We start from the raw sequence: 144,179 nt of genomic DNA, 5'->3' as shown, positions 1-144,179 counted from the left end.
ATCAAGGCCCATCCAACAGTTCCCCAGAGGTCCCTGGCCTGACTGAGCACCAGTGGTCCACCATGGCAGCCGGCTCAGTAACTCACTCTTGGATTGGCTTTCCTTCCTCCCCTTTGTCACTATTCTCTTGGATGTTCTTCCTCTTATATTCCCTGGGATACCTTTCCAAAATAAAGTGCCCATGGCAAGTCCTTGTCTCAGTCTTTCAGTTGACCCAGCTAAGAGAAGGCATAAAATAAGCTCTCCACCTCCAACCAGGTGGGAAGGGGCATGGTTAGCACAAGAATGGCCCAGCTCCTCCCTGATCCTGAAACTTGGTAGAAGGCTTCACATCTAGCACATGTTTTAAAATGACTAGTTAAGTAAAAAGAGACTGAAATCATGGCCAGCTATGGAAGAGAGACTACAACTAACTGCTGTGTTGTATGACACAGACTCTAATGTGGATTTCAGAGGAAACAATGAAGTCTCAAGCAGAAGATGATCAAGACAGGAGGGTGTTTCTGGAAAAGGAGATGAATCTTTGTCACTGGAAACCCAGAGACTGACCTCCCTGGAGCTGGCAGCCTAGAAGGTGAGGGGATGTGGGAGGGCAGAGTATATTCAGATGAGTGAGGGGTTCAACAACCAAGGGATGAGGAGATTTTACATCGTGGGCCATGAAGCCTTATGAGGAAAAGTGTGGACCAATGTCTCCACTTAACCACACCAAACTTTCTAAATACCCCAGACAATCAAACACTTGGGCTTGACTCTTTATCTCTTTCTTTTCTTCCTAGAGTGATTATGATTTGTCCAGGCATACTTTACACATTAATTTATTTATTCCACAAAACACCCTTATGAGGTAGGTTCTATTATTACCCCCCACTTAACAGATGGAGAACCTGGAACATAGAGAAGTTACACAGGTGGGAGACAGAACTGGGGTTGAACCCCACCAGTCTGGCTCTCTCTCACACTTTGTCCCCCACAGTCAGTAAAGTCACCACATCCCACATGATAAGCCCACATGATTTCTTTCGCACTGTTTCCCATATGTTGTATCCTTAGCATTTTTGGAACCTATAACCACAGGTAATTCATACATTTCCTAGGCATTTAGCTGGGTTCCTGGTGTATATATATGTGTCAGATGTTGGGCCAGCTGCGGGGGATAAAGATGCAAAGGACTCACTCTCCAAGAAGGTCCCATTACATACCTTGCAAGATGAGCCATGTCATGGAGAGGTGAACCTACAGGTCAAGGTGGGAAGGTGGGCCTGGGCTGAAATTGGGATGAATTGGTAGGCAAAAAGCACAAATTCTCACTCATCCCAAAAGTGTCACTGAGAATCTGCCCTGTGCTAAGCCCTAGAAGGTAGGAAGGAAGGAGAGGGACACTGAAATGAGTTACTACACAGTCCCACTCAATCCTCATACTCACACAGGTAAGGAATAGCAAAGCTGGTCACACCAGGCCTTAGACATGATCTGTAATAAAAAATGATCAATTCCGTCTCCCTCTAACACCACTTTAAGTCACATAACTTATAGTAGTCTTCCATAACTGACCATATTAAATCAAGTTCCTGTTTTAGGTATTCAAGGCTCTAATCTTCTACTCTCCACTTGGTTATGACCTCACTACTCATTAAATCAATTTTTTTCTTCCCAGTACATTACAAGCAAGTAAGAAAAAAATATTCACACTTTATGTGTTTGTCCACATGTGATTTACCTTTCTAGATGTTGGACTTATTTCTATCCGTCTTTATCTATGGCCGTTTTCAAAAGTATCCAATGATTTATTTTTTCCCCCACTCACACTGCTTTGGTCTTTCCTCTACCACAGTCCCATGGCACCTGTAGACTAAAGTCTCTGGGGTGTTTGGAACCATTGGATTTTACTCTTGTACGGTTCTTACAGCCATGTGTGTATGAGCTGGCACATAGTAGGTACTCAAGAACCCGTATCTGATTCATGATGAAGTGTTAAGTACCATAGGGAAAGATCTCCCATGATCACACACTGTGCTTTAATATAACTTGTTATAAAACCTTCTTTCTCTTTCTCCTCATAGATAATGAAATATACTGATTCATAGGCCTTGTAAATAAGCCCGGTCTCCCGAAGGAACTACTGTGATATGAATGAAATCATCATTTTATGCTGGACATGATGCTTCTAGAATAGTGTATGGCACACCATAACTCCCAGGAACTATTTGTGGAAGTGAATTAAAATAATCAGCTATATTTTACACCTACCACATATTTTATAATACGATAAAGGTTTCCAATAACAAAATTGGTAAGATGAATTTGAAGAGCAGCCCTGATCAAACATAGAAAAAGTAGTTTCATCCACTCTAAACGTTGTACTATCCTAAAAGACTAGGCCACTTTCTTTTTCCCGTTTCCTGGACTTCACAATCTATGACTTGCTTAAGTTAGTTAAGACCATCAGTCCTCTCCACCCTTAGGAGCTACTAGTGGGAACCTGCCCATCACTGGACACAAAATCTGAAAATGGCATTTTCAAATACTTTGTGGAGAATACAATTCAATGACACTCCTGACAGTCACTTTAAGTAGTGTGATCATAATATACTAAGTATATAAATACAACCATCTCATTCTACTTAAACCTTTTGAAAGAAAGTAAGTAATTTAAAAGTTAAATTTTTATCCCCCAAATGATCCGGAATTAACATAAAAGAAAAACCGAATATCATAGGGAGGATACAAATTCTGGGACTCCAGTATATAACGAACAAAAACGCTTTGAAATCAGTCAATATCAATCTAGCAGACAATGAATTTGGAAAATTTGCCTCTCGTTGGGCTTTATTTTTTTTTTTTTCCCTCCAACAATACTCTACATAAATGTAAGTAAAATGTGATAGACTATTGTTTGAAACCTGCCTTAGTCCCTCTAATCCATGCACCTCCCGGTCGCATTGAGATCTGCCGGGTGACACATGAGATCTAAAGTGGGTGGATAAAAATAACCTGGTCCTCAAAAAGACATGATAAACGCCAGACAGCTGAGTCACTTTGAAGCCCATCTGACTCTGGAAAGGGACATTCACCCTCCTTTTCCTTGTCGCACATATACATGCCACCTGGAGAAAAACACCACCAACCGCCCGGGGTGGAAGGCGGTGATCTGTCGTAACTTCCCCCCTCCGGTCTCAGGTCACGACCCGCGGCTAAACTTTTAAAAATTTATACTAATGCATTTCAGCCCAGGCGATGCACGTAGAGCAGTAAGGGGAACGATTGACAGAAACCGTAGTAATCCAGCAGACCCCCTATTTGCCGCCCCGTTGGAGGGACCCGAAGCTTTCTTCTGACATTCTAACGGGAAGAACAGGAGTGGGGAGCAACGGAAAGTGGAGGAAGAAAAGCCCAGCGAGGACATCAGAATTGCCCAGGAGTGGGAGTCCCTGGGCAAAGCAAACGGTCCCAGAAAAAGAAGAGCTGTGTGTGTCGGGGGCGGGGGGTGGGGATCGAGGCTGTCCACCCAGCCGCCCTCCGCTCTCGCCCCCGGGGAGGACGCAAACCATCCGCAACGCGCGGCTGAGCTCGGGGAACTCTTCCATTGGATCTGTCTTTCAAACGGTGGCGGGGCTGGGGCCGGGCAGCTGGGACCTGGGGCCCTGTCAGCCTGGGAAGGCTGGCGGAGCAAACCCCGCGGCGCCCCGGTCTTCAGCTGCAGCAGCCTCGGGGAAAGCAGCGCCCCGCACGCAGGAGGCGCTCCCTCGGCGTCTGCCGAACTGCAGCGCCCCGGAGCCAACTCCGCCGCCGGGGGAGGAGGTCCCGGGCTGCCACTGCGCATCTTCTCCCCCGGCTTCACGTGCCGCCCAGTTCCGCGGCTCGCGGCCGCCACAGGCCGCGGGCACCGCGACCCTCCCCCGAGGCGCCGCGAACGCCGCCGAGCCTCACTTACGGGGGAGTCGTATGAGAAGGCGCACTCGTTCTTGTACACCCTGTCCCCCGACCTGGGCACGCGGATCGTGGGCATGTGAGGCACCAGCAGCTCGCCGATGTCTCCTGCAGCCATCTTCCTGCTGCCGCTGCCGCCCGGCATGCCGAACAGGGCTCCCCGGCGCTGCATGGCCGCGGCGTGCGCCCGAGCGGAGCCGAGCCGGGTCGGGCCGGAGCGCTGGGTCTGCCCGCAGCGGCGGCGGCGGCGGAGGCGGGCTGCGCGGGCGACGCGAGCCGAGCCGGGGCTGGCGGGCGGAGAGGGCCGCGGGGCGGGAACGGGCACCGGGGGCCTGGGGCGGGCGGGGGTGTGGGGGACGCTGCTATTTTTAATCCAATGGCGAATCGCCGGCCCAGCTGCAGCGTCAGGCGGGGCGCTGGGGAGCACCAGCCGCAGCGCGCCGGGGAGGGGGCGCTGGAGAGGGGCCCTGCGCCCGGATCCGGCTCGGCGGGGGGCGGCGAACGAGCCCCCCCACCCCGGGCACGGGAGCTGGCAGCGAGCGGGGTGCTCCCCTCGCCCCCGACGGCGGGCTGCCGTGGGGCACCCCCGACGGTGTTTTCTACCCTAGATCGATAGGTTGCGAAAGGGCAACTCCAAGGCAGCTAACACAAAGAGCAGGATTTGGGGGTTTAAAAACCGCTTGCTTTTAAAACAACTGCAGATAAAAGCGGGGACTTCCCCCGCCTGGGTAGGGGTGGGACTCGATGTGCAAATCTGGATTGCACAACGTCGGGCCCAAATCTAAATTTGCGCTGTGCACTTAGGTGTTACCCTCACTAAACCTTGTTCCCCACTTTTTTTTTTAACATCTAAAGCTTATTAAAAGAGAATAGAATAGGATCCAGTGAGGATGGACGTAGATTTTTGCAGTAATACAGATTTCCTTCTTACGTATAGTGAGGAGGATCAAGATCTTTTTCGCGCGGGGAGTAGCTTTATATTTTTCTCTTTGGAACGTATTTTGCTTGATTTGTGCGAGGCTCCGCGTCGTACGTTGAATAGCCTGATTTGAGCATCTTATTCAGACGCACGATTTCCTGTGTTTCAGGTCCAATTCCTCAAAATAAACAATGAATGGGGTAGGGGGGAGGCGAATAATTTGCCGAACAGAGCTTGCAACACAGCGTACTCTCATTTTCTCCAAAAAATTCTTAAAACACAGGTTCAATTCCGCTGAGGTTTCCTAACTATACCCAATGGAAAGGACAGGGTACCTACGGATTCCTGCCAATTAATGGAACGCAGTAATGACAAAAAAAAAAAAAAAAAGTGAATAAAATTGTTGGTTTCTGTAAGACTCTCCTAAACAAATCAGACTGCCTTTAAAATCATTTTCCCCCTCCCATTATCTCTGCAACTCTGCCTGATTCTGCAGATGTGTCAGTTTCAGCTGGGAGATGGCAAGGGTACCCAGAATCTGATGTGAAGTAGGAAGATGAGCCCCTCTCTTGCCCTGCTCTCCTAAATTTTCATCCTGTCAAGCAAGGCTCAAGCACACCTCACGTTCAGGTTCACCGATGATGCTTACTTGTCCAATTACAGAGAAAAAGTTTTTTCAACCACATTCAAAACCTAGAGTTCAAAATATTTCTAGATTAAATATAATTTAAATCGAGACACCATTTTTCACCCTTCAGACTGATTAAGATATGTTGAGTTGGCCTACCTATGGGAAATAGGCTTTCATATTGTTGGTGGGAATAAAAATAGTAAACAGTAACAGTATCAACTTTAATTTTATATGCATACACTGTTTCTCCAGCAAGTCCTCATCTGGACATTTACGTTACAGATAACTTCACACTGTGTAAGGATTCTTGTTAGAGCATTGTTATAGTAACAAAAGACTGGGAACAGCCTGAAGGTGCCTATGTAGGAAGTGGTTAAAATATAGCACTGTTGAGAAGAATGAAGCACCAGGTGTGAGCTGATGTGGAGCAATTTCCACATAGATGAAATTTCCAATAGATGAGAAAAGCAAAGTGAAAATCCACGTGTAAAAGCAAGGAATGCATGCAAGGCACTCTGGTACACCCAGGATGCCACAGGCGTTCTGTCCAATTGGTTGTATCCATGGTAAATATTGTATTTATTTACACACACATACATACACACACAGAGGCTACATTGTGTGTGTGTGTGTGTGTGTGTGTGTGTGTGTGTGTGTGTGTGTTTGGCCTTAAGATGTCTCTAAAAGACTACATAAGAAACTAATATCAATCCGGCTCTGTGGAGAGGAACACAAAGCCTGAGAGTAGAGAGGAACCTACTGCCAGTCTTTACCTTTCTGTACTATTTACATTTTTATTATGTGCAAGTGTTGCTTTAAAAAATAATTAAAACTCAATTATGCAAACACTCTAAGTTCAATAACCAGTTAACACGTTTGTACTATATTAGTCTCACATGCTTACAATGCTTATACAATATTGCAACTGGGTAAAAATCAACACACATTTTGATAAGACTGGAAAGACATGTAAAATTTAAATAGTCATGTTTAGAATTTGGTTATAAGATTTTGTTTCTATTTTCAAAATTTCTTCAAAGATGTTATGTTTGTTTTGTAATAGAAGCATTTTTTTAAAGATCTTTAAAATTTATTTATTCATTTGAGGCAGAGAAAGAGAGAGAGCATAAGCAGGGCGAGAGGCAGAGGGAGAGAAGCAGATTCTCCACTGAGCTGGGAGCAGATGTGGGGCTCCATGGGGTAATCAATTCCAGGACCCAGAGATTATGACCTGAGCCAGAGGGAGAGGCTTAATCATCTGAGCTACCCAGGCACCCCTATAATACAAAAATTTATTGAGACAAAAAGTTAGAGAAACTTGAATGAATTTAAACAATGTCTTAATCATGCCATTTTAGGGGGAAAAATCTGGTTCAATTACTGGAACTATTTGACTAAATTCTACACAAAGACTACTTCATTGAAATAAGTTTCCAATTAGCAATAATGGTGCCTCAGATGAAACCTCATTGACTCCAACACTGCCACTGCGTGAAGTTCAACCAGACAATCTGACTAACGGACTGGTTTGTACCTGCAGATCTTGATGAAAGAGCAGGAATAAAGCGAGGATGGGTAAACAATTCTCACTTCCAACATTAAGTCCACAGTCTTACTGAAGAGATGTCAGAAGACCTAAGACTAAGAACTAACTTTTGCCACATCAAGTGTTGAGGTCACCACATCACTCTGCTGCTCAAAAGCCTCCTCACAGGGCGTGCCTGCGTGACTCAGTGGGTTAAGCCTCTGCCTTCTACTCAGGTCCTGATTTCAGGGTCCTGGGATCGAACCCCGCGTTGGGCTCTCTGCTCAGTGGGAAGCCTGCTCCCCCCTCTCTCTCTGCCTGCTGCTCTGCCTACTTGTGATCTCTGTCTGTCAAATAAATAAATAAAATCTTAAAAAAAAAAATCCTCCTTGCATGTCATTTGACGTGAGCCCGCATTCAAGGACCTCACCCTTGGCTCTCTTTTAGACTTCAGTCCCCCACCTACTTCTGGTAAGCTCAATTATATTGTCCCCAAGAATAAATGCACTTGTCTCCTAGCCTTGGTTGAAAGCTCTCCGCTCTCATTTCAGCCTTTCAAGCCTTTTCTGATATAGGCTCCAACCTTGGGGACCAATCTTAAATACAGACCAGCCCCTGTTGCCTGTACCCATCACAGCATTCTGCCATATGACGTCTTTTGTACGTTATTTAATTAGTCAGGGTTCCATATCTTTTCCCTTTATACAGATAACACACTCTGAAAGAAGCTAATTCTCTTAGTATCCTTACACAATGTGGACTATTGCCCACCCAGAAAGGTAGCGCTCTGTTTATTTTAGGCACTCAATAATAAGTACCTACCAAGTGAATGACTCACATCTGTGACACTGTAATAGATATGTTTTGCAGTCAGTTTGTGTCTTTTAAGTAAAATTCATGGTTTCACAAATGTTCCCCAAACTGACACAGGTTACATTAAGCCATGACATGAATGTTGCTGTGACTAATGCCAAAAGGGGGAATTGGGGAAATCTACAGAGAAAAAAGATACCTTAATTATTTCAATTAATGGAATAGCTCCTGACCTCAGATGCCTTCCGATAGTGTGCAGTGATCTAGTCAAGCCGTATATGGTGATAGCTTGTTGTGGAGACACAGCCCTCAAATGCTCTATCCTGGCAGATAGCCTCTTCAGGAAGCACTGGTTATTAAGTGTAAAACAATAGGTCACTGCTTAAGAAATGTAATACATTTTCCATTTGAGAAAATTCTATATAACCATCTAAACTCACATGATATAAGAATATTCATTGACATGGAAAAATGTTTACTATAATGCAAACTTCAAGGACAGGTTATAAATGAGCATATACACTAACATTCTATTTAAATACATACACACACATATATCCGTAGTCATAGCAGAGAAAAGAGGTTCGATTGGAATAGGCCATATGTTAATGGTGGTTATCTCTAAGTGAAAAACAAAGTTGTTTGTGCTTTTCTGAGTTATTTAGATGTTTTGCATTAACTATCCATTTATTTTTCTTAATAAGGAGAGATGTTAACTGTTTGCACTACCACTGTTTATGTCCATTTCTTTTTCATCTGCCCTCTTTCTAACTTGCCTGTCCTCTTCACCACCCATATATAAAACTAAGCAAGTTTCTTCTGGTAGGTTTTGGGCAATCTGCGTAACTAGAAGATAGGTTCACACTGGAATGAACAAACTCCTTAAACAACTGTTAACGTCAAGATTAGGTAAGCTGTTACTCAGTTTGAGAGGAAATCTGAGATCCCTGTTCATCTTTTTGGGTTCGGTGATGTGTAATACTCACCACAGTTCTTCCAGAAGCCTGACTCATGAGTTACTCATAGAGATAGGTAGGCATAGCGTACAGCCTTTCAGGCCAATCTGACACAATCCCTACTCATGCCCACTTACCATTTCCATGTGTACATAAGAAGACATGGCCTCCGTTCAGGTGTAGAAAACCCTGTTGTAAACACAGTAAAAAAAATTTATATATATATACATATATATGTATATATATATACACACACACATATACATACATACATGTAGACACTATATATATATATATATATACACACACACACACACACACATATATACACACATACAGACACACATACAGAGAGACATACATATACACATCATGGGGCCACATGCCACTTTTCAGGTTTGCTAGTAAAGCAGGTTACCTAAATATGGTACATATTGGCTCCAAAATCCAAAGAAACTCATCAAACATTGTGCCTCATTCTTTTTTTTTTTTAATTATTTATTTATTAGAGAGAGAGAGGGAGAGCATAAGCTGGAGTTGGGACGGGGTATCACAGAGAGGGAGAAGGGGAAGAAGGTTCCCTGCTCAGCAAGGAGCCCAAAATAGAGCGGGGGTTCCATCCCATGACCCTGAGATCATGACCTGAGCTAAAAGCAGATGCTTAACCAACTGAGCCACTCAGGTGCCTCATGCCTCATTCTTAGAGATAAGGAGTGCAAGATGAAGAACTTGACCTTCATTCTATTACTATCAAACTCCCCTCAGGTATTTCACTGGGATGGCAAGACCCTATATTTCTCAGAATATATCTTATCCTCTGTCACGGGACCCCTGCCTCTTCCTGCTCTCCAGGTCCTGTCTGCACATTGTCATCACTGTAGGTATTAATATGATGTCATATAGATGTTGATGGCCAAGATTGGGAGTCAGCACACTGCAGTCCGTGGACCAAATCCAGCCTGCAGTTTGCTTTTGTAAATAAAGTTCTGTTGGAACCCAACCACATTCATCCATTTACGTATTGTCTATGACTGCTTTTGTATTACATGACTGCTTGTTGTATTGTGTATGACTGCTTTTTGTATTACAGAAACTGTATGGACCCAGGATGTTCATATCTGACTCTCTACAGGAAAATTTTGGCAACCCTTGGTCAAGATCTTTACAGGTTATATGTTATGATCCATAATTGGAGAATTGGCATGACCTTGGACTTGTGCTGCTTATCCTCCAGGTGATGGCAGACCTGTTTGTCTGAACAGAGCAAACACCTTCACCAGATCGGTAGCTGCATACTGAATGCCAGGAGATGTACTAATTTGCTTCAGTAAGGAGATCATCTCTGGAATATCAGCCAAGTTGAAATCACCACCTTGTTAACTTTACCACAGTTCACCATCATTCTCCATTCTAATGGGGAAAGTAATAGAAATGATGGGGGGAAGAAAAGGAATATGACAGCAATCCCCAGTTCTGTCTTCCTGGTCTTTGATACTGGCACGAATTCTTGCAGTTCCACTTGAAGAGCAGCTGTGTTTCATGTTTAGACTTGTGTTAGAGAAAGAGAACTTCAATGGCATCTTCTTGGTCTTTCCTTCTACAGTAATGATTACTCCACAGGTAAGGGAGTCACTGTAGAGATTCTACAATTCGCTAAGGTTACGTATTCCCATAATACTTTCAAGAACTGGAGTGCTACCCACAGGATGAGCTTGGGCCCCTCTGTGCCTACCATGAGGTGAGCGAGATCAGAAGCTCGTATATCATCTATTCCCAATAAGCCTTCCCTCTGGCAGGTAGGAATGGCATTCCACCAGGCTGTAGATTCCATCAGAATCTATTTCTATTAGTCTCTATTTCTAATAGAAATAGAAATAAACTTATTTCTATTTCTATTAGTCTCTAAAAATTTTGGATATTTCTCATTCTCCAGGGCACAGTTACTAGGGGAGTGGCTGTAGGGAAGGCCAGAAGGTAGGTTCATAGCCATATTTGGTAATACTGGAGCATCTTTCCTGAGGAACCCAGCTTCCTCTTCAATCAGGAAGCTCTATGGTGATAACTAAGTCCTATCTGTAACCATGACTACTTAACATGGTGGCTTGATTCAGGTCTTTGCTTGCTAAACTTGGAGATGGGGTGGATGGGATATATCTTAGTGGCATGTCCACTGCATGCACTCCTGGGAGCCCCACAAGAAACCATAGCCAGAGTTATCTGTGAATTAGTCCATTCCCTGAGATCTGTTCATAATGTTTGGACTGCTGCCTATTACCATAACAACTCCTGCTTTGCTCTTGGCAGTGAATTACTACCACCTGAGATCCATCTAGGACTCCTCCCAGCCCCACAGAAATCAGAAAGCCCACTTTAGGGCTGCCGACTCTTGTCAGCAGCACTCAGAGCCACTGGAATGATTAGTAAATTGTCTTTGAGAGATTCTGAGCCCCACTGGAGACATATTTGATAGATCAAATTCAGCATTTCTGTGTCTTCAGTCCCTTCATCTATGTTATACCAAGGAACCCCTAACTCATCATCTAGCATGAGCCAGCATTTGGGCAACCTAAGTTTGGCTTAGGATCATGCCCATGCTAATATATTTTATACAGAATGACTGCTGGGTAGATCCAAATTGATCAAATTGACCTGTTCCAAATTCATGTTTTGCCCTCCTTGATCAAATATCCTCAGAATTCATTCCCACAAATGTTGTGCTATTTTATAGAATTTGCTAATTCCTATAACTCCTTTGATTATAGTTGCTGAACTCCTTCCACTCTGATTTTGCGATCTACTCTTAGGGACCATGTGGAGCTATCAGTGAAAGTGGTTATCAGTAGAAAACACTGCAGGGTTGGACAATGGAAAAAATGCTAGTGAGCCTGGAAAGTGTGTTGGAGTTCAGAAGGATCTCAGAATTGGGGACTCTCCAAGTCTCCTACATACTCCTAGATTTCTCTGTTTTAAATCATGGGGATCCTACTTTTTTCTCATCTGCGCCATAACTTGAACATAAAATAAGTGGGAAAAAGTAAGTGAGACAGCATTTTCAAAAGTCTGATTTGATTTTCAGGAATCTCATTCTAGAGCTGCAAGCAGGAAGCAATCATTTTATCATGGTCACATGAATACTTCGAGATTCATCCTATTCCTTAAAGACTGTAAATACTTGAGCATGCCGATCCCTTGCATGAGATTATCTAATGTCTTTTAAAATAGAGCCCTGACATTTCCCTCTCCCTAGGGTCTAGGGCAGCCACCTTTCCCCAGAGTTACATGGCTCTGGACACATAGTCACAGACAACACAAGTGCTAACTTGGTTGATCTATTTCACTGCTGAGTATTATGGGATGCTATTTTCTGTCTTGAAATTTGAATGGAAATCTAACTGCCTTCTATCCAATTTGTAACTGAAAAGCAATCCCAATGCCCGTTCATGTCCTTCAGGATCTGCTGCTTGCAACACATTCTCCGAGACCGACAAAGTTAGAGTTCTTCTGTTGTAAGCAATAGAAACTAGCTCTGACCAACGTAAGCACTAAGAAGGAATGTCTTGGAAGACCAGTGGATGACTCCCAATACTGAAGGATAGGCTGAACTACCAGAAACCAAAAGTCCCAATTCACAGTAGCAGCCACTTATAGACCTTCTTTCCAGATGCTGCCACCTGTCGAGGTGACAATAATTTCATCCCATCCACACGTGTCTCTACTCACGATCCAGATTTTTGTAGTGGGAAAGGGGCCATTCTACAAAGAAGGTATGCTGATCAGCGATAAATAAACACATATGTAAATACTGCTATAATCATCTTGCAAAATATGCTACAAGGATATGAAATATGCATAAAGCACTTAGCAGACTTCTTGGAATATGCTAACCATCCTTATTATTTCTATCATTATCTCCAAATCTGACTCCTTCCTTCCTCTCTGTGGGAATGACTGCAGGCTACTTTGGGGAACTGCCTTTTCCCATATGTATCTCTAAGTCAGTCTACTCAGTATTCACTGATCACTGCATGAACATTCGTGCTTTTTATTTTTGCTCATGATGAGCCCCAGTTGGAATATTCTCCTTCATTCATTAAATTTCTCTAGATCCCACTTGCCCCGTATTTTTCAGAAACCCTATCACATACATTTACTGCCCCTATCACCTATTAGCTACTAAAGTATGTATTTTTTTTAATCTTTTGTTTATGTACTGTCATCCTAACTAGACTGCAAGTTGCATTAGGCCAGAGGTCATTGTAATATGTTTTTGTGTCCCCAAACCTAAACCTTGCTTCTACATAGAGAAGTTGCTCAAAAAAGTTGGTTTTAAGAAAGTTTATTACTGTGAAAAGATTGCTAATTGATTTCCGACATTGATCTCTCCTTCTCCCTTAGAAAAATAAATCAGTTAATGGGCTTAGGGAGAAAACTAAGTGTTCCAACTTTGCATCTCAGTGCCTCTAGTATGTTCTAGACTTTAATATGTAAGTGGAAGGTTAGGGCTTTCTGATGCCTGGCAACTGGATGTAATGCCTGGAGCTCCAGCAGCCATCTTGGAAAGTGAAGTGATCCTAAGAACAGAATCCAGGTGTGACAGAGCATAAAGATGGAAAGATACTGTGTCTTTAATGGTTTCTTAGAGGCACATACCAGTCCTGGGCTGCCTACTTCTGAATGGTCTTACATAAAAGAAAAATAAAATTTTATCTTGTTAAGTCGCCTTTTTTGAAAGGTGTAGTCAGTGGGGGATGCTCTGTTACATGTAGCTGAAAACACTTTCTAAATGATACAGCTACTATTAGAAAATATAGACCAACTTTTAAAAATTCTTATCACTTATTATTTAGTACTAAGTAATTATACTTAATTAAAAGCTCTTATGATCTCTTGACTTGTACAATAGGCTAAAGAACAACCCCTTAAAGATATTCAAGTCCTAATCCCTAGAATCTATAAATACTATCTTACATGGAAAAAGACTTGTGTTTGACATATGTGATTAAGTTGAAGTTCCTGAGATGGAAAGATTGTATTAGATTATCTGAGTGGGTCCTAAATGTGATCACAAATGTCCTTATAAGACGGAGGCAGAATGAGCTTTGACACACAGAAGAAGAAGAAATGGCGATTTGTCTGTGACACAAAAATTGGAGTGATATGGCTACAAGCCAGTGAACGTAGACAGCTACCAGAAGCTGGAGGAGGCAAGGACAGGCTCTCTCCTGGAGCCTCCATAGGAGCAAGGCCCAGGCAACACCTTGACTTCAACTCAGTGATACTGACTTTGGGCTTGACTTCCAGAACTGTGAAAAAATATACTGTCATTTTATGCCACTATATTTGTGGTCATTTGTTCCAGCAGCCATAAGAAATTAATACAACTTGAATTACCTTTCTACTCCTCTTCTAAGAAGGAACTATACTTTCTTCTACACGTTACCTGTTACCTTTTCAACTCCCATCTCCCAGCATCTCATGTCGGATACAACATAGATGCCCAAAATATAGTTGATAAATGTGTAAGTTCATGCATTTTCCCTTGGCCTACCTAAGATGCAATATTCCACGAACAATATACACATGGCTAATTGTCAACTGCATGACACATAATAACCATGATACTGGAGGAATGCACAAAATAAATTTAAGGGACAGACTTGTTTGGCAAGAACCAAGGATCCAGGAAGTTTATCACTGAAAAGAATAGGACATTGTGGGCAGATTGGAGCAGGGCAAGGACTTTGGGTTTCTTCCTTACAGGCGAGGGAGGGTCAGTGAAAATGGTGGGTAGGAGAGTGATATGAATCTGACCTTTGAGGAAGATGGGGCTGCTTAGGTGGCAGTGGGGACAGCTGCCGGTAGAAAGAACCTGTGGGGGGGATACTGGAAGAGGGTATGAAGCAAGAAATGACTGAACCAGGGGGAAGACAGTAGAAATAATGTTTGAGAGAATTTGCAAAATAAAAATCAAGAGGACATTTATTTGGGACAGTGAAGGCCGGTGACCTATTCCTAGCTATAGCTATCTAGCTGTACTTCCTACCTCTATCACCTGAGAGAATTAATTAACACCTCCAGACTGTGTCTTCTCATCTGTATTCAGAAGATTAAAAAAAAAAAAGATACTGTCTATGGATGAAAAAAAAATTATGTAAGAATTGCACCTTCCCTTCCTCTCACTTTCATTGCTTCCTGTATTTTTTAATTTATTATCATTATTATTATTTTTAGCTCAGATATCTCCTAAACCCTCCTGAAAGGATGCCATGACAAAACCACACTGGAAGAGGGCTCCAAAATACGAGGAAGTCAAGATGTGCCAATGAAACTTCTAACAGATACACATAGTGTCACTCATTATAAACTGTGTTGTATCATTTTCAGTGTCACGTTGACAGCCACATCAAATTAAGTAGTTTGCAAGAACAGCTTAAATATATGAATATCTCTCAAGAGAAGAAGGTGGTAAGGGACAATAAAAGGAGGAGGAGGAGGAGGAAAGGGAAAGAAAAGAGGGAGAGAAACAAGAAAAGAGTGGTAATGTATAGAGCTCCAGCTGCAGCAGAGGCTATGTATGTGTTATGCCATTTAATTCTTGCAAAACCCTACCTTGGATGATTCTTATGTCTTTTTTTCCACCATCATAGTCCTAACAATAGAAACAATATGAAAACACTGAGACGAAACAGGAAGTAAAGTACACAAATCATCCCAAATTCTTGCACTCGGAACTACCATGGTTTGTAATAGGTGAACTTCACTCTCTCTCTCTCTCTCTCTCTCTGTATGTCCACAGATTAAAAGGTGGATGGACTGGCTAGTCGGAAACAATTTTTTTTTTTTTTACATGTAAACATGTGATACTTGAAGAAAGCTTGGTTTTTCTACCTTAGAAATTATCTGATTTTTCTACCTGGAATTTTCCCCTATCCCCATTTTATTTTATTTTTTTTTATTATTTTTTAAGTGTAATACAGGGTTATCAACTACAGTCACCTCGTTACACATTGGATCCTCAGTCTTTATTCGTCTTATTGCTGAGAGTATCCTTTTTCCAACCTCTCCCTCTTTCCCTCATTTTTAAGACCTAAATGCTATCACTGATCAGGATATTTTTTAGCATCTATTTTTTTCATTATTTCCTAAAACATTATATGTCCTTTTTTTATCATTGGCTTAGGTTCTTCCTTTATTTCTTAGGAATTTCCCTTCTTGGGGTGCCTGGGTGGCTCAATCAGTTAAGCATCTGACTTGATTTTGGCTGGGGTCGTGACCTTGGGGTCATGGGATCAGGCCCTGCACCAAGCTTCACGCTCAGTGCCGTCTGCTTGAGATTCTCTCCATCTCCCTTTGCCCCTCCCCTCCCACTCTCCCTCTAAATAAATGAACAAAATATTTTTTAAAAGAAAGGAAAAGAAGTTTCCCTTCTCGCATCCCCATCTCCGGGATTTCAGTGCTTGCTCCTACTTCCCATTTTGTCTTCAACATGACTTGGGCAACAGGTGGCAGAAGCAAATGCAAGGGAAATCCAAGGCTCACAGTAAATAAACATCGGGCACACAAGAAAACGTGTGATTAATGATGACAGTGGAAACAACCAATACAAAAAGACATACCTGGGAGACTTCAGGTACTTACATTCTCAAACACAGACTATAAAATAACTCCGATCATCATGTTCAAAGAAATGGAAGACAGATTTTTAAATACCGGCAGGGAACAGAGGACTACCTTCTGAAGAAACGTGTTTTGTTGGCATTGATGATCTTTTATTGCAATTCAATGGGGACATCAAACAGTTTAGTAAACAGTGTCAAATGCCGAAATCTGGAATGCTGAGCAAAGGTATAAGGTCTGTGCTGAGTGTGAAAGAATAGGTTGAGAATTACCGTGTTGAGAGGAACTGTCACAAAGTCGTACAATCAGGCTGACAACAGACTCGAAGTTGAGAAAATTGATGCTCTCTTATGAGGCTTGTGGGTGTGTGAATTGGCCCAACATGAACAGGAGGACAAGTTTGACACATGTACCAAAAGCTTGAAAACATACTCTTTGGCTAAAAATCTCCCTTCTGGAAGTTTATTATAAAGAACCAATTAAGAATGTATGGAAAGAGGGACACCTGAGTGGCGCAGTTGGTTAAGCATCCAACCCTGCTCAGGTCCTGATGCAGGGGTCATGAGATCGAGCCCCAAGTGGGGCTCTGCACTGAGTGCAGAGCCTGCTTAGGATTCTCTCCCTCTGTCCCTCCCTTCCCGCTCATGCTCTCTCTCTAAAAAAAGAAGAAAGAAGAATGCACGGAAAAATTTAATTATGATATTAGAAGCAATACGGATGTCCAAAAATAGGGGATTATTCAATAAGTTTTATTTAATTAAATTTTATTATTATTATTATTATTTATAAGTTTATTTATTATTTATTATTATTTATTATTAATTCAATTTAATAATTTCCCACATCCAAGGGAAAGAAGGAGACTGGACACTTAGAACAGATAGGTTAAATGAAAGTCAGTTTGCAATGTACCAAAGCTGAGTCCTGTCACTTCGCTGCTGAGACTGGTTTGCTTTTATTTATTTATTTTTAATTCCTTTTGAAAAATCTGGTACAACTTTTATTTGATGCAGCCTTAGGCTACTTACTTTATTTAACCTTTTGGGGCCTCAGTTTTCTTATTTAAGAGAGAATAGTCAAATCTACACTGCAACGTTATTGTGAGAAATAAATAGGATTAAACAGACAAAGTGTTTAATTAGTGTTTGCTATGTATTGGACTCAATAAGGGGCAGCTACTTCTAATTCATTAAAAAAGAAATGTGAAAAACAGTAACACTGCATCACAAGAAGTTGGATATTTGAGGAGAATAATAATTCCTCCACCTTAAATCAACCATTTTATCTTTTTTGTTTCACTTTTAGGAATTTTTCACATTTGCAATTATAGTGGACATATACTTACTTTTTAGACATTTTTAAAACTTTTCAACTTGGAAGTAATAATAAAGTTGTATAATAAAATAGTACAAGGAACACTCACATACTCTTCACCCAGATTATCTGTAATCCTTATGCTTCATTTGCTTGAATTTGTTGTCATTCCTGTGTGTATATAAGAGTGTATACGTGAGTGAAATACACACACGTACATACACACACATATAGATACATAGATACACAATATACTGCATTAGTCCACAAGGGCTGCCAGAACAAAGTACACAGACTGGGGGACTGAAACAACAAAAAGTTATTTTCTCACAACTCAGAAGGCCAGCAGTCTATATTCAAGGTGCCAGCAGGTTTGGATTCTCCCGAGGTCTCCCTCCTTGGAGTGAGGAAGACCATCATTTCCCTGCATCTTCCCATGATCCTTCCTCTGTACATGTGTGTATTCTAATCTGCTTCTCTTAGAAGACCAGTCATGTTGGATTAGGGCCTACCCAATGACCTCATTTTAACTGAATTACCTCTTTAAAGACCCTTCAATATAGTCATAGTCTGAGGTATTGGGAGTTAGGACTTCAACATATGAATTGTGGGGGAAACACAGTTCAGCCCATAACACACACACAGATCTAAAGCTATATAGATACACATACATAATACATATACGTATGTGACACACACATAATACATGTATGTGTACCGTATATTCATATCATGTATATATCATAGTTTCCTGTTGATATGCATAGACACATATGTATCTATGTATATACACACATTGATAAATATAAATGATTTTTTTCTGAACCATTTGAGATAAGTCACACACATACCACACATATCACCTTCACCCTAAATATTTCTTTCTACCTTTAAATATGTCTATTTCCTAAGAATGGGGATAGTCTCTCGTACAACCACAGAGTGTTATCGACTTCTTATATTCACCCTGTTGTAATAATTTCACCTGATCCACCTTTCGTACTACGATTTTGCCAGTTGATCTGATGATATCCTTTATAACATTTCCTCTTGCTGAAGTACAGTGCGGTATCAAGCATTGCATTTACTTGCATGTCTCTCCATCTGCTTTTTATGTGGAAGATTTCCACAGCCTTACCTTGTGTTTTATGACATTCATATTTTTAATAAATACACTTCAGGGTTTTCTTTAAATGAAATACTTTATCATTCTTGTTAGGCTGATCTTTCCTTACAATTAGATTGAATTACACTGAGATTACACATTTGTGGGTGACATACTGCTTGGGTCATGTTCCTTGCAGGGTACATCCCTAGGTCCCTCAGATCTGATGTTAACTTTTGTGTATGTGATGTCAATTTTGCTCCTCAGGTCAAGGGGTTGCGGGACTTCTCCACTGCATAATTACTGTTTAGCAGGCAGTTACTCTTCCATCTTGTTGTTTTCACTTAGCATTATAGAAGATTGAAAAGAGCGGCGCCTGAGTGGCTCAGTCATTAAGCATCGTTAAACTTCCGCCTTTGGCTCAAGTCATGATCCCCGGGTCCTGGAAGCCCGCATCTGGCTCCCTGCTCAGTGGGAAGCCTGCTTCTCCCACTCCCCTGCTTGTATTCCCTCTCTCGCTGTGTCTCTCTCTGTCAAATAAATAAAATTTTAAAATCTTTTAAAAAATTGAAAAGAAAAAAAAAAACATCGAAGATTGGCAGAGACTCTACTTTCCCTTCAACATCCATTCTCCAAAATTTTTAGCTGGTTATAATCATGTGACTTGAAACTGGTTATAATCACATGACTAAGTACTGTCCAGCAATGTGGGAACAGAAGTGACACGTGATTTCCAGGCATATGTTTTAGAGGGAAAGAACATTTCTGTTACACTTTTCAATTTCCCTCTTCCCATTGGCTGGGATTTAATCATGACAGCTAAGGCTAGATTAGTCACCTTGGACTGTGCAATGGAAGCCGCATGTGTAGAACAGTAGAGCAACAAGTTAGAAGGAGCCTAGCATCCTGGGAATTTCATGGAGGAGAGCCACCATACCAGTTGACACTTCTACAAAGAGAGAGAAGTAAACTTCCACCGCATTTGTGATATATTTGGGGGTTTTCTAACAGCTTCAGTACCTGTAACTTAACTAACATAGCTGTTTCCCCTCATTGCCACAGTTTTTACAATTGTTAATTGCTTCATAATATTCCATCATAATATATATAATATATAATTATATAATATTACTTCATATTTCATCAAGTGATGTTAATAAACAACTGTTCTCCTATTAAGTACTTATTGCTTATGTTTTTCCACTATTATATATATAACTATATTCTACTATCTATATTATATATAATCTAACATTACATATAATCTTGATTATATATACTATATATATATCTAGCTATATATATATAGTGCTATGTAATATGGCACTATATATAAAATATATAGCATTATATATAATCTAGCATTGTTATAATTAGGAGTTATATATGTTGTATATATATGTTATATATGTCATATATAATTAGGAGTTTAGTGTATATAACTTTTTCATTTTTGTGGATTATTTCCTTAAGATAAATTCCTAAATATGTGATTAGGCTAGAATTAGAAAAGACATCATGGCTCTAGGTAGGTTTTGTTCAAATGCTTTCCAAAAAGAAATTCTGTGGTTGGATTCTGATGTGCAGTACTGAACAACTTATGCTTCTAGATAATTAACTGAATGTGATGCTAAGTGATATGATTTAGCAATTGATATATAACTTAAAAAAATCAAAATGTGAATTAAGGTTAATTATAATTGATATGTTAGAGGATATTTATTTACATATTTTTCAATGTCAATAGTAGTGCCATCTTAATAAAATATGTAAAAATTTATAAAATGTGGGCATATATAGAACTACCATACAATCTAGCAATTCCACTTCTAGGTATTTATTCCAAAAAAAGTGAAAACACTAATTTGAAAAGATATATGCATTACTATGTTCATCACAGCATCATTTACAATAGCCAAGATATGAAAGCAACCTAAATGTCCATCCATGATGAATGGATAAAGCAGATATGACACTTATATATAATGAAAAATTACTCAGCCATTAAAAAAAAGGATGAATTCTTGCCATTTGGGACAATACAGACAGATCTGGATGGTATTGTGCTAAATGAAATAAGTCAGACAGAAAAAGAGAAGTACCATGACTTCACATTTGTGTGGAATCTAAAAAACAAAACAGAAACTGACTCATAGATACAGAAAACAAAGTGATGGAAGAGGAAAGGGTGTTGGGTGGTGGTGGTGGACGAAATAGGTGAAAGGGATTAAAAAATACTAATTTACAGTTGTAATAAGACACGGGGTTATAATGTACAGCATAGGGAATATAGTCAATAATACTGCAACCACTTTAAATGGTGTCAGATGATAATTAGACTTATTGCAGTGACCATTTCATAATGTATATAAATATTGAATTACTGTTATACACCTGTAACTAGTACAATATTGCATGCCAATTATTCTTCAATAAAAAATGAGAAAATACAAAACCACTATGATGTGGGCATGTACCCAGAGGATATAATTCATCACTTCATGACTAAGTTATTGCTTTTTCAATTCTCCATTTGATTACATCAAGGAAAGCCTCCATTTGGTACTGGCATGTTTTTAACAACACTAATTTTCTTTTTAAATTCTCCATTTTCAACAAAAAGAGAGCCAGGTCTTAGGCCCACAGCTTTGGGTGGGCAACAGAATCTAGGGGGAAGAGAATAGTTATATCTGCGATTACTTCTTAATTATGACAAGGGGCTGATTTCCTATTCATCATCACGATGTAACATTTCTTTTTTCAACTTAAAGTTTAAAAAGGTCAATTTAAAGAGAATATTAAGTATATACCATACCTGGAAGCAAAATAGAAAGTTAAAATCCAGGACTGAACTTGAAAAATAGTGACATAAGGAAAGAGACTGAACCCAGGAATTTACTACAAACTCTTTATCTCCAGCAGAGTGTATTTGTTTCCTTTTTTTTTTTTAAGATTTTATTTATTATTTATTGGACAGACAGAGATCACAAGTAGGCAGAGAGGCAGGCAGAGAGAGAGGAAGGGAAGTAGGCTCGCTGCTGAGCAGAGCGCCCGATGCGGGGCTCGAAGCAGGGCTTGATCCCCGAACCCTGGGATCATGACCTGAGCTGAAGGCAGAGGCTTAACCCACTGAGCCACCCAGGCGCCCCGAGTGTATTTGTTTTTAATGAGGATAGTCTGGCTAACTTAATAGAATTTAGGCTTTTTCCATGGTTTGAAAGTAGTGTCAAAAACATTACCCACTGGCTACAGTCTACTTGTAACTCTACCACTCTTTGAAGTGAAGCGAGACAATATGGAGTGTTTAGTAATTTTTTTGAAATTTCCATCTATAGTTGGCAAAGAGAAGTCTTCATCACCTATTATTTACTAGTGTAGTAGGCACTTTACATACGTTGTCCCAGTAATCTTTACAACACTACTGGGATACGAAGATCATCATTTCTTTTAGAGATAGGGCTCAAAGCAGTGATGGCAATTTCCCAATATAAGATAGAAGGGAAGATTAAAGTTTCTAGTGTAGTGTCTGGCACATTAGCAGATACCAAGTAGATGGTAATCATCATTACTATCCTAGCAATTAGCAAGCTCAGGATTTATTCTGAGGTCTGCTGAATTCCAGCAAGCCCATCTTTTTTATAACACCATGCTGGGCTCTGTAAAATCCCAGAAGAAAAAAAAATAAAGATAACTCAAAAAAATGTTAAATCCATGTACCATCCACTCACCAGATCTTTACTCAGTGTCTAGTACGGTCCAGTTGCTATGAAATGAGCATATAATCATTCCATGTTACCTTAAGCTAGCTTGGGATCTCACAGGATCCTATAGTGTCATTCTTCCTGTTAAACCCAATGCATGTAACTTCTGCTTTAACATCTACCATTTATTCTAAAGACAAAACTTTTTGTTGGAAATATGTCTACTGTAATGACTCTTTATCCCTTGCCTGTATCATACTAATATATAATAAGCTTAAATATTTGAATTACAAAAGAATTACATAAAAATCAATATAAATACACACACACACACACACACACACACACACACATTAAAATTTCCCTTCAAGAAACACTTTCAAACCTAAAAAAAAGAAATTCATATGATCCCAGCTATGTTAAAAGAGGAAGACTGAAAGGAATTTCTCAAATTTCTTTATGGATGGTGGCATTAACAGTATTTGCCATACTTTCGGTATTTCTATGTTCTGTTTTCTTACATCTATATTAGTAGAAAGGAGAAAATAAAGAAAAACCTAATAATGCCAGAAAATAACCTGTAAACTCTTAAAAATGTTAACATAAATGTACACAGATGTAGCATCATCTACAATTACCATTCTCAAGACCTATCTGCTTCCATTCTCCTTACCCCTCATGTAAACAGAGATTCCTGTAACAGACGCTTGGGGACAGGATGCCCTTCCCTCAAATCCTTTGTTAGAATTATGAGGTGGTAATTAGATTGCATGGGGAAACTTCCAAATGAAATCCGGAAGTAGTTGGGTGAGGCAGCCCTCTTCTGGGGAAATAAGAAAATGCACCTACTCCAAAGGATCTTGACGGACTGAAAAGGGCACGAAGTGCCTCCAGGGCATGGGGATACTGAAAGATATTTCCTGAAAACAATGGATTTTTTAAGCTAAAGGTCATTGTGAAAGTTGAAGTGTAAATATTTATTTCTGTAAATATTGATTACGTGTTTAAAATCTCTGAACTTCAATTTCTTATCCATAAAACATAAGTAATAGTACCTCATAAGATGACTCTGAAATTACTGTGAAAAAATACAATCATTTAACACAGTGCTCAGGAAGGCAGACAGGAAACGCTTAATAAATGATAGCCATTATTTTAGCTGTTACTCACATTTTATAATCTTTGCAGTAATCATTTTACCTTGTGTAACTTTTCCAGTATTTACAAAAAAAGGACCCTAGGAATCTTAACAGATTGCATCTAAGAAAACGGGTGCAAGTCTGTATGCATTTAAAAAGCATAATATACTACACTACATCTGAAACTAATATAACATTGTATGTCTATTATACTTCAGTAAAAATCACTTTAGTGACAGACAAAAGTTTTAAGGCAGAAAGCATGAAAATATTCAACTGAGATTTGTACACTGAAAAATTGTTTATTAAGATGTTAATGTTCTATATAGTTAGTTCAGTAATTATATAATTTAAAATTCTGAATCACCTCTGGATAATCTAGACATGTATGTAAACTACTGTATTTCCTGATATTTAACATCATTAGACTTCTCTAACTTTCAATTATCAGACAAAATATTAAACTTTCAAAGTCACATCCTTAGGAGTTCATAAATTCCTATTTGCCCCAGTTTTTTAAATATATAATAAACCTTAAAGGAGGAAGCCAAAATCCACAAATCAAGTCTTATTCTGCCTTTCACAATGTGTATCAAATCAACACAATGTACACTTTAAATATCTACATTTTGTCAATTATGCCTCAATAAAGCTAAAAAAAAAAATGAAATCCCACACAAAAGTCTTAATCTGCACCAATGCTGAGAAATAGTGCAATGAAAGATATTTTATTCATCATGTGAGCAAAAATACAGAATATATTTACTGATTAATTTTCCCCTAAAGAGAATATACTTTGTATGTAGAGAAGTAAATGGTTAATTGTCGGGAGTTGCTTTTGGAGAATAATCTATCAGTGCCTTATCAACAGTTGGATACTGATACCAGGGACCATCACCTCTCGCACGCATTAACCTTCGCACTTCCAGCTCCTGTAACCTGTAACAAACAGGATAGCAATATTGTGAGTCCAGTATTTCCAACTGCAAAGTTATCTCCATAAAGAATAACCACTAGAGAGTCTTTTGCTTTTATGTAAAGTATTATCTAAAGAATTTATGTAATCATGTACCTCAATAGATCCATGTGTATGCATATATCTGATATGCACCTATGAGCAAAATTTGGGACTTATTTTTGGCTTTCATTATCTTGCTTAGGTAGTTAGCCAACAAATCCTGTTTTTAATCACCAGAACATCACTTGAGTTGATAATTAATTCTCTAATCTTGTCCCTGCTCTTTATCTGCACAGATCACTTTTACATGAATAATGGTAATGCGTTTCCTGTCTTCCTGCCTTTTAGAAAACCTCTTGGAGACCACATACTCCTGAAATAGTCCCTCTCCAAAGCAAACCATAAGAGACTCTTAACTATAGAGAACAAAAAGGGTTGCAGGAGGCGGAGGTGGATGGGAGACGGGCTAAATGGGTGATGGGTACTAAGGAGTGCACTTGTGTTGAGCACTAGGTGTTGTATCTAAGTGATGAATCACTAAATTCTACTCTTGAAACCAATATTACACTATATGTTAACTAGAATTTAGATAAAAACTTCAAAAATAAATTAAAAAATGAAAGTCTCTTCTCCATCAAACCTTTTTCCTTCCATTTTTACAGATTATACATTAAAATTTTTCATATGACTGAAAATTTATCAGTTAAATAATTCACTTTATTAACTTTAACCAGCTCACTAACCCTATCTCCTGTCTATGAGAAATTACAAACCTTTGTGATTGTTATCTAAGAGAGTACACATCTTCCCTTTTTTTTTTTTAGGATTATGTATCTTCATATTATCCTTTTTCTTTTCTATTCTTTAGAATGTAATTATCCAAGGGGCACCTGGGTGGCTCAGCCATTAAGCAGCTGCCTTCATCTCAGGTCATGATCCCAGGGTCCTGGAATTGAGCCCCGAGTCTGGCTCCCTCCTTGGTGGGAAGCCTACTTCTCCATCTCCATCTCCCCCTGCTTGTGTTCCCACTCTTGCTGTCTCTCTCTTTGCTAAATAATTAATTAACTAATCTTTTAAAAAATCAGAATGTAATTATCCAAAATCAAATATTAAAATACTCATCAAAAGGACTGGTTAAATGACTAATGTTTCCCCCTCGTAAGAGACTACTAGGCACCTGTTAAAAAGAATGAGGAAAACCTGTATATAGTAAATATAGATGCTACATATATGGTTAAATTAAAAATGCAGGTCTATAGTAGCAACGTTCACAATAGCCAAACTGTGGAAAGAGCAGAAATGCCCTTCAACAGACCAATGGATAAATAAGATGGGGCACAGATTGCATGGATCACTACACTAAACAATAAATCATGGAACACTACACCAAAACTAATGATGTACTGTATGGTGACTAACATAATAAAAAAAAAAAATGCAAGGTATAAAATGAGGATGTGTAGCATCTTCTCATTTCATTAAAAAATAGAAAGTAATCATCTGTGACTATGTAGATGTACACATGCAGAGAGTTTAAAAAACCTGGAGGGTCATAATTAATAGTTATCTCTAGGGAGAGCCATTATGGGAGAAAGTCCCTTTCTATTTTGTATCTTACTTTTATGCTTAAGTTTTCCAAATACCTAAATACACTTTTTAAAAAATGTAGGTACTCTCATTCCATCCTCACAATGGCATCCTTTCTTTGGGGATAGAAGTCAGGGTTTTGTTTTTGTTTTTACTTTGTTTTGTCTGGAAATTTTATCTAAGGATTTCTGGGACTTTTTTTTTTTTTAAGATTTTATGTATTTGACAGAGAGATCACAAGTAGGCAGAAAGGCAGGCAGAGAGAGAGAGGAGGAAGCAGGCTCCCCGCAGGGCAGAGAGCCCGATTCCGGGCTCGATCCCAGTACCCTGGGACCATGACCTGAGCTGAAGGCAGAGTCTCAACCCACTGAACCACCCAGGTGCCCCTAAAACATTATTTTTTTAAAAGATTTTATTTGGGGCACCTGGGTGGCTCAGTGGGTTAAAGCCTCTGCCTTCAGCTCGGGTCATGGTCCCAGGGTACTGGGATCGAGTCCCGCATCGGGCTCTCTGCTCGGCAGGGAGCCTGCTTCCCTTCCTCTCTCTCTGCCTGCCTCTCTGCCTACTTGTGATCTCTGTCTGTCAAATAAATAAAATATTAAAAAAAAAATTTAAAACATGTAACATTTGGTTTATCAGTGCCACTGCTAGGAATTTATATTTCAGATACACTAAATAAATATGCAGAAATCTACGTATGAGGATATTCACCATAGCACTATGTACATTATCAAAAAACTTGGAAAGAACCTAAGTACCAACAACACGGGACTGGTCAAAAAAATTAAGGCACATCCATCCAGCGAAATATATGACCAGCCATTGAAACGAATGGGGTATATACTATTACAGAAAGATCACCAAGATATAGTTAAGAGAAATGAAGACAGGGTGCAGAACAGTGTTTATAAGAGGATTCTATTTGTGTTAATATATTTTTATTTTTTAATTTAAATTCAATTAGCCAACGTACAGTACATCATTACTTTCAGATGTAGTGTTCAATAATTCATCAGTTGCATGTAACACCCAAGCCTCATCAAATCACATGCCCTCCTTAATGCACATCACCCAATTACCCCATCCTCCCACACCTCCCCTCCAGCAGCCCCCAGTTTGTTCCCTATAGTTAAGTGTCTCTCATGGTTCTTCTCCCTCTGATGACTTCCCATTCAGTTTTCCCTCCCTTCACTTATGGTTCTCTGCACTGTTTCTTGTATTCCATATATGAGTGAAACTGTGTGATAATTGACTTTCTCTGATTGATGTATTTCCCTCAGCATAATACCCTCCAGTTCCACCCACATTAATAAATGATAAGTATTAGTATTAATAGTTATAAATAAAAATACTAGTGTATTTTTAATGCACAGGGTTTTTTTTAGCGACAGATGTAAGAAATAACTAAATAGTAGTCACTTTTAAATATGAGACTAGGTAGAAGAGGAAAGGAAACTGAGGGATGGGGCAGAGGGAGGGGAGGGCTGCCGTGAACTTAAGAGTGGGATATTTTAAAAAAGAATTTCTTTTATTCTGACAGATATTATCAACTAATAGTCTCTCAGTCTCCAACTTAAAAACTCCACTCCAATCCCTCCCTATTTTTACCTTTTACATGGAGCATCCTGTGCTGATATAGTTTATTAAATTTTTTCTCATGGCTTGCAACAGTAAAAAAGGATTTTCTTCCTTGCTCCCCCACCCCCTCCTTTTTTTTTTTTTACCGTAAATCAGCCTTCTCAGCTTCAACCTGAAGGATAGCCATTGTTTTCTCATAATTCTTTTCAGGACTATCAAAGAAAGTTCGGGCAATCCATCTTGATATAGGATGCTACAAGAGAAAATTTGTTTATTTTTGTGAACAGTACTTTGCTCTTCCAGTTTCCTATTCTTTAAAATGGCCATTTCAGTTAAACCGATAATACTTACTAAATGCCAACTACTTTATATGTACTTTAAATAATTTTAATCCATTATATGGATACTATTTTTGTCCCCATTTTATAGATAAGCAACTTGCACAATGTTATACAGTTACTAAGTGCCGGCATCTGGACTCAAACCAGGTCTGTCTAACTCCAAAACCTGTGCTTTTGCCATTATACTACACGGAGTACCTTAAGTGGCAGATTTGGGAACCAAACCCAGAGTTTGGTGATCAAAAACTGAAGCTCCTTCTCTCAGCACTCCTTCTCTCTGTATGGCCTGCCTTAAGGTGCGATAATAATACATTTCTTTTCTGAAATACAGTTCATTCAGGTAATAAAACACGATAGTATTTAATCAAGGCCATCTCACTACAATACTTATAAAGACAAGTAACAGACTTAACTTCAGCTTTTAGTAGCAGTGATAGCATAGTAAAATGACTAACAGTATGGGCTGTCAGGCCATGCCTACCTAGGTTCCAATACTGGCCCTACTTCTTGGACAGGTCACTTATCCTCTTTTAAGCCTCAGTCTCTTCATCTCTGAATTGGGAATAATAATAGCACATTTCACATGGAATAAGAGAGTATTTGCAAAATACTACCATAGTGCCTGCTACACAGCAGATGCTCAATAAAGAACAGCTAGCATTAGCACAGGTAACATCTTTCCTTGGGCACTGAACGGAGGATAAATGCTGACTGTTACTCTGCTAGGGTAAGAACACACTACAGAGTCATTCTTTAAAAAAAACCATGAAGATTAAAGTAATAAAACACAGAAAATTACCAAAAGAAGTTGCTTGTAAAAAGTTAGGACAAAATGCATCATCTACTTGTTATCGAAAACTGAATATAAAACAGTATTGTAATTGCTAAATTAAGACATTAATCAGGGACGCCTGGGTGGCTCAGTGGGTTAAAGCCTCTGCCTTCAGCTCAGGTCATGATCCCAGGGTCCTGGGATCGAGCCCCACATCGGGCTCTCTGCTTAGCAGGGAGCCTGCTTCCTCCTCTCTCTGCCGGCCTCTCTGCCTACTTGTGATCTCTGTCTGTCAAATAAATAAATAAATAAAATCTTAAAAAAAAAAAAAAAAAGACATTAATCAGTGCATAGACAAGATACCCAACAGAAAGTAACTTTCAATGGCCCATACCCACCTTGAAATATTCCCAGTGTTCTGGGATGTAGCCTTCTGGAATCTCTGCTAACTCAGCTTCACCTAATAAGAGAAAACAGTGATGTCCAATTTTAGTATCAGGAGTTTATAATATTAATTCTTCCCCATTTAAGTAAGAAACCAACTTCTTGTGATTTTAAAAGAACTTCTGTTTATACCAATGAAGATTAAAACACAGCTGACCCATGAACAACAGGAGTTTGGATGGCATGGGTCTACTTACAAATGGATTTTTCTACTGTATAGTACTGTAAAAGTATTTTCTCTTCCTTAAGATTTTCTTAGTAGGGGCACCTGGGTGGCTCAGTGGGTTGAGCCGCTGCCTTCGGCTCAGGTCATGATCTCAGGGTCCTGGGATCGAGTCCCGCATCGGGCTCTCTGCTCAGCAGGGAGCCTGCTTCCCCCCGCCCTTCCTCTCTCTCTGCCTGCCTCTCTGCCTACTTGTGATCTCTCTGTCAAATAAATAAATAAAAATCTTTAAAAAAATAAAAAAAAAAAAAAGATTTTTCTTAGTAACATTTGTTCTCTAGCTTACTTTATTTTTTCATTTAATTTTATTTATCTGAGAGACAGAACATACGCATAGGTGGGGAGGGGCAGAGAAAGAGGGAGAAGGAGAGAAGCAGACTCTCTGCTGGGGAGTGGCCGAGCCTGATGTGGGGCTGGATCTTACAACCATGAAATCATGACCTAATCTGAAACCAAGAGGTGGACACTTAACCAACTGAGCCACCTAGGCGCCCCTCTCTAGCTTACTTTATTAATAAGAATACACTATATAATTAAAAAAACATTCAAAGTATGTGTTAATCCACTCTTTATGTTATTGATAAGGCTTCTGGTCAACAATAGGCTATTAGTAAAATTTTGCGGGGAGTCAAAAATTACATGTGATTTTTGACTGAACAGGGGGTTGACACCCCAACACTATTCAAGGATCAAGGAGCAACTGTATTTTAATCACTTTAATGTGGTTGAAAATCATTTCATTCATTAGATATTTTTAAATGTCTTCTATGTGTAAGGCATTGCCTATAGACGTTATATAAGAGTTTCAAACTTTGTTTTTATATAGTATAACAAAATATAATGAAGAACACATTCTTTTTGGTTTTTCCTATCACTGCCAGACAAAGCATTTTAGAATTCAAGATGTTAGAAGTACTTTGGGCAGAATTTCCCATGGAAACCTAATGTTAGCTGTCTTTCACAGTTTCATTCTTTTTTATTTAGAAGATTATAATTTTATGTGTTCCAAGAAGGATAAAAAAAATTCTTCCATCACTCAGCCTCTCTTCCACCTCTTTCTATTTTCCTTATTCAGATTTGTCAAAGCTGGTTTGGAGAAATAATGAGGAGGAGGAAAACAAGGCTTTCTGAAGCCTTTTGTAGCCTCTACAGAATTGATGACCTTAAAGGTTTTTGGAGGGAAAAAAAAAAATGTTAAAAAAACATTGTATAGTATTGCAGATTGTTATTTGGTTACTGTAAAATAAAATCTCATGCCTATGTTTATTATTTAAATAATTTTTCTCAGGGCACCTGGGTGGCTCAGTTAGTTAAGCATCTGCCTTTGGCTCAGGTCATGATGCTAGGGTCCTGGGATCGAGTCCTGCATCAGGCTCCCTGTTCAGCAGTGCCTGCCACTCCCCCATCTGTGTTCCCTCTCTCTGTCAAATAAATAAATAAAATCTTAAAAAAAAAAGATTAAAAAACAAATAACTTTCTTTATAATATCCATAACTTCTGTTATTAATGTACAGAGGTCTTAAAATTTTACCAATTCAGTCAGAGAGGTACTTACCAATGAATATATTCACCAGAGTTATGCCAATGGCTACTGGAATCCCAGTCAACAAAATGTAGAATTTCTGTTGAGATTAAAAAATGGTTTTCAAATAACCATTTCCTAATTCTTTTTCCACACTCTCAAACTATCATTTTTTAATTCCTTACATTTCCTATAAAATAAACTGGCCAAATTAGAGATGTGGTACCAAATTACTTCTGAGATTTTCTTTTACTCTAACTTCTAGATGCCTATGTTTGGCACTAAAAATGAAAGAAAAAAGTAAGGATGAATTAATTATATAATACCTAATATCTATTTAAGTGGTTTTTCATTTTTTGGTTGACACAATGTAATAATAGTTGAGAAGTTTTTGTAGTAAGATGAAAATGGTAAAAACATCTGACTGATTTCAACCACTATAGAGTTTGAGTTGGTGATGACAAGAAATGTGGGAGCTCAACCATGAGGATGAAGAGGAACATTAAGCACAAAGGGCAAGCAAGAGGTCTAGAGGGCAGCCATTGCTCAAACGGTCACAGCTGAAGGAAGTGTGGCAGAGTCCAGATACTCTTCCATCTTCCAAGACTCTACTTTTCCTTATAGAGCCTTGATATACAAATATACAGCCAGTAGCCCACCTGATCCTCTGAAATCAATGTTCCTGAACAATACAGAAATAAAAAATTATAACCCAAAATAATGGAGTTATTTATTTAAAGAAGTCTTTCAGTGAGTTCCCTGGTAATTTAAAGAATATTTAAGTAATACAGATAACTATCCCCGAACAAATACATTTTCAAAGTCCTATAACTTATAGATTTTGGTGTGTGTGTGTGTGTGTGTGTGCATGTGCAAGGGAACACAGATTATATTTCAAAACCCCACAATCTTAAGAATAAGGGAATGGCTCAAATTTTACCTCTAATGCATATGAGTCCTTTTTATGAAGAAGTAAAGGTTCACTAATTTAAAAAGAAATTCAGGAACAAATCAGACATTACTACAAAATCTCAGTATCAATTGAGAAAAGAAATATGAATTTACAAAATAACATCTTTTTAAAATGAAAGATGTTCTCTAAATAGACAAAAAAAAAAAAAAAACCCCACATTCCTATTTGTATGTAAAGAGTTTAGTTCAGCAAAATTTTTAACTCACCATTAACCTCAAAAAACGCTTGTCATAGAATGCAGATGGTTTGATGATAAATAGTCTTTTCCCATGGTCTCCACTATGTCGCACAGGAGCTGGAAATATTAAACTACCCTGTTATATGCAAGGCTCAAGTTATACTGTTATATTCTGAGATCAAAGCAGGTTATAAGAAAATATACACGCATAAATGTTTAATGTGAATTAAGATAAAAACACATATTTTTATTTGAATACTAAAGGCAGAGTAGATATCTTTAAACAGAGACTGGTATACTGTTGTAAACTATAGTTCTCTCCATTTTTCAACATTAAAGAAATATCTAAATCATTGTTTGAATTTGTTTCCATTGCAGGCAAGAAGGTCAGATACTCTTGGCAGGCTACTTATCTTTGTTTACCTCTACAATAAATATTTGCTACAGTTATTAAGTAAATAAACTTAAATTGTGTCATTTCACATGATGAGGCAATATACATTAGGAGCTCACAGCAAACTAGATAGAAAGACATTTATTTAACATATCTCCAGCAGGAATTTGAACTCGTTCAAAAGTAAACACTCTAACATACCTCGATAAAATCATTCGGTAATACGTTTCTGATTGTGAGTATCATCCTCTTCATATTCTCACTCAGATGGTATGTAATCAATTCTCACTGGAGATAAACTGAGGCAAAATTTCACTCCTGATCTTTTTTCTACATGATTTCCCTTTCTTGGATGTCTGGAAGGACCACTGCAAACACTGTAAGCCCTTTCTGCTGAAAGCAGGAAAGGATCTTACTGTTACAGGGAAACTGAAGTTACTGTTTCTGCTGAGTGTAACTGTATTCAAGGAAATTTCACGTGAGAGTCACTGTGGGATAAAAACTACTTCCCATTAAAGGAATTTCAGTCATCACAGAGCTCATAAAGATTTGTATCCTTTGTTCAAGCTTAAATGTCTGGAATGCCCTCCCCTCTCCTGTAATCTATTCTTTAGGCCCAGATGACATTTTATCCTCCAAGAAACCAACGCTCTTTCCAAGCATGTGAGATCTCCACCTTTCAACTGCTGTATATTCTAGTGATATTCATACTTGTTTTCACTGTTCCCACTGAAACATAAACATCCCACTGAAATATAAATGTCTTGAAGTTAAGAATACAGGAACTGTATTCTTAATTTTGGCATCACCTACAGCAGCTTGTAATGAATTTAGGAGGTTAATTCATAAAAGAATTAGAAGCTGGCATGAATTTACTGGGTAAAATTCATACTATTAAGGCTTCTAAAATAACAAGAGAATGTGACAAAGCAATTATGTATTTCAGAAAACAATTTGAAAGATACAATGGAATTCTCTATGGACTAGGTGGGGAAAAAAGGACTGGATAACAGTATAAACCACTCATTAATTAAATAAATATCTAAGTGCCTACTATGTAGAGATCCTATGCTAGGCCTACAGTCTCAAAGGGATATAGATCCTGCTGGGAGAAACAAATAAACATAATTAGACATCTGTAAGGACAAAACAGCGAAGAAACAGGATGTAATGTCAGAGAAAAAACAGGCCCAGGAGTTCCTATTTACACAGGATGGTGAGGATGGGGGAGTATGAAGAAGGTGCATTATAAGCTGAGCGAAACAGCAATTTAGGTGAATTTATAAGGGGTAACTGATTGATTGATTACACCCAAAGGTGCTGGTTACTTAATTCAGCAACCTGCCAAAAGGCTCTCTCCACAGCCCTGAGAGGTCAAGACTTCTATACATTGGCCTGGATGAGGTGAAAATGACATTCCTGATGACACAAAGCTACTACTACCAGAGTGACTACTACACTGATGATGAAGTGGGATCCCAAAAGTCTTCATACTCATTTTTTAAAATTTTAACATATAATGTATTATTTGCTTCCAGAGTACAGGTCTGTGAATAATCAGTCTTACACAATTCACAACACTCACCATAGCACATACCGTCCTCAATTTCCATAACCTAGCCACCCCAACCCTCCCACCCCCCAGCCCCTGCAATCCTCAGTTTATTTCCCGAGATTAAGAGTGTTTTATGGTGTCTCCCTCCCCAGTCCCATCTTGCTTCTTCATACACATTTACAAAAGGCTGATTCTAAAAGGATTAAATAGAGTAAGTGGAAGTTCCTGACTGCATCCTCTGAAAGTTGCTCACAGGTTTAAGAAGAATCATTGATGGGATGTGGTTACCAAGAATGCCAAAGACAGTTCAATCTTAATCTTATGTACTAAAAGCATAGGGTCAAAATAGGAGAAGCACCCACCCCCATCTCCTAACCACACCTGCAGAAGTGTATCCATCCCAGAGCACACTGTTTTAGAGAAACAATCTGGAGGACACTCCAATTTTAGCAACCAGTATGGCAAACAACCTGGAAACTAATACAGTGAACCTTAAAGAACTGAAACTGATTGGCCTACAAAAAAGAAGTCTGGGTAGAAACCAGATAAATGTCTTTAAATAGCTAAAGGGGGGGAAAAAAAAAAAAAAAAAAGCAAGCTAAAGGGCTGTCCCATGACAAAGGGCTTATACTAGTCTGTGTTGGCCTGAAAGGAAGAACCAGGATCAATGTGTGAAAGAAAAATTTTCAGCTTAATACAAGGAACAAATTTCTAACAATTTTACTGGTTCAAAATAAAATTGGACTATATCTCCAGTTCCCCTTTATGGAGTTATTCAATATCAACAATGGGAGGTATCAAGGATACTCTGGGGGTTGGCCTAGAGGATTTCTAAGGTCCTTTTCCTCAAAGAATCTGAACATATGGCCTATCTTAGAACAAAAGGGCATACCATTGGACTTTATCAGTCTGAATGATCCCCTTCCAACTCCGAGAACTCTTTTTTTTGGACTTACATTTTTGGACTTACTTTCCTCTTTTCCGAAAGGTTTTCCCCAGGCTCTTTGAATAGTTACCTCCACACCTCATGCTTCAGGGTCAAGATCAAATGTAACCTCCTGGAAGAGGTCTTCTCTGGCTACCCTATTTAAAGCTGGCCTCCCACTTATCCTCCTTAACATCATTTGGTTAGTTCCCTTAGAACAATACACACTACGCCTGATTTTTTTTTTCCCAAGGCCTGATTTTTTTTAAGCCTGATTATTTTGCTGAAGTCCATCAGGTGAAGGACTAGATTATTCAGTACTTTATCTCCAGTACCTTTAGTGTCTGCCACATGGAAGGTGCCCCATAAATATTGCTGAATTTACATTTCTTAAGTAAATTAAATGTTAGTCAAGATCCTTCCTTGCCTTCTGAAAGTAAATCTACTCAGAAGAGATAGTGTCCTCCCAATTTTCCTTTTCAATCTGGCAGACAGGCAGACAGAAAGACACACACACACATACTCCACAGAAAGTGAGATGGATGACACTCTGCATGTTTTAAGGACAACTGATTATGAAAAACACTATTCATAGATATGGAAAATGTAACAAAAAACTATGGGAGAATGCTTGGTCTGATTGCATTCTAGCAATATTAATGCAGTTAGGAAAGTGAATTGCTTGCTTTCTTTACATATAATTACCCTAATGTTAAACAATAATTATTTTTGTCATTAAATGTGGTAAATAACTATTATTATATTAGCTGTTCTAAAGTATACTTCATAGCACTAAACTCTTTTCAAATATTCTAAACCTTCATGATTTGTTGTTGATGTAATAAGGCCATCTGCTTACAATCTAAAAATATTAGGGTGAACATTGCTTACAACCAGGTGACTGCCAGGATTTCTGGAACTCGATTCTCCTTCCACCAAAATACACATCTTCTACCATTCTCTAAAGCCTGAAATTTCTCAACTAGGTTTTCATTTAGCTTTATGAAACTAATTTAGCTTTATGAAACTAAACTTTTTTTTTAAGATTTTATTTATTTGACAGACGGAGATCACAAGTAGGCAGAGAAGCAGGTAGAGAGAGAGGAGGAAGCAGGCTCCCTGCTGAGCAGAGAGCCTGACGCAGGGCTTGATCCCAGGACCCTGGGATCATGACCTGAGCCGAAGGCAGAGGCTTTAACCTACTGAGCCACCCAGGCGCCCCTCAATAACTAATTTTTTTAAATGCAAATAACCTCAGGAAAGTTATGTTTTTGACAACTGTGGTATTTGTGAGGAACAAATAAGATAAGGTAGATTTTGTGTCTTCATGACAACAATAGAAAATTGGCCATTTTCTTTTTCTCATTCTCAGACTATTCCCAGTTAATGACTCCACCAACTCAATTACCCAGGATAAAAATCTCACTCATCTTCCTTGCACCTACTCCACATTCATCAGCTGACAAGGCCTCTTGATTCTAAGATTCAAATTTTGTATTTCTTTCCATGCCGTCTTCACCTCACTCACTGGCTAAAGTAATCAACACCCCCTTAGAAGTCAACCAATATTCAGAAGCATCTTCCCAAAACACTACTGATGTTGCTCTCCTGATAAAACATTCTCTCTCTGCAGCCTACAAAAGAGTTAAGATACTTTGGTTTCATATTCAGTGCTTCCACTCCTCCAATTTAACCCCAACTTCCCATTGTTAAGCCTTTTCTCTCAACACTTACCTATCCCGACAGTCCCACATTCAGATCTATCAGAAAATACATCCTTGGGGCACCTGGGTGGCTCGTGGGTTGGGCCTCTGCCTTCAGCCCAGGTCATGATCTCGATGTCCTGGGACTGAGCCCCACATTGGGCTCTCTGCTTAGCGGGGAGCCTGCTTCCGCCTCTCTCTCTGTCTGCCTCTCTGCTTACTTGTGATCTCTCTCTTTGTGTCAAACAAATAAATAAAATCTTAAATTAAAAAAAAAAAAAAGAAAGAAAATACTTCCTCTACTTTTCTGCCAATTACATTTTTAAAACTATCCAGAATCTAGTTAAAATGTCTCACCTTCCATGTCTGAATTAACTCCATACTCTTGTTTATATAATCATTTAAATACTCTTCTCAGTTTTTTTAAACCATAATATGCACACATCAGTCTTCTAGTTAAAGCTCCTGCAGCTGAGGGAAGAACTTAAGCTTATTTCTCGAATCCTTTGATATAAGACAATAAATAATTTAATAAAATAGAATACTTGCATCTCCTTACCTCCTGATTAAGGTTTTCAATGACAGTGAAAGAAGATAACGGGACAGTACCAGATGTTTAAGAAAGCGGTGGCCACAGGGCTCTGTAGAAGGCTAATGCTTCTAAATCCAGGTGCTGTAGATTTTCCCACTCACTCTCACAACTTTCTTATGAGGTAGGTTAAAAATCACCCTCTTTTTTTTTTTTTTTAAGCAGTTCTTATGATAAAATAAGTACCTTTCAAAACGACACTCTAAAAAGATGCAAACTTTTGCAGAAACATATAAATTCTTGTCAGTTATAAATTCTTGTCAGTAGGAAAGAGTTTAGATTTATTTTATTTCTCTTGTCAACAGAATATAAGCATAGTTGTAATAAACATCCTCTTTTTTTAAAGATGAAGAAACGTAGGCTCCAAGTAATTGCCTTCCACTTGGCTTCCAAGATATGATGACCCAAAGCCACATAGCTACTAAACTCTGAAGGCAGGATTTGAACATAGGCAGTCTAGCTCCAGGCAAAACAAAACAAGGCAAGGTTCTCTTCACTGCTGGATCTTACAGTCTCATAGGAGCAGACATAAGCAGTAATAGATTAAAACCTTTTATTCCATGGTGAGAGATGAGACCACCTGCAAAATACCTTGGAAAGCGGGTATAAGGCTGAAACAGAGTAACTCTAGCATAGCTATTAGATCCTTTCCTGCTCCCAGGTGTAGATTATAGATCCTTCCAGAATTCCATGAATGGGGAATAATGTATAAAGAGGATTTGGGAATGAGATTTTACCTGAGTTTATCTCCAGCAAGGCATGATTAAATACTATCCCCAGCAAGTATTTGAAGAGGATATTTGTAATCAGAAATGGCTTACAAACAGGATTTATCAAAAAATGTTTGCACATGTATTTTTTTAACAGGTTCAAATTTCTGCTGGAAATTTGTTCAATACCACTGGTTCTTCCCATCATTTTTGCAACAAGTCTCTATATAATGCTTCATCATGTGAAGTGACATAACTCAAATTAAACTGGAAGAAAAAGGGTAAACAGATATTTTGAGGGTGGAGACCTTTTTGGCTTCACTTCCTCTCTACCTGCTTGTATTGCATAGAGCAGATAGCTTATGGTATATTTTTTACCAAGAGCATTAAATGAATTAATACATTTAAAATCTTAGGATGGTACATGGCACATAGGTGTTCAATAAATGTTAGCTACTATTACTATTATTAAATTTGATGCAGTACTGCATTATTTTTGTAATAACGAAGTCACAGTTCCTTCATTAGTAAAATGGGAATAATAACATTGTACGTACTTTGCAGAGTTTTTGAAGAGAGTTAGATTGAATACAAGGCATCTGAGGCTTTGCTATTACGATTATTCATTCTCCTCTAAGTCAATACACAGTCTCCAAGAAGCTCCAACTAGCCTTACCATGACCTTCCTGGACCTAGCGACTTTTCCTGCATGAGCCCCTTCCTTTCTAAGAAGTTATTAAAACTTATTATTTTATGACTCTGTTGATATCAAACGAATACAATCCAGGCTGGATTCATTACCACATATCATTAACATTAACTCTAAAAACATAGTTTTTTTTTCCCTTTGGTTTTAAAAGAAATATAAATTAAAACATTCTCATAGACCCTAAAAATATCGTGAAGGCACTGTGTCTACTTAAATGAGTGAGCCCTGAGCCTCTCCACCTGCGTTATCTATTACTTAGCATCGGTGGGCTCCTGGGCAACGTGACTTCCAATTTTGTGGAACTAGTACGTGGTGTGGGTGGAATATACAAAGAACCTGGTGCCTGAGAAACATAGGTCTCAGCTCTATGCCCTTTTAACCCCTACTCCATCCGCAAATAAGCACCAAGTGGAATGGCTGAGAGGCAAAGTGCTTCACAAATGCTAACAACTGAAACGCGAACGCTCTAATTACTTCAGGAAAACCCTTGTCTTCTCACAAAGACCACGCTCCGTCTCTTCTCTCCAGCCCCAGGCCCTCAATTTCTCCCAGATCTGACCAAGGTCACCCGGGAAGAGTTCTCCATCTCTCACCCCACATCCTCTGAGCGCGCTTTCTCCCAAAGCTAGCACCCACCGACAGTCTTCGGAAAGCCACGGGTGAGGAAGCCCCCAAATCCGAGCCGAGTACCAAGCCGGCGGCCGGAGAGAGCAGCCACTGCCGTGACCGAAACCCGCCGCAATAAGCTCATGGCCGCCATGGCTACTACGGGCAGTTGACAAACTGGGGGGGAGTAACGGGAGCCGAAAGAGCCAATTGACGAACCAGGACGAAGGCGGAAGGTGACCATGTTGAGTGAGGGCAAAGCCTATTTCTGTTTTCTCCATCCGGTCGGCGTAAACGCCGGAAGTGACGTCATGGGGAAAAAAGCAGTGTGCTTCCGTCTGTGGAAATATGGCTGCGGCCAGTTTCGGCGTTCTGTGCCGAAACGTCTTAACTAGCCTAAAGGTTTCCAGGTCGCTTGTAAGTCCTCAGGCCCTACCTAGCACAGGGTAAGTGATGTGAGGAGTAGGCTTGTTCTCCTCTCCGGTTTTAGATCTTGTTTGGCCGCCGAGATGTTGAAAACCGCTAAGAGGTCGTGCGGATGGATGAGACCGAAAACACTAGCGTGAGGAGGGAATGACCTTAGAAAAGTCTCCCACCTCCGACATTTCCGTTCCTTTCTCAAACATTTTGTTGTCATTTAGTGAGGACCACGCAGTCCATGGAGTCTGTGGATACCCAGTATTTGTTGAATTAAACCTAAAGGTGCAGGCGCATCCCGTTTGGCTGGGTGAGTTGCACTGAAGAGTTTTTGGTTATGGAACGGAGCCAGGTTTGGATGGATGAAAAAGAAGGGGGCCTTTGTAATTCCATAATCTATCATAAAGAGACCGTTTAATAATGTTCAGTGGATAAATGAAACTCAAATGAACGGAAAGTAGCCCTGCAGGTTTGAAAAAGGAACATCCTACATATGTTCATTTTTTCTGGCAAGAGTTTGTTCTCTAGACAGACGAACTAGAGTTTATGGTGTATGGTTTTCTCATTTATTTTGGCTTTTATGTGTAATGAGTTGAATTTTATACATAGTTGGGTATGTCGGATTTTTAAAAATTATTTTATTTATTTATTTTAAGTAGGCTCCAGACTCCTATGGTGATGAATCCAGCACAATAATGAGCGTCTGTTACTTGCTTACGCTTTCCTTAGAGATATATATATTTTTTTCATTTTGTAGAGGCTCAAACGTTTTAACTTGATAAAGGTAACAAATTTCGATCAATTGTCTCTTCCTCATCATCCTTTTTTCTTCAAAATAAACTAAGATTTTTATTAATGAATACCTGTTCATTTGCAGACACTTTGGAAAATAAGACAAAGTGTTTTGAAGAAAGTAATAATTTTTGCCACTCATACATAAAGATTTCCTTCCATTCTTTTTAATTTTGCATATATACACATACAATGTGTATATACACATACACATGTAATTTTAGAATAAAGCCAGAATTGTATTTACATATATGCAGTTTTGTGCTTTATTCTTGTTTCCCCAACTTTTTTATTTTTAAAAATTTCAAACTGACAGAAAAGTTGTAAGAATAGACAAAAAATAACCATATGCTCTTCATTAAGCAATCCTTAGCAATTTTGTCACGTTTTCTGTGTCTCTGTATATCCATGCCTTTATATTTTTTTCTGAGCTATTTGAGGCATGTCAGAATTGCAAATATCATGACACTTCAGCATATATCTCCTAAGAACAAGAGCACTATCTTAACTACATACAGTACTACAGTGATCACGCTGGATAATGTAGTATCAATATACTACAATTACTGTTCTTTTATCTAGCATACAGTCCAAATTGAAATGTCGTCAATATCTTGCTAATTTATTTTTCTTTCTTTCTTAATTTTTTATTCAGGGTCCAATCAACAATCACTGATGGCATTAGTTGTTATGTCTCCTTCGTTATCTTTAATCCAGAACATTTTTTATAAAATCAGCCTTTTTAGATTATCCCTACATTTGAATTTGTCTGATTGCAACCTTGGTTTAGATACAGGTTAACTTTTTTGGGAAGGAATACAACACTTGTGATGTAATTTGCTATTGTGTTTTCAGTGATTTCACCAGGTTATTAAATATTCTTTAAAAATATGATTTTTAGGGACATCTGGGTGCCTCAGTCAGTTAAGTGTCTGCCATCACCTCAGGTCATGATCCCAGGATTCTGGGATTGATTTCTTTGGGCTCCTTGCTCAGTGGGGAGCCTGCTCCTCCCTCTGCCTACCGTTCCCCCTGCATGTGCTCTGTGTGTGTGTGTGTCTCTCTCTGACAAATAAATCTTAAAAAACAAACATGATTTTTAAATTATTGCACAATAATGTCATAGAAATGAACAGCAATTGAGGCACTTAGGTGGCTCAGTCTGTTGAGTGTCCAACTCTTGATTTCTGCTCAGGTCATGATCTTAGGGTTGTGGGATTGAGCTGCCTCTCCCCATAAGCAGGCTCCACACTTTGTATGGAGTCATCTTGAGATTCTCTCTGCCTCTCCCCCTGCACAAGTACATATGTGCATGCACACACTCTCTCTCTCAAATAAATTAAAAAAAAACCAAACACACAATTTTTTAACCATTTCCTGGTTGCATACCTACATTATTATCTACTTTTGGATATCACATATAATGCTTTAATAGACATTTTTACTTACCAGTTTCCAGCTATAGTATTTTTAGTTGAAATTTCTAGATGAATTATTGGATTGAAGGGGGAAGTACGGAAGCTTGTGATATATGTTGCAAAATTAACCTTCAGAATGTCTTTATCTGCTCATAGAACCACTATCAGTTTATGAAAGACCTAAAAATGTTACTTTGAAATATAATTGTATCAGTGGGGGGGCTGACTGTCTTAGTCTTTAGAGCATGAGTTTAAGCCCCGTGTTGGAGCCTACTTAAAAAATAAAAAATAGGGGTCATCAGGGTGGCTCATTGTTAATCGTCTGCCTTCGGCTCAGGTCATGATCCCAGGGCCCTGGGATTGAGCCCCACATCGGGCTCCCTGCTTGGTGGGAAGTCTGCTTCTCCCTCTCTCACTCTCCCTGCTTGTGCTCCCTCTCTTGCTGTCTCTCTGTCCAATGAATAAATAAAATCTTTAAAAAAAATAAAAATATAGTTTTATCAGTATATTACCTCCAAATCATGTGAATATATTAACCTGTGAAATTAAAGGGTAGCAACATCTCTAATGCAGTGTTAAAAATAATTTCTAAAACATTTTATGTTTGTTTTTTGTGCAGAAACATGAGTGATTTTCTTAACATTACAGATGAGGAAATGATTCCAGTTAGTGCTTATAAAATCCAAATGTTGTAAAACTTTAATCACTTGTTTATATATGTTCAGTTGCAGGTTTTCTCTTAGTCTTTTGTCTAAGAACATACCAAATATCACATCTTTTCACCAGTGTAGATTACTTCATACCACATTGTCAAGGAAAGGACTGGAAGAATTTTTTGATGACCCAAAGAATTGGGGGGAAGAAAAAGTGAAATCTGGTAAGATATTTGGGTTGATCAATCTTAAATATATTTATTGAACCCTTTATCATTTTGAGATTATTCATGCACCTTGGAAATCATTTAGGTGTTTCATTTTTTTCTTTCCTTTGGGAATGTCAAAGAAAATTAAAAGGATAATGTAATATAGAGTTAATTGTTGATTGGCAGGTGGCAAGAGGTTTAGAAGAGCAATATGTTGAAATTATTAACTGAGGGGTACCTGGGTGTCTCAGTTTCTTGAGCATCCAACTCCCAATTTTTGCTCAAATTATGATCTCAGGATCAAGAGAGTGAGCCCCATGTCCAGGCTTCCTGCTCTTCAGCTGGGAATGTCTTTAGATTCTCTTCTCCCTCTGCCCGTCCCTTCACTTGCATGCACACATGTGTTCTCTCTCTAAACAAATAAATAAAATATTTAAAAAAGAAAAAAGAAATTGTTAATTGAAGTGAGCTTAAGGTTTGTTTTAGATTTTTTTTTTAGAGATAATTGCATATTAATTTATGATGACATAAGATATTTTGGCATTAAGTTTTGGAAATATATTCTTTATTAATACATTTTTTAAATGTTATTGCCAGTCACATTACTAATATTTTCATGCGTTACCTAATTTAATGCCAATTTAATCCTAATTATGTTTTACGTATAATGTGATAAAACTATTATATTTTATAGATAAGCAAATAGGTTTAGAGAGGTTAAGTAATTTGCCACAGGGCACATAGCTAGAATATTATTTCATGTTGTGAATTTCACAATTTTAATAGGAGCTCCATGGACCTGTCAGCAGTTAAGGAATAAAAGTAATGAAGATTTACATAAACTTTGGTAAGTATACTGAGTACATTAATATGTAGGTGTTCAAGGAGTGCCGGAGTGGCTCAGTAGAGCATGTAACGCTTGATCTTGGGGTTGTAAGTTCAAGCCCCACATTGGGTATAGAGATTACTTAAAAATAAAATCTTAGGAAATATATATGTGTAAGTGTTTGAAGCAGTTAAAGTATAACAGTGAGGTATAAACATATATATTTGATGTAAGAAATATAGTAACGTAATTTGTCTTATAATACTATGGATGATGTATAAAATCATTATAGATTTTATAAATATGACAGGTTAAGTTACATTAAGACAAATGTAATAGTGTTCTTAAGTATTTGGGGATTTAAAAATTTTACTGTTACTGCTACTAATCATACTAGCATATTTATACTAACAATTTTAGTAAACTAATGAAATAGAGTTTGTTACATTTAGGCCTTCCTCCTTTTTATTACCTTATGCATGGTCTGTAATCTTTAGCTTATTTACTCTGGGGAGTATGTTGGAGAGTGCATTTAATTGGGAATTTAGCTATAGATACTTCTGGCAGATTTTCCTGATGAATTAGAGAGAGTTGAGAGAATTTAAGATAGGGTTGCATTTTTAATGGATTATTTATTTATTTACTTATTTACATATTTGTATTTATTTTTATTAAGGAGCAATTGACATAACATTGTATTAGTTTCAGGGGTACAACTTAGTGATTTGAGACTTGTATGCATTGTAAAATGATCACCTTAAGTACAGTTCAAATATGTCACTGCACATAGAAATTTTTTTTTCCTTGTGATGAGAACTTTAAAGATCTGCTTTCCTAGGTATTTTCAAATGTACATTACAATATTAACTAATCACTATGCTGTACATTACATCCCCTTGACTTACTCATTTTATAACTGGAAATTTGTACTTTTTCACTCCTCTCACCCATTCTGCTGTTAACCTTAAAAATAGTTATTTTACCAGCAAAATGGGTTTATTCAGAAATAATGGAATTGAAGTTAAGGACAAGCAAGCTATCAGAGAAATTACTGCCTATGCTCTCTTGAATTAAAACCATAGGCCAGTCTAACAAAGGAATATTATTTTATGGAGAAAGTTGGGCCAGGTCATTTTGAGTGAAAGTCCATTGGAGAAAAGCAAAGAGTTCAGGGTGATGGTTTCTCATTGGCTGAGCTGCTAACATGGTCAGTTTCTTATAGGAGATGGCAGTGTATGTCTTTCCCTGTTGGAGTCTGTAATTGATTCTTTCCTGTTGAAGATTCTTCTATTAGGGATCTGTAATTGACATTTTTTCCTATAATTGACATGGCATGTTATGGATCCCTGTTTCAGCAACCCCTTCCATCATCTCCAGTCCACTTTAGTTAGGTTTCCTTTGATTAATTCACACTTTCCGCCTTTTGGTCAAGATCTTTCCTTGAAAGCAGTGGTGTTCGAGACTCAGTTTTTCTATATTTAGTGGTATTGTCCTTCAATGCCAGGAAGGATCTTTCCTGGTTGTCATGTCCTACCTTGGAGGGAAAGTGCCTAACAGTTGGGAACGTCAAAAGCCCACTTTTGAGTAACAAGGAAGGTGAAGAGAGAATTCTCTGGCAGTTCCCATCTAAAGTTTATACTTCTCAAGGCCTAACTATTAGAGATCATCTCCTTATTAGGTGCATCATTTTTTTAAAATTTAAATTTCAGTGTAATTAAAGTGTTATATTAGTTTCAGTTGTACGATATAGTGATTGAACAATTCTATATATTACATAGTGCTTGTCACTGTAAGTGTACTCTTAATCTCCTTCACCTGTTTCCCTATCCCCCACCTCCCTTCTGGGAACCATCAGTTTGTTCTCTATAGTTAAGACTTTTTTTGTCTCTTTTTTTTACTTTGTTTTGTTTCTTAAGTTCCACATATGAATGAAATCATATGGTATTTGTCTTTCTCAGACTTATTTCACACTTAGCATTATATCCTCTAGATTCATCCTCATTGCAAATGGCAAGATTTCATTCTTTTTTATAGCTGAGTAATGTCTATTTTACATATATATACACCACATTTTCTTTATTCATCTATCAGAGGATAGTTGGGGTGCTTCCATACTTTGGCTGTTGTAAATAATGCCTCAGTAAACATATAGGTGCATATATCTTTTTTTATTTGTTTCAGTGGTTTTTGGTTAAATACCCAGTAGTGAAATTACTGGATCATCTTGTAATTCTAGTTTTAATTTTTTGAGGAACCTTCATGCTGTTTTCCACGGTGGCTGCACCAGATCGTATCCCCATGAACATTAGACAAGAGTTCCTTTTTCTCCATATCCTTGTCAGTACTTACTTCTTGTGGTTTTTATTTTAGCCATTCTCACAGGTATGAAATGATATCTCATTGTGGTTTTGATCTGCATTTCCCTGATGATGAGTGATGTTGAGCATCTTTTCATGTATCTGTTGGCCATCTGTGTGTGTTCTGTGGGGAAATGTCTGTTCATGTCTTCTGTCCATTTTTAAATTTGGTTATTTGTGGTATTTTGGTGTTGAGTTCTATAAATAATTTGTGTATTCTAGATACTAAACACTTTATCGGGTATGTCATTTGCAAATATCCTCTCCCATTCTCTGTGTTGTCTTTTTGTTTTTTTTTTTTTATTATTCCCTTTGCTGTGCAGAAGCTTTGTATTTGAATTGTCCCAATACTTTATTTATTTATTTATTTATTTTTTAAAAAGTAGACACACCCAAGGTGGAGCCCATCATGGGGCTTGAACTCACGACCCTGAGATTAAGACCTGAGCTGAGATCAAGAGGCAGATATTTAAAAAAAAAAAAAAAAAAAGAGGCAGATATTTAACTGACTGAGCCACCCAGGCACCCCCCAATGGTTTATTTTTGCTTTTGTATCCCTTGCCTGGGGAGACCAATCTAGAAAAATGTTGGAATGGTTGATATCAGAGAAATTATTGCCTATGCGCTCTTGAAGGATTTTTTTGGTTTCAGGTCTCACATTTAGGTCTTTAATCCACTTTGAGTTTATTTTTATGTATGGTGTAAGAAAGTGGTCCAATTTCATTCTTTTGCATGTGGCTGTCTAGTTTTCCCAACACCATTTGTTGAAGAGACTTTTTCCCATTGCATAATCTTGCCTCCTTTCTTAAAGATTAACTGACCACATAATTGTGGGTTTTGTTTTTTTTTAAGGTTTTTTGTATTTATTTGAGAGAGAGAGAGTGAGAGAGCAGGTATGTGAGGCAGAGAGGAGCACAGTGGGAGGGAGAGGGCGGGATAAAGAATCTTAAGCAGACTCCCTACTGAGCACAGAGCAGAACCCTGAGATCAGGACCTGAACCGAACCAAGAGTTAGAGGCTTAACTGAGCCACCCAGGTGCCCTTCGTACATTTATTTTTGAGCTCTCTGTTCTGTTGCATTGATCTAGGTTCCTGTTTTTGTGCTAGTACCATACTCTTAGGATTACTACAGCTTTGTAGTATAACTTGAAACCTGGAATTCTGATACCTCTGGTTTTGTTCTTTTTCAAGATTGCTTTGGGTGTTGAGGGTCTTTTGTGGTTCCATGCAAATTTTAGGATTGCTTATTTCTAGTGCTGTGAACTATTGGTATTTTGATAGGGATTGCGTTAAATCTGTAGATTGCTTTGGGTGGTATGGCCAGTTGAGCAGTATTTGTTCTCCAAATCCCATGAGCGTGGAATATCTTTCTCTGTGTGTTGTCATCAACTTCTTTCATTGGTGTTTTATGGTTTTCATAATACATATCTTTCACCTCCCGGGTTAAGTTTATTCCCAAGTACCTTATTATTTTTGGTGCAGTTGTAAATGGGATTGTTTTCTTAATTTCTTTTTCTCCTGCTTCATTATTAGCATACAGAAATGCAGCAGGTTTCTGTAGATTGATTTTGTATCCTGTGACCTTACTAAATTCATTTATTCTAGTAGTTTTTTGGTAGAACCTTTAGGGTTTTCTACATATAGTATGTCATCTGCAACTAGTGAAAGTTTTATTTCTTCCTTACCAATTTGGATGCCTTTTATTTCTTTTTGTTTTCTCCTGTGGCTAGGACTTACTGTACTGTGTTGAATAAAAGTGATGACAGTGGACATCCTCGTCTTATTTATGACCCTAGGGGAAAAGCTCTCAGTTTTCCCCCATTAAGTATGATGTTTGCTGTGGATTTTTCATAGATGGTCTTTATTATGTTGAGGTATATCCTCTAAATCCACTTTGTTAAGGGTTTTTATCATAAACAAATGCTGTATTTGTCAAATGATTTTTCTGCAGCTGTTGAAATGATCATATGGTTTTTATCTTCTCTCTTGTTGATGTGATGTATCATGTTGATTGATTTGCGAACATTGAGTGACCCTCTCATCCCAGTAATAAATCCCACTTGATTATGGTGAATTATTTTTTTAATGTATTGTTGGATTCTTCTTGCTAATATTTCATTGAGGATTTTTGCATGTATATTCAGCAGAATATTGGCCTGGAGTTCTCTTTTTTTGTAGTCTTTATCTGGTTTTGCTATGAGGATAATTTTCACATCATAGAATGAATTTGGAAGCTTTCCTTTCTCTTCTATAAAAGAATAAGTATTCTATAAAAGAATTATTTTATAATAATAGAATAAGTATTCTATGAAAGAATTCTTTTTCTATATTCTTTTTTTAAAATTTTTATTTATTTATTTATTTATTTATTTTTAAATAGAAATCGTAATGACTTATGAGTTTTTGTGGTTTTTTTTTTTTAGGATTTTTATTTATTTGACAGGCAGAGATCACAAGTAGGCAGAGAGGCAGGCAGAGAGAGAGGGAGAAGCAGGCTCCCTGCTGAGCAAAGAGCCCACCGTGGGGCTCACTCCCAGGACCTGAGATCATGACCTGAGCCGAAGGCAGAGGCTTAACCCACTGAGCCACCCAGGCGCTCCTTTTTCTATATTCTTATTCTGTAAAAGAATAAGTATTATTCTATAAAAGAATAAGTATCAACTCTTCTTTAAAAGATAGAATTCTTGTGGCACCTTAGTGGCCCAGTCAGTTAAGCATCTGTCTCGATTCCAGCTCAGGTCATGAGATCAAACCCCACGTCAGGCTCCTCACTCAGCAGAGCGTCTACTTGAGACTCTCTTTCTCCCTCTGCTCCTCCCACCTGCGTGCCTCCCACCTGTGTACATGCATGTGGTGTCTCTCTCAAATAAATAAATAAATCTTTTAAAAAATAAGTAAATAAAAAAAAAATAAAAGGTAGAATTCCCCTGTGAAGTGATCTGGTCCTGGACTTTTGTTTGTTGGAAATTTTTGATTATTGCTTCAGTTTCTTTGCTGGTAATCAGTCTGTTCAAATTTCCTATTTCTTCCTGAAACCGTTTTGGGAGGTTATATGTTTCTAGGAATTTATCTATTTCTTCTAGGTTGTTCAGTTTGTTGACATATAATTTTTCATAATATTCTCTGACAGTCCTAGTCCCTTCTTTGTCATCAGGTGTTATTTATGATTTTGTTTGGGTTCTATCTTTTTTTTTTTAATTTTTTATTTTTATTTGCATTTATTCTGTGCAAATTTACTCCCGGGCCCTAAGTTTTTGTTTCTTCAGTTTCTTCTGGGATATCTTTTTCTTCTGTGCAACCTCCTCTTCTGGTTTAGGAACAATCTGCTCTTTTTCAGTAAGGATCATCTCAATGTGGCAGGGAGAGCTCATGTATGGGTTAATCCGACCATGAGCCCTGTAAGTCCTACGCCACATCTTGGGGGCTTTGTTCACCTGAATGTGCTCAATGACCAGAGAATCGACATCTAAACCCTTAAGTTCAGCATTACTCTCTGCGTTTTTAAGCATGTGCAGTAAAAATTCAGCACTCTTCTTGGGCCACCGACCTTGTGTCCAGCCCCACTGTTTGGCCTGGGCACACCTACCAACTCCACCATTGTAGCGACGGAATGGCACACACTGCTTCTGCAAAGTGACGTCTTTCAGATACTTGGTGGCTTTTCGGATATGCATACCCTTGATGGCCTGGGCAGTTTCACGTGTGTTCTTAAAGTGAACACGGAGATTTGAACCTCTTGACTTGCATGATTTCGTAGGGTTTTCTGGGTCAAGCGAATAGCGAACCATGTTCAGAGGTCACCCCTGGCCGCTGAGAGGAAGAGGAAGATCGGTGGCTCCTGGGAGAATTCATGAGAACTCCTTTTTTTTTTTTTTTTTTTAAATGAGTCTGGCTAAAGGTATATTTGCTGATCTTTTCAAAGAATCAGTTTCTGGTTTCATTGATCTGTTCTCTCTGTTGTTTTAATTTCTATTTCATTTATCTCTGCTCTAATCTTTATTATTTCCTTTCTCCTCCTGGTTTTGGGTTTTGTTTGTTGTTCGTTTTTTGCTTCTTTAGGTGTAAGGTTAGATTGTTTATTTGAGATTTTTTTCTTACTTCTTAATATAGGTCTATATTGCTGTAAATTTCCTTCTTAGAAATGCTTTTGCTGCATCCCAAAGATTTTGGACCTGCTGTTTTCATTTTCATTTGTCTTCATGTATTTTTTTTATTTCCTCTTTGATTTCTTGGTTGACCCATTTTAGTTTTTAGTAGCATGTTATTTTAACCTCCATGTATTTGTGGGTTTTTTTCCAGATTTTTCTTGTAGTTGACTTCTGGTTTCATGGCATTTGTGGTCCAAAAAGATGCATAGTATGACTTTGATTTTTAAAAATTTGTTAAAACTTCTTTTGTGGACTCATGTGATCTGCTCTAGAGAATGTTCTGTATGCACTTGAAAAAAGAATGTGTATTCTACCATTTTAGTATGGAATGTTCTGAATATATCTGTTAGATCCATTTGTCGTTAGATCCAATGTGTCATTCAAAGCCACTCTTTCCTTGTTGATTTTCTGTTTGGATGATCTCTCCATTGATGGACATGGGGTATTAAAGTTCTCTGCTAGTATCGTATCAGTTCCTTCTTTTATGTTAGTAGCTGCTTTATATGTTTAGGTGCTCCCTTTTTGAGTGCATAAGTAATCACAATTGTTATGTCTTCTTGGATTGTTCCCTTTGTGATTATATAGTGTCCTTCCTTGTCTCCTGTTCTAGACTTAAATGTTTTAAAGTCTGTTTTGTCCAGTATAAGTATTGCTGCCCATTTTCCTTTTGTTTCCACTCGCATGATACATACTTTTCCATCCCTCCACTTTCAATCTGCATGTGCCTTTAGGTCTGAAATGAGTTTCATGTAGGCAACAGATAGATAGGTCTTGCTTTTTTATCCATTCCAGCACCCTTTGTCTTTTATTTGCAGTGTTTACTCCATTTACATTTGAAGTAGTTATTGATAGCTAGCCATTTTATCACTGTTTTATGATTGTTTTTGTCCTCTGTTCCTTTTTTCTCTTGCTCTCTTACAGTTTGCTGGCTTTCTTTCAGGATATATTTGGATTCCTTTCTTGTTATTTTTTATATATTGATTACTGGTTTTTGATTTGTGATTTACTCTTAGGTTTATATAAAACCTCTTGTGCATATAGCAATCTAATTAGGTTGATGGTCACTTAAGTTTGGAACCCATCCTAAAAGCACTACATTTTTACTCCTCTGCTTCTCATGTTTTATGTATATTGTGTCATACTTTACATCCTTCTATTCTGTGAATTTCTTAACTGATTTTTGATATACTTACTGCTTTTGGGCTTCTTACTTTTATTCCTGCTTATGGTCTTTCTACTCAGAGTCCCCTTTAACATTTCTTATAAGGCTGTTTTAGTGATGAATTCCTTTAACTTTTGTTTGTCTGGGAAACTCTTTATCTCTTCTATTCTGAATAACTTTGCTGGATGATACAATATTGCTAGTTGCAGGTTTTTTTTTTCTTTCAGCACTTAAAATATATCGTGCACTCTCTCTGACTTGCATATTTTCTGCTGAAATCAGCTAATAGCCTTATGGGGTTTCCCTTGTATGTAATTGTTTTCTTTAGCTTCTTTTAAAATTCTTTCTTGATCCCTATCTTGCCATTTTAATTACTGTGTGTCTTGGTGTGGACCTCCTTAAGTTGATTTTATTGGGTGCTCTCTGTGCCTCCTGGATCTGAGTTTCTGTTTACTTTCCCATGTTCAGGAAGTTTTCAGCTCTTATTTCTTCAGATAAATTTTCTGACCCCTTTACTTTGTCTTCCCCTTCTAAGATCCCTGTAATATGAATATTATTATGCTTGATGGTGTTCCTGAGTTCCCGAAGTCTATTTTCATTTTTTTCCCCCCTCTCACATTCAGCATGATTGCTTTCCATTATTCTGTCCTCCCGGTCACTGATCTGTTTTTCTGTTTCCTATAGTCTACTATTTATTCTCTCTAGGGTATTTTTAATTTCAGTTATTGAGTTGTTCATCTCTGATTAGTTCTTTTTTATACTTTCTGTCTGTTTTTTGAGGGTCTCACTGAGGTCCTCCATTTTTTTCCCAAGTCCAATGATTATCTTTATGACCATTATTTTAAATTCTCTATCAGGGCACCTGAGTGGCTCCGTTGTTTAAGAGTCTGCCTTCAGCTCAGGTCGTCATCCCAGGGTCCTGGGATCAAGCCCTGCATCAGGCTCTCTGCTCAGCAGGAAGCCTGCCTCTCCCTCTCCCTCTGTTTGTATTTCTTCTTTCACCATCTCTCTCTTTCTGTGTCAAGCAAATAAATAAAATCTTTAAAATAAGTAAATAAAATAAATTCTCTATCAAGAAGATTACTTAATATCTGTTTCGTTTGGGTCTCTTGCTGTGATTTTTATCCTTTTCTTTCATCCTTGCCCCTCCAGCATAGGTCCAAAGATTAAGAAACAAATCTCCCTCCTGTACACCCTAGGATTCTTTTTTTTTTTTTTTTTTAAGATTTTATTTATTTATTTGAAAGAGAGGCAGTGAGAGAGAGCATGAGCGAGGAGAAGGTCAGAGGGAGAAGCAGACTCCCTGTGGAGCTGGGAGCCCGATTGCGGGACTCGATCCTGGGACTCTGAGATCATGACCTGAGCTGAAAGCAGTCGTCCAACCAACTGAGCCACCCAGGCGTTCCCACCCTAGGATTCTTTCAGACTGGTGCTGTTTTGTATCTCAGTGGAACTGTTTGTTGTACTGTCTCTTTAAGATTGGGGACTCCATTTCCTCTCTTCCTCAACTCTCTTGGACCCAAGCCTGCTGCTTTTGAAGTTTAAAGTGTTAAACCCCAGTGATTGTAAGAATTTGAGAAATTAAGCCCCTCTGCTTTTCAAAAGCAGATGTTACAGGGATTCATCTTCCCAGTGTGGGTCTTCCATGCTTGGGGTGCCTGGCACAGGATGCAAGAGTATGCAAGCCTGGTCTGGGCATGTTGAGAAAGCTGTCTTATCACACATCGGCTTCAGTTCCAGGAAATTCATACCTTCAGGTCACTGGATGTTGTGCAGGTCCAGTCAGGGTTTTGTGCTTTCCCTAGATGTGTCCTATGAATCCAGGATCCTGTTCCTTGGAGTTCGGTGACACAAGGTTGAAGAGAGTCTTTCTGGAGGTGTCTTTTTCAATAGATGAAATCTTTAGGTTACAAAATATGATGCTTAAGGTTGACGTCTCCAGGGAGTGCACTGTGAAAAGCATTTTTTTTTAAGATTTTATTTATTTATTTGACAGAGAGACAACACAAGCAGCAGAGACAGACAGGGAGAGGGAACACAAGCAGGGAGAGTCAGAGAGGGAGAAGCAGGCTGAACAGGGATCCCGACGCAGGGCTCAATACCAGGACTCTGGGATCATGACCTGAGCCAAAGATAGACACTTAACTGCCTGAGCCATCTAGGTGCCCCTCCATTACTATGTCTTCAGTGGCCTTAATTAAAGGGATGGTGGCAGGAGTGGCTCTGAGACAAGGGGAATCCCTATGCCACAGGGTCTAGCTCTTAGCTGTAATACCGTATAGGTTGTTGATGGTCCCCATGTTTTGGTGTGAGTACTCCCAAGGGCATTCCCTTCTCTTTTACAAAGAGGAGAAAAGAAAGTTGATGATTAGGATGTCCAAGGGCAGGGTACATTACTAGGCTTTTTTAAAGTTCCAGAGGTTACGTTTTCCTGACCTTCCCAAATAATAAAGTCAAATTTGTCATCTTTTAGTAAAGCATATAGAGTTTGAGTCTTAAGAGAGAATTTTGGGATGCCATTTCCAACAGTAGCCTGCAAGTCCAAGAAAGCCTCATAGTGGATGCTTAGTTTTAGATTTGGGGAAGTTCAGGATATCTTGAAGTCTGCCTGGATCCAAAAGTCCTTGTTCTAAGATCAGGTGCCCTAAGTATCAAACCTAAGTTTGAGCAAACTGCAGTTTATTTTGGAGAGCTTATGTCCCTTTAAGGCCAAAAGTTGCAACAGTTAGTTGTTTTCATCCTGTGAAGAGTTTTGAGAAAGGGAGCAAAGAGGCAAATCATCTACGTATTATAACAACATAGATCTTACAGAAAACTATATGATCTAAATCAGTTTTTAAGGTTTGTGAGAGTTAGAAGGACTCTCTGTAGGCCTGGGGCATTTCTGGCCTGGTGTATTTCCCATTCTTCCCAAGTGAAAGCAAAAAGATTAACTGTCCTTATCAGCTAGAATACTAAATATGTACTGCAGAGGTCAGTTACAGTGGACAATCTGCTTTCAGTGGAAATGAATGTCAGTAGCAGATGGGGGGCGGGGAGCCCTTAGGAACAATGTGCCAAGGGATAACAATGTTATTTATTGCTTGGGCTAACCTCCGTCCTTGGCCATTGGGTTTTCTTACAGGTAAAATAAGGGTATTACAGGGACCTAGTGTAGGGATTAATGCACCCGAGAGCCTGGTTATCTTTTATTATGGGCTTCTTTATTTACAGGCTGTTCGTTAATTCCGGGGACAGATTTTGAGGGATCTGTTTGAATCTTGATGGGAGATGCACTGTGGATTCTGCCAATAACAGTTGAAGATCTTACTCATAAAGAGGATGGTAGGGGTGCCTGGGTGGCTCAGTGGGTTAAAGCCTCTGCCTTCGGCTCAGGTCGTGATCCCGGGGTCCTGGGAGAGGACACATCGGGCTCTCTGCTCAGCAGGGAGCCTGCTTCCTTTCCTCTCTCTGCCTGCCTCTCTGCCTACTTGTGATCTCTGTCTGTCAAATAAATAAATAAAATCTTAAAAAAAAAAAAAAAGGATGGTAGCTGATCCAGTAGGGACAAATGATCAGTGTCCACAGACTCAGCTATAGTGCTGTCAGAGATGGAGCAAATAATAGATGTCAGAGGGCCATTTAATTTACCTCATTGGCAATTTTGATTACTACCTTCAAATTCCAGAATTATTTCCCTGTTTTGGAAGAAAGGAATTCTGGTATGGTATTTTTCTAAGAAATATTGGCCCAGTGGGGGCATAGGAACTAAGGAGAAGATTGTTTCTCTCAGAGTGCCTAGACAAATGGGGATCGGTTCAGAGATAGGAACCTGTTGAGGTGTATTAGCCATCCCTACTATTTGAGTTGTTTTAGCTCTGAGGCAGAGACTGCTTTATAGCGGTGGGGTTGAGCACCTAGAGTGTAGCTCTCACATCAGTAGAGACAGATTCATTCCCAATCTGGAGAATGGTTTCTCTGAGCTGATTAAGAGGGAGGATTGGGAAAGCTGTTGTTCCTTAGAGCTCTGTCATGGGGAATTAGGAAGACATTGGAAAGGCCGGCTAGGGGGCTAAAGGCATTTTAGTTGGTGATGGTCTTTTTTGTTGTTATTGTTGTTGTTGTTGTTGTTGTTGTTTTTAAAAGTCCTGGCTCTTTGCAATAATGAAAGTAGGAGGGTTTTTGTTTTGTTTAGGGCCCTTATTTGCAAGAGTTGAAAAGTAAGAATTTTAGTGGTCTTATGGGTGTTTCCTCCAATGATGCAAGTAAGGTTATTTACCAAATTAACTAAATCTGAATAGTTTCCCTTTCCATCCTGGTCCTTGTAACTAAAACAGAAGTATCTTGGTTCATTCCATTAGTAAATATATTGTTAAATGTTACTTAATTGGATTCAGCATATTAAAGGAAGACCAAACTGTCTTTAAATTTGCTTTAATTTAGAAATTATAAATTAGAAATAATAAATTACTATTATAATTGATTCCAAATTGTCTCAAAGAAAATTTAAAGACAATTTGGAGTTGGTTATAATAGTAATTTAATGACAGATTCACCAAAATTTTGCATATAATTCATTCATTTCATTCATTCTAGTCAAGGGGCTTAGAAAAAAGTACCGTATTGCTTGGTGGAGAGTTCCAGTGAGGGTTCTAGCATCTTGCCAAAAGTTAGGGATCTGTTTCTCTAAATACTTTTAGGATGTTTCCATCAAGTTTCATCTAGTGCTTGGTCTACCCCTCACCAACAAGGATATAGACTAATTATCAATCTGAGACACCAGGTTGATGAGTTTGAAAACTGTGCTGAATTCTTTAGCAGATCTCTTGGTGTCCTCAGTCACTTTAGGGAGCTCTTTAACTATGGCCGCAATTCAGCCTTAGTTCAGTGACCATAGATAGGTAGGGTTTATTTAGACCCTCAGAAGACTTAATTTTAAAGGGGCAGGTTTTAATAGGTTCAGGAAAGGGAAGGACAGAGTAGGAAAGGTTTAGAGGAAAAGGGAAGTTTGGTGAGAATCAGCATGGGGGAGCAGGGGGTGTGGAGGGTGAGGCAGTGCAGAAGGGAAGGAGGGTGATGGCACCGGATGTGCGGCCTGAACACAGGTGGCTGCTGTGCATCCTGAGACAAAGAAGATAGGAGGGGAAAAGACCTTATAAGCCTTTTTGTCTTTTTAATTGTTCGCCTGTTAGTCTAGAAATTATATTTTGCAGAGAGGCAGTTTTAGATTCCTAATAATGTGTGGTAGTTTCTAAATACCAGTCAGTCCCATTCCATCTTGGCGGTTTTGGAGCCTTGGCTGTCCAGTTCAGTTTTGAAAGAAGTAAGTTTAGGCAGATTGAAAGATCTCCCAAACGGCCACTGAAATCCCAATTTATAGTTGTTGGATATCTCGGGGGCCTGGAACTTGCTATTGGCCTATAAAGTGGGGGACAGTTTTTGGGGACTGGAAGCCTTAAATCTGTACAATCTGGCTCTACGGGGAGTATCAAAGTGGTGGTGAAGTGGTGTTGGAAAAGTCAACACGTATTTGGCCTCAGGATGGAAAAAACCTTTCATTTGGCATCAGAAGTGTTATGTATAGAACAGCACAGCTTCATTATAGAGCAATTAGTTGTATGAAAGCACTGTTACTTAGGTTATTGGTAAAGGGCTAGGCAGGGCTGTTCACTGTTCATCTTGGCTAAAACCAAACAATTTCTCTTCTGCAAAATCATCATCTTCCACAGCTTAAGATACCCCAATGCCTTTGTGTTGTTTTCAGTGCCCTCCACATTTATTACCTTTCCTTTCTTCCAGCTGTAAATCTCAAACAGATTTATTCATAAAACCTACACCCACACTTCAGCTCTGCCACTTCAGTACGTTTGGTCACGTGTGCTTTGCTTTCCTTCCTAGCCTAACAAATCCCATCTCTCTGAGGCTCTTCTTATCATCCTAGTGAGAAGAGGTGTGTCCCCTCTCTCTCACTTAATTCTTTTGGTATTTGTCTATACCACTTAATATACACATTGCATTCCAATTTCTGAGGCAGCATAGTAGAATGAAAACAAAAAGAATTAATGCACACAAGGAGTCCAGAATTTGAATCTTGAATTAGCTGTGTGCCCAGAATAGCTTACTTCTGTCAGCCTTACTTTTTTCTTACAGAAAGTGTTAATAGTACCAACCTCAAAGGGTTGTTGTGAGAATTAAATGAGGTAATATATGTAAAATGCTTAGCGCATTGCCTGTCATATAATAGGCACCAAATGTTATCTTCCATCTTCTCTTTCTACTTGGAATATAGGGAATTTTTCTTATGCTTTTTTATAAACTCTCTTGGTACTTAATACAGTTTATGGCGGAAAATTTATTAAACAAATGAATAAGAATCAATTACAGCTTTGTTTAAAGGATAGTTCTTCATTTTTTTTTTTTAAGATTTTACTGATTTTGACAGAGAGATCACAAGTAGACAGACAGAGAGAAGGGGGGAAGAAGGCTCCCTGCTGAGTAGAAAGTCCGATGCAGGGCTTGATCCCAGGATCCTGAGATCATGACCTGAGCCAAAGGCAGAGGCTTAACCCACTGAGCCACCTAGGTGCCCCTAAAGGATAATTCTCTGTAATGATATTCTATAAATCAGCATTTCTAAAGGACTTTTGAATACAGATCATCAGTTTTGATGTCAAAAATTACAACCTTAGGGGCACCCGGGTGGCTCAGTTGAGTTTAACATCCAGCTCTTGGTTTCGCATCAGGTCATGATCTCATGGCTCCTGGGATCAAGCCCCAGGAGGGACTCTGCACGCAGCAGGAGTCTGCTTGAGATTCTCTTCCTCTGCCCCTCCCCCTACTCTCTCACTCTCCCTGTGTCTAAAATAAATCTTTTAAAAAATTTACAACCTTAATGTAACCATAGACTAGCATCACAAGCTTTGTATTCTTTGCTATAGGTATGTCCTACTGAAAGAAAGAAACATGCTCCTAACTCTAGAACAGGAGGCCAAGCGGCAGAAATTGCCAATGCCAAGTCCGGAGCGGTTAGAAAAGGTAACATTTATGGGAGACTGAAGACTCTTGGGTGGGATAAAAGCCAAAAGATGTAAGTGTATGGTTCTTAGTTTTCTTGGCAAGTGGATTTCTTTTTTTTAATTTGTTTGATCTTTAGTAAATATACAGAGCTGTGCAACCTTCACTATTTTAGAATATCTCCATCACCCTAGAGTGAAGCGTCATGCCTATCTGTAGTTACTCCCCATTCCCACCTGCAAACCTCATTAGATAAGTGGACATGTGTTTTTATTTCTCTTGGGTAGATACCTAGGAGTGAAATTGCTGGGTTGTATGGTAAATCTATGTTTAATATTTTAAGAAACAGTCCAGCTGTTCTCTAAAGTAGCTGCGCCATTTTACATTTCTAATTCCAATTTAACTATTTCCTTATGAACAAGGTCAAAGTTTTAATACTTTTTTTTAATTGTGGTAAACAGATACCATAAAACCTTTTTAGTCATTTTTAAATGTATAGTCCAGTGGTGTTAAGAATATTCACATTGTGGGGCACCTGGGTGTCTCAGGGGGTTGAAGCCTCAGCCTTCGGCTCGGGTCATGATCCCAGGGTCCTGGGATCGAGCCCCACATCGGGCTCTCTGCTCAGCAGAGAGCCTGTTTCCTCCTTTCTCTCTCTCTCTGCCTGCCTCTCTGCCTACTTGTGATCTCTGTCAAATAAAAAAAAAAAAAAAGAATATTCACATTGTTGTGAAAAGGTCAACTATTGTTCAAATTAGGTTTTCTTCATTAAAAAAAAAAATATTCCCAGGGCGCCTGGGTTACTCAGCCAATTGAGCAATGGACTCTTGATCTCAACTCAGGTCTTGATCTCAAAGTTGTGAGTTCAAGCCCCACATTGGGCTTCATGCTGGGCATGGAGCCTGCTTAAAAAAAAAAAAAAAAATGCCCTGGGTTCATTATTTCCACTCCTAGAGGTAATCATTATACATATATCCCATTTATCCATCAGAATTTTTCTCTGCCTGTAGAAGTGTGTCTATTTTTATTTACATTAGATAATTCCTCTATTTGGTTATACTGTATAAACTTTTCTGACATTGGCATTTTCCCCTTACCTAGTATATGCTGGCTATCTTTTCCTATCAGTATATGCAGATCTGCCTTTTCTTTTTCGTGGCTGTACACATGTAAGCTGGTTCTTCCATGTGGAAGTTTTTAGTTTTATTTAGTTAGATCTCTCAGGGTTTTTTGCCTGGATTGCTTGCAAGTCAGCTCTTTGTTGATGTGTCCGTGCCAGAGTAGATAGTCAGTGAGAACAGAGCTACCAAGGAAAATTTTCTTTAAACCTCAAATGTATGTGACATACTACCAAGGAAAATTTATCAAGAAAAATATTTAAAAAGAATTATTCTCAATTTAAGATATAAACTGAAGATTTGGAAGTATGTGTAAGGACACTCTTGGCTTTGGAATAGTTAAACTAGAAAGAAAGTTCTTGGAGGTTGGCTTGTTTTGAATAAGATGTATCTAATTGATACTTCCGATTTTCCTTCTTATCTGGTGGCATGAACATGAGTAGTCAGATGTTAACTCTGTGGACTGGGCAACCATTTAACTTTCTTCGTGAGCTAACATTCGATTTCAGTTAGGCGCCTCAGAAGAAACCTTGCATGGAGGAACTCTAATGTAGTTGGTTCACAGCCAGGCTTACTAAGTTCCTAAGGGCTGCACAGCTTCGTATTAGGCTCTGACCAGTCTGGTTTCTTCACTCTTCTAAGTTTGGGTGTCTTCGAAATAGGATTTACCGTTCTCATCCATCTTTTATTTCTCAGAGATTTTGTAGAAGTTCATATAGTTAAGAGGAAGTACATGTGGATTCAGCTGCTCAGTGTGGCTTTGATTGAAGAAGGGAGAATAGAAGCACTGAGTGTGAGCTGAGTGTATGGGTTATGAGGTAGTCTATCTAAATTTGTGGCTTGCATATCTCTTTTGGGTCCCGCAGCTACCTGGAAGACCTTTTTTTTTTTTTTTTTTTTAAGAGTGCACGCACCTGTTCATGTTGGGGAAGGGCACAGAGAAAGAGAGAATATTAAGTAGGCTCCATACCTAGCATGGAGCCCAGTGTGGAGCTCAGTCTCATGATCCTGAGATCATAACCTGAGCCAAAGTCAAGAGTCAGACACTTAACCAACGGAGCCAGTCAGATGTCCCTAGAAGATTATAATCTAATCTGTCATCTCTCCACCCCCACACGCCCCCCGCCCCCCATTTCTGAGAGCTCTTTTAAGAAACAAATGTTTATATGCAATATTTCTATTTGTTATGATGGCTCACAGATAATACATAGAACCTGCTAAAAATGCCTCTCTGGTATTTAGAGCTATGAAAAAATTCAGCTTATCTGTCATTATAGTCCCCAAATATGAATATTTATTTATAAAGATATATGTATTGCCTTACCACTATATTATCATATGCATTGTAAAACTCAATAGAAATGTTAAAAGAAAAAGATAAAAATAAATAGAGGTTCTAATAGGATCTTCTTGCTTCATAATGGATCTTTAGAGATTAGGATCAGGGTAGACTGATATTCTGTTCTCTGTAATAGTAGCAGCTGCCAATTAGGTCAAAACATCAGTGTCTGTGTTAGGCACACTGATTAGTTGAGGCCAAAACATGGGTTTTAATATTAAAAAGTAGCAAACTGTTATCACTTAATAGTTCATTGAGTTTTGAAATAACAGGAGTCAGATGGGGTCTCTGTAAGGAATCTCTACAAGTGTAGCCCACTCCAAACAAAACTAATACCTGCATATTTATATATGGAAATCTAAGTAGATCTTCATTTAAATGAAACTAAACTTTTGGGGTGCTTAGGTGGCTTAGTCAGTTGAGCATCTGGCTCTTGGTTTCAGCTCAGGTCATGATCTCATGGGTTGTGAGATCAATCCCCCAGTCAGGCTCATCCTCAGTGGTAGTCAAGAATCTCTCCTTCTGCCTCTCCTCCAACTTGTATGCACTCGAAGGTTCTCTCTCTCAAATAAATGAATCTTTTAAAAAATCAGTGAAACTAAACTTTTAAAAAAATTACAAAAAGTGATATTATAAACACTCATGTATGCCTACTTGTGCCAAAAAGACTCTTAGGAAATATTTGACAGAATGTTTGGGTTTTTTTTTTTTTTCCTTAAAGATTTTATTTATTTACTCGAGAGAGAGAGAGAGCACAAGCAGGGGGAGAAGCAGGGCTCCTGCTGAGGAGGGAGCCCATTGTGGGGGTTGATCCTGGGATCCTGAGATCATGACCTGAGCTGAAGGCAGATGCTTAACTGATTGAGCTGCCCAGGTGCCCCCAGAATGGTTCTTTGACAAAAATATTCATTAAGATTTTCTGTAGCATTGTCTTTGTATGTTCTTTCTTCTTTTTTTGGCGGGGGCAGGGGGAGTAATTTGTTGTAGGTGATTGTTCAAATTCTGTCTTCTTATTCTCTTACCAGGTGGTAGATTCCATGGATGCATTAGATAAGGTTGTCCAGGAAAGAGAAGATGCCCTAAGACTTCTTCAGACTGGTCAAGAAAAAGGCAGACCTGGTGCTTGGAGAAGAGACATCTTTGGAAGAATCATCTGGTACATAGTTTCCACTGTGGTTTTTCTAAGATGAAAGTGGCAGTCTCATGCCTTATTCTCCTGTCCAGTATCTTTTATAAAAACTCTCACCATATGAAATATATTATAGATGTATCTAATGTAAACAGAGGTCCCCAGGCCCCTTTGGGGCCCCAGAGTATGAATGAAGGTAGCATTATCTGGTAGGCCAAGGACCTCATTCTCATGATTCAGTTATTTGTAGGTTCTTTATAACAGTAGTTCCTAATCTTATGTCAATCATATGACTTTTTGAGAATTCAATTAAAGTTATAGATCCTTTCCCTAGCAAAATGTACATGTGCACATACAATTTCAAAGGGTTATAAATACGAATACCATGAAGCTAATTTTAGGACACATACCTGCCCATTAAGAACCTGAGATTTTAAAAATTCTAAAAACAAACAAAAACAAAAAGAAGTTCTTAAGGAATGAAACATTGAAACCATTTCACATGAAACCATTTCAGTGTTTGCTCGCATTGCCATCAGGATAAGCCCTAGTTCAAATTATGAAACAGTTTATTTTCATTACATCTTTCCACCTTTTGTCCCTCTAGTTGCCAAAGTTATGTCAGACCTTGGGAGAGGATATGATAATAAACATTCAAACTGTATAAATAATTGAGAAGACGACCCAGTGTAGTCTGTCTCTTCCAGGGCTTTATTGACATTTGGACTGAGCTGCTAAAAGGAAGCATACTTAGTAGAATTTTAAACATCAGTCAACAAAATGAAGAAGGCATTGTGTGTGGTTGGAGACTTTCTCTGTACTCTTAAAATTAAATAAAATAATACTGCTTACTCAGTAGATAGGATCTTTTAATGGAGTTTGCAGTAATGGGGCTGCTTGTAGCCAAATGTAGGGGAGTAGCAGTATGTCTAACTGTGTAATCCAATACAGGAAAGAGAGAAATTACCAAAACTAGAAACTTTATTTTTTACTAATATTTGGATTAATCCAGTTGAGATCAATTAGGAAAGGGTGAGGATAAAGGAGAGAATCTCTGTCCATACTAGAATTAGATGAGTGCTCGTCTCCAGATTTTTTAAAAATTTTGCTTTTCATCTTTTCCAGAGCTAAACAAAGTAGTGAACAGAGCAATTACATCATCTTTCTGATGTAACTTATTAATTCAAACATTATAATTCCTGTGCCTTCTCCCTAATTTTCTGTTGCATGTTAAAATAGTTAAGATAGCCTTTTAAATGCAGAGCTCCTTCTTAAAAACATTTCATCTAAGGTTTTTTTTTTCTGTCAAAAAGAACATGTGGCGGGGCGCCTGGGTGGCTCAGTGGGTTAAGCCTCTGCCTTCGGCTCAGGTCATGATCCCAGGGTTCTGGGATTGAGCCCCACATCGGACTCTCTGCTCCACAGGGAGCCTGCTTCCCCTGCTTTCTCTGCCTGCCTCTCTGCCTACTTGTGATCTCTGTCAAATAAATAGATAAAATCTTAAAAAAAAATGTGGCATATTATATTAATTATATTAATATTGCAGTGGGGAGCAACAGAGGGAAAGAGAATCCTAAGCAGGCTCTGGGCTGAGCATGGAACCCAGTGCAGGGCTTAATCTCATGACCCTCAGATCATGATCTGAGGTGAAATAGTCGGATGTTAACCAACTGAGCCGCGCAGGTGCCCTGTAAAATCTTTTAAAAGCCAGTTACATCTCATTTTATTGAAAACATATTTAGCTCAAAGATGGCTAAAACTGTTCATAAAAAGTGAAAAATATATTAAGTATTTTCTGTTAAGGCAGTATCTTTTTGTTTTCTTGGCAGGCACAAATTCAAGCAGTGGCCTATACCTTGGTACCTAAATAAAAGATACAATAGGAAACGATTCTTTGCAATGCCCTATGTGGAACGTTTTGTCAGGTGAGCACAAATACCTTTAATAATGAATCTTTAGAGGACACAAGTTAAACTTTTACAGAAGTAATATATGCACACTGGGGGGGGGGAATAGAAGAAAAAATAGAAGAATCAGGTAGAAAAGATGAAATTAAAGTCATCCATAATCTTACCATCCAGCAATAGCTGCTTTTGACATTCTAGTGTGTATCCTTTCAAAAATTTGTATTGCCTTTCTATTCATCAGTCTGTATGTAAGTACATGGTTAAATCCTTCTCTAGTGTGAAAAGAAAGTCCAAATACTTCAACTGCGTAACTTATGAGTTCATGTTATTGCATGAAAAGGGGCGGGGGTATCTTTTGTTATGTTAATGGTATAACTTTTGGAGAGCACCTAATGATGGGGACTGGTTGTTTTAGGAACCAACTTTGAATAGATGGTTGAAACTTTCAGTCCCACTTTCTGATTTCTGGAGAGGGGAAAGGGGCTGGTGGTGAATCAGTTGCCAGTGGCCAGTGATTTAATCAGCTTGTGCCTATGTAATGAATCCTACGTAAAAACTGAAGAGGCCAGGGTTCAGGGAGCTTCCCCGTTGGTGAGCAGCACCTGGAGACTGGAGGAGAGTGGGACACCCCACTCTTTGCCCTGTGCACCTCTTCTGTCTGGTTGCTCCTCTGAGTTTATATCCTTTTATAATCAGTAATGTAGTGAGTAAAGGGGTTTCCTGAATTCTGTGGGCCACTCCAGCTACTTAATCAAACCTAAGGAGGGTTATAGCCTGTCAGAAGTACAGATAAGAAGTACAGATAAGAACCTTTAACTGGCATCTGAAGTTTAAGGAGGAAGTTGTGGGGACTTCCAGTCTGTAGCAGGTTCTTGAGCACAGATGATGGTCTCTGATGCAATTTCCATGTAGGTAGTGTCAGAAGTAAGTTGAAGTCTCAGACATTCTGCTGGTGTCTGAGAACTGCTTGGTAAGAGGGTGCTGTTGGGGGGACCATCACGAGTGGAATTAGGTCCAGAACCCTTTTCTATAGTACGTCCATTCTGCATCGGCATAAAGCAGCACTTCTCTTTTTTATCATCAGTGCTCTAGATGCAGTCAATCCTTGATTTAATTCTTCCTGCAGAAGGTCTCCAGAATCTGTCCTTTGTACTCCATCTCTACCCTAGTGCATTCCCCCTTCATCAAAATGAATTACTGAACATCTTCCTCACTCCAGTCCATTCAAATACAGCTTCCTGGCTCATTTTCCTCAAACCTTTTATCACACCAGTGCTGTTCTAAAATCTGCAGGAGCTTCATGTCTACAGAACAAATCCAACTCCTTCCCACCCAGTGTTTCCACAACTTAGTGTTACTGCATATCCTTCCTAAAGGTCAGACCCTTCTTATTTCCTGAACAGTCTTATTTTCCTTTTGTTGCTGCTTTATCTACAGGTCTGAAATCTCTCCACCATTCACATTTTAAGGCCCAGTTCAGATGCTAAGCAACTGAAGAAATTCAACTGCACTGTTGTTTTTTCCTCCATAGCTTCTGCAAACCTAAAGTGCCATTTGGTTCTTTTGTCCCTTAGTCATGTAAGGTGAAGCTATAATTGACTTCTAAAATAACATATGAGAATTTATGAATCCAGTGTCACTCTTACAGGCTTTATACATGTTCTAATTATTGTTTTTGAACCTTTTTTAGCCTTACCTTCAGAGCATGAAGCATAATTGTTCTGTTCTTAAGAATAGCAAACCTTTATTCTTTCATATGGGTTTATTGATTTTTTTCTTTAACGGCTAAAATTTAGTTGGAGCAAAGACTGATGAATAGAATGGGTAATCTGGTTTCAGCTTTGCTTAGTCTTTATACTGAATTTGCAAAACACCTTATATTTTTAAACATCTGTACCTATTTTGTTCTTCACCCAGATAGAACTCTCATCTCAAATTTCTATGACCTCTCCCACAGCACTGGCATATTAAGTTATTCACTACATCTCTCTTAATTCTTGTTATATTTTATATAAACTTATGCCTAGTGACCAATAAAATATCCTGGAAAATATCAACTTAAATACAGTAAAGGGTTGGCATCCATGTATTTATCATTTGCAATTTTGATTCATAAGTGACCCTAGAGAGCACAGTAATTTAGCTGAGGCACAAATGCTTCATGCTCCAGGATGCTAATGGGTATCCACAAACTCACATAGAGAGTGGTAAGTCTAACTAGCACCCAAGTATCATCTCCTCGTATAAGTTTGATTCTCTCCATTATAGGGAAAATGATATGGTAGACTGAGTGCTATTTGGAATCAGGGAATTCCTAGAAGTCTCATGATAGATCTCAGGTACAAAAATCTGTTTAATAAAACTAGTGCTTTTAAAGTAAACTATAAAAGGTAGTCCAGTCTGTTACAGGCTCACAAGATCTATTCATTTTTTTCAGATAGGAAATAGAAGAATTGCTGTAGGGTAACAGATGATTTTGATTTCAAGTTTATTTTTGACTTGTGTCAGTTTACAGTGATTATTCAAGTTTTATAGTTTATATGACATACCTAAGATGGAGACTGGCATGATTGAGGCTTTTAAGTAACTGATTTGGACATACCTTGATAGTATTGAATAACAGGGGAGTAGTTTTAAATAAATTGTTATGCTTTTATATTCTAGATTGAGACTTGAGAAACAAGCCCGGATTGAAGCAAGAAAGAAAAGCTTAGAGAAAAAGAAAGAAAAATTTCTTCAGAAAAAGTTTCCACATCTTTCTGAAGCCCAGAAGTCAAGTCTTGTCTAAATGTCTGAATTCTTAAGTTGGCATTTTGTTTTCCTTTGATAAGTCTATATACAAAAGTAAATGTGTATTATGTAATTTTACAAAGAAATTGTGCTTTTAATCAAATAAATGTCAGCTCTTTCAAGGGTTAACATGGCATGCTAACTCTGGAAGTGGTCACGCTTCTGCCAAAACTTTTTTAAAAATCAGGTATAAAGTTCAGGCACCCACTTTAGAAATTCTGACATCTAAGCAGAGTTTAATTAATATGACCTGTACCTTAAGGTGGGAAAGTGATGTCAACTGCTATAGCAAAGGCAAGTAAGGTCATTTTGGAATTCAGGTAACATTTTTACTATTATGTTAATAGCATATGAAGGGGGTGTGAATATTACTGTTAATGAAGAGTACTTTCACTCAGAATCATGACAAATGCTTTTAGTCCTTAAAGTAGTTGTCATAACAACGATAATCCAAAAAGGTATTTCTGGAATGGCTAATAATTTTTATTTAATTTTGCAAGCCTAAGGTAAAAAGCATAGGCAATAAGTTTTACTAGTCAATAAAAACCAATTCTACTAATCACTGGTAATTAACATACTAAACAGTTGGAAAGCATTTTACTGAAAGCAAAATATTTAGAGAAAATAGACATTTATACAAAATTATAAAATGCTTGTAATAAGAGTAAGTGCATTTCGAGGAAAGCACAAACTGATCTTAATTTATAAAGCCAGTTAAAGCCTTAAAAAATTTAAGTGGAAATTGAAATATGCAAAAATGTATAAACATTCTACAAAAGATGGTCATTCTTTTCCTGAGTATACTAAAGCTATGAAACTTAAGGTGACAACAGGAAGGTAGAGCTCTGGGAACTCTTTTCAAGGGCATTTCCTCTCTACACACTGTTTCCCTCCTTCTTCATATTCTTGTTTGGAAATCCACATCTGTTGAAAAGTACCCTGTAAAATGGAAAGAAAGGTTACACATTGTGCCTTTTTTTTAAGAAAACTACTTTTTTTTTTTTTTTTAAAGATTGTATTTATTTATTTGACAGAGAGACATAGTCAGAGAGGGAATACAAGTAGGGGGAGTGTGAGAAGGAGAAGTAGGCTTCCTGCTAAGGAGGGAGCCTGACATGGGCTCTATCCCAGAACCCTGGGATTATGACCTGAGCCGAAGGCAGATGCTTTAACAACTGAGCCACCCAGGAGCCTCTAGAAGATACTTTTAAAATATCTTTTCACAACTCTTAATCTTTAAAGAACCTCTAAGCCCCTCCCCCAAGTAGTTTTCCATTACTCCCCTATTACACCCCTCCTCCAGAACACCCAAAGACACTATTTAGAATGAATATTAAGTCTTCCTATTCACACTTGTCATGAGGCTTTAGAAAATAGCTGTGACAGGAAGACTGGAGGTTTAGCTATGATGGCTTGCTGCCAACCTATGACAACAATAGACACTGTTGCTGAAGCCTTGATCCCAGTACAGAATTGAAGAGCTATCCTAGCATTTGACTAATGGCAGCATTTAGATCTTGAAACTGCTCATCCATCAGGACTAGGATAAAGTTTTGCAAGTACACACATGATAGTACACAGGCACTACAGAAGGAGGAAAGGAGGAAAATGACCCAAGGAGAAAGCCTATGCTACATTAGTAAAAAAAAAAAACATGTTAGTAGACAAATTCATTCCTTAAGACTGACTCTATTCAAGTGGATTCATACATGGTATTCCATTTCGATCTAAGATTTTTTTTTTTTCTTTTAAACTGAGACACAGCAAGAGAGGGAACACAGCAGGAGGAGTTGGAGAGGGAGAAGCAGGCTTCCCACTGAGCAGAGAGCCCAATGCGGAGCTCAATCCCAGGACTCCAGGATCATGACTTGGGCCAAAGGCAGACGCTTAATGACTGAGCCACCCAGGTGCCCCAATCTAAGATCTATTAAAAGACTGCGAATAGAACAAATACATAAGTAGACACTTACTACCTTAAAAATGTCAGTATAAGTACTTCATGACATTTACTTTGGCAGCTCTGAGGTGAAAGGGAAATTCTGAGTCTAGGGTTGCAGAAAGTACAAGGACTTTTTCTCTTGATTCAAAGTAATCACCTGTCTAAGCAAAACCCAGCACCATGACTCACATCTGCCCCAAGAGCCAACTCCTGATTTCCTCCACTTCACCAAGAGGTGATGATTTAATTTTAAGTGCTACAGAGAAGTCTTGACCAGTGCCAGTGGGAGTATGAGAAGAGGCATAAGTTAGTAAATTCCCACCTTTGTTTGAGAAGGGAAATTGAAATTACCTGAAATAGCCACTGATAAGGCACTGAAGCACTTTGTTAAATTAGAACATGTGAAACTGGTATTATTCGGTCCTCTACTCATTCATTTGATAGTTATAAAATACAAAGATAAAGGATGCACTAGAATTATTTTTAGTCTTTTTACTAAATTTACTATATTCACTGGTACATTTAAGTTAAATCATTCAATAAGACTTTTTCAAAGTAGTTTAATTACTAACCAAAGATGCTAGAATTGAGCCACCAATCCATGAACTAAACCTCCGTTCTACTGTTGTATTATTGGCAATCAATTTCAACCGCATACTCTAAAATAGAGGGAAAAATAAATATTAGTATAATCAAAACAGATGACTCCACTCAGAAAATTCAGTTTTGATGACTGCCTAATGCCTCTTTAAAACACCAATTATACATGATTATTTTTGCAACACCTAGACTAATAGTATGCATGGGCTGAATTATTATATAAAGTACTTTGACTAAACTACTCTTATTGTGGCTTTTAATGTATAGTATTTAATAATAAATTATATAAACCTTGGAAACTGCATATAAAAAGTATAGCATTTAAAATTTATATTCTCAAATAGCAAACACATATTAAATACTTACCTATAAATCATGTACTATGCTAAGTGCTTCATAAATTTTATTTCTTCCAACACCAAATCTAATTATCATCCCAACCTGCTACCACCCTTTCTATAATCCTCCTCAACTTGCTTGCTACTACTTTTTTAGGCCTTCACACTGTCCCTCCTACCTAAGGTAACTCCACACCTCCGCCCCCCCAACTTCCAAACCAAAATGCAAACATCAGATTTCAGGTTAAATTTTCAGTATATGTGCTGCCAAAGCGAGCACTCAGGCTAAGTTTTTTTTTTTTTTTTTAAGATTTTATTTATTTATTTGACAGAGAGAGATCACAAGTAGACAGAGAAGCAGGCAGAGAGAGAGAGGGAAGCAAACTCCCTGCTGAGCAGGGAGCCCGATGCGGGACTCGATCCCAGGACCCTGAGATCATGACCTGAGCCGAAGGCAGCGGCTTAACCCACTGAGCCACCCAGGCGCCCCTCAGGCTAAGTTTTTAATTCATACTGATTTCCTCCCAAATCAGTGTTTATTTTTGAACTCTTAATAAACACAGTTTATGGCTCAGTATCGTCCCTATCTCCCTATATTGAGAGTTTTCCCCTACCTAGGACTTTGTTTCTGGGGATAGTTCTCAAATTGTTGATACTTCCCTATTATTTTATATGAACACATAGCTTGAGTTTCTCACCGTGATTAAGTATGTATGTTTTGGGAAGGGGGTGGGTGCTGGGAGTAGGAGGGATGAACATGGATTTTTTTTTTTTTTTTTTAAAGATTTATTTATTTATTTATTTATTTGCCAGACAGAGATCACAAGGAGGCAGAAAGGCAGGCAGAGAGAGAGAGGGAAGCAGGCTCCCTGCCGAGCAGAGAGCCCGATGCGGGACTCGATCCCAGGACCCTGAGATCATGACCTGAGCTGAAGGCAGCGGCTTAACCCACTGAGCCACCCAGGCACCCTGAACATGGATTTTTTTACGTGAGGAACTGGTTGATATTTATTGCAATGAATTTTTTTTTTCCTGTTGTTGCACTGACTTTTAATTGCCTCCTAAATGACAAGGATAATACCTAACTGCTCTTGACCAGACCTTGGAGAGCCCAGGTCTACATATTCATTATTTTGGGACTTTGTATAACATTTAATGATTAGTACTATAGTTAAGGTCTTTTCCAGATCAGACTGTATCTTCAAGAATGTAGTAAATACAAGTCAGGTGTCAATCCTATGCCTGTATCAATATTTAAATAACAATATAACAAATTAAATAACAATTCTAAAAATGTGCCGTAAAATGTTCCTTTATATGAGAAACAAATAAGATTACCAAATATACAAATTCTATAGATACAATTAGGGCCTATGTAACCCTTAATAATTTTTTTTAATGAAATAACTAGTACACAGTAACATACAAAAGCTACTTGAGAAAGTTTTAAAATCTAAAATTAGGACTACTACTCTGTTATCGATGTGTACCAGACCTTCTCCCCAAACTATGTTCTTCTAATCCTTTTAAAATCCTTTTTAAAGTTGTCACAATGTACCCAGTGATCTTTTAAAAACAAACACAGGAGTTCTGTAGTCCTCTGCTGGATTTTATCCCAGAAGTTCACTACTTAATAAGCAACAACACCTGGTACCTATCTGTGTGGGTGGAATTGTGTCCCCCAAAGAGAGATGTTGAAGTAGAATTCTAACCCCTGGTACCTGTGAATGTTATCTAATTTAGAAATAGGTTCTTTGCAAGTGTAATTAGGATGCAAATTAAGATAAGGTCATATTAGAACAGAGAGGGCCCTTAATCCAACAGGACAAGAGTTTTTATAATGAAGAGAACAGACCCATAAGAGAGGATTGCTCTATGACAATGGAGACAGACTGAAGTGTTGGAGCTGCAACCAGTGATCCCCAAAGGATTCCTGACAAACCATCAGATGCTAAGAAGAAGGAAAAGAAGAATTCTCTTCTGTACATTTCAGAGAGAGCAGGGCCTGCTGATATGTTGATTTGAGCTTCCAGAAGAGAGAAGAAATTCCTGTTGTGATAAGCCACCAAGTTTAGTTTGTGGTACTTTGTTATGGCAGCCCAAGGAAATTAATATACCATCCATCTTCCCAGCCACATCACTCTTCCCACGTCTGCACAGACTAAGCCAACTATGTTGAAATACTGGAATATGCCATCTTCCCTTCAATAGTTTGCACATCACATTCCCTCAACCTAGACATCCTTCCATAAATTACCAACCAGATGAACTCCATTCAGTTTATTCATAAGGGACTTAAGTGCCTGCTCTACAGTGTTCCCCAGAGTGCCTGGTTCATGACCTACTAAAACCACTTAGCATGTTACAGTCTTTATGCATGTCTACTCCTGCTAGCAGGCTGAGCCCTTAGAGGGTAGAAACTATAGTTTATATCCCCAGTGCCTAGCAGATTATAGATATTTAAATGTGGAATCAATGAATAAAAGATTCAAGTACAAGAGTCATCTAGGAAAAGATTTCACCTATGAAAATTTCATTAACAAGGGCTACTAACCTTTTTTAGGTAATACTCTATTAGGCACACACAAAAATATCAATCTACTACTGAAAAACCTTATCTATAAGATTACAGCAGTGATAAGGACACACATGACTGAAGAATACCACTAAAGAACAAACAAAACTTACTGGTGGAGTTTTCTGAGAGAGCTCTCTATTCAACCTGTCAGTAAAGCTCTGTATTAGTGTGTTTCCTCCTGCCACTATAACACTTCCATAGAGACCCTAGGATAAAAAAAATAAATTAGTTCCAAATGTTTCCAACAGTTTGTTTTTTTAAAGATTTTATTTATTTTATTTAAGAGAGAGAGCACAGAGGGAGAGGGAGAAGCAGGCTCCCCGCTGAGCAAGAGCCCAACATGGGGCTCAATCCCAGGACCTTGGGATCACGACCTGAGCCTAAGGCAGATGCCCCTTTTTTCAACAGTTTTAAATATAACTACAACTAAAACTGCATCATCCTCTACAATTTTCCCTTTCTTTTTAAATTTTTTTACTTCTATATACACCTAGTACCTTAATCCAGTGGTTCTCAATCCTCACTGCACATTCAGTTCATTTAAGGAATTTATAAAACACAAGGCCAGAAGCAATTAAATAAAAATCTGGGGATGGGGCACAGGCAAAGGTTTTGTTAGTTTGCTTAGAACTCCAGATGACTTTGGGGGTGCCTGGGTGGCTAAGTCAGTTGAGTGTCTAACTCTTAGTTTTGGCTCCTGTCATGACCTCATGGCTTATGGGATCAAATCCTGCATCGGGGGCTCTACACTCAGTGGGAAGTCTGCTCGAAGATTCTCTCCCTCTGCCCCTGCTCCCACTCGTGTGCTCCCGCTCTCTCTCAAAAAAAAAGAAAAAAAGATCCAGATGATTTAATGTGCATTTAAAGTTTAAGAACCACTAACTTCAAGCAATTATTCTAAAACTAAAACCCAAACATAATTTTTTGGCAGAAAGCTGCCAGTATTTAGAGGTTTATTTTATACCTTCATCTTAGAATGCTCAGCTAGAAGTTACAGTATTTAAAATTAGACAATAAAGATTATTTAATGATTATGATGGACAGTGCATAATCATAATATCCCTGGCCAAAATGACTGCTACCTTTCTCTTGCAGGGGTATTGCATGAGAACCACATGGGGAACTTTTTCAAAATCGACATGCTGATTCCTCCCCCAAATAAAAACAAGTCCCTACTTACATGGAGTATACTTACCTCTAATTTGCCTGTATGTACCAGAAAGCTAAATGTCAGCCTGCCTTTTTTTGAAGTTTTTATTTGAATTCCATTAGTTTACATATATGTCAGCCTGTATGCTTTTTTAGTGGCTAAATTCCTACTTTAAAAATTTATTCTAAATATCTAAATCATCTAACTTTTAAAAGATAAAACGGAATATAGAAGAATTATGTCCTCTGTAATCAACATTAACTAAGGGAGGTATCTCACGAAAAACAAAAAGTTATCACACTCTTATAGTAAGTACAATTCAACTCAATTGCCTTCTCCTAAAATGGCCTTGAGTTTGTGCTAAAAAATTCCATTCTTACATCACTTTTGTCCTAGAAGCAGCAAATGCCTGCTACATGGCTAGCTGAAATAAAGAATATTTTTCATAGCCACCCAAAAGTCTCTTTTGAACATGTTTTTTGTACATCCCTAGCTATCAGCACTATGCTCTAAGCAAATGAGTTAACTCAAACAATTTTTAAGGCAGTATGTAGGCTACAAACTGAATCTAGGGGTTTTGTGTTTTGTTTTGTTTTGTTTTTAAGATTTTATTTATTTATTTGAGAGGGAGAGCACATGAGCGAGCATGAGCAGGGGGTGGGGCAAGGCAGAAGGAGCAGCAGACTCCTGCTAAGCTGAAGGCAGCCATGTAACTGACTGAGCCACCCAGGCACTCCTGAATCTAGGATTTAAATAAGATATAATCAATCTCATAATTAGTATATATATAATATATAGTTATTATTTAAAACTTGGCAAAGCACTAAAAATATGAAGGTTCATTCTAAACTAAACTCCATGTAAGAGTTACATACTTTAAACCCATACCTTCCTGAACAATAAAAGTAGCAAAATTATGTAAGAAAATTCACCAATAATATATATTTTGGTTTGTCACATTTTAGGAAATCTCTAGAAGAGCAATGTCCAAAAGAACTTTCAAGGGGCACCTGGCTGGCTCAGTCAGTAGAACAAAAGAACTTTCAGTAATGACAGGAACGTTCCCTATCTGCACTGTCAAACGTAGCCATTAGTTATATTTACAATGTGGCTAATGCAACTAAAAAACGGAATTTTAAATTTTTACTTATTTTAATTTAAATTGTCACATGTGGCTGGTAGCTTCCACACTGGACACCACAGCTCTAGAGTTTTGCATTTTTCCTTTTCTAGTATTTCACAATTTTACATATTCTAAAATGGATTTCAAAGTCAATGGCCAATGTTGACAACTTAAATACTGAACTAGGGGGTACTTCCTTAACCTAAAAAATACTTTTATACCATAAGCAGAAGGCTGACACTTACTGGTCTGATATCAATATCACACATTCCAACACTTGTAGTGACAACGTGACTGACTCCCAACATTGTATTTCCTGATAAGCCCTACAATAAAACAAAAATGAGTAGTCAACAGAAGAACTTCAAACAACATACCCAAAAATATCTAGTCAGTCTTATTTAGGTTTTATAATTAAACAAGATCTTCACGTATATGGGACAAGCCAAGCTAATTATGAAAAAAGCTTTCATACCTTTACATTGGAAGGGTCAAATAATCCTTCAGGAATCTTTAACCGTTCTGCTCCAAAGTCACAATTGTACCCATTGGGGAATTCATAATGAACAGTTGGCATCTGTGCAGCTACTCTGAAAACATAGTAAACATTAAACAAAAGAAAAAAAAAATCCTGCCCAAAATTATAAACTAAGAAATTATCAACTTGGAAGAAAGCAGAGTGAGAGTATCTTTCTTTTATGTTAGTCAGTGTTTCTTAATATAACTTTTTACCTTTAGACCAGTTATGCATATTCTGCAATTCTTTAACTAAACAAATCAATTTCTTTCCTCATTTATGAAGTATTCAGTGTTTAGAAGATTAAGATGAAGGTTTTAATGAGCTATTATAAATCTTGTAGATAAGAAAACATACTGTTCATCGTAAGTTGAATCTGATACTTGAAGTACTGAAGCTTGAAAGTCCTGGATAACACACTATGGATTAAAAAAAAAAGTTTTTAAGAAACAAGGTTATGGAGATTTGTCTCTGCAATCTATACTTTTGTAATATTGTATTTAAAATACTTTTCTTAATGAAACCGGACCATGATCCTGGATGGCAAAGTCATTTCAGGGGTATAAGTCTATCCAGCAAAGACTCAAGAGTATCAAGAAACCCAATTCTAAACATTTGCATTATAAACTATATAACTATATATATAAGCTATATATAGTTATATATATAACTATATAGTTAATATATAAACTATATTATACCACATTTAAATTAACAATAATTTAAAAAAAATAATTATGGAAAAATGATGAAATAAAAACAATTAGGAACCTGTTCTGCATAACAAAACTGGTTTCAGAACACTGTTTTTTCCTTAAAAATAAGCCTAGACTTAGAAGCAAGATTTCGTTATCTGAATAAGTACACACGTGCCCATATGTGGCATCTGATATAATTTCTAATGACTGCACGTAGTGTAAAACATTTTAAAATTTTGCTACAAAATACATACAACCTCTAGGCTGCTAAGGAAAAATCTAATATCTACGCAAAATTGTTAATCGTCTCCACAATGTTCCCTTCTACTGAACACCCACAGAAATCTTTATCGTTAGGTACAAAAAGTATCAGAGAGGAGACATCCCTGGCATATTAAATTATTACTTTCGTATCATTTTATGTTAGGAATGAATATACGTCTATGGTGTGAGAGGTTTTACTAACCTCTCTTCCTTTAAGTTATATGTTCAGAGAGGGATTTTTGGTAAAGAGAATCTTACTGGCTCCTTACTAGAATAATGACACGTTTTTTTAATATGGCTGACTGATGTTAAATAAGAGAACATTACTGAGCCATACTCAGTTCTCTACAGACTGAAACAATTATCTTAGATTAAAAAAGATATAGAATAGCATAATATTTGTTTTTACTCCAAAACCAAAGTTCCTTCAGGTCTTAATGTAATCCAAATGAATATAGTAGTTTGTTGAGATAATTTGTTTGACAAATATGAAAAGCACCCCTTCCCTCTCAAAATAAGCTATTATTTTTGTTTGTAAAGTACCATTAAAACTATAAAGTGCTCAGGGTGCCTGGGTGGTTCAGTCAGTTAAGCATCCAACTTCGGCTCAGGTCATGATCCCAGGGTCCTGGGAGTGAGCCCCGCATTGGGCCCTGCACTCATCAGGGAGCCTGCTTCTCCCTCTTCCTCTGCCCCTACCCCCACTCCTGCTGTCTCTCTCTCTCAAATAAAATCTTGAAAAAATATAAAATATTTTTCTAAATACTTAATATATACAAACTGCTCAAAAACTATTCTATCAAAAACTTATAGCCTACAATAGTTTTAAAAAGAGAATAAGGGTACTTACATTACACATATAATTGTGCCAAGACCTTGTAACCTGTGGCAACTTCTCTTTTCTTTTCCAGTTTGCTGGAGATCCTTCACGAACAGCTTCCTGAGTACCAAGAACATGTGCTAGAGTTCATTCACAACATAGGAGGTAGGGAGTTAGAGATAAATTCCAAAGAGAAAATTCAAGCATCCCTTACTTTTGATGCAATCATATACGGAGGAATCAGTTCTATATTCATTTCTTGGAAGAGTTCTCTGCATTGCATAGTAATGAAGTCTCCAGCAAGAGGGGATTTCACAATGCCTATGAAAACAGATTAAACAAGGCTAAGACAGTAGTAAATCCAAGCTCCTTGGGACAAATTCTTCTGTGTATTTATATATGAATAATTTTTTCAAGTAGAATTAACTGAACCAACCCTTTAAGCATGAATGAAGCCATGCATCAGTTTTAAATACATATTATAAAGATTTTTAAAAAACTCTTAACAAAGACACATTTTTTGGACACTGATATGACTTGATAGTCCAACTCACTGCTCTGTTATCCACGTCTTCATGACAGCTAACATCATCTCAGCATACCCACATTAAATCCACTTACCCTGCTGAAGAACATAGCCATCGTGAACTGGAATTGCAGTGGTATGAGTGGCTCCACTGTCCAAAATAAGCCCAGTAGAACGACCATTAGCAAATCTAGTTTAAAGCATTAAGGAAAAGAAAATATCAAGGCTCCTAAAATATGTTTAATTGTAAATGCTTATTGTAAAGGGAAAGTTTTGTTAAGGCATTCTTAAACATGTATATTATGGCTTAAAATGTGTTGAAGTTAATCCAGGGAAGAAAACTAGTGTCAAATATCTGGCTTAAAGAGAAATGACATCAGGCAGACTTCCAAAATGATAGTGAGAGGAAGCCAGGGAAACCTTTATCCCAGAGAGACACCTATTGAACTGGTCAAAATTAGCACAACCATTCAATGTCTCTGGAGACAGATGAAAGAACTTATATTTAACAAAATCTACAGAAATTCAGTAAAACGGTAGGAGGCTTTGGCATTTGAGCTAGGAACTAAAACTGTTCTCCACACAGGTTAAAGAAAAACCATTGTAGCAGTGTGGCAGCTGAGTGGCAGTTCCCACAACTCAATGGGAAAGCTATTCCAGGTGGATTCAACAGCCAACAAATATTGGCAGATCCCATCTTCCACAGCTCTATGCTGCAGAGGGCCTGTGTCACGTCAGCCTCGTACACCAACACGCAGGAGCAGGGCCATTCACTTGGTCATCAAATATTTACTGAGCACCTATTATATGCCTAGTGTTAAGTCTGGTACTGAGTAAGGAACCATAGTTAGTCTGGTCCTGGCATTCCCAAGCCCAGAAGGCACAAGAAGGTGCTCCGAAATGAACTCTGTCCTGAATATCCTGTTTAGTAGAGATCAGTAATGCTGTGAAAAGAACAGCTTGGGGTGCACTGGGGGTATAATGGAGAGACCACCTAACCAACCCTGGGGAAATCCAAATGTAAGCTAGCAAGGAAAACACAGGGAAGATATAGGAATATGTGGAAAAGGCAAGCGGCAAGAGGATACGATGAAGCCAGGGTGCAAAGTAGTTCAGCAGAGCCTGCAAGAATGTGGAAGATGATTCTAGCTTAAAGCAGCCTGGCAATTAAAGATTATTAGAGGGGCAGTGAGAAGAGTGGGCAAGGTAAGAGGAAGGGTTGCAGTAATCCCAGAAATAGCTTGCACCAAAAGCAATGGCAGTGGAGAGAGAGAAATCAATGGATCTGAGAGGTCATGGGGAAGAAAAAACACAGGTCTTGATGACTAACTAAATTTGAAGGGTTAGAGAGAAAGATTTTGGGATGCCTGGGTGGCTCAGTCAAATAAGCGGATGTTTTTGACTCAGGTCATGATCCCAGCGTCCAGGGATGGAGTCCCGCATCTGGGTCCTTGCTCAGGGGGGAGCCCGCTTCTTCCTCTGTCTGCTCTGCCTGATGCTCCCCATGTTTGTGTTCTCTCTCTTGACAAATAATAAATAAAATCTTTAAAAAAAAAAAAAAAAAGAGAGAGAGAAAGAGAAAGATTTCCAGTCTGGGCAACTGGGAGTAAGAAGATATAAAGAAAGAGAAGGAATAAATTTGAGGGGAGAGAAGATTAATTCAGTTCTGGACATAATTTAAAGTGCTTCAACAGATAATTAATACAAAAAGTTCTAGTAGGGCAGGTGGATGTCGGCCTGGGGCTCACAAGAAAGATCTGGGATACAAAACAGATATGTATTTGGAACTTGTTAGTGTAGAACTGGTATCTGAAGTCAAGGAAATGGATAATTTAAACCAGAAAGAGCATGTCAAGAGAAATAAAGGGCCAAGGGCAGAAAACCAAGGAATGCGTAAGAATGATCAGAATCAGTGAGGATCAATGGCCAGAAAGACAGGTTGGTGATTTATCTTTGCTAATTCTGGTACTCTATTGACCTCTGGTCAACTATATACACAAACATTAATTTGATGCTCTGTTAGTAGAAAACAACAGATGCAGTAATACCAAACTAAAAAGTGGCATAAAGGTACAAGGATCTTCCTATAAATAACAAAATCTGGACAAATTATCTTAGATGACCATTTTAAGATACTGGAAAGTGTTTAAATGCAGTCAAAATTCAGCCAAAATTTATTCTCATAAAACTGCAACTGGAAGGGGTAAGAAGTTGAAGTTTGTAGCTTCCTTGCCTGAAAGTGTTCCCCAGCTCCACAGCTACAATTGGGAAAGCAATGGTGGAAAACTGCAAGTTTACCACCTTGAATGAACAGAGAAAGGAATTCAGGGCCAGAAAAAAAGCTGGACAGGTAAGGTAGAAACCCTAGAAGTCAGAGAATTACAGAAGGGATCAAACCCAAAATCAGAGTATAAAACGTACCCACATCTCTGACTGACTGCTACTCTTCAGGGGCAGAACTTCAGGGGGCCCAACAAAAACAGAGAGAACAAAGAGTAATCCACTCTTCAAAGAGCAGCACCTAGGAGTTCTGTGATTTTTCTACATTTTTAGCTAACTGCATTCTCCAACAGTGTGCAGCTTGGACAGAAGGCCCTCTTTACTAGCTTGAGGGGTCAAGAGGGCAGAGCCTGAGCTTGGCAGATATGAGAATCCAGCTATCAATTAAATCAGATAAAATAATGCTACCCTTCTAATATTTTTGTTTTGGAAAATATATTTTTTCTTAAAATGTTATTTATGTTAACCTAAATGGGTCTTTTTGGGTCATTTTTAAGTTAATAAATAAATGCTAAAATAATTTTCCAGTTGTGGTGCCTGGGTGGCTCAGTCAGTTGAGCATCTGACTCTTGGTTTTTGCTAAGGTCATGATCTGGGGTTCATAAGATAGAGCCCCACACACATCAGGCTCGGAGCTCAGCTGGGAATTTGCTTTTCCCACTCCCCCTGCCACTCCCCCACCTCACACATATGCTCATTCTCACAAATAAAAATGTTTTAAAAAACAGAACAATTCTTAGTTTTTTTTTTTCTTTTAATCTAACATTTTTTTTTAAGATTTTTATTTATTTATTTGACAGACAGAGATCACAAGTAGGCAGAGAGGGGGGGGCAGGGGGTGCAGGGAGCTCGATCCCAGGACCCTGGGATCATGATCTGAGCCAAAGGCAGAGGCTTTAACCCATTGAGCCACCCAGGAGCCCCAGAACAATTCTTAGTTTTAATTTCTCACAATAATCCTGACATACAACCCACATAAACAAAATCTTTATAGTCCTCAGAAATTCTTTAAAGTGTAAAGGAGTCCTAAAGCCATACATAATCTTTGAGGTCAAAACAATTTTTAGAATAATACTAAGATGTTATTTGCCCTTTTCACTGTCATTCTCTCATGAGTGTATATGAGACTTTTCCAGAGACCACGTCATGTATGATAGAGAACAGACTGAACGCAAAAGACAGATATGAGAATCCAACATCTGTTATTAATCCTGATGTTAAAGAGATTTGAAAAGATGTAAAATAATTCCACTCTTCTCAACTTTTTTGGTTTTAGAAATCAGTTGATTTTCATTAAGATATTTTATATTATGACTTATTACTAATTTACTTGGACTAAGAAATCTAATTTTTTTGGTTTCTATTTTAATTTCCAATATGGTAAACACCACCAAATACAATCTACCACTAAGTAAAAGTTCTGGATGTAAAAGGTTGAGATCCACTGGCTGGAAGAACATAGTAAAAGGACACCAATCATCTAAATCCAGAAATGTAGGAAATTCTACATGAGAATCTACTTCCTTAACAGACAAATTACAAGGGAAAAAAAGGGTCAGGGGAGTAGAACCTACAGATTAAAAGAGACCTAAGAGACATGCCAAAGAAATACAATGTATGACCTTGTTCAGGTCCTGACTTATATACACCACACTGTTTTGTTTTGATTTTTAAAGATTTTATTGATTTATTTGACAGAGAGAGAGAACACAAGTAGGCAGAGAAGCAGGCAGGAGGGGTGGGAAGCAGGATCCCTGCTGAGCAGAGAGCCCGATGCAGGGCTCGATCCCAGGACTCTTAGGTCATGACCTGAGTTGAAGGCAGAGGTTTTAACCCACTGAGCCACCCAGGTGCCCCTACATTATACTGTTTTTTTAAAAAGTTGTGATTACTTCCTTTTTTTGTCTTAAGACACATGGTAAAATCTTTTAGAGACACATGCTAAAGTTTCTATGGATAAAATTATATCAAATCTGGCATTTACTTCAAAATCATAGTGCGAGGGGGAGAGGGAAGGGTTTTAACTACTACAAGTTAGCTATGTTTTGAGAACTGAACTGTGCGATAGGCACATGGAGGTTCAATATGACATTCTATATTCTTCTGTATTAGAAATTTTCCATAATAAAAGGTTAAAAAATATACAATGCCTGATTCTGTTTACATACTCCTTGCAAGGAAGCAGCCAAACAGACCTAAGTTCAAATTCAGTAAAGCCACTTTCAAACTATGGACTTGAACTAGTTTGCTTACTTCGGCCACATTCCTGAGAGAGTTATTATGAGTATTAAGTGAGATAATGCACACAGTGCTAGCTAGCATTCTCTATGTTCTACTCAAAAACCTGCAATGGTACACTAGAGTCTAAAGTTCAAATTTTTAAAATCTGACAGGCAAGGTATGTACAGTTTGACCCAAACCTATTTCCACAACTCCTTCTGAAGTCTAACAGAAATTCAACTATAAACTAAGTCACTGGAAAGAACACTTAGACTTCCTCCCTCCACACTTTTGCTAAAATCATCTCCAAAACACACCATTACAGACAACGTTAGATTACCACAGTGATTCTCATATATATGTAAAATTTACTTGAATATTACAGCAATCCAGGGAGGTATACAGCATAAGTGAGTAAAAAGTAAAGCTAGGTTTTAAGTACTTAATTCAAAATCACGCAGTCTGTAAGCATGTCACCTTAAACCCTAAATATAGGGCTCCTTCCCCCACATCACACAAATAAATTCTATTTTCTTTATAAAGATTTTTTTTTTAAGATTTTTATTTATTTATTTGACAGGGAGGGAGAGGGAGCACAAGCAGGCAGAGCAGCAGGCAGACTCCCCACAGAGCAGGAAACTTGACTTAAGGCTCAATGCCAGGACCCTGAGGTCAGGACCTGAGCCAAAGGCAGATACTTAACTGACTGAGCCACCCAGGAACCCCTTCAAATATCTTCATAAAGATTTGTCAGGCTATTATTTTCCTCTGATGAACTTCCACCATTATTATACAAAAAATTCAAATTAATATGTACTTCTTCATGACTTTTGCCAGTTATTTTGAAGTACTTTTTTTTAAGATTTTATTTATTTGTAAGAGAGCGAGAGCACATGTGCACAAAGAGGGGGAGTGGCAGGCAGCTCAGGGAGCTGCTGAGCAAGCAACCTACCCAGGGACTTGATCCCAGGATCCTGCCATCATGACCCAAGCTGAAGGCAGACACTTTACCAACTGAGCCACCCAGGCATCCCTTAAAATACTATATAAACCTATTACTTACCTTTTAACAAGAATATTACATTACAAATTCTTTGTGATAAGGACATAATATTTCCCGGTCTGTCCCTTAACATGTCTACAATAAATATTTGGTGATTTTTTTTTAAATTGATGATAAAATCTTAAGTGAACTTACAGCTAATTTCCACTTTTCTATGGTAATGGGAGAAGAGAAAGAAAATGGCAATCTTTTTGAACTTGTTTAATCCAACTGGCTTAAACACTACCCTCTATTCACATTCCCCTTCTAAAAACAAATGTTTTAAAAACCTTGATAACAAGTAGGATTTGAGCATTTCTTTCTTATTTCCCTCTAATAACTTCTGGCATATCTATTCCAATAAGAAATACTAAAAGACAGCCAAAAATTAAGGAGAGAGGAAAAAAACCCAAACTTTTGAACAAGCAAGAACTGGCTCATGTCTTCCTGCTGGGGGCATTCTCTTTAAGGGCACCACATTTACTTTGAAAGAAAAGCTGAGTATTACTCTTTAAAGGATACGCTGTCAAAACTGCAGTTTTGCAAAGGAAGAATGCAGGGATATTGTAGTGTTCAAACATTAATTCTGTCAGTTTCTCTCTCTTTGCTCTAGTATTCCACTTGAGAAGAGAAGAAAAAGAAATGCAAGTTATTTACTGTTTAAAAACTAAAAAGTTGATTTCAAGATTCAATGTAGCACTATATTAACAAAGATATAAATATTAAAAATAAAACAGAGTACCACAGAAAATAATCCTCATAAGAATATATATTTTTTTGTTTGTAAATAAATTTAGTAAAAATAAATTAAAATTTACCATTTAACAAAAAGTAAAATTGTCTGTTTCTATGAATTCTACAAGTTATACAGACTTTTCAAAGTACAAGAAAATCATGATTCTTATAAAGTATTATTAAATCTTAAGAGTGAATCTAGTAATTTTAAACCACCAAATCTTCCTACTTAGAGCTGGTACTCCTAAACGAAACTAGGTTAAAAACAGTAACAAAATGTTAATAATTTATGATTGTTAGCTAGCCTGCTAGGCTCTTTGGACTCTGTACCAAATTTATTTCACAAGAGACTTCAGTCTGGTCATTTCCAGCCCTAGTTCCACATTGGACTTCTCACTTGGAGAGCAGAGTATACAAGCAGATACACCCTGCCTCTGGGGCACAGGGGTAATTCATAAACCCAAAGGGAAGCAGCCCAAGGAAATCAAATGTTAAATAAATCCCTGGAAAATAAGGAGGGCACAGACTGCATGGAGCACTGGGTATTATACGCAAACAATGAATCATGGAACACTACATCAAAAACTAATGATGTACTGTACGGTGACCAACACAGCACAATAAAAACAACAACAACAAAAATCCCTGGTGGGGAGGGGGGACCAAACCCCATTTAGGGTGCTTTGTTATTGTTCTTTGAATATTTTACTTATTGAAATAATAAAAATTATAATAGTATGTAAAAATTAATCCCCCTTTCCCTAATTTTCAAAATTCAAAATATGAACTTCTATGTCTTTTTAAAGAAAAAGAAAACATTCTTCAAATGAGTTTAAAGAACAACAACTACAGAAACTCAGAAAACAAAGTCTGTCTTACCGGTGCTTCTGACATGAGAACAGGATGCAGGCTGGCTTCTGATTTGACATGCATTTTGTAGGTATGATCCAAAATAGCCTGGAAACTATCCCAGTCTTCAACTACAATATAAGATTAACACCCTGAAAGCAATGCTTAGTTGAAGATGAATACAGAATCTTTTAAGAGACTGTTTCTACAGTTTAGCATTAACAACAGAACCTACTTATTTCACAGATTTACTTCATAATATAGGACTTTAGTGCTCACTTCGGCAGCTCATATACTAAAATTAGAACCACAATACAGTATTTATTTATATAGGCATAATCTTTGTTTTCTGTGAATATGGAAACTTTTTGTTTCCTTCAGCCCCCACAGTATCACAATCTGTAGACCTGTCCCAAATGTAATTAGTGTATCTAACAGACCTAAAATACCAAAACAAATATTACTCAGTAAGTACTTACTAGAGGCATAGTATGCAATTTAAATGGTAAGAGAACATACAAAAGAATGGTATGATCTAGATCTGATATTCAAAAAGCTTACAATCTACTTGAAAAAACATTAAAAGATACAAAAAAAGAACCCTCAGGGAATTTAATATGCCTTAATTTGGCTTTCACCTAAATGTTCCATCAAAACTACTTGCATCACTAATGACCTTCTAACGGACAATTCCAGAGGAAACTTCCCATTTGTACTATCACTTGACCTCTTTTAACATTATCTGATACTACTGACTGCTCAACAGTTTAAAAACTTGTTTTGCCACTGTCCAAAGAAGAATGTCATGACTTATACAACATACTCCCACAGGTGTAGGAGGACTTTGTTTGTTTTGGTAAATGAACTTTGTTAGTCATTCTAACTTTTCTCTCCCCTTCTTAGTGTAAATCTCAATGTCACAGCTGAGAACAATGAGAATTAATCACTTCCATGCTTCCAGAACTTGTTCTTCCCTTGGCCTTCTGCTGAATATTAATTCTCCTACATCCCTAACTATTCCTCCTTCAGGAGCACCTTTTCTTCTCTTCTGTTAAATACAGAACAAGCTCTGACAAGGAACCCCATCCTCAATCCATGTCTCAAATTTCACATTCTTTCTGGCTAATATAATGCAACTCCATGTCTTAAAATTTTCCTCACCCACTTGCTCTAACAGCACCTATATTCAAATACTTTGAACGCAATAACAAACTCATTTACACTCTGTACATAAAAACACCTGTTTGCAAGGCTGACCCCAGCTGGTATCTGGGAACATGACTGACAACCAGTTCCCTACACTGATATAAAATTTCCCCTAAATAATAAGAGTAGTTCACTGTGCCTAAACTGTTTGTACAACGTGGTTTATGCTGAACACCTTCTTTCCCTCTGGGAGCCTTGGATTTTAGTACATGCAAGGCACAGGGTCTCTATGTGACCACCACAGTAAAAATCGTCTCCAATGAGCTCCTCTGGTAGACAACACACATGTTACATCTCATCACTAGAGGAATTAAGTACATCCTGCCTGACTCCACTGTGAGAAGACTGAGAAGTTTGCACTGGTTTCCTCTGGACTTCACTTGATGTCCTTTTTCCCTATCTATTTTGCTTTGTATCCTCTCAGTGAAATAAATCTTAGCCATGAATACAACTATATGCTGGGTCCTGTGAGTCCTTGTGAATAACTGAACCTAAAAGTGATCTCATGTAATATACTTGTCTATTAAGACCGTAAAACTTGCTCCTTCCCATTCTATCCTACTTCAACGAATGGTACCCAATCACCCCAACCAAAAATTGAAGAAACTTTTTCAACTCATCTCTTTTTACCTCTTTGATATCTCTCAAAGCCACCTCAGGATCTCCACCATCAGTGATAAAATTTCAACCCTCTTCACTTTTCATCTGAATTCTCACCTCCCTACCTGATCCTCCTGTTTCTATTAACACCTTCCAATCTAGCCTACATACTGCTTTTAGAATCTCTCCAGCTGGCAGGTATGAGTATTTCACACCTCTGTTTAAACTCCTTTGGGGTTACCATTCAGAGCTGCCAGCTTAATACAGCCTTGGCATGGTTTACAAACCTTATTATTACTGCTCCATGCTCACCTTTCCTGCAACTGGTCCTAATGCATCCACTGTTACAGCTATACTTAACTGATGATCTTTCTAAACAGGTAGGCTTCTTCCACAGCCCCACCTCTTTACATATGCCAGCCTTCCAGTCAGGCCAATCCTTATTTATTGATCAAGATCCAATACAAAAGTTACCTCCTTTATGAAAACCATCACTGACCCCCAATGACAGAGTTAAATACCCCTCCTTTCTAATCCCACTGCTTATCAAACATAACTATACAAATATGCAAATATTTGTATATTTATTGTATACTTATATCTATCTACCCTACGAGTCTCTTAAGGAAGAGGAACATGTTCAATGCCTTTTTGTATTCTTAGTGCCTGGAACATCAGTTTGTGGAATAAAAATAATAAAATACCCGATAGTCAACTTAAAAGTTTTATGTCTAAAACACAGCATGTATATTCTATACATCAAATCCACAGAAGCAAAGATCGTACCCATCCCATTTTTTAGTGGTGAAATGGCCTCAGTATTCTCCCTGGGAACACGCAGGGCATTAGTATCTATATAATAGGTGGGGCCACCCTGTTTGCCTTTATCGCCGTCGATTTCCATCAGTGTGCTTCCATCATCTCTTTCTACCACCATACCAATAGCTGTGGGGAAATCCACCTGGAAGAGTCAAGAACATGATAATACAAGTTTTACCTGCTTTTATCAAGCAGTCATTTTTTCCCAACTAAAGTCTTTTACTGTAATTGAATCAGAATTTCTGCATGAATTTAATTCTACATAAATGGACTTTTCGTATCCAATTAACTAATACTATACTTACTTTGGGACAGTCTTCACCAGCATAACCAGCTCTCACAGTGTAGGATCCAATATCAAAAACAAGAGCTCCAACTTCATCTGAAAAGATGAAAGGATAATTAACATTGACAACCTACAGGTATCATATGAAAATTAAGAGCACTTAATGTGCTTAAAATGAGAAAGCATATGAAACCTCTATTACAAATTAAAGCAGGTATTACATTCATATTATTACTAGCTTGAACCTAGTTTCAAATACATCTTAAAGATTCATTTAGTTAAATAGTCATAATTGTATCAGTATAAGTTCAATCAGCAATGAGACAGTACACTAAAATTAGGTAATTTGCAAGACCTTACTTCTCAAAAGGGCTATTTACAAAGATGTGGGGATAATACAGGAAAACGAAAAGGGATAGTATGGTACCCTAGCACTAATAATACCACCCTTAGAACTGAAGAAACATGGAGAAGAACTGTTACCATAACCCAGAGAGAGTTGTGTTTGGAGGGCTACCTGACAAGGAGCTGTGACTTCAGCTGAGGGATGCAGTGAGCCATGGCTAACCCTGAGGGGATGGAACCAGGCTAATAAATATGCCAGCCTCTCTCTCCCCAACTCTCCATCCGCTCACATGATCTCACAGTTTATCACCCAAACTGGGCCACTTCTGAGTGCGAAAAGGGCTCTCTATTTATAGTTCTACCAGGACAAGAGGCATAGAGTAGGAAATATGGTTACCCTATCATGGGTCAAACCAGAGGTTAAGAGACCCACTGAGGCAGTCTATGAAGATCAGCCTTTCCAGGCACAAAGAGGATGTAAATGGGTGGAAAGTAGATCTGGAGGGGCAAAGGGAAGATATGCAGTATACTTAGGTACCATTTTTTCAGATATTAAGGGAAATTACATCCCATGCAATTAGAGAAGAAACTTAGCAAAACTCCAAGAAAAAGAGGGACTCCGAAGAATAAGAGTTCAAGATGTAATTGTACAGACCAAGTAAAAATCATGAAAATGAAGTTATCAAAGTTCGCACATTTCAAAGATTTTTAATAAAGTTTAATGCTGAGGAAGAAAGCTGGTAATTTTTTTTTCACATTCATATTCAGAGAATAGCCTTTAATTTTACTTTAAAAATATTTCACCCAAAACAGCATGCCTCCAAAAACAAAACAGTTGTGTTTTCCAGACACTAATTGTTCAAGTAAGAATTTTTTTCAATCCTTAAAAAGAATAAAGAACTATTATTTACCTCCATTAAATTGGCAAAATCCACCTGATAAGATCAAGTGTTGTCAAAGATGTAGGCAAAGAAGAGCTCCTACACATTTGCTTATGAAAGCCGTAAACTGGTAAGACCACAACGTACAATTCAGTCATATGCATTAAAGTTTAAAATGTGCATATACATTACACTTTTATCTTCTCTAGAGAAACTCTCGCACACATACCAAAAGGAAACACATTTCAGAATGTTTACTAGCTATGTGACCTTGGGTGATTTCTAACTTCTCTGCCTCAACTTCCTCATATGTAAATGTGCATAACAATAGTTCCTATCTCACAGGATGCTCGAATAATTAAACATGTTAAATGCTATAATGCATGTAATCACATGGAACAGTACCTGCACATAATAATCACAGCAGGTGGTAGCCACTATTACCAGTAATATCATCATCACTCTGCTCGTCACAGGAAAAAATAGAAATAATCTAATAGTCTCTCAGTATGGAGACAGATAAACTATAATTTATTCACACCATGAAATATTATACAGCAGGTAAAATGAATGGTCTAGATCTACATGTATTAATATGGATAAATCTCCAAAAAATGATTAGTTTGAAGAGCTAGTTAATACACACACACACACACATTATGATACTATTTAATTCATTATGGACACACAAACTGAGTAAAAGCATAAAATCTGTATGGGGTCTGGGAATGTTGCCTACAACTTCAGTTCTGCGGCTTCTTCTATGGAGGGAGAAGAGGGGGCTCTATATCAATAACGTTCTACTTCTTAAAATATTTCAGGCAAATACAGTAAAATACTACATCTATTTATCACACATAAACTTACACATTTTTAGTATGTCTGAAGTACTAAAAATTAAGTTTTAAAGAAAAATCAGTGGTTATACAGATATTCGTAGTTTAGAGATGGTGTCCTTACAGAATAATGATCTCATTTTTATTCAAATAAACTGAAGAGCTACTTATTTTTACTTCTAATTTGAAAGGAAGTTTCTGCACTTACTACATTTCACAAAGTAATTATCCATTCTCTATAAAACCCTCTGATCCAAATAATTTTGTCTGAAAGTAGGGGTGCATTTGTTATCACCATAGCTGTACATTCAGGAACAAAGAGTAAAGTTACCCAATGAATATGAATTAATAAACGTTAACACTGACTAATCAGAATACTAGCTAAAGAAATATCCTAACTAAACAAATGGATTACCTTTCTCAAGGATCAATCTTTTGTCCTACGCCAGGGCTCTTAACCTTTTCTGTATCATGGACCTCTTTCACAAAGCTCTGGGCTGAACTGTTTCCCCCTAAAATTCCTATGTTGAAGTCTTAACTCCTATTATCTTAGAACATGACTCTATTTAGAGATCAAGGTCTTAATTTAAAGAGGCAATTAAATTAAAATGAGATAGATAGAATGGCCCCTAACCCACTATGACTGGTGTTTTGGCATGAAGAGGACAATTGGATACAGATACGCAGAGGAAGGACCATGTGAAGACACAGGGAGAAGAGAGTGCTTATAAGCCAAGGAGAAAGACCTCCAAAGAAAACGACTCTGCCAACACTTTGATACCAGATTTCTTGCTTCCAGAATAGAGAGAAAATTAATTTCTGTTATTTAAGCCACACAGTCTGTGGTACTTTGTTACAGCAGCCCTAGCAAACAAATACAGACACATCAGGACACTTATGACTCCCTTCTTAATAATGTTTTAAAATAGATCACAGGGGCACTTGGGTGGCTCAGTGGGTTAAAGCCTCTGCCTTCGGCTCAGGTCATGATCTCAGGGGCCTGGGACTGAACCCCGCGTCAGGCTCTCTGCTCGGCAGGGAGCCTCCTTTCCTTCCTCTCTCTGCCTGCCTCTCTGCCTACTTGTGATCTCTCACTGTCAAATAAATAAATAAAATCTTTAAAAAAAAATAAATAAATAAAATTCCATCTCAAATCTCTCAAGCCCTCACCTTCATCTAGATCCATATCTCAAACTTTTAAAAAAATGTTACAAATAAGATTTTTTGTTACCGTTAAATGTCCAAATTTTAAACAGATTCTTGGACTGGTGGCTCATATCCAACCAACTTCATCAGGGGCACCTGCATGGTGCAGAGGGTTAAGCATCAGGCTCTTGGTCTCTGCTCAGGTTGTGGTGGAGTCCCCAAGCCCCCTATGCCGCCCATGCTCCATGCTGAGTGCAAAGTCTGCTTAAGACTCTCTCTGCCCTACCCTACACCACTCTCCCCACAAAGCGCACACACTCTCAAATAAATCTTTAAAAAATAAACATAAAAATAAATGCAAGTTTGTCATTCTGTAGATCAGCAAGGCTCACTTCAAAAACATGATAATTAGGCCTTCAGATGCGATTTTGGCTCCATTAAGTTCTCTTGCCTAGTGTTTTTCCCGTACTTCTTAACACTGAACACAGGTGGTACTTTCACATAATACCAATTTTTCTTAGAAAACAGATCAACTGCTTTCTTCTCGGGTCCCCTTCTAGACCCTTTACTAAGGCACTTGTTCTTACCAACTGCTGTGGTGCTACTCAGAGAACCAAAAGGTCGCATCTCAAACTTCTTAGTGTACAACATCAATTCCTCCTGATGTCCCACTGGTACCTCAAATTCAACATATCTGAAACACTGTCTTCTGTTCCCCATCCTACCTAACCTAGTCTCAGCCGTGCTATCATAATTTGTGGCCTAGTCAGCAGAGGCAAAACACTGAGAATTGTGAATGTCTTCACATTTTTCATACCCCTCAACAAGTTTTGCAAAACATTTCTGCTAAATATTTCTCAATTACCTTCTTCTTTACTATCATTGCCACTGTCTTGAGTCAAGCTCTTCTTTTAAAAAATTTGAGAGTGCAAGTGCACGGGCGACAGACGGACACACACACACACACACACACACGTAGGGGAGGGGCAGAGAGAGAGGGAGAGAATCTCAAGCAGACTCCCTGAGAGCGAAGAGTCCAAGGTGGGGCTTGATAGAACGATCCCAGGATCATGACCTGAGCAGAAACCAAGAGTTGGATGCTCAACCAACTAAGCCACCCAGGAGCCCCCTGAATCAAACTTTATCTCAACAGGGAATTATTATGATTCCCTATAAGTACTGTTTCCCATTTCTTCACCATCTCCATCCCTAATCAATCTGCTGCACTGTTATCTTTCAAAATTGTAACTCTGAACATATGGGTACATAAATCCTTCAATGAAAAGAGCATCACTCAGTGGTTTCCCATCATCTACAAAATAAAATTCAAATCATTCCACTGAGTTCATATTCAAGGCTTAGCAAAATCTGACAGTAGTCCTATATCCCACCTCACATACTAGCATTACCACCATGTGCGCTCACTAAGCTACCTTTGCATATGCAGTCCTTCTCTACTCTTCTTCCACCATCCCCATAACCTCTCTTGCGAAGTTCTCTGACTTCCCCACACTGAGTTAGTAACTTTCTGTCTGTTCTACCTTTGTAACTTCTACATATTGTCATTACTGAACACACTATGTTGAATTAGTTACCCTTTCTCATCATGTCACCCAATTCTCATCATATGGTATAAATGATAAGATGCACCATTATTTCATGCATCACAAAGAAAAAAAAACCATGTCTGCCAAACCATCAAGAAATGTTCCATGTTAATTAGACTGGAATTAAAATATTTTAAATTTTAAATATGTAAAGTAGAAAAACCCACAAAAGGAGAGAGAAATATTCCAACTTCAGCTCTTTAAAATTGGGGGGGGGCAATATACAACTAAAAACAGATAAAATATGGTGTCTATTTGACTGACTCACCTATAAGGCTAAGTGTCTTGGTAGAGGCTATACCTGCCTGGCACATAATGAGCACTCAAAAACTGTTTTTTTTAATGAAGTGAAAAAATCTAACAAATCTATTATGCTCCTGTCCTAATTAGATGGCAAACTATTTTTGGGTGGGGGGGCAAACTAGACAGTAGAATTTTAATCTGAGTGACGCTCCTGATTCTTGGAATATTGCATCTGCCTATTTTCCTTTTTCAAAGGATGGGAAATAGATCTATTTCCTGTATCTTGTTTTGTTAAAAAACTAAGTGCCAACAAACCCAAAATAGGAGAATGGCAAAGGGAGATAGGGGACTTAAACCATAACCATGGAGGTCTGGATATTTAAAAACCGGAATACAATTTCTAACAGAAAAAAATCCGCTGGATCCCTTTGCTTCAAAAAACACTGTTTTCACTTCTCTGAGGATACTGATGTTTTTCCACAGAGTAAATGGCTTTCATATTTAGAGGTGTGGTGATTTTTCTGGGAAAACATGAACCAATGGTGGCAATTTTCTAACCTGGTCTTAAAACATTCCAATATAATACTGAAGGCAAATGACTTTGGAAGAAAACATTTTATTTATTTTTTGTTTCTGTGTTTGGAAAAGGATGCCCCAACTCATGGGGATGATGGTCTTGAGAAATTTTTAAGATTAGAGATTTGGGAGTGAGAGGGTGCAGGAATGATGAAACACAATTTATCAAGAGTGGACTGCTTATTTTTATAATGCGAGTTTGAAGAAAAGAAGAACCATGAAAAATGGTCACAGGAGCAATGAGTAGGCCCAGAAATCAGTTAGAAAGTATGGAAATCTCCATTTCCATATTTTTTCCAAAGTATGAATTATGCATTATCCCCAATCAATGTCAGATCTAGTCAGAAATCATTATTAGAATAAGATAGCTGTAAGTTTTAATATTTAAACTGCTAAGATCTTTTAAATAAGCAAGCAAGTTAAAAATACAGACTACTGGGGGGCCTGGGTGGCTCAGTTGATTAAGCCTCTGCCTTCAGCTCAGGTCATGATCTCAGGGTCCTAGGATCAAGCCCCGCATCAGGTTCCCTGCTCAGTGGGGAGCCTACTTCTCCCTCTCTCTCTGCCTGCCTCTCTGCCTACTTGTGATTTCTCTATCAAATAAATGAATAAAATATTTTTTTAAAAATACAGGTTACTAAGTTAATTATACAAAACCTGGGTGGGAGGTTTGGTTTCTTTTCACAGTACACCCTTCGGAAAAGGTGACCTACTACAAATACCAGCCATACCCGAGTAACTGAAACACAAAATCATACACTTATTTTTGTGAGTTTGAAGTATTTTATATATGAAATAGGCTTTAAGACATATTCCTCTCCATAAGCCAGTAAGACAGAGGACGTTTATTCTGAAGACCTAAAACATACATGAATATGCTGTGGCTATATAACTGAAAAATGACCTACGGAGAAACAACCAAAAAATTTTTTTAAATAGGAAAGGGTTTTATTGAAATGCCTTTTTCTTCATCCCAGAGATTCTTGTTCACCACTTATTCGGAAGTTATGTAACTCTGGGCCAGTTACTTTATCTTTTCTATACCTTATTTTCTTATTCCATTATATGAGAATAGCAGTATCATTTCCTAGGGCTACTGTAGATTGAGTTAATGCACATATTAAACGCAACACATGAAAAGTCTCTGGAAGAGCTCTTAGTACAAAGTATGCACTCAAAAAATGTTTGCTACTAGCATTTATTGGTATCCATTTTTACCTCAGTCAAATTAAACAATGCCTTCTAAGGAAAAACTCATGAACAGCTTCTAGGTCTTTGGATCAGTGAACCTAAAGGTCAAAACAAAGTCAACAGCCTCCAAGAGGCAAAGGCATAAACACCCAGTTTTTTGGTCAGGATGCCATCTTCAGATGGGAAAGAAGTAAATCATGAAGACCCATCGGGCTTTCTCCAAAGCAAAAATGGGAAACTACTGACTCTCACATTTGAGAAATCAAAACCAAGAACATAAACGGGGAAGAAAAGGATGAGGATCAGCATACTATCGAAAAGAAACTCAAGCTACATTTCAAAAACTACTAAGAACTTTGAAAACCTCATTTCTATCCCTTACCTGTAAAACGTCATCCTCTTCAGAAACAATAAGCTTAATAGACACAATAACAAAAGCAACGCTCTAGATTTGTCTTGTTTTCTAAACTCCTCAAACACAGCAAAAACCAGAATCCCGTATACATCAGTGCTTCCTACCCATCTAGCAAGAATGAAAGCTCTGATTCAGTGCATTTCGAGTGGGGCTTGAGATACTGCATTTCTAAAAAGCTTGCAGGTGACGCGGCCACTGCTGATCCATGGACCACACTTGGTGTAGCAAGTGTTAACCTTCACAACCAACCCCACTGGGTAGGAATTACCATTCCCAAAATGAGGAGCCTCAAGTTGGGAAAGGCTGAGTAACTCGCCGAACGTCAAAGCGCTCCATAAATGGTGAGACTGAAAGTACAAGCCAGGTCTGTGTAACTCCCAGGACCGTGCTTATCTTTCCACTACACCACAGCCGACCCAAGGACAACATCTTTACAGGTTACAGGTGTTCCCACAAGTAACTCCGGAGAACCCACAGTCAGCAAACAGGCAGAAGTTACTGAAAGGTGTGAGGCAGTAGAGCACGGAACGACAAGAGGCTGCGTCCTGAGTGGCCGCCACTCCTCCAATCAGTGGTACCTCTCGCAGCTCGCGCTACCCTCCACAGGACGATGCGGAAACCCTCCGTCCACGCTTACACACTGCTGGGACCTCCCAAGTTTAAACGCGCGCGCGCGCCCCGATGTAACCGAGTTATGGAGACGCCGGGGAAGATGCGACCCTACGCCCGGCCACTCAAGCCGGGGCTCCGGGCCCGACCCCTCAGGATGAAGTGCCCGCCCAGGCGGAGACCGGCACGCACCCCCAAAACCCTGCTCCTTCGGGGGCCGAGGCTGGAAGGAACCGCAGTCGGCGGCAACTCCCGGCGCCCGAGGCTCTCGCCGAGCCGGGTGGACTCCGGGGGCGGGCAGAGCACGGGGCGGGGATGGGGCGGAGAGGCTGGGGTCCTGCGCGGGGGAGACCGGAAGGGGCCGCCGGGGAGAGGAGGGCTGGGGGCGGCGGTTACAAATCCCACACGCTAAAAAGGCGCGCTCTCTCGTCCGGCCGCACTCACTCACCTCCCCCGTATACCCCGCCGCTCATGGCTGTTGTCCGCGCGACTCCTACGCTAAAGGCTACCGGGCGAAGTGACTGCGACGGCCGCGAGTGCGGGTCCTGAGAAGCACTAACCCCCTACCCCCTTAACTTCCACCGCCACCCCCCTCAGGCAACAAAGCGGCGTCCACACACCCCGGAGCTCAGTCACACTTGCTGTCTGGTCGTATCGGCCAATCATGAGAGGCCCGGATACCCTTTAGCCAATCAGAACGAGTCTCTGCTGCATCCCTGCCGCGGCATAGCCAGTTTAACCAATCGAAGGTAGCCAGGGAGGCGGGGAAAAGGGAAAGCGACGGAAGGAGGGTAGGAGTTGGGTTGCGGAACCGGCCGCAGGCTGGCGGCGTGGGAGGGGTTAGGGGAAGGCTGGGGCGGAGCTTCCCGGGTGGGCGGGAGAATAAGCCCGAGGGAGCGGGAGAGGGAGGAGCCAGACAGGAGGGAAGTGTCGGGGTGGGTCCAGGGGTGTGGCTGGTCGCTGAGTACCGGAGGGAGTCTGGTAACCTAAAGTAAACCTCTGGAAAACAGTCTAGAAATAGAAAGTGTCTCCACGCAGCAATTCCTAATTGGACTGTGGAGAATGCAGAATTTTTTTTCCCCAGGAAACGTACTTTCAGCTAACCTTTATGTTAAACTTAAAATGTTATGCTCAACTTTAGGGTAGGGAACAGTAAATCAGACAAACGAATAGGATCCCTCAATTTTTGAAATGGTTATTAATAATTAAAAGAAGAGGAGCGCCTGGGTGGCTCACTCGTTGAGTGTCTGCCTTCGACTCAGGTCATGATCCCAGGGTGCTGGGATGGAGTCCCGCATTGGGCTCCCTCCCTGCTCGATGGGAAGCCTACTTCTTCCTCTCCCACTCCCCCTGCTTCTGTTCCCTCTCTCTCGTGTCTCTCCGTCAAAAAAAATAAATAAATAAATAAAATCTTTTAAAAAAAATAATTAAGAAAGAGATGATATACTATATACTTACCCAACTAAATTTAGGTAGCACTTTAAAAATTATTTTTAGAGGTATCAGCAATTTCTTTTATCTTGTGAGACAAGTATGAAACAATCCTCATCCAAGCAAGTACCTAATACTAAATACATACTCAGTCGGTCTACTGTTCTTACTCTCCTATTTTTACCAGACCAGTCCAGGTCACTATCATCTTTCCCCCTGAATTACTGGAATAACTTAATTGCCTTGCCTGTTGGCCACATTGCAAGCAGCTCAACCTATAAAAACGCCCAAATGGGGTCATGTTACTCCAACTCAAACTCTTAAGAAGGATTGTATATTCTTGTAGTTGAAAGCAGTTCTTCGGTTGGTTTGTCTAGAGTCTAGACATAGGGGCTGCTCTTAACCTTAGGAACAATGGAATAAAGCCTGGTAAGTCTTAGTGCCCCAGCGGGCAGCAAGTGATAGTAGGGTGAGGAACAACGCTAGTGAGGAACTTTCCCATTCACTTAACAGTATAATCTCAGTATATCTGATCATTTTAGGAAACACCCATTAACCCAATGAGGTAATGCAGAGGTCTGCAAATCATTGCCCATGGCCACAACTAACCTACTTTCTGTTTTCCTGTGGCCTGTGAGCTAAGAAAGATTATTCCACTTTTAAATGGTTTTTTGGAGGGGCACTTCGGTGGCATAGTTAAGTGTCTGACTCTTGTTTAGGCTCAGGTCCTGATCTCGGGGTCAGGAGATGGAACCCTGCCTGGGGCTCTGCTCTGAGTGCTGAGTTGGCTGGAGTTTCTCTTTCCCTTTCCCTCTGCCCCTCAGGCTTGTGTGCGTGCTCTCTCTCTCTCTCTAAAACAAATAAATCTTATAAAATAAACATTTTTTTTTTAAATTATTTGTCAGAGAAAGAGAGAGCACAAGCAGGGGGAGCAGTAGGCAGAGGGAGAAGCAGGCTCCCCGCTGAGCATGGAGCCCGATGCAGAACTTGATTCCAGGACTCTGGGATTGTGACCCGAGTGGAAGGCAGATCCTTAACTGATGAGCCAAACAAGTGTCCCTTAGATATTTATTTTAGAGAGAGAGAGTGGACACTTGCAAGTAAGGTTGGGGTGGGGGAAGGGGCAGAGGGAGAGAATTTTAAACAGACCCCAAGCAGGCTCCATCTGAGGATCCTAAGATCAGGACCTGAGTGGAAACCAAGAGACTGACCTTCAACCAACTGAGCCACCCAGGCGCCCCCACTTTTAAATGGTTTTTTAAAATATTTTTATGAATAATATTTTGTGACATGTGAAAATTATATGAAATTTGCATTTCAAAGACCATAAACTAAGCTTTACCAGAACATAGCCTAGCTTATTGGTTATTCACTTATGGCTGCTTTTGCTCTGTAGAGCCAAGTTGAGTAGTTTTGACAGACTGTGTGACACTAAGCTGGAGAGCATGTTTACTATTAGACCCCTTGTAGAGTTACCAACCCCTAAGATAGTTCATTTAACACATCTAGCACAGTGCACTAAATACTCTATGTTAACTGTTGTCCCATCGTTATAGCTCTCACTATATAGATACATATCAAATCCTAAACCACATTTCCATTTCCACTCTGTGGTTTTATGTTGTGTTTGACTAGTAAAGCTGATGAGCTATAAAATATGTGATACTTTGGTAATAATTAAACATTGAAGCAATACTATTTGTGTTCGTAATACAGTAATTCATTTAAATCTGTTCACAATTTAAAAGCATAAGAATTTATATATACCAGCTTAAGTAGATTATAGGTATTGCTATCTCTCTTCAATGCTATCTCCAATCTCTTCCATACATGTAGAGTTGGGTTGAAAAAGTAATATATTTGTCCTACTATTTCAGAGTTCGTCAGAAAACAGAACAGTTCAGTAAGGTGAATGAGAACCATACTTCTAGCCTTCAGGGAGGCCTGAGATACTGTGAATATCTCCACCCATAAAGAACACAGTGGAGTGCAGGGGGATCATCAGTATAACAACACATAGAAGACAGCTTGAGAAAATACTGGAAAGTTATTCTTGGCTGTTTTTGTTTAAAATAAGGGTTTTGCTTCATTTGATAATTTGAAAAGATATTATAAAACAGATCATTCATTCATAATTTTAGGTCAGCTTATTCTCTTGATATATCACTGGACATGTTACTTTATATGATAATAAATCATCGTAATGAACTTCAAATGAACTGAACTTCAGAGTTATTTGATATGTCTTAACTAATGGCATGTTAATGCAGATAAAAGTATACACTTAAGTCTTTCATCATTTTATTTTTTTAAAGATTTTATTTATTTATTTTACAGAGAGATCACAAGTAGGCAGAGAGGCAGGCAGAGAGATCGAGGGAGAAGCAGGCTCCCTGCTGAGCAGAGAGCATGATGTGGGGCTCGATCCCAGGACCCTGAGATCATGATCTGAGCCAAAGGCAGAGGCCCAACCCACTGAGCCACCCAGGCACCCCAAATCTTTCATAATTTTAATCAGCAAAATTGTTACAGGGCACTAAGATTGTTGGCCTTAATGTATTGAATTGTCAGAGGAAGAGACTGTTGAAAGAGGAAACCTATTTAGTATCCCAAGAGAACAATGTCAGGGAACTGCGCATCCTCAGTAATAATGACATTGTTTCCTTTGTGGCAAGACTTACACTGTGGCACCTTGTCTTCCATTCTTCATAATTAGGAAAATTGGTAGAAAATTCATTAAAAGAAAAACACTGACCCAGCAGAATCTACTTTGTAAAATATAAAATATGTGAGGGTTTTGGTTTTGGGTTTTTTGGTGTTAATATTTCTCCTCTGTAGACTAACATGTTTTCCCTTAAGTCTTGGTTCAGCCTACATTAACATTACTGATAGCTAGTCAGGTTAAAAAAAAACAACAAAAACAACAGCAACTCAAGGTTATTGTCTGTTTGCCAGTTCTCAAGGGCATAACATACCCAAGCAATCAATGCTTGCAATTTTCCTGCCTAAGCCAGCATTCTCCTCCTGTCTATCAACCTAAAAATAAAAAGATATTGAATCAACATATATGTAAACTTATTGAGCCCTTAGTAGATGCTCAGTGGTTGCCTCTGAATCCAGATCAATAAAAATAAATGCCCTTTCAGAAATCCTTTGTCATCTCCAAGCTGCAAGAATTTTCTGCGTAGTCGCTGCAATACTTGGTTTTTCCTCACTGGGTCGCTGGTCTTCCATTCTTGTAATGCTGCACCGGCCTGCACGAGATGCTGTACCTCTCTTCCTTATTCACCAGCTCTTGTCAGATTTCAGATGATGGAATCACAGCAGGTGTTACAAAATATTATCCATCTTGTCCTGTCTCAGGCTTTATCAGTCTCAGAGTTGAAAAAAAGTTGCAACTTACTAATGTAAGTTAGGAAACACATTCAGGAGATTATCATTTGTTAAAAAGAAGGACACAATAAATCCTGTACATTTAGAATTACTTTGTTTCATGCAGCAAAATACGTTATATTAGCAATTACCAAAAACTAATTTCAATGTAAGCAGTTTTGTGGAGATATGTTTGTGAATAAGGAGTCATTGTAAGTACTAGTCTGTTCAGTGAAATTCCAAAAAAATATAAGCACTACTGGGATAAAGAATAAATATCTGGAGTTTTTCACCAATAGAAATATGACTGATCAGATTTATACGTCTGTTTGCCATTAGAGTAATAAGAGCTCTGCTAACCATTCAAATAATACTACATAGTTAGAGAGGCAAATGAAAAATATGTGGTTATAGCTGGTACCTTTATAACAGGCCAATAGATTTGTCATAGTATTAACAATGTGATCCTGAAAAGACAAATAAGGAAAGAAGAAAAGATGAAAGTGCTAGATATTCTGTGGATTTTATGTCTTTGTTGCTTTTTTCATAATCTCTTTAAAAATCTCTTTGCTCATTTGATAGTGCTCTTTTCAGAAATCACAGCACAAGCAAATACTGTCAACATTTAATTAACCAGTGCTATGAAGAGGCACCATGCCACCTGGGGTCACTTCAGGGTCAATGCTGGGCTTCCCACTGATCTAGGTCAATGCCAGTGCCACGTTATGGGACTTTTACACACCCCACATAGCAACACTGAACCGAGTCCAAGGTTCTTGTTCAGTATTGCTTCCTTAAAACCCTTGAAACTGTTCTTTGGAATACAAAGTTCATCAGTCATATAATAATGACTACAAATTGCTAACCTCCTAATAAATGCTGTCATAGGAAATGCCACTTTATATCTAGTATTTTCTAGGTAATCCACACAACATTCCTGTGAGGCTTTTTTCACAAGAGGCCTAGAGATTTCAGCAAATTGCCCAATATCACACAGCTATTCAAAGAGTCAGAATTTTAGGATGCCTGGGTGACTCAGTCGGTTAAGTGGCTGCCTTTGGCTCAGGTCATGATCCTAGGGTCCTGGGAGCCTGCTTCTCCCTCTGCCTCTGTCTGCCTGTGCTCTCTCTCTCCCTTTGACAAATAAATAAATAAAATCTTTAGGAAAAAAAAAAAGGAAGAAAGTCAGAATTTGAAATTAGGGCTTTCTGACCCCAGCAAACATGCTGTTCCTATTTTCCAAGATACCTTTCCTTTCCACTTCCTCTATACCTCTCATAAATTTTATCTTTTTTTTTTAAGATTTATTTATTTATTTATTTATTTGAGAGAGGGAGTACACAGGGGAGGGGCAGAGGGAAAGGAAGAGAGAGAAAGAGAGAATCTCAAGCAGATTCTGCACTGAGCAGGGGGCCTGACACAGGGCTAGATCTCACAGCCCATGAGATCCTGACCTGAGCCAAAACCAAGAGTCTGACGTTTAACCAACTAAGACATCCAGGTGCCCCACTTCTTGTAAACTTTAAAAACAAAAACTATACACACACACACACACACACACACACATTTTTTTTAATCAAAAGGTACAAAAAGACAAAGAAATTCTCCTCTACCTGTGTCCCCAGCTGCCCCATTCTCCTCTTCAGCTCTTCAGAGATGTTCTATGCTTCTATGAGTAATTATGTAGATATATCACTCCCCCCCTTGCAACTTTCCTGATATAAATGGTAACTCTCACTATGGTAAGTGAGTTTTAAAAAGCATTCTCTTTGGAAACTAATTTTAAGATGTTTACTTTTGAGCATTTTTATTTAAAATATCTTAGTTGCTAGTTTATATACACAGCTAGAAACTGAAATAATACAGAAGGGTGAAAAAAGCAGGGTGCCTGGGTGGCTCAGTCAAGAGTCTACCTTCAGCTCAGGTCATGATCTCAGGGTTCTGGGATTGAGCCCTGTGTTGAGTGCCCTGCTTGGTGGGGAGTCTGCTTCTCCCTCTCCCTCTGCCCCATCCCATGCTCGCTTGCTCTCCCTCTTTCTCAAATAAAATCTTTAAAAAAAAAAAAAAAAGAGTGAAGAAAGCAAGTTTCCCTCCCTCCACTCCTTGAAATTCTATGGTTTCTCCACCGAGATTCACCCACTCTTACCAGTTTCCTTTTTAACCTTCCAGAGATAGTTTTTTCAAGTAAAGACATACATGTGCATCCTTTCTCCTACCTTTTTTTTATTTACACTAAGCAGTAGCATACTGAACATGCTGTTTTGCACCTGACTTTTTTCACTCAACCATGTTATCTTGGAGATCATTCCATGTCAGTATGTGTAATTCTGTCTTACTCATTTTAACATCAGACAGAATTTCATTATATGTATATACCATAATTTACTTTACCGATTCTCTATATAGAGATATTAAGTTGTTTCTAGTCTTTTGCTGGTATAAAGAATGTTGCAATTACTATTCTCTTCTGTATGTATATGGGAGCGAGTTCTCATGCAGGATGAATTCCCAGAAGTGGAATTGCTGGATCACAGGTTATATGCACTTCTTTCACTGGTCATTGCCAAATTACTCAGAGGTTGTACAATTTACATTCATCCCTTAACATGTTCGGGAGTATACTTTTTCCTTCAAATCTCACCGGCATAGAACTGTATCAAACTTCTGTCAAGATGGAGTTTTTATATAAGATGTTTCATTCATTCATTAGCTGTTTAGGCAGAGCCCCTGATTATACTGATTATACCAAAGGCATACCAGAATCAGGAATACATTTTGCAGGCTCTAGCTTCTGGATGACAAAAGCAAGCTGAATCTTTGATCACCTAATTTACTGAACACCCAGAGCCTCTAGAGCAGGCACTGAGAATACAAGGAGAAAGGAGCTGTGGTTCCACTCAAGGCCTGTAATAGCTCTCACATCCTATGAAAATGGCTGCGAACACATTCCAATTGCTACTTGGAGAATGGATTCCAAATGTTTACTTAGCCTTCGGCTTCCACCAAAGCTTGCAAAGATGTGGGTGGTGGTTGTGCAATCCTTTCATTTAAAGTCTTTTATCTCCACCCTGGCATATGAATAAGACAGTCTTAAAGAAAAGGGAAAGCACTCGGCACACCCAGCTGGTGGTCCTCCCATTCTAATTGCAGGAGGCACTCCAGCTCTAGCCAGGGAACAGTTTCTAAATGTTTGTTTTGTTGGTAGGCATGAGAAGGTATTTCTTTTGTTCTGGTTCTTTGACAGGTAGGGGGAGATCCAGGTTTTTTAAAAGAAGTGTATCAGAAACTGAGGAATCATTAATTACAAAACCATCAGTCTTTAATGATAATTCAAATAACTGCCATCTTCCAGCGCTACCTAAACAGACTCTAAGAAAACCTGTGTTTAAAATCACCATTATGTTTGTTGATTTTTGATAAAAATGTCAAAAGTGCCCATATCCAGAGGGAAAAAAACAAACATTGAAGAATTTGAGCATGAAACTGGGTCATAATTAGCCTATGTTCATAATCAGTACAATGAGATGTGATTCTGGAGTCCAGGCTCTCCTTCCCACCCTCCCTTTACCTCATATAGCTAATATGGAATCACATTATGCTACTCTAAAATTACTCACTTTATCAACTGTCAGACTTTGATAAATTCACACAGGGATTAATAAGCCCCTGATTTTACTCCTTTTACTCCTTTACCATCTGTGGTGCACCAAATCCGGGAATACATTTTCAGAGCTCTAGACTCGGAATGACAAAAGCAAGCAGAATAATTCACAAGCTAAACCTTTGATCATTTCATATCGTTCTGTCAGCTCTTAGAAGCATCAAAGTCATTCCCACTGTGCCAACTGGGCTAAAGTAAGAAACAGAGAGATAACAATGCTCTGGGAAACTTTTTAGTTTATCTTTATATTTATTTAGATGTCTATCCCCTGAGACATCTGAACAAAGAGATTAGGAAGGATTTTATCCCTTCGGAAAGGTTCCTGAGTAACATTTGACAGTAACCTTTGTGAATGCAATTGCTAGTTTTTTCCAAGAAGCCTTGTTAAAAAAACTTTACCTAAAATTGCTCTACTTCACATCATTATCACTATGATCATAATCACAGCTGTTAACTAATATTTATTGAACTGTGGTTATTGCAAACTGCTGACTCTGAGGATACAATAGGAATAAGGCAAAGAAAATCAGGAAAAAATACACTTTGACAAACATATAATGCAGATAAGGATTGAAAGAGAACACAGAAATGAAAACGGTTATATATAACTAGTAGAGTCATGTGTACATTTTTTAATGTTTAGTTTTGTGTCATAAATTTGTTTAACCATTATTATTTTTAATTAAAAAATCATTTAAATTTTTACACTAGGAAAATAATTTTACAATCCTAAACTGGGATATCATTCTCCAAGTTAAAATTGGTACATTATTATTTTAGGCTTTTTTCCTTTGCTTGAACTATCTCTTTATCAACATAAGGATATAAATATAATTTTATATATTGTTGGGCTGGCAGAAAGAAAGGGCTACTTAAGATGGTGAAAGTTCCCGCCACAAAACCTGAGCTCCGACAGGAGAACAAAGACCCAAGCAGGAATCTGAAAACTGCCCCCAGCCCGGGGCTCCCGTGGACCAATGGGACCCTGACAAGCGGGAATCTGAGACCCCCGCCCCAGGCTCCAGTGGACCAATGGGACCCCGACGAGCAGGCGAAATATCCAAATAAGGGAAACCTGCCAAAAGACCCCTGAACTTCCCTTGAAGCCCCTTAAAAGCCCACTTCTCCCTGCCTTGGGCGCGACTAAGGCCACTCTGCTTTCCAGAGTCGCGGAACCTCGCCCGAGGGTGCCCACCTCCTCCCTGCGCAACTTTCCTGGCTCCCCTTCTCCTGAGCCCTGAAACTTTGCCGGAGATGCCTTTAATAATTCTTACCTTGCACCCACTTTGCCTGATGTCGTGTTTATCTCGCCGGAAAAACTTTACATATATAATACTTTAATATATAATCATATAGTCACACATAATTTTATTAATAGAGTTTGATGTATAAAATATTTAATAAAATAACATACTATGTAAGTACACATTCTGTTCTAAATTACGCATTTTTTGCTTAATATAATTTAAACAGGTTTCCATAGTATTATATATAGATTTATCTAGTTTTTATAAAAATTATTATTTAGAACAGGAATCAGCAAACTATAACCTGTGGGTAAGCTGCATATTTTTGTGAATAAAGTTTTATTGGAACATCTTACAGTTTTTTGTTTCTTGATTGTCTATGATGGGTTTTGTGCTACAATTGCAGAATTGAGTAGTTGCAAAAGGGACTTCATGGCCCACAAGCCTAAAATATTTATTATCTGGCATTTTAAGAAAAAGAAAGCCTTCAAATTTCACTGTCAGGATATTTCATAGTTTCAGCAATTGTCTTTTGATCAACGTTTCAGTCATGTCTGATTTTCTGCAGTTATAAATATTCATATAGATTAAACGATAGTTTTATCTTGAGTTATAAGTATCTTGTATGCTTATGTCTTTGCGTCTTTGTGAATATGTATTGACATATAGAAGTTTAAACTTTCTTATATTGACATTTATATGACTACATCAGTCTTTTCCTTTATGATTTTTGCCTTTAGTATCTAGCACAGAAAGGTGGGTCATTCACTTTTGTTAAAATATCCAACCCAGAGCTACTAGGGGCTGGCAGGTTTTGTGGGGGTTTTTTTTGTTTGTTTGTTTGCTTGTTTGTTTCAGAATATCTAACCCTCAGCTGTATTCCTCAATACTTGGATAGGTCTGCTTACCCTCTTTCCATTTACATCAGGAAAACTGCTCAAAACCAGAGCAAGGCAAAGCCACTGCCAACCAATAGCTCAGTGGTCCTGTCCTGGTTGTGCTCCCAGCTGGTGACTGAGTTGATCTTCCCAGGCTCTGGCTGAACTCCTTTCTTTATCTTCCTGCTAACTCCGAATTCTGACTGGCACACCTGACTTGGGGCCCACCTGGCCTGGCTTTCCACCTAGACCTCCCTGTGACTCTACCTGTGCCCCTGATTAGCCAGACACAGCTGAATTCTCCGAGTGCTAACCTCTAGGACTCCATACTTGCTCATGCCTTCCAAACCTGTCTCACACCCTTACCTGCAACTTTTTAACTCTGCTTGCCTTATTTGTTGTGTGGTCACCAGCCTGGAAAGGTGAACAGAATCATTGCCCAATTAAACTGCTCTTCAGATAGTTCTCAGTACATGGAGTTTGTATATATGCATATTTGTTACTCAAGAAAAAAAAAATCCATCATGTAAGAAAAATCCAATTAGCCCTCTGGAGTACCACCTCTCAGGTACTTGAATGAAATCCCAGAGAGCCTCAATACCATCCAAGAAAAGATCTGGGAGCACTGGGGAAAGAGGTGAGAAGGACACATCTATATTAATAAAATTAACTCTTAAAATTTGCTGTTTTTCTTTAAATAATCTCTATACCCAATGTGGGGCTCAAACTCATCACCCCAAGACCCAGAGTCACATGGTCTACTGACTGAGCTAGCCAGGAACACCTACAATTTGCTATGTTTTTTTTTTTTTTTTTAAGATTTTTATTTATTTGTCAGAGAGAGAGGGAGAGAGAGCGAGCACAGGCAGACAGAATGGCAGGCAGAGGCAGGGGAGAAGCAGGCTCCCCACCGAGCAAGGAGCCCGATGTGGGACTCGATCCCAGGATGCTGGGATCATGACCTGAGCTGAAGGCAGCTGCTTAACCAACTGAGCCACCCAGGCATCCCCAATTCTCTATGTTTTAATGATTCAGAAGACCTAGAGGTTGACACTATAGTATAACAATTTATAGGACAAAGTGGAATCTTCCTTAAATTTTTAAAAAATACTCTTTCTTGAAGTTTATGAGAATTTGCCATCACAAGTTTTATTGGTGCTAAGAATTCATTTCCTGGGGCACCTGGGTGGCTCAGTGAGTTAAAGCCTCTACCTTCAGCTCAGGTCATGATCCCAGGGTTTTTGGATCAAGCCCTGCATAAGGCTCTCTGCTCACTGGGAGCCTGCTTCCCTTTCTCTCTCTCTCTGCCTGCCTCTCTGCCTACCTGTGATCTCTGTCTGTCAAATAAATAAATAAAATCTTTTTTAAAAAATGAAGTTAATATCATTAAAAAAAAAAAGAATTCACTTCCTCATAACTGTACAGAATTACCTTACAAAACATAAATGCATGGAATAACTCTGTTGTTGTTGTTGTTGTTTTTAGGATAGCTATTTCTATTAAAGATTTTATTTATTTATTTGACAGACAGAGATCACAAGCAGGCAGAGAGGCATGCAGAGAGAAAGGGAAGCAGCCCCCCCCCCCAGAGCAGAGAGCCTGATTCAGGGCTTGATCCCAGGACCCCAAGATCATGACCTGAGCTGAAGGCAGAGGCTTTTACCCACTGAGCCACCCAGGCGCCTCTAGAATAGCTATTTCTAAAATGCAGTATTTATTTTCTTTTAAATTCTTTATCATCATTTACAACTCTCTTTCACTGAATCTTTCCAGGAGGAATTTCCAATTCTCTTTGCAAACTAACAAACATAACTTCAAAACACCCTGGAATTTGTGTAGAAGCATAGAGCGATTGCATTTTTTCCTGAGAAAATTTAGCTATTACTTATATTGGATTTTTTTTTTAAGACTTATTTACTTACTTGAGAGAGTGAGCGAGTGGGAGGAGGGGCAGAGAGAGAGAGAGAGAGAGAGAATCTCAAGCAGACTCCCCGATGAGTGTGGAGCCTGACCTAGGGCTTAATCTCATAACCCTGAGATCATGACCAGAGCCGAAACCAAGAGTCAGATGTTCAACCAACTGAGCCACCCGGGCACCCCTACTTCTATTGAATTTTAAAGATGAGGAATAGCAAATAACAATTCCTCAGTATTTTCCCACCTAACTCCAGCCATTCTTTTCTTGCCTTTTCCTAAAATTGTGAAGTCAAAGTCTGGATTCTCTTCAATAATCTCATTAGATATTGTATTAATTTTCTATTACTACTCTAACAGAGTATCACAAAATTAGTAGCTTAAAACAACACATTTTTTTTTTCTCTTACATTTCCGAAGGTCAGAAGTCCAAAATCAGGTCTTAGGGGGAACAGATCAAGGTGCCTATAGGTCTGTCTTTGTTCTGGAGGTTAATGGGCAGAATCCATTCCTTGTCTAGAGGTTGCCTTCATCCCTTGGTTCATGGTTCCACATCACTGTGCTCTGTTTCTCTCAACATAGCTCCTTTTCTAACTCTGACCCCCCTGCGTATCTTGAAAGGACTCTTGTGTTCACCCAGGTAAACCAGGATAATGTCCCAATCTTAACCTTAATCATATCTGCAAAGTCTGTTTTGCCATGGAAGTTAATACATTCCCAGACTTTAAGGATTAAGTCACGGACATCTTTGGGAGGACCATTATTCTATCCACTACGGATGGCGTTCTAATCTAGTCATCCACTTGATCTGCTTTATAATTTTGTCTAGATTAACACACTAACAGAAAAACACCATTAATATTCTCTGCCTTAAAACTAAAGTATAGGGGTGCCTGGGTGACTCACTTAGTTAACTGTCCATCTCATAATTTCAGCTCAGGTCAGGATCTCATGGGTCAGGGGATCAAGCAAGCCCTGTGCTGGGCTCTGTGCTCAGCAGGAAGTCTGCTTGAGAATCTCTCCCTCTCTCTCTCTTTATCTTTATCTCTTAAGATAAATAACTTAAAAAAAATAAAACTAAGGTATAAAGACAACAGCTATGCCCATGAAAAAAGAGAAAATCGGATTAGGGGAAACTAATCTTACAGAAGATTAGTTTCTTCCATAACCTTCTGTAGTGATCTATTTCCATAATTATATAACCACATATCCTGTCTGCTAGTCCCCTGCTTTCATATGTTGGCTCTGTTCATTCTCGTATCTCCCATGCCTGGCCTTTAAATAGGATCTCCTTTTGGGCAGTAGGAACTCCCTGTTCTAGGGTCAACAAGCTTCCCTACATCCTTGAACACAGTTTCTCTTAAATATAGTTCATGTCTCACCATGATTAAACATTGGTTTTCCCCGGGCACCTGGTGGCACAGTCGGTCAAGTATCCTACTCTTGATTTCTGCTCAGGTCTATCTTAGGGTTGTGGGATCAAGCCACCCTCCACCTCTGGGCTGCACAATGGACGTGGAGCCTGCCCAAGATTCTCTCTCTCTTTCCTTCTGCCCCTCCCCACCACACACACAAACACACACACACACACTCGTTCACTGTCTCTCTCTTTCTCTCTAAAATAAATAAATAAATCTAGGGTACCTGGGTGGCTCAGAGGGTTAAGCTTCTGCCTTGGGCTCCAGTTATGGTCTCAGGGTCCTGGGATCCAGCCCCACATTGGGCTCTCTGCTCAGCGGGCAGCCTGCTTCCCCCTCTCTATGCCTGCCTCTCTGCCTACTTGTGATCTCTGTGTGTGTGTGTCCAATAAATAAATGAAATCTTTTAAATAAATAAGTAAATAAATAAATCTTTTTTAAAAATTTACTGAAGAATAAAAATATTTTTCATCTCTTCCCTTGTGTGTTAATCCCTGGGACAATGTTCTGTCTCTGTAGCCCTCCATGGGTCCTAACCTATCTCCTTTATTTATTTTTTAAGTTTATTTTTATTTTTTGTTAGTAAACTCTATACCCAGGATGGTGCCTGAGATCAAGAGTTGCATGTTCGTCCAACTGAGCGAGCCAGGTGTTCCTCCCACTTTTTAAAAGTTTGTTAATTTTTTTTGGTAATAATTGACCTCTCTCCTTTAAAACTGCAATCCAAGGCTGGGGCTTTATCTGTGACCAACTTTCCTGGCACTGAAAACCTCTTTTGTATTGTTTCAACTCTCTGAATGTTACCTGTGTCTAGATCCTGGCACTGCATTCACCCTGTGGCTGACCATTCACTGGGAACCTGAATTATATAGGTTCACATAGTGCCTGACTACTGTATTCTGCCAGCTTGACTGGACATTCTTCCAGTACCAACAGCTGGATTTTTATCCCTGGCACCTGTCCACAAAAGTAGTCTGGCCCAGCTTCAGTTTAGTCTAGCTCACCAAGCTGCAGTGAACTTCTCTGTGACCAGCTATGAAATGAGATACAGTAATATCTCACTCCCCTAGCTTTCTACCACTCTCTCACCCTTTTCAAACTAGATCTTCCATCTCCCTTTGTTCTCCAGTCCCTTAATATCTACCGGGCTGCACAGATGCTCTTCTTCTTCCTTGCATCACTCCAGAACATTGCAACCACTTTAGATTCTCTTATGTCTTGGTTTCTCTGCCATATTCTCTCTGCCAATATTCCAAACTTGGTGGGTCCCCAGGGTAATCATTCAGACCATTTATACAATTTTCAGTTCTCTTCCCTCCAGGTACCTGGTAGGATCATACTTCTCCATTCCCCTACTTTGGCCAATGAAATGTGAGTAATTTTGAGGAGTCATACATCCAGGTAGAAACTTTAAGAGATAATGCTTCCTTTGTCATGTTCTCTTTCCTTTTGCCTATGTGACAAACAACACTCTCTGAAGTGGGGAAAGTGGCCCCAGACTGACCTACAGTGGATGTAACAACAGGAGAAATAAACGCTTGTTTTTTGAAGCCTTTGAGATTATAGGTTTGTTGTTGTAGCATAACCTAACATATCCTGAAAGAAACTGGCCCTACTATTTATTTTCTCTACTGCTGTTCTCAGTCTGTAATGGACCTGGTTGTTTTGCCTGACTGGCATTCCTCTGAAAGCCCACCCCTTCCCCACTTTGGGTCCATGTGATTCATGGTTTTAGGAGTGAGTTTATGATTAAGATTCAGGCAATCAAACTGTCCCAGCCCCTAAGCCCCCGTGACTGGTCCAGCATGGGGCACCTTATCCAAACTGGGCCAATTATAGTCTATACCATGATTTGGCTGGAAAAATTGGGAAAGGAGGGCTCTTTTTGTGTGGGCTTACTAAAACAGGTAGACTATGTTCTTGGGGCTGCCAGTGGCTATCTAGGAAAGCAGAGCCAAACAACAGAGAGAAACATACTTTTGATGACAATTGTTTGAGGCCCTGGATTCAGCTGTCTTAAGAATCTCTAGACATTCTTCCGGCTTTGCTGTTATTTAAGCCAATCGATTATCTTTAGACTCTAATCTAGTTTGAGTTGGTATTTCCATCAATTACAACTAAAAAAGCACTGACTAACATAGCTTGAAGTGTTAATGGAAATATCACAAAACTGCAGAATTTTTCCTTCCACTTTTCCACTTCTCAGTAGATTGAGTATCTACTGAATTCTCACTGGGCTCAGCAGTCTTTTGTTCAGCTTTATTTACTTCCTATTACATTCCTCATGGTGCTTATTTACCAAACACTTTCTATTCTCCTTAATTCCTTTCTCGCTCTCCAAGATGAGCTGGCCTTTCACTCCTCTGAAATCAATTTCATCTTTCTTGACCACCTCCACTTTAACCCCATTCCTACATATTTTCTTCTATCCATCTCTTTCTAAAGATACCCACATCCCTCATTCCTCCTGGTGGCTTCTGTGTCGTGGCTCTCCTCTCCTATCTCTGACCTCTCCCGTGCCTTCACTTCCTTGTACTGCAGCCTGGGAACGGTTATTCATAGCCTCTACCTTTCTTTTCTCACAGTACACATCCCTGATACCTTTGACTGTATCTGCCAAATAGTTCTCAAATCTGCGTATTCCAGTCTTGGCCTGCTAGACGTTGGCATTCACACATCCCAGTTGGGAATGTTCTTCAAACCTGACATGTTCAAAAGTGAACTTATTCTGCTTTTCCAAAACTCAAGCTCTGAGTTATTCCCAGCCATCCCAGTGACTGCCTGGTACCCTCAGACCCAGTACGTCGCTATGTCCTGTCCCTATCGCCTTACAGCGCCTCTCTAAACTATACCCTCTTTACGACAAACACAGCTACTAGTTCTGACTTTTATTACCTGGTTTTCCCTTCCAGGATCAGACTCCAAAGGGCCAGAAACAAAATGATGTAGAAAAAGACACATTAAAGTAAGTTTTAGGTTGCTTCTTCTTGTCCAGGTGCCTACATCAGTTCAGGACTCTCAGTTGAATGCCTGCTAGAGATCTCTTGTAATTCATGAGTTGGGTCTCAGTATTTCCTATCCCTGATGATATTCTTGGCACACGGAATTAGCACATCTTATGCTCAGCGAACATTGCTGCAAAATTCTTTTGTCGTCCTCAGGGCTCCACTGAAAATGTCCAACATGCTCTTGTGAAAGGTTTCCAGAACTCATGCAACATCACTTTTCTTAGAGCATTTCTTAGAGCATTCTCCCAGCCTCGTCCCAGACTCTGATCTTCTTGTTCCACTACCATCCTTTCATATCAGAGCCTAAAAACATGCAACATTATATAAGCCTCAAATATAAAGACATAAATCTGGAAGAATCAGCCCGAACAGCAGTAATCTACCCAGCATCCCTCCTGCCTTCTTTTTAGCTCACTCTCTTCAGAAGATGCTTACAGTTCCTTTCCCGAAGGGCAGCAAGGATCACATCACCCCCTTTAAAAAGTTTAGTTGCTGGGACGCCTGGGTGGCTCAGTTGGTTAAGCGGCTGCCTTCGGCTCAGGTCATGATCCCGGCGTCCTGGGATCGAGTCCCACATTGGGCTCCTTGCTCGGCAGGGAGCCTGCTTCTCCCTCTGCCTCTGCCTGCCTCTCTGTCTGCCTGTGCTCGCTCGCTCTCTCTCCCTCTGACAAATAAATAAATAAAATCTTTTAAAAAAAAAATTAAAAAGTTTAGTTGCTCACACTAACTACAGAGTCCAACCCAAATTCATTTGCCTGGTGTCTTAGACCCATTTGAGCTGGTAAAGTGAAATGCCATCAACGGGGCAGCTTATAAACAACAGAGAGGCTGCGAAGTTTAAGATCAATAGGGTCAGTTTCTTCTGAGGCTTCTCTCCTTGGTTTGTAGATAGCCATCTTCTACCTCTGTGTTCACATGGTCTGACCTCTGCGTGTATACGTGTCTGTGTCCAAACTTCCTCTTCTTGTAAGGACATGAATCATTGGATCAGGGCTCACCTTCAAGACCTCATTTTCATCTAATTATCTCTTTGATGAGTACTTACCAATATGCTAGTCTTTGAAAGGTAGATTTCACTTGAATAGGCAAAAATAGGGGATGCTGTAAGGATGTCATCTTGTGAGCAAAGCCCAGGGGCAAGGAAACTTCAGGGAATGCCGTGTGGCCAGTTTGACTGACTGGAGAACCTGGTCATGGATGGATAGGCTGTGCTATGGGTTATATTGGGTCCCCCCAAACTTATATGCTGAAGTCCTAATCCATGGTACCTCAGAATATAACTGTAGTTGGAGATAAGTTCTTTTTTTATTTTATTTATTTATTTGAGAGAGAGAATGCCTGTGCAGTGAGGAGGAGCTGAGGGAGAGGGAGAAGCAGACTCCCTGCTGAGCAGGGAGGCAGGGAACCTGGCGCAGGGCTGGGTCACAGGACCCTGGGATCGTGACCTGTGCCCAAGGCAGATGCTTAACAACTGAGTCACCCAGGTGCCCTGGAGATAAGTTCTTTAAAGAGGTAATCAGCAGACAGCCCCTCCTCTGCTATCCTACCTACCCCTCCCTTGCAGTGTTTTCAGTAAACTTCTATCTCCTTAAAAAAATAACTAACTAAATAAGGATGTACTTAAATTAAAGCGAGGTTTTTAAGGTGGACCGCCATCCTAATCCTAGCTACCTTTCATGAAGTCTTTGCAGACACTGGATTAGTTAATACTGAACAATTGCTACTAAAGAAAATACAGGGTTACGTTCTTGTGAGCCTCTGGTCACAACATTTTCGTCAATCGATTAATATATAATCTTGTTTTTATGTGTGTTTCTGTTTAAAGGTGTTTTATTTAATATATATAGTTGATTCATTAACATTGACCTCAGAGCCAACAGCGCTCTAACACGTGCCTGAATGAAGCTCATGGAATGCACAGGTCTGTTTCTGTAGAGCCTTCTCGTGCTTAAGAACACCAGGTAGCACCTCACCGCTACGCTTGGGGGTCATGTTAAATGGCAAAGTCACCAAGAGAAATCACAAAAATGCAAAACCGTGGCCCAAAATAGACCTAAAGACTCCTTGTTTACAGCGTGGTCTGAAGCCAGAAGGCAAAGTATCACCGTGTTTAAACTCAGCTGGGAACATGCCTGTCCGGTGACTCAGATTGTTCATTGCACCGCACAGGTTCACGAGTGCCTCCAAAAGGGCTGTGAGTATTCATTCGGGGATTACAAACAAATCCTTGCAAGCAGATGAATGCGCACATATGGGATCTGTAAATATTGAGGATCAACTGTGCTAACTAATTTCATTTTATAGGTAAAGAAACTAAGACTCAAAGCCGTGGAAAACTTACACAAGTTGGCACCGCCAGGATTCAAATTCCATTTTGTAGAAGAGGGAGATGTTTTTCACCCCTCCTGAGTCAGGATAGGATGAAGAAACTTGAAGAAATAGTCAAGCACATTAACACGGAGGCAGCAAATAGCGAAAAGCCTTTACCAAAACTTGCCAATTACCGGAAGCACGCTTTCTGGGAATGGCAAGATGTTAGTGGTGAGCAGTTTCATACTTTAAACAAGAGGATGGTTGTTAAAAGTACAGTGTTATACCCGAGTTTTCACATCTGAGAGACCACCAAGGAGCCAACACCAATGCAATCACACGAAGGTTTATTCAACAAGCTTAAGCTTGGGCCCAAGGATACCTGACACAGCGGAGTAGGGACTTGGACCCCGAGCTTAGTTAAGTCAGGTGTATTTATGGGTTCCTGTTACTAAAGCAGGGTGGGGGTTTCTGTAACCAAAGCAGAGTGGGTCTTCCTGTTACTAAAGCAGGGTGGGGGTCTCTGGAACTAAAGTAAAGTTGGGGAAAGTTCAGCCCTTGGGCACAGGGGTCTGAGATGGCTGCCGGAGCTAAGATGGCTGTACTCATGCTAAGGCTAAACCTGAGGTGGGATGGCCTTAATTTTTTTTGGCCTCCACATACAGTACTAATATGTTTGTGTGATGGCCCTAGAGCCCAACGGACCAAAATCCGTAGCCTTCACGTCTACAGAAGTTATGTTGTCATCTTCTCAATACAATTCTGCTTAAAAAAATAAAAGAACATTCACGCCAAGGCATTATGGGATATACAAAAGCATAATTGGGGCCATATTATAATAGAGCAATTCAAGGAATTCATTGTCAAGTCTATAAAGGAGGTTTCATGCACCAAAAACTTACCATATCACAATAAGCCATTTTTTTAAAAAAAGCATTTATTTGTCAAAAAAAAAAATCTGTTGAGGGACGCCTGGGTGGCTCAGTCTGTTAAGCAACTGCCTTCAGCTTGGGTCATGATCCCAGGGTGCTGAAATCAAGTCCCACATCAGTCTCCTTGCTCAGCTGGGAACCTGCTTCTCCCTCTGCCTGCTGCTCCCTCTGCTTGAGCGCTCTCTCTGACAAATAAATAAATAAAATCTTAAAAAAAAGTCTGTCACGTTGCCACCATGTACTGAATGTTAGGTTAGGTACTAACATCAGTGGTCCATATGAAACCGCTTCTACTTTGGCCATATTCACAGCATAGTACCTGAGATACGTGTAAAATAATTGTGTGTACCCTTGTGTGTGAACTCCTTGGCAGCTCCTATCCACTTCCCTCTCCCTCTGTACTTGAAGCATCTATAGATTTGTGCAGCTGAGAGCCTCCCAGGAAAACTCAAACCACCTCCCTTAGGGCTGAGATACGTACAACAAATGGGTTGATCTGGGGATGTCAGAAGTCAAATTACAAAGCAATTTCAAGATACCGGAGAGGCAAAAAAGAGTCAGGAATGATAAATGAGGGCAACAAGAGATTCTGGGAGTCCCAGGAAAACGGTGCCTTGGGCCACTTCAGAAGGACTCTTTCTTGAACCTGTCTTCACTGAGCCACCACATGTTACTGATTTTCTTCCCCTGTCAATGACCTCCCCCTTGTGGAACTCACCTCCTCTTTCCTGCCCCTATGTAAGACTCAGTCCTCAAGTCTCTTTTCTTTTCTATCTCTTCTTACTCCCTAAGTGATCTCATCCAATCTCCGATTTTAAATTCAGTCAAGGCACCGACAGGAAACAGATGGGACACTCAAATTAAGGTAATTAAAGCAGGGTCCACTAAAGGACTGTTTATAAAAGTGTAAGGATGGGGTACCTGGTGGCTCATCTGGCTAAACCGCTGCCTTCTGCTCAGGTCACGATCCCAGGGTCCTGGGATTGAGCCCTGCCTCCAGCTCCCTGCTCAGTGGGCTGCATCTCCTGCAGCCCATCTGCCTCCCACCCCACCCCTGGCCCTGTGCTCTCTGCTCTCTCTAGTTCTCCCAATCTGTATCTCAAATAAATACAAATGTTTTAGAAAGTGTAAAGATATCATTACTTTGAAGCTAGTGAGGGGAGGAGCTGCCCCAACCATAGTCCTGCAGGGGTGAAGAGAGGGAGTAGTTACTACATGGGAGAGAGACAGTTGTGTGACCTGCCTGACGGGTCATGTATTTTCATGGAGGGACTCGGGCAATTGAGGGAAAAGTGCAGGGAGGGTGCTGGGAGAATGAACGACCCCATCTCACTGTCCTCCCTTCTGATCTGAATCCAGCCCAAACCAGAAGTTGGGAGTCTATCCACCTAATCCATACTGGTTAGTCAGTCTGGAGACAGAAAGAAGGGTGGACAGGCCAGGAGAGAGAATTTGGAAGGCCTATAAAGATATCCAGCACACGGTTATATTGTAAACCCCAAGTTTGTAAGCTCCGATCCTAACTTTTCGAGCTGAGTCACAGTAGCCTACTTGGACATCTCCACCACCTGAACTTTAACTTAATTTTCCCCCGCTGCAGCCTGGTCCCCTCCTAGCAGGTTCCTTTCCCACTCCCCTCCAGTTTTACCACCATTCACTTGGTTGCTCAGGCCCCAACCTAGCTTTCATCCCTGAATCGTTTATTTCTCGTACAACCGGTCCATGAGCAAGTTCTGTCAGCTCCACTTTGAACAAGTGTCTAGAATCTGGATACCTCTCATTACCTCCACAGCTACCATCACAGATCGTGCCTGTCTCTTGCCTGTATGACTCCAATAGACTGCTAATTGTTTTCCTCACCCCCCTCTTACCCCTACTAGGGTCTATTCTACTTTTGGCCCCAGGAGGTCTCCACAGTCGGTGTCTAACCTGGTACCCTGTTTACATTTCCTCCCAGCAGCTATCTCAACTTAAATGCCTGTTACATGTTTATTCCTTTATCTCTTTCTCATTTTCTCTGTTCACGTGTAGGCTTCATGAAGGCAGGGGTCTTCTTTACTACTGAGTCATCCCCTAAGTTGAATAGGGTATTTCTTGTTTTGTTTTACGATTTTACTTATTTATTTGTCAAAGAGAGAGAGAGATTGAGTGCGCATTTGTGCACCAACTGGGAGGGGCGGGCAGAGGGAAAAGTGGGCTTCCTGCTCCCCAACACAGGACCTGATCCCAGGAGCTTGGGATCATGACCTGAGCCGAAGGCAGACACTTAACCAACTGAGCCACCCAGGCATCCCAAATAGGCTGTTTTTTGAATGAAAAAAATGGATAATGCTTCTGTGGAAGATGTTGTGAAGAGAATGAGAAGACACACTGCAGACTGGGAGAAATTTTTTGTAAAAGACAAATTTGATTTAAAAAAAAAAACTCTATTATCCAAAATATACATAGAACCTTTAAATTCCAATAATAAGAGGGATGCCTGGGTGGCTCAGTGGGTTAGGCCTCTGCCTTCAGCTCAGGTCATGATATCAGGGTCCTGGGATCAAGCCCAGATCTGGCTCTCTGCTCAGCAGGGAGCCTGCTCCCCCATCCCTCCGCCTGCCTCTCTGCCTACTTGTGATCTCCGGCTGTCAAATAAATAAATAAATAAATCTTTTTAAAAAAAGAGAGAGAAAAAGAAAAAAGAAACACAAACAACTTGATTTTTAAAAATGGGCAAAAGTCCTGAGCAGCCCGTATCACCAAAGAAGGTATACAGACATTTACCCCATTCTCCATCACGGCACAGGATCAGGTTGAAAAAAGAGAACCCCATGTGAGAACCCTGCATGCCACAATGTCTGTGTTGAGAGAGTGGAGACAGACTGATCCTGACAGCCATAGCGCTAGAGCAGTGGTAGAGCCCTGTGTTCTCCAAAGCTAGATATACCATCAGACGCTTGGGGATCAGGACAAATGAAAAGATTGCACAGTCCGTGGGGCCAATGTGGAAGAAATTCCAAAGGAAAGTCTAAAGGCATGAGTGTATGAGTCAAGAAAAATAACTTCTCAGATGCTAGAAACTTTGGTTTTGGGATCCAAGAACACATTGATCTCGGAATCAAGTGTGCGGTAAGCTTTGGTATCCATGGCCTGGACCCCTACGTGGTGCTGAGTAGGCCAGGTTTCATCACCACAGACAATAAGCACAGGGATGAAACAAAATTAGCAAAGAAGAGGCTCTGTGTTGATTCCAGTACAAGTATGAGGGGATCATCCTTATTGGCAAATAAATGCCTATTCCTATCCAAAAGGCCCATGACATTTTTTCAAAGAAAAAAAAAATAAGATATACAGATGGCAGACAAGCATATGAAGAGATGCTGAACATCATATGTCATTAGGGAATTACAAATTAAAACAAGATATCATGGGGCATCTTGATGGCTCAGTCAGCTAAACAGTTAAACTGTTGGTTTCGGTTCAGGTCATGATCTCAGGATTGTGAGATCCAGCCCTGTGTCAGGCTCTGCATTTGGCAGAGTGTCTGCTCGAGATTCTCTCTCCCTCCCCTCCTGTCCCTCCCCTCCCTCTAAAATAAAAAACAACAACAACAAAACAAGAAATTACTACATACTCATCAGAATGGCCAAACTCCAAAACACAGCCAACAGCAAATGTTGAGAGGGCTATGGAGCAAAAGGGACTCTCACGGCTGCTGGTAAGAATGCAAAATGGTGCAGCCACTTTGGGAGACATTTTCATTGTTTCTAACAAAACTGAGTATATACTTACCATATGACCCAGCCATTGTGCTCTTTCAAATTCACCCAAATGAGTTGAAACTTAAGTCTACACAAAACTTGCACACAGATGTTTATAGCAGTTTTAGTCATAATTGTCAAAACCTGGAAGTAACCAAAATGTCCTTCAGTAGGTAAATGCATAAATCAACTGTGGTATGTTTAGACAGTGGAATTTACTCAGCACTAAGAAGAAATGAGCTATCAAGCCATGAAAAAATATAGAAGAACCTTAAATGCATATTGCTAAGTGAAAGAAGCCAATTTGAAAAGATAACATCCTGTATGATCCCAGCTGTATGACTTTCTGGCTATGGTTAAACTATGGAGATAATGAAAGGATTGGTGGTTGCCAGGGGTGGGAGGGAGGAATGAATAGGTAGGACATAGAATATTTTTAGGTCAGTGAAACTATTTTGTACAATACTATAATGGTGGGCATGTGCCAATAGACATTTGTCAACACTCAAGAGAATGTACAACACCAAGTGTGAACCTTCATGTAAAACTATGGACTTTAGGTCATAATGTGGGTTCAATGATGGCAATAAATTTATCCTTCCAGTTTGTGATGTTGACAGTGGGGGCGACTATGCATATGTTGGAGGAGGAGGTATATGGGAACTCTCTGTACTTTCTGCTCCATTTTGCTGAGAACCTAAAACTGCTCTAAAAATAAAGTCTAATCATTCCTGGGTGGCTCAGTTGGTTAAGCGTCTGCCTTTGACTCAGGTCACAATCTCAGGGTCCTGGGACTGATCCCTATATCAGGCTCCCTGCTCAGCTGGAGCCTGCTTGTCCCTCTGCCTCTCTCTCAACTTATGCTAGCTCTCTTTCTCTCCCTCTCTCTCCCTCTCAAATAAATAAATAAAATCTTAAGAAAAATAAAAATAAAATCTATTTAAGAAAATAAGAAGAGTGTGTATAGAGATCCCAAAGAAAGTAATCAGTACCATGAAAAATCCTGGTTTGATACTCTTGTAAGAATGCACTACATAGTGGGAACCTGGAAGGGGGAGATGGGAACGTACTGTTTCTGCAGCTCCAAATAAAAAACTCATAGTCCAGCTTGGGTTAAAACCTCCATGACTTACTCAGGGGCATGGCCTGTAAGAAAAGCTGTCAGATTCACTTACTAGGGCCTGGGCTGATCAATCAGTGGACACCAGTGGGGCCATCCCCAAAGGCTGAAATCCTGATACATCCTTATATATTTGTTATATAACCACTGCTGGAATCCCCTAGTACCTGTCTGCTGCCCATTAACTTGGCCCATGCCACATCCCCTGAATCTCCCCTCTTCGTCCAGCTACTAAAAGAGAAACTCTACAACCTGCTATGGCTGGTCTACAATTTGATCAACTGGGCCACCTCTTAGCAGTTGTTAAGTATTTTAACCAAGGCCAGCTTCATGAGTGTACAACATGTGCAATTTGGTTTAATGCCTGATTGTCACCATCTTGAAAGTTTTTTTTAAGATTTATTTATTTATTCGAGAGAGAATGGAGGGGAGAGGCAGAGGGAGAGGGAGAGAGAGTTTTAAGCAGACAGTGCAGAGTGCAGAGCTAGACACAGGGCTAGATCTCACAACCTTGAGATCACAATGTGAGCCAAAACCAAGAGTCAGGTGCTCAACTGACTGTGCCACCCAGTCACCCCACCATCTTGGAATTCTTAATATTGAACAAGGGTCTTGCATTTTCATTTTCACTGGGCCTCAAGAATTATGTAGCCTGTTTTGATTATGCCTTTGTCCCTGGAAATGGGGCATTATGATTACATGGTTGGAGTAAGGGGAAAGCTAGAACAGAGCAGAAGTAAATGCTGGACACACTACTATTAAATGTCACTGAACATGTACACTTGCAATTTGAGGGATAAATGAAGTCCTTGGGACAGTGCAAGGGAGGAGACTCTTAGAAGTAATAAGCTCTTAGGGTGCCTGGGTGCTATAATCAGTTAAGCAACTGACTCTTGGTCTTGGCTCAGGTCCTGATCTCAGGGTTGATCTCAGGATCATGATCTCAGGGGCATGAGATCAAGCTCCACATCCCGCTCAGCACGGAGTCTGCTTGGGGCTCCCTCTCCCTTCCCCTCTGCTCCTCCTCTCCTTGCTCGTGGGCTAAATAAATAAATAAATCTTTAAAAAAGAAGAAGTTAAGAAGAAGAAGAAGAAGAAGAAGAAGAAGAAGAAGAAGAAGAAGAAGAAGAAGAAGAAGAAGAAGAAGAAGAAGAAGAAGAAGAAGAAGGAGGAGGAGGAAGCCCTGAAAGAAAGCTCTAAAAAATACTTTCAGAAATAGGGAGGATGGTTGGGCTGGGATTGAATGGGAAGAGGTATATGGGAACTGAATCGGTTGATAGTGGTGTTTTATGTCTTGGCAGAAATTTATATGCATTTTTTATTTTTTATTTTTTTATATGCATTTTTTAAAACTCAGCAAATGTACATTTAAAATTTGTGCATTTCATAGTTTGTAAATGTTAAATCAAAAGAAATATTGATCTATAGTTAATGATATGTATGATGAACTATTTAGGAAGTATACTCATGCCTGCAATTTTGATGTTAAATCAAAAAACAGATGGCTTAAGGTAGGACAAAAGGACCAATATATGGATGGATGGATGGATAGAGAGTAGATGAATATGTATGTAATAGGGCCAGTAGAGTAGAATGGTAATGACTCTGGGTGATGAATGTACAGGTGTGCACTGTAAAATTCTTTCAACTTCCTATGTTTGAAATTTTTCATATTAAAATACTGGGGAAAAATACTTTCAGAAGAAATGGGCAGCTTCCATTTGCTTTTGAGACTTGCTAGGCCCCCACTTTTTTATGGATTTGACAGCTACTGTGAGACACAACACCCAAGTGAGTAACTGAATTGTATTTTGCTTAAATTAAAAACTGAAAGATGCTCTTTTCAGATCTCACAATCTTAATAAGTTTATGAAGAATGTTTGTAAATGTAAGATTTCTTGTGCTCCTCTTAAAGCCATTTAGTGTCTATATGAGCCTAAGAATTCGAAGTCCTCAGAATTATCTCTAATGTATGGAGTGTATGCTCTCAGCAGTGTTTTTCCTCTTTTCTTGACGTCAGTTGCCGTTTGTAAGGGTTGCCAAGGTAATGACCAGACACAGCTAAAGACAAGCCTACAAGAAAGGACAGCATACTTATTTTTTCCCTTTTAGCATCAAATATATTTAAAATTCATAACACATTCAGTTTGATGAAATTCTATTTCACAGAGAACCAAACTTCACAGTATGGAAAAGAACTCTCCCCTCCCTTGTCCTGGCAGCTCTGCCTTAAAAGACAGGATTTGTTCAAAAACTGCACATAGACATTTATATATGCCACAGGTTTTTTTTTTTTTTTCTGGGAAAAAATGTGAGGTGTGGTTGTATTTCATAAAATCATCTTGGTAAAGTCAATAGAAAAATCTAGTTTGGCTCAAAGGCAGGCATGCGAAAATCTGGGATCTGTTCAAAAAAGGAATATTTCATGTCCCTTGTAAAGCGGTTGATTTTTTAAAATGTCTTAAGAAATAATACTTGAGGTTATCTATCCACAAGTTTAATTAATATGTTTCAAATGGGATAGACCTGTCACATCACGTTAATTCTAAGTTTTCTATCCATACAAGTGTAAGTTTTACAACTTTACACATTAATAAATATGTTTTCATTTTGTGGTAGCAATAAGTAAATCATTCTGGGTTGAGAAGAAACCCCATCATAGTTAAACTGAATTTCATTCTGTTTTGAAATGCACTCAATCTAATATTAGAAAATCAAGCTCTCCCCTGCGCTTCAATATTCTATTTCTGTTCGTGGCTCTTTCATTTCAAAATAAGTTCTTACTATTGTATACTCTCAAGTATGTATGTTTTGGTGTCATTGAAATTCATTTATTTACATTTCAGACGAAATTAAAAACACTGAGCAAAAGTTGTTTTCTAAGGAAATCCTTTGCAAAATGCTGAAGTCGTTTTATGTCTGAGCAAATACTGAAAACATGTTTATATTAGATACAGGGACTTTTTGTTTTTGAGCATGCTTGCCTTGAGGATGCCAACCATAGAGGATCAGAAATATATCTTGTCCTCAAACACCCTTAGATTCTCTTAATAGCCCATTGTGAATTTGATGATCAAATATATTTACCTCTTTGGGGAGACACATTCTATTTTCAGCCTGAACCACTTCTTGAGCAGAAGATACCATAAACTTGTACCAAGTGTGTCAGATTGTAGCATACCTCTTTTCAAGCTTCAAATCGTGTGCCCTTTTGGTATGGAGTCTGATGGAAAATTCTGTCTCCATTCACATGGTGCACTCCTTTCTTCACTTCAAGGGCCTGAGTCATACCACTTTCCTGAGTCTCCACCACAGGCCCACGACTCCACCCAGTCCACACCCCTGGAGGTCGTTCTCTTGCCTTTGGTCATTTTGGAATTTCTGCTTTGGAACTTCCCCAGCTCTGTTATGTTCTCCTTGAAAGCAAACATCATTTCATGGAGTGTGCAAACGGATTTCAGTTTGATTCTCTCTCTCTCTCTCTTTTTTAAGATTTTATTTATTTATTTGACACAGAGAGAGAGAGATCACAAGCAGGCAGAGATAGGGGGGAAGCAGGCTCCCTGCTGAGCAGATATCCCGATGCGGTGCCCCTTCAGTTTGATTCTTAAAACAAATGAGTGCCTAGGGGCACCTGGGTCGCTCAGTGGGTTAAAGCCTCTGCCTTCAGCTCAGGTCATGGTCTCAGGGTCCTGGGATCGAGCCCCGCATCGGGCATCTCTCTCTCTGCCTGCCGCTCTGCCTACTTGTGATCTCTGTCTGTCAAATAAATAAATAAAATCTTTTAAAAACAACAACAAATGAGTGGATAAATAAATGTTGAATGGTTAATGTCTTCATGGAGTGGGGACTGCTGGTGTGGGAAATGGGGAAGGAGGAGGAAAAAATACATTTCGAAATATCCACTGGGTTGTGTTAGTGTTCTCAAATTCTCTGAACCTTTGTTTTGCTTGAAATTTTTTGGTCAAGATTTTATTTACTTATTTGAAAGATTTTATTTATTTATTTATTTGAGAGAGACAGGGAGAGAGAATGCACACAAGCAGAGGGAAGGGCAGAGGGAGAGGCAGACTCCATACTGAGTAGGAGCCCTATGTGGGATTTGATCCCAGGACCCTTAGTTCATGACTAGAGCTAAAGGCAGATGCTTAATGACTGAGCCACCCAGGTGTCCCTTATTTACTTATTTGAGAGAGAGAGAGAGAGAGAGAGAGAGAGAGAATGCAAGTGTTTGAGCAGGAGGGAGGGACAGAGAGGGTGAAGGAGACACAGACTCCCCAGGGAGGCTGATGAGAGACTTGATCCCAGGACCCTGGGATCATGACCTGAGGGGAAGGCACATGCTTAACAGACTGAGCCACCCAGGCATCCTGTTTTGCTTGAATTTTAAGGGTAAGAAACATCCATAAGTGAATCCCTTATGGTCACATCTGTGACAATTAATTGGTCAATGACTATCAATGGAGCCCTGCTTTGGCACCTGGCACCACCCTGGGATATTATAGTATTTGTGCCTTCCTGGGATTTCCCCAAGTGTTAAGCTTCAGAGCCCATGCAAAGAGAACCTGTATGACTCTGATGCCCACACAATCCGCCCCTCCCTAAGTTCCCATCCCTCACAGATTCTTTCTGGCTTTGAGCTTTGGGTTCTTCATTCTAGTTCTTCTGGCAGCGAACCTGCTCAGACCACCCGTTTTGCTCCATGGACACCAGCACTGCACCTCCACGGCCCAGTTGCCTGGTTTGCTCCATTCTGGCAGGCTTTCCTACTAAGAGAGCCTTTCCCCACATGCCCCAGACCTCCTGCTTCTCCCTCTGCTCCTCACCCTGCTCATGCTCTCTCTCTTGCTCTCTCTCTCTCAAATAAATAAATAAAATCTTTTAAAAAAGAGTAGAGTAGGAGCTGCTGAGCAGAACTCAGAGCATGAATACTAGAGGCAATGGCGTTGAGAGCTGTGTGAACTTGGGCAATTTACTTAACAATTCTGAATCTGTTTTCTCATCAGCAAAATAGAGGTGATAGTGTTAACTTCCTTGGGTTACTGGAGGGATTAAATAAGATAATATACAGAAAGAACCTTTTACATAATGTGCTTTTAAAAAAATGGTAGCCTTTTTTTTTTTTTAAGATTTTATTTATTTGTGAGAGAGAGAGAGAGCACACAAGCAGGGGGAGTGGCAGGCAGAGGGAGAAGCAGGCTCCGGACTGAGCAGGACTCAGGACATAGCAGGACTATGGAGGAATCAGTTCCAGGACCCTGGGATCATGACTTGAGCCCAAGGCAGATGCTTAACCAACTGAGCCACCGAAGATGGTAGCCATTATTATTTTGAGATTATTTCTGAATTACTGTGTGTAATACTTGTGTGGAAGCCTGAGCCTAGGTTTAAAAACAGAACGGGGTGCCTGGGTGGCTCAGTGGGTTGGGCCTCTGCTTCGGCTCAGGTCATGGTCTTGGGAGTCTTGGGATCAAGGCTCACATCAGGCTCTCTGCTCGGCGGGGAGCCTGCTTCCCCCCTCTCTCTGCCTGCCTCTCTGCTACTTGTGACCTCTCTCTCTTTGTCAAATAAATAAATAAGATCTTTAAAACAAAACAAGACAAAACAGAACAACAATAAGGAAATGAATCCCTTTGGCCCACAGAAGTTTAAAATGAAAATAAAGAAATGGCGCATAGCAACTCTGTCTAAGCTTCTCATTTTTATGCATACTCATTCAACAACATGTACGAAATGCTTTCTATTTGCTAGGCGTTGTGCTGGCAATAGATAGGTGAGTAGATGTCCCTCTCCTCCAGGGACTAGCAATCTAGCCAAAAAGAGAAACATGTAAATAACCGTTTAGTGATATGTGACAAATACTGAAAGGGTCATATTGCTGTGAGAAACCCTTGACTCTGCCTAGAAAGGTCTGGAAAGACCAAATCCCTGTTTTCAGTTCCCTGTAGAAGCAGTGAGGTGAAAAGAGAAAACTTTTACATTGTTGATCTAACCAGGGTTGAAAAATGGTGGTTTACGGCCCATCTTAGGACCACAAATTTGTTTTTGTGTTGGTCCATACAGGTTTTTGGTTTTGTTTTTTTCAGATCTATTAATTTATTTATAGAGAGAGAGAGTGTGCATGCCTGTGGTGGGGAGGGGCAGAGGGAGAGGGAGAATCCCGAGTAGACTCCCCACTGAGCAAGGAGCCCAGTGCAGGCCCCCTCTCAAGACCCTGAGATCGTGACCTGAGCAGAAATCGAAAGTTGGATGCTTAACTGACTAAGCTCCCCAGGCACCCTGGTCCATACGGGGTTTTAAAAATCAAGATTGTCTCACATAAAAGTCCAGAACTATGGATTTTCTGAAAATTTACAAGATCTGGAAATTCTGGACCCAAATCAACTGGATCTTGACTAGTTGCTTTCAGTTTGCTTTATAACCAAACCACTAGACCCCTCTGTTTGACCTACTCAGCCTCTGTAGGCATTTGAGCTTTCAGCCTTTCAACCAGGCACACTTGGGCCAGAATCCCACTTTCACCACTGACTAACTGTATTGCCGTCAGCAGTTGACTATTACCTGTCCCTTAAATGGGATCTATACTACCACCTTTCCCTCTTACAGAAAGTGGTTTCTAGAAGGGCATGGATTTGAACAGCGTTTTTCAAAATGTGGGCAGCAAACACTGTTTGTCTGTATCACCAATAACAGTGCTTCTAAAAATTTACCAGCACTTAAGTCACCCAGGGACTCTGTAAACTGTGCTCTAAGTCTTCGAGCTGTGTCACCTAGCACAATCCAGTACACTAGTCACATTTCCAGTCCTTCATAGCCATGTGTGGCTTGTGGCAACTTGACTGGACACTGCAACTATAAGAATATTTTCAACACCATGAAAAGTTCTAGTAGGTACTGCTGTAGACAACCTTGTCTAATGAGTCCACCTGAGATCACCTGATTACCTCAGGGATGTAATTTTGTTTGATCTGTTATGTTGTATTAATTAGGGCTCCAAGTCTTTAAAAGTAGATGTTAGTGGAGAACAAACTGATGGTCGCCAGAGGGGAGTGGGGTAGGGTATGAGCAAAATGGGTGAGGGGATGTGGGAGATACAGGCTTCCAGTTATAGGATGAGTAAATCCCAGAGATAAAAGGTACAACATGGGAAATACAGTGAATAGTTTTGAAACAGTGTTGTATGGTGACAGATGGTAGCTACACTTGTGAGCCCAGCATAACATACAGACTTGTCAAATCACTATGCTGTACACTTGAAACTAATGTAACATTATGTACCAACTATATTTCGGAAAAACCCTCAAGAAAGTAGGTAATGTCTAGAAGATTGTTACATTGCAACTTATTTTTGTCCTATAGAGATAAAAATGATTTATGTCCCATAGAAAATAACCCTGAATGTTTGGTTTTATTGCTCTCTGTAACATTAGTCAGTTTTCTATTCTGTATCTTTTGCAATCTTGTCCGGCATCCTTTTCTTCCACTGGTGAGACATGAACACACACACACACACACACACACACACACACACACACACACACACACACAATCTTATATCCTCTCCTTTGAAACAGCTGGTTCTCTCATAAATGATGTAAGTAAATCTTCCACGTTATATGTTTGTATAGAGATCACGTAAAAATCTGTACTTTGACAGAGTCAAACTTTAAATTTATAACCTCGGGCAAATTATTTAACCTACAAAGCCTCAGTTTGCTCATTTATAAAATGAGGAATAATTTCGAAAACAGGTACATTCCTCATTGGGCTCTTGAGACATAAATGGGATAACAAATATGAGACAATACAGTTCTTCTCATGTAAAAATGGCTAAATAAATGTTAGGTATTATGCCTATTACTTAAGAAGGCTTTATCAACAGTATTTCTAGATGTCTAGGCATCTCAGTTCCTACTCTCATGTAGTTCCATTCGGGTGCTGGAAGTTCCAAATGTATTCTGGTCAGAATGCCTGTATCTCCCGACTTTGGCTTCACTCTGTGCGCAGTCAGCACCTTTTCATCCTTTTTGCAGCCACGGGAGTAGTTTTCTGGCCTATATCTGGTTCCAAATTGTGCAAGAAAGTCTTCCAGGCTGAGAACAACTAAAAATCCGGTGCCCTGTTCTGTTCTCCCTCCGCCTTCTCTACTCCTTCCTGCCAGCAGAAGTCACTGACTCCCTGCTTCCTGCCTCACACTAGGAACACTTCTTCCAGATGCTGCCTGCATTCACTCAAGGTTTAACTATTTAATTGCTAAACGACCCTTTCTCCAGAGCAATGCACACATAACAATCTTACCCTCTACGTTAGGGAATTGTTCACAGAACTTCCCTCCCCTTTCCCTAAAACCGACTTGTGGATTCTACCATGACCATTTGTACCAGTCCTATATAAAAGTAAATTTTGTGGTTAATTCTGGGAATGATGCCAAAAATAACTTTCCTATAGCTCAGTTTATTGAGGATCTTCGATGTGTGTAACACTGTAATTTATCTATCCTGTAAGGGACTATGCAACAAGGAAAAGAGAGAGGATTTTTGTTCTCTATTTTTCAAAGTTTATGCAAGCAGATGAAGAAAACTCAATCTAGAGTATAACTTGACAGGGTCTTGGCCCAGAAGCAGAGTTCAGATTTGCAATAAAAATAATAAAGACAGTGTTGAGTTAGAGAATAAAATAGAGATGTCCAGGAAAGATCAGCAGACAGCTCAAGCAGAGCTTTAAAGAGTGACCCTCCAGGGACCAAAGGGTAGCTCTTAGCTTTGTAGGGTCAAGAAACTCCATTTTTGGTTCAGATATTAGAATCTTATGAGAAAGTTTGCTCAGATATCTGCAAACTTTAGTGTAGTATGTTTTCTCTTCGGTGATAATGGAGTGGTGAGAGGTAAGGAAAGCTTGAGTTTAGTTTGAAGCCAAATACAACCTGCCCTTGACTCACACAGCACCTGGTGTTAACACTCAGTTTCATCACAGAACTTATATTCTACTTACATTTTGAGTTGCATCTGAAAATAAACAAATTGTCCTCAATGCATTGTCAAATGGCAATACTTCTAATTAGAATGTTAACATATGGATCGATATCGAGGTATTATATCAATTCCAGTTTATCAACCTCAGTTCATAGCTATAAAACCCCTGGGGGGCAGGTTACTTAGCCTTCTGTGTTTGGTTTCCTCCTCTGTGAAATGCGCATAAAAATAGTAACTACTTGTTGTGATTGTTTGAGGGTTAAATGAATCAATACATGAGGAGCACTTAGAGTGGTACCTGCTACATTTTAAGTACTCGGTGTTAATGATGTTACTGTTGTATTAATTTTATTGTTATTATGTTTATTATTAGGTCATTTTACCTGAAATCACTCAGTGTGACTTCTGAATATTTATATGGAAGTTAGCATACTCCTATATGATCCTGGATGGCTCTTCGGGGAAACTGCTTCTCCCTCTCCCTCTGTCTCTCCCTCTGCTTGTGCTCTCTCTCTGTCAAATACATAAATAAAATCTAAAATTAAAAAAAAAAGCATACTGTAAATATGAATGGAGGTGTTCAATATCAGGTTATCATACTAAGTAACAGCAATGGAGTTGCTGTTTAAATGCAGAAGCAAAGCTTGAAGGGGTAAGAACAATTCCATTATTTTAAGATGTGACTATTCTGAAGTCCATTCTTTAGTAAGAACCAAGAAATATTTGGGGTGCCTGGGTGGTGCAGTTGGTTAAGCATCTGTCTTAGGCTCAGGTCATCCCCCAGAGTCCAAGGATTGAGCAGCACGTAGGGCTCCCTGTCTGCTTCTCTCTTTCCCTCTGCTCATCCCCCCTGTTCAGGTGCATGCACGCTCTCTCTCTTTCTCGCTCTCTCTCTCAAATAAATAAATAAAATCTTAAAGGAAAAAAAAGAACCAAGAAATGCCCTAAACCAAATGTTAAACTCTATGTCTTCATCTGCTAGGACTGTCTCAACAAAATACCACAGACTGGGGAGCTTCAACAACAGAAACTTTATTTTTGTTCCACAGTTCTGAAGCGTGGAAGTCAAAGACGAAGACGCTGGCAGCGCCATTTCTGGTGAGACCGCTTGCTGGCTTAGAGATGGCCACCCCTTTGCTGCTTCCTTATCTGACCTTTTCCCAGAGCACACACACTCCGTGTCTCTTTACCTGACTCCAGTCCTATTGGATTAGGACCCCACCCTCATGACCTCAGTCAGCCTTAATTATGTCCTTGAAGGTCCTATCTCCAAACACTGTCTCACTGGGTTAGAGCTTCAACATATGAATGGGAGGAGAGGGGTTTCACAATTCCCTCTGGCAACACTCTGCCTCGGGCCCTTACTTTGAAACTTTAAAGGTCTCCTCACTGGCTTCAGAGATGATCCAACCTAAATGATGATGCGTGAGGTTTGCTTCCCACCCTGCTTCCCCAAAAGCTCCTTCAATGTTTTAAGCTAAATGCCTCAGGTTTTGCTTGAGGTATATTCCTTTTTGTCTGTACTTGTGTAGCTCCCAGCATTTGAGTGCCAGTCTCCATCTTGGTCCACGTCACACCTACATCTCACAACTCAGCCTAGATGAAGCTTCTGCCCAGAAGCCTGTCCCCGTCCTCCCTGAGGGAAATTCTCTTTTCTCAGCTAAGCTCGCAAAGCAGGGGTTCTCTCTTTCATAATTTTACATATTCTCCATTTTCTATCAGTCCATGGCTCAGCGCCTCTGAGTTCCGTGGAGGCCAGATAGTTCTGATTCATCTACCATCATCCTTTCCCAGTACAGAGCCTTATTCTACATAGATCCTACCCAAAAAACGTGTTGAATTAAAATGTTGGTTTCATGCCAATGACAACCAGGAAGGGGTTGACAGAGCATGAAGGATCAGGAAGGAAAACACCAAACTTGAGCTGTGGTTATCCATAAGAGAGTGGAATTTCAGATGTCCTCAAACATTTTTTTAAAAGAGGTAGGTGGGAAAGAACAGACTGATGCTGGGAATCATGGCTATTACACCTAAAGTGCGTTGTCTCGTGGCCAAAGTAGTGAAGAAGGAGGACTTTGGCGGCAACTGCACAGGTATGGACATTGGCAGAATTGTCCTTCCTAAGAAATAATTTATAAGATTTGCAGAATGATTTGATTACTTAAAATATGTGCATGTATAGCTTATGACAAATGCCTTATACCTACTTTATATGGTATTGAAAAAATATTAAGTATGTATTAATGCAATCCATTTTAAAATATATATATAATTTTTTTAATTTTAATTTTTATTTTTTTACCACAAATTGAGCCTGCAACTTGCTATTTCTTATTTTTCTGTTCTGGTCTTCACCATCCAATTCTGGTCTTCTCCCAGAATGCTAAGAGAAAAAAAAGAGTTTTTGTTTTTTTTTTTTAAGAATTTATTTATTTATTTGAGAGAGAGAGAGAGAGAGTGTGTGTGTGTGTGTGTGTGTGTGTGTGTAGGGATTGGGGGGATTGGGGGGTTAGAGGGAGAGCCTGACACAGGGCTCCATCCCAGGAGCCTGGGATCATGACCTGAGCCCAAGTCAGACACAACCAACTGAGCCACACAGGCTCCCTGAAAACAGAGATTGTTTTTGCAATTAAAAAGAATAGTTTTTTCAGTGACAAATGGAGATGATACATTTTAGTAAAGTAAACAGTAATATGTTTGGGGAAGAAAAGAAAGTAAAATATATTTCAGAACATACCTTCAGGCTCTTAGGCATACCTTTAGGATTACCTACACAAAGCTGAATTTCATACACACATAGATATTTATGCTCATTATACATAACAATGCATATGTATAGAACTTAAAACTATGGTTGGTTACTTTTACTCTGCTTTGAACACAACACAGAAATGAGTCCAGAGAAAACATAAAGTGTGCTTTCCCAGAGTCCAGTCCTGCGATCAGACACAGTGAATGCTGTCCTCTGGGAGAGAAGCAAGCCATTTAAATTCAGAGGACAGATCCTCAACACTGGCAAGCTATTTTTAGCTCAAGCTGTAGCTTAATTTGGAATCCAACCAGTTGAGGTCTTGCCTTTTCCTTGGATTGATTTTTTTTTTTTTTAATGGCAGGAGATATCTATACATATGGAAGAGAAGTTCTCCAAAAGTAGCATTCTAAATGTTCTTGAAGAATATGTATTCTAAAACTGGTTTAAAAAATGTTCACATTAGACCTTTGAAAGTTTTTGTTTATTCATATATTGTTGTTGTTTTTAAATTCATGGTGTATGGCCTTAGAGGAAAAGAAAAAGGCTCTTAATTGGTTTATTCTACCACAGTTCTGGGGGTTGTGCCAACCTGCCCAGCTACCTTGATAGAGGGGCAACACTGCCTTGATGCCAGGTGTCTGGCCTAGGAGGCCTGACCAAAATAAAGATGTGGGGGAGGAGTTTACTGGCTTCTAGGAGACTGTGCTGCTCGTGCTCAGAAGGATGTTTCTGGGCTTAACAGGCAGCCAGACTCTGTCAGCCATGATGACTTGGCCGCTGTAAGAATTCCTGCTCCTGACTGGCTGTCAGACTAGTCCAAATTCAAATTCTAATTAATTAAAATTAAACTAAATTAAAAATTAATTTCCTCCATCATGCTAGCCACATTTCAAGGGCACAGCAGCCCCATATGGCCAGTGGGCTATCGGATTGAACAGTGTAGAGCCTTTCCATCATGACAGAAAATTCTACTGGACAGCACTGGTCCGATGACAGAGTAACATTAATCAGTTTTGGGAAAAACACTGGATAGGGAATCAAGAGACCCAAATTTGGTCCTATTCCAGCTTCTAACCAACAGGTATGTATAATGCTTACTATGTACTGAGTATTTGAAGCCCTTTATAAATATTATTTAATCCCTATAATAACTCTGTGGGATGATACAATGATCCCCATTTTCCAGATGAGGAGATTGAGGCACAGAGACATTAAGTTAATGTAGACACTCCTGAGCCAGTAAGTGGTAGAGCCTGTATTGAACCCAGGCATTCTGCCTTCAGAGTCTATGGGCTTAACCCCTGCTTAATGCTGCCTTTCTGAACGTCCATGTGATTTTGAGAAATTGCTTCACCTCCCTCATCAAATAAGGAAAGCAGCATGGATATCTTCTAAGGCTCTCCCCACTGGCAAATTGTCTGGGATCCACTCACGCAGTTGAGTACCTCCTCTGGTTGGGGAGTATATTAGATGCTGGATGTGCATTGGCAGACAAAGTACACATGGTCCCTGTCCTCTGAGTGAAAGAAGCAGACACGAATCCAACGCATCATTACGTGGACAACTGCAATGGGGAGCAGTGTGACACAGGATTGGCTTTGGGGGCTGAGAGTGCTTAATGAGATGACCCAGTCAGAGGCCAGATCTGGCTCTGTTGAGCAGGTGGGATGTGAGCAGGTGGGATGTGAGCCCACCTGCAGAGAAGGGAATCTCACCGTGCTGTCCACTGCCACCCAATGAGGGTCAGCTCTGCCCACCATTCCCCCAGGGGGGTGTGCTCATCTGTGGTCAGGGGATGGGAGTGAGAGGGTAAGAATGGAGGCTGTGGGCAAGCAGGACCACAAAAAAACAAAATTTGCCCTCCCTCAGGGCACTTCTCTCCAGGGTTTGCCCAGATTCTTGTCTCCTGGGCAACCAGTGCGTGTGTCTACGTCAGAGTTAAAAATGGAACACAGGCTAACATCTGTAATGGGGACCAAAAATAATTTGGGTTTCAGCCTATGCACAGCTCACCCACAGGGGATAGTCGAGTTCATGCCTATGTCAGTAATGTCAGTGTGTGCAAACCGACTCAGCCACAGTCAGGAAATGTCTGTTAGAGATTCACTTCAGGGCTTCTGGTTACAGGGTTTTGCTTCAGAAAGTGTACTGATTCTAAACTCCCTAAGTGGACAATGTTGTTAAAGGAAAAAAAGTGAAAAAGAAAGGAGCAAATAGGAACCCCCTTCTGAAGAGACTACTTCTCTACCTCTCACTTTTCTACTGAGGGGTACCCCCCACCCCGACCACTTAGGCTTGGGCCTCAGTCCCCTTCAATTTGGCAAATTTATTCTATTGCATGGCAGTAACCACCTCATCGGTAGCTGGTGCAAATGCAGACGGGAGGTCACAAGAGGTACCCTGTTCTGGCCTTGAACCTGGATCCTAGGAATAAAGATTGCCTTCTGAGAGTTAATGACCCCACAGGGGCAGTGGCTCAGGAGAGTGAGTGATCCTATAGAGGCAGCTTAATACCGTGGTTGCAAACTCAGTACCTATGCTGTTTAGAGCACAAGAATCCTCTTCAAGTAATAGGTGCATGTCGAGTCACTTGTGCAGAGATGGATGCCTCAGATGATCCTGCCTTGATGGTATCAGCCTCTGGGATTGCCCAGCTACCTCTGTTCACTCTGGCTTGCTGCTCCCCATACTACTTTTGCATAATTTGCTCTCCTAAGATCTGTCTACAGATAGAGAATGCAAATATAAATAGCCAGTTTGATAGTTTTACTCCGCCTTCTAAAATATTAGTCATTCTGATTTTACAAATTAACCTCTTTTGGTTAAATCAAGTGCATTCCCCAGGACCTCACCACCTAAGACATGCTAGGTAATTAAATGACTATATGATGAATTTTATACACACACACACACACACACACACACGTATCTCAGGTCCTAGATCTGGAATCACTCATTTCTGCAAGGAGCCTTGGCTTCTTGAGTGGGAAATGGTATTTAAAGGCCACAATCTGTGCTGTCATTACATCTAGGCCTTTTCAGTGGTCAGAGCTGTAAAATACGTATTTCTGGAAATTAAAAAAATCACAGGCTCCTACTGATATTTCCAATTCAAATTTAACATTATAAGGGAGATATATATACTACTGTGGGAAATCTTGATTCCTAACAACATTAACATAGTTAACATTTGCTTTATCCTGAAATGTAAAAAACAGTTTCAAAATAATACTAATGTGACTGTTAACAATTAAACGATTCAATGCATGAAGTTCATGCTTTCTTTGCAGCTCTGTTTGTCCCTAGAATACATTCCACTGAGCATATATAGTAAAAATACAGTGTTAATAACTTGAAATCATTATTTTTTCGGTGCAGTTCTAGCACCAACTTGATATGGAGCTAAAAATAATGAAACATGCATTTCATTTTTAAAAACTTACTAGGGATTGCTTTTTCCATTATCTTTTGGATGTGTAAGATATTGATAAGATACAAACCCTGAGACTGTGTATCTTTGCAGTGTTTATCTTTACGATATTTCTTTTTACAATTATAAGCAGGTAGGTATCTATTTTAACCCAGTCCCCTCACATGATACTGAAGGACGGAGCCTCACATCACTCTGGATCCTGCCACTCCATGGTGGGTCAGCGGTATCCACACGTGCCCCCATGGTGATGTGTTTGCCATGGGTCTGTATGCGTGAGAGTACTGTGGTCATATCAGAAAATGTCTTTAAGCAATCTGATTTAAAAATGGGCAAAGGACTTGAATAGATGTTTTTTTTCCAAAGAAGACATACAAATGACCAACAGGCACATGAAAAGATGCTCACCATCAGTCATCATCAAGAAAACGCACATCAAAACCCCAGTGAGATGTCACCTCACACCCGTCAGACTAGCTACTATCAAAAAGACAAGAAATAACAAGTATTAATGACGATGTGGAGAAAAGGCAACCCTCATGTACTAACCACAGGAAAGCAAAGTGGTGCAGCCACAATGGAAAACAGTATGGAGGTTTCTGAAAAAATGAAAAATAGAGCTGTCATATAGTTCAGCAATTCACTTCTGGATATTTATTTGAAGAAAATGAAAACACTGATTTGAAGAGATATATGGACCCTGATGTTCATCGCAGCATTATTTACAATAGCCAAGATATGGAAGCAACTTAAGTGTCCATTGACGGGTAAACAGAGTAAAAAAAAAAAGTGTGGTTTATATACACTGTGAGATACTGTTCAGCCATTAAAATGAATGAAATCCTGCCATTTGCAGCAACATAAACAGGACTAGAGGGCATTATGTGAAGTGAAATAAGTCAGACAGGGAAAGACAAATACCATGTGATTTCACTTATATCTGGAATCTAACAAAACAAAACAAGTGAACAGAAACAGACTCATAGATACAGGAAAGAAATTGTTGGTTACCAGAGTAGGGAGAAGATGGGGGGAGGGGCAAAATAGGTGAAGGGGATTAATAGGTGAAAACTTCTAGTTATAAAATAAATAAGTCATGAGGATACATGAGGATATAACGTACAGCATTGGGAATACATAGTCAACAATATTGTTATAACTTTGTGTGGTGACAGATGGTGACTAGACTCATCATGGGGATCCTCTCCTAATGTAAAATATCAAATCACAATGAAGTCCACCTGAAAAAAAGAGAAAATGCCCATCTTTCTCTTTTCCATTAAGATACTGTCAGTGAAAATTCAGTATGTATAAAGTCAAAGCATTGGCCCTTTCCTCAAAGTAGCTCTGCCTTCACACTTCCCTGCATCTGTTCTCAGCTCCTAATCACCCAATATCAAAACTGTGGTTAACCTGGACATCTCCATTCTGTTTAGTCACCATCTTCTATCAATCACCAAGACATTTGATATCCACATTTTTTGAGCATCAACCCTATGCCCTGCATGTGATGAATCAGACATACTGGTGATTCCAAGGAGCTTACATTGCAGTGGGAAGACACAGAGTAACTAACTGATCCCAGTATAGGAAATGCTATAATTAAAACAGGCAGGAAATGGTTTGGCAGGGCAAAGGGAGTACAGAAATCTCAAACTAAGGAAGACTTCACAGAGGAGGTGATGCCTGAGCTGAGTTTTGAGAGAAAGAGGAAATGGGATTTAATCATAAGAAAGGGATGAAGATGGGAGAAAGAACATTCTGGCAGAGAGAGCTCAGAGGTAAATTAGAGTAAGACATATTCCAAGAACCACAGTTTTTTTTCAAAATGCGTGGAGTGTCATAGTTTGGTGGAAGAAGAAAGATAATTAGTGACCTGACGGTGAAGATTTTTGTCCACTCACCATGTTGCAGATTTTGCTGTTTTTATCTGAACTCTCAATTTAAATTGTATGGTTATGTAATCAGAATTACATTTTAAAAAAATCACCATGGACGCAGGACAGAGAATGAGAACAGAATGAAAGAGGGAAAGTCTAAGGGCAGGACTAACACAATAATTCAGGGCAGAAATAAGGGCCTGAACTAAGGGCAGTGGTGGAAAAGATGGTGGGAAGTAAACTAACTGGGAGACATGAAGGAGAACTGGTAAGACGTGAAGTGGATGGTGACTCTAGGACACTCTCAGACTTCTGGTTTGGCCACTTTCATGAATAGTGGCCCCATTGACTTAGAATACAACACAAGAGAAGCCACAGATTAGAGGATGGGGAAAAATCATGAGGGTATCCACATCATTGGAGTAACACTATGAAAAACGTATTCATTTAACAAATATCTATTAAGCATCTACAATATGAAAGATACCATGTTTTCTGGGGTGTGAGCAACAGATTCTAAGATAAGGACAAAGATGTACAGGTGTTTACTTAAAAGAGGGACAGGATTAGAGAGGGTGACCTAAGGAAAAAGGAGACAGTAAAGAACAGAGGGATGAGTGGTATTAGGAATGAGAGTACGAGCTTGCCTTTGAGAAGCGTAAAGGAAGTAATTGATCTCGAGGACCCAGACAGTGTGCTGACCTAAAATTGCTTCCATAGGAATGAATGCTGAAGCCCAGGAGAGTTTCAGAGGCTGGGCAGCTGGTTCCTCTCAATTCTGTTTTTATAAAGCTTCTTGCATCTTCCTTTTCCTTCTCATTGCTGTCATCAGAGCTCAGACACTTTCCTCCTATTGCTTTACTTTGTACATTTCTCCTGATTTTTGTTTGTATTTTTCATTTTGCTTGAAAGTATTTTATATCACTCCAACTCATATTTGATTGGCCAAAGCAAGCAATATGGTCAAGCCTGATGTCAGTAAGTGGTGGAGTATCACCCTCTTACATGGAGAGACAATCACTGGAAACAACAATAAAATCCAATTCAGCTCTAAATTCCAATGATACGTGTATTTTGCTCATTCTTGATGTATCATCTTTATGAACTAGCTGGATTTGTGGGACAACATTTTAAATAGCTTTTTTTTTTCACCATCTGAAAAAAATATGCCGGAATGACATCTCCTTCTCCAGCTATAGCGATTATCTAGGAGGATAGAAGATAGAAGGAGATCCGGAAGATTTTCTTAACACTTTGAGGTATTAGCACACAATCTTTGTAACTTAAAAAGCTCAATTTGATCAAAATAAAAACTGTGATTCTGCATTCAGTGTAAAGCTCCTTCTCTCTTCCAGAACTCTATTTTTTTAAAGATTTTATTTATTTATTTGACAGAGAGAGAGACAGTGAGAGCAGGAACACAAGCAGGGGGAGTGAGAGAAGGAAACAGGCTTCCTGCGGAGGAGCAAGCCCGATGTGGGGCTCCATGTGGGGCTCAATCCCAGGACCCTGTGATCATGACCTGAGCGGAAGGCAGATGCTTGACCAACTGAGCCACCCAGGTACTCCTCTCTTCCATGACTCTTAATCTGACCCAGGTTTGGACATGTGTAATGAGAGGATCTGCCTTTCTCTACTCGTTCTACCTCTCCCCCTAACCGTTTAGCTTGACTGGTGTCACAATGGTATAGAATCTCTATCCAACAGATGCAGAATTGCTGGCTGTTTCTCCCAGGGGATGTTGTGTGGGTTGCTTGAAAACTCCTTGCTGGAGCAACCAGCTGCCCTGCTCTTTGATGTGGGCAAGCATCTTCCTGCCGAACCTGCACCTGCTCCCATAGTGCTTACTTCTGGCTTTACATCCCAGGACCATTCTTTCTCAGAAGGCCATCTTTTCAGGCAGACAGACCTCTGGAATGAAGATGCTTTAAGACAACTCATGCTGGCTTTCTACTGCCAGTGAACTGCATGTCCACTCTGGTTCACGGCAATACTCACATTTTTGCTCCACCAAATTCTGAAGGTGCTGGCTATTCTCACTAATTCTGACAATGCCAGAGTGAGAGCCTACACTCACTGTCATCAGGGGCAGCTCTAGTTAGTCCTTGTCTTTAGACTTTTCGGTGAAAGCCAGCATCTGGATCTTCCAAACACCTGAGGACATATGGCAAGCTCTCTGAGATGTTCTCCTACTTTTCCTTATCTCAGCAAAGGTGGGGAGGGGATGGGAAGTCTGCAAAGCACAGCACTCCAATAACTTTCCAAAAGTGATTCTCACCTCCAGTGGTCCTCATCTCATCAATAGGCTGGAGGTGGGAGATGGACTTAGACTCACAAAGTGAATTTTACAACCTCCTAGCAGGTCTTAAATGTTAGGGCAGCACCTCCTTTGGTTTACTACTTGGGGCAATAGCCAAAGCTAAGACAAAATGATATCATATATATTCAGAAAGTATATTTTCCACCTGTCACATACTTTATGCCTAAAATGATTAGCATCAGGCCTGAGGGAGAGATGGGAGAAGATGATATATAAAACTCTACCTCTTTCTCATATCCAAGGTAGCTGCATAAGGGAATTTCACCATTTTTTTTTTAAGCAGAGATTTGTGAAACCTCAGGGAAGACTAGAAAGTTCAGAATCATGATTAATACAAATGAAAGGGATTATAATACCAGAGGGAAGCTTACCCGTTCCCATTAATCCCTGGAAACTGTGATGAAATGGAGGAAAAAAGTACACTTAGAAAGATCTGGGAATTCAGAACTCAGAACCATTCCCCAGTTTAATTCAATGTAGCTTTATCTGTTATTAGTCTTACACACAAAAGAAAGCAATTTGAAGACCTAAAGTAATATTTCAAATCTTAGCTGCTAGCAAATTAAAAACAGATTGAACACGTTTGGCTTGTGATTCATCCCACAACTGAAAGCCATTGCCCTTTAATTTGATCTTTTGAATGCAACTATAGTAGGTTTGCATCCTTGTATTTGGATAATAAGCCAACCCACCATGAATGCTGAAGGCTGTGTCTGGGGCTGCTTGCCGGCACTACATAACTCTGAGTGCTATGACATTATGCCTCCAACAGTGTTAATTATAAGGGTCTTAGAATAGAAACACAGAACAGAAAATCAAAGATGTTCTTACTTCTCCGTTAGTAAACAAATGGCAGGCCACATATGGCAGAGGCTCTCTTTGTTGGAGGTAACACCACTGAGATATTGACCAGCTATTAAGCCCAGAATACTGTAATGAACTGTGTGGTTGACAATAGGATTTTTTCCTGACATTTTATTATAATAATTTTCAAACATACCAAAAAGTTGATAAAATTGTAACCTCTCACATATTTACCACCTAGATTCTATAATTAACATTTTATTATATTTACTTTATTAGACAGATATCTAGTGATCTCTTAATCTATCTATCCACCAATCCATCTTTTTTTTTAAATGCACTTCAAAATAGTTGCTGACATCAGTCCACTTCACATCTAAATACTTCAGCATGCCTATTATTATTATTTTTTAAAATATTTTATTTATTTATTTGACGGACAGAGATCACGAGTAGACAGAGAGGCAGGCAGAGAGAGAGAGGGGGAGGCAGGCTCGCCGCTGAGCAGAGAGCCTGATGCAGGGCTCGATCCCAGGACCCTGAGATCATGATCCGAGCCAAAGGCAGAGGCTTTAACCCACTGAGACGCCCAGGTGCCCCAGGTTCAGCATGCCTATTATTAACCAGAGTTCAAAATTTGTTCTTTTTTTGTGTGTGTGTGGTAAAATTTACATGTGGCAAAATAGATCTGAAGTGTACCATTTGACAAGTTTTAACAAATCCATACACCTGGAACATGAGTTTTAATCTCCAGTTAAAACGGCTGTATTTTGGGACACCTGGGTGGCTCAGTTAGTTAAGCATCTGCCTTCAGATCAGATCATGATCCCAGGGTCCAGAGATCAAGTCCCTTGTCTGGTTCCCTGATCAGTGGGGAGCTGAGCCTGCTCCTCTCCCTGCTTGTGTTCTCTCTCTCACTGACAAATGAATAGGTAAAATCTTTTTTTTTAAGATTTTAAAATTTATTTATTTATTTGACAGATGGAGATCACAAGTGGGCAGAGAGGCAGAGAGAGAGAGTGAGGGAAGCAGGCTCCCTGCCGAGCAGAGAGCCCGATGCGGGGCTCAATCCCAGGATCCCAGGATCATGACCTGAGCTGAAGGCAGAGGCCTTAACCCACTGAGCCACCCAGGTGTCCCAATAAATAAAACCTTTTTAAAAAATTCAAATAAAATGGCTGTATTTTACTTTCAGGACTGTATATTTTATCTTACTAGAAGGTTATTGAAGTTCAGGGTTTTTTCCAAAATCTTGACTATCAAAGACCACCAGAAGGCTAAACTATAGACTACCACCACCCACTCAATTACTTCTCTCCACTCATTAGACAAATATACCAGCCAATAGCAGGCTAGAAAACACAGTAAGAGCAATGCCATTCACAACAGCATCCAAAATGCATAAGTTTATAAGAGAAATGTGTGACATAAATAAAGGACACTGTAACTCTTGAAAGATAGAAGGCTTTAATAATACAAAAAATTTTCTTCATTCCTGAGTGGAGATATTAAACATTGTAACAATGTCAGTTCTCCCCAATTTAGTTGATGGGCTTTAGACCACTGAAAGTGAGATATCAGTGGGAATTTCTTTATATAATATAACAAAATGATTATGAAATTTATGACTGAAAAGTTTAAAATAAATAAGTAAATTTTTTTAAGGTACAAACTTCCAATTATAAAGAAAGAAAGAGAGAGAAATAAAAGAAAGAGAAAGAGAGAGGGAAAGAGGAAGGAAGGAAAGCAGGAAGGAAAAAAGGTAGGAGGGAACAAAGGAACTCAAGGGTGATGCCTATTTTTTTTTTAACCTGAGTTATTTTTGGAAATGTGGAAGACATCTCACTAAATACTCAGAGGGAGAAGGAGGGACTCATAAGTTTGATTTTCAGCTTTTGATGCTGAGTTTTAGATGCCCATTATATATCCAAGAGGAAACATAAAGCAGGTAATTGGATGTTTGGGTCTGGAGTTCAGAGAAGTGAAGGATCCCATGTTCAGGCTAGAGTTTTAAGTGCAAGATAAGATCACCTAGGGAGTAACTGTCAAGGAAGAGGAGAAGGGGTCTGAGTACCAAGAGCTTCAGAGACAAACGCAGGTACTGTCCAGATTCCCCTTCTGTGAAGGACTTGCAGCCCCACTTTTGGGACAGTGGTCAGCAGGAAGCCTCAGTTGTTAACTCCTTTAGCAGCTTCCTCGACTGAGAAAGCCACCTCAGCCAAGGTCCCACACTTTCTCAGGCATCCTAAATCCATGAAAGTACAACCATTTACGTCCAATTGTAGGACAACTCTGACAAGTAATATTTGTTCTAGGCACCCCACTGGGTAGACCACAGCTTTGTCGAGTTTGCACTGAAGTTAAACTCTGTCTGCCCATTTCCACTTTCTCTTCCTTTCTTTCATACATTTTGAACCCTTTGATACATCTACATACTAAATTCAGTGTCTGCTTCTAGAGAACTAAACCTAGAACAGAAAAACAAGGGGAGACCAGATAAGCCTTGAAGCAGGAGAATAACCAAGAAAAAAAAAGGGGGGGCGAGGTTAGAAGCCAAGAAAAGTTCAAAAGCTTATTCTGTGAAGCCTACTGTATCCGAGATCTCTGGGTATCCCTCAGTATCTGCTCTTCTTTATCCATTTGATAACTCCCAGCTTTCAGATGAGCACCTGGCTGTCCAAAATAGAGACAAAATTTCGCAATTTCCCTGAAAGCTAGGGGTCATGGGCACATGGCTGGTTCAGGGAAACTTCCTTATTAAACAACCAAACAAATAAAAAAACAAACCAACTGGCAAAATCTTTGCTTTTCCCAGTCCCTCCCTTCCTGTTACTTGGAACAGGGGCATCTGTGATGGCTACAGCTCCATTCTGGACAGGGACAACAAGGGCAGGACAGCGATGCCAGGACAGAAGGTAACAATCAATCTAGAATCCAATGATGGCAGAACCTCTACCCAGCTCTGGAATGCTTCCATCCAGACTTTTATAAAAGCAAAAAATAATGATTTTTTTAAATTATTTTGAGTCTCTGTCACTCTTAGGCTAATCTAATCCTAAGTAATATGTCTACCCCAATCCTTTACCCCTTCACCCACCAAGTTGGCCACTCCATCTTTCTGGCCCTGCTGCTCTTTTTTATGCCACTATCACAGCACTTTCTTTTCTTTTCTTTTCTTTTTCAGGAATTTATTTATTTATTTGAGAGAGAGAGAGAGAGAGCACAAGCAGGGGGGAGAGGGACAGGGTCCCCACTGAGCAGGGAGGATCAATGCAGGATTTGATCCCAAGACTCTGGGATCATGACCTGGGCTGAAGGCAGATGCTTAACCAACTGAGCCACCCAGGCACCCACAACACTTTCCATAATGCTATTGTTATGATTTAGGTGTGTTAGTAAATGATGTGGGTTTATTGAAATCTGTAAATGGATTTCAATCTATTGATTTGGTTCTTTATTCTCTTATGTATTATTGTGAATTTAATTTTCTTATCTTTTCAATTAGATTCCATAGACTGTGAACAGAGGAAGCTCTTCTTATTCATCTTTGTAAAATTTCCATTTGGTTCTTCTTTTTTTTTCATTTGGTTCTTCTTTATATTTTCTATTTCTTTGCTGAGAATTTCCATCTTTGTCTTTGTTTCAAGAGTGTTTACCCTTATTTCTTAGAGCATTTTTTTTTAATTTTTTTTTTTAAAAGATTTTATTTATTTATTTGAGAGTGAGACAGTGAGAGAGAGCATGAGCGAGGAGAAGGTCAGAGGGAGAAGCAGACTCCCCATGGAGCTGGGAGCCCGATGTGGGACTCGATCCCGGGATTCCGGGATCATGACCTGAGCTGAAGGCAGTCGTCCAACCAACTGAGCCACCCAG

At 39.3% G+C, this 144,179-nt stretch overlaps 5 protein-coding genes and 1 pseudogene across 6 annotated transcripts in view; 1 reads left to right on the top strand and 5 right to left on the bottom strand.

Moving 5' to 3' along the window:
• The window catches only part of USP13 (ubiquitin specific peptidase 13), a 106,902-nt gene extending 102,712 nt beyond the window's left edge, over positions 1-4,190 (bottom strand). The window contains exon 1 of the mRNA XM_032875406.1: positions 3,935-4,190. Within this exon, the coding sequence (XP_032731297.1) occupies positions 3,935-4,102 (168 nt within the window). The 5' untranslated portion in view covers positions 4,103-4,190. The remainder of the gene's footprint in view (positions 1-3,934) is intronic.
• Positions 4,191-6,868: 2,678 nt separating this feature from the next.
• Positions 6,869-6,979, bottom strand: LOC116878304 (annotated as a pseudogene).
• Positions 6,980-23,932: 16,953 nt separating this feature from the next.
• On the bottom strand, positions 23,933-39,671 carry NDUFB5 (NADH:ubiquinone oxidoreductase subunit B5). The gene is made up of 6 exons (XM_032875404.1): positions 39,448-39,671; positions 32,255-32,343; positions 31,109-31,175; positions 29,285-29,346; positions 27,920-28,026; positions 23,933-24,589 (listed from the first exon to the last, which is right to left on the bottom strand). The coding sequence occupies exons 1-6, from the start codon at positions 39,659-39,661 to the stop codon at positions 24,469-24,471; spliced, it is 660 nt and encodes a 219-aa protein (XP_032731295.1). The 5' UTR covers positions 39,662-39,671; the 3' UTR covers positions 23,933-24,468.
• Positions 28,773-49,926, bottom strand: LOC116878186 (60S ribosomal protein L17-like). The gene is made up of 3 exons (XM_032875405.1): positions 49,316-49,926; positions 40,851-40,856; positions 28,773-28,783 (listed from the first exon to the last, which is right to left on the bottom strand). The coding sequence occupies exon 1, from the start codon at positions 49,875-49,877 to the stop codon at positions 49,323-49,325; it is 555 nt and encodes a 184-aa protein (XP_032731296.1). The 5' UTR covers positions 49,878-49,926; the 3' UTR covers positions 28,773-28,783; positions 40,851-40,856; positions 49,316-49,322.
• MRPL47 (mitochondrial ribosomal protein L47) lies at positions 39,759-66,817 on the top strand. 2 transcript variants are annotated; one of them, XM_032875402.1, is made up of 7 exons: positions 39,759-39,863; positions 42,770-42,921; positions 43,693-43,753; positions 58,317-58,413; positions 61,875-62,005; positions 63,808-63,903; positions 66,550-66,817. In XM_032875402.1, exons 1-7 carry the CDS (start codon positions 39,766-39,768, stop codon positions 66,671-66,673), a joined length of 759 nt encoding a protein of 252 aa, XP_032731293.1. In that variant the 5' UTR covers positions 39,759-39,765; the 3' UTR covers positions 66,674-66,817. The 2 variants fall into 2 exon arrangements, with proteins under 2 accessions (XP_032731293.1, XP_032731294.1); XM_032875403.1 differs by lacking the exons at positions 39,759-39,863; positions 42,770-42,921 and adding an exon at positions 54,613-54,723 and having other exon boundaries at positions 43,702-43,753.
• Positions 66,818-67,136: 319 nt separating this feature from the next.
• Positions 67,137-95,764, bottom strand: ACTL6A (actin like 6A). The gene is made up of 14 exons (XM_032875400.1): positions 95,563-95,764; positions 87,285-87,361; positions 86,947-87,121; positions 84,385-84,485; positions 83,293-83,390; positions 77,324-77,418; positions 76,917-77,023; positions 76,733-76,822; positions 75,278-75,339; positions 74,879-74,993; positions 74,649-74,729; positions 72,241-72,336; positions 69,187-69,273; positions 67,137-67,614 (listed from the first exon to the last, which is right to left on the bottom strand). The coding sequence occupies exons 1-14, from the start codon at positions 95,585-95,587 to the stop codon at positions 67,534-67,536; spliced, it is 1,290 nt and encodes a 429-aa protein (XP_032731291.1). The 5' UTR covers positions 95,588-95,764; the 3' UTR covers positions 67,137-67,533.
• Between the last annotated feature and the right edge of the window lie 48,415 nt (positions 95,765-144,179).

Source organism: Lontra canadensis, unplaced genomic scaffold (assembly GCF_010015895.1).
Source record: "Lontra canadensis isolate GAN:19392208 unplaced genomic scaffold, GSC_riverotter_1.0 scaffold56, whole genome shotgun sequence".
In the NCBI taxonomy this organism is placed as follows: Eukaryota; Metazoa; Chordata; class Mammalia; order Carnivora; family Mustelidae; genus Lontra; species Lontra canadensis.
Note: the sequence above shows the minus strand (reverse complement) of the source record. Positions and strands in the feature narration are given on the sequence as shown.

Coding starts and splice junctions, on each gene's coding strand:
- NDUFB5 (XM_032875404.1), bottom strand. CDS start 39,661: ATGGTCACCTTCCGCCTTCGTCCTGGTTCGTCAATTGGCTCTTTCGGC. Junction 32,344..39,447: donor TGGCTTTCCGAAGACTGTCG/GTGGGTGCTAGC, acceptor TAATATTTCCAG/CTCCTGTGCGACATAGTGGA. Junction 24,590..27,919: donor GCTGAGAAGGCTGATTTACG/GTAAAAAAAAAA, acceptor TGTTTGTTACAG/GTTACAGGAGCTGGAAGTGC.
- MRPL47 (XM_032875402.1), top strand. CDS start 39,766: ATGGCTGCGGCCAGTTTCGGCGTTCTGTGCCGAAACGTCTTAACTAGC. Junction 62,006..63,807: donor ATCTTTGGAAGAATCATCTG/GTACATAGTTTC, acceptor TTTTCTTGGCAG/GCACAAATTCAAGCAGTGGC. Junction 63,904..66,549: donor TATGTGGAACGTTTTGTCAG/GTGAGCACAAAT, acceptor TTTATATTCTAG/ATTGAGACTTGAGAAACAAG.
- LOC116878186 (XM_032875405.1), bottom strand. CDS start 49,877: ATGGTTCGCTATTCGCTTGACCCAGAAAACCCTACGAAATCATGCAAG.
- ACTL6A (XM_032875400.1), bottom strand. CDS start 95,587: ATGAGCGGCGGGGTATACGGGGGAG. Junction 74,994..75,277: donor GATTCAACTTACGATGAACA/GTATGTTTTCTT, acceptor CTATGTTTTCAG/AGTAGCTGCACAGATGCCAA. Junction 72,337..74,648: donor GTGATATTGATATCAGACCA/GTAAGTGTCAGC, acceptor TTTTTATCCTAG/GGTCTCTATGGAAGTGTTAT.